Below are 144,179 nucleotides of genomic sequence, written 5' to 3' on the forward strand. Positions count from 1 at the left end.
GCAGCAAACCACCATGGCACATGTATACTCACGCAACAAACCTGAACTTTCTGCACATGTAGCCCAGAACTTAAAGTATAATTAAAAAGAAAAAAGAAATTTAAAGAGAACTATTCAAAATATTATGCCACTTTTGATAAGAAACTCATATATATGTGAATCACACAGATGTTTTTTGAATGAAGCATCCATATTGCATTAACCTCCTTCCAGGAAACTGTTCAGCTGAATGAAATCCTGGATGAAAGTGGCTTTCACAGGAAAAGAGTGTATCTGTCCTCCACGTCCTCCTGGTTTAGGGAAGGGCTTCTGGTGTCTCCTTGGCAAAAAATAGGCCTTTCTGCATCAAGAGAAATAGAAAAACTTTTAATAAAATGTAACCATCATTCTGATACTTCAGGTCTCATTTATTCTACAGATAATATCTCCGTGAATTAGGTGATTTCAAAAGCATTTAACTCCCTTTCCTTTCTTCAATAGCTGGCTACAGAATCATCAGGCCTTAAGATAGAGAAACATAACATTAGACTTTGTCTCACTTCCACAACTTTCCAGTACTTCATTTTGTTGTTCAGCGAGGAAGATTCTATATTAAAAAATCTTTTCCTGTGATTTTAAGCTCAGTAGTCTTCTGTAATTTATTTTTTAAAAAGTAATATTTCTCTTCTAGACTTTTTAAATAATTTGAAAGGGTAGTAAAACCTGAGAACTCTTTGGTGAAACTGTAATTTGATGCCCTGATCCAATACTTTTCCTTGAGAATGACAGAAATATTTCACGAAACGGTGAGCATATGATTATTGTCCCTATTTATTTGGAATCTTTTGGCAGCACAAAGAACATCTTTCTTGCCCAGCATGACTTTGAACAGGCAGGTACTTTGTTTGACAGGGAAGATTATCGCATTGACTGATCTGAACTACAGGCTTAGAGACATCGATCTCCAGGGAGAAGCAGCAGCTGTGCTTCAATTCCAGCTCACTTCTTGGAAGAAATAAACTGTTTCTTTAAATGGCTTTTCAAACGGTGTGCACGACATTTGAAAAGACTTTCATTTAATCATGCTTTTCTGTATATTAGTTACTTGTCCATTAATGCCACCAATATTAGCCACACATGAGCAATGGGCAAAGCTATCATAGTGATTCCAATTAGAGCTGGCTATCTCTAAAACTTTAAACAGACTAAATAAGAATGCATCAAATCAGCCACAACAGGAAATGCTTGTCTGGTTTTTCTGTTTATTAACAGGATGACCTTTCCTTTGAAGAGAGACAAGTCAAACTATAAAAAGCTTCTTATTTATTTATTAATGATGAGAAAAAAAAATCTTACAGGTCTAGAAAGTCTTTCTGTTTGATGATCACAAACCTTACACTGAAAATAAAATTTAAAAAAAAAAGTATTTTGCATGTGTTAGTGAAGGGCTTGAACTTTTCCAAGTCTCTGGCTGGCTGAAAGTCTCTCCACTGCTATGACGCTGCTGGCCCCTGCCTTCTTGTGTCCTGGCTAACACCTTCTCATCGTTGAAGATTCAATTCAAAGTAGAGTTCCTATGCAAAGTGTTTCTTAAACACTGCTCTATGTCTCCTCATTCTTCAAACTTGACCATTTCATTCTATTTGTGTATATATATATATATATATAGTTCAACCTTGGAATCTTCTTTTCTGAATTTTCTCCTATGAGAATGTAAGTTAGTTAACAGCAGGGAATTTGCATTATCTATGTTCCATTCCCATTGCCTCATGTAATGTCTTGCACATTATCAATAATAAGCTCATACTTAAAGCTGTAATAATAGATTAATGACAAAAACTCATAATTTTCTAACATATTTATTTTATATCAGTGTATGTATACACATACATTCATATATATTCTTTATATAATTGCAATCACATAAAATTATAAAAATACTTAACAATATTCAAACATGAAAACACTATTTGATGACTAGATAGTTATCTCTGTTACGATCTATTCTGCATTTCTCTTCTTCTTTTGTCCAAATTTTGCCAGCTGTATTTGGCACATCCTACAATAATCTTGCCGCTCGCCAATTACAGCATTTTTCTGACACAGAGACCTCATCTCCAGCTCACACAAAGTCATTTGAAATGCCATCCATACTCATTGATTCCATGGAGTTGTCTCTGCCTAGCTTGCCTACTTTCCTCTTTATCTCAGGATGCTTACATGTTCTGGTTTTCTTTATATGTGATAACTCTGCTTTTGAAAATTTTAGGAGAAATGCCTTCAGTTCCTGTATGCAAAAGATCACGGTTAAAAGCAGTTTGCAGAAATGTGTAGAATATGCCTTAGAAAACTCCAGTCATCATTTACTATTTCTTCTCCCAAAGCGAATCACTAGAAAAACAGGGAAAAACATCTATCAGTTTCAAATGGAATATTTAGCTTCATAAATACACATTCAGTAAGTCCTGAGTGGTGTAATACGTAAATAACATCAGTGAAAAAAGATCACGTAGTATTTCATTACAATAGCCTATTTCTCCACACACATCTTGCATCTGTTGTTTGCAGGCTTGTCGTTTATTAATTTCATTAGGCCAAATAACTTTCCACACATTGAAGGTGCAGTCTATGTTTTCCTTGGTCTGGTGACTCAGGAATAGCTGTCGATTTTATCTCAGAAATCTTAAATCTCTCTTTGCACATGATTACCTCAAAGTTAGCTCTAGTTACAATCTATAGCCATTGATTTCTGCAGCATATTCCTCTGCAGAACATTGCCTGATGCTCTGTCCATTCATCCAGGAACGACTTTTCTCTTGGTTTTCTCCATGCTACTTCACATTGTGTAAGAATTTTAAAGGCAACGACTTTGATAAAAGACTTGAATGTAAGACCTAAAACCATAAAAACCCTAGAAGAAAACCTAGGCAATTCTATTCAGGATATAGGCATGGGCAAAGACTTTGTGATAAAAAAAACCATAAGCAATGGGAAGAAAAGCCAAAATTGACAAATGGGATCTAATTAAACTAAAGAGCTTCTGCACAGCAAGAGAAACTATCATCAGAGTGAAGAGGCAACCTACAGAATGGGAGAAAAATTTTGCAAACTATTCATCTGACAAAGGGCTAATAATATACAGAATCTACAAAGAACGTAAACAAATGAATAAGAAAAAAATCAACCCCATCAAAAAGTGGACAAAGTATATGAACAGACACTTCCCAAAAGAAGACATTTATGCAGCCAACAACATGAAAAAAGCTTGTCATCACTGGTCATTAGAGAAAGGCAAATCAAAACCACATTGAGATACCATTTCACACTGGTAGGAATGGGGATCATTAAAAAGTCAGGAAACAACAGGTGCTGCAGAGGATGCAGAGAAATAGGAATGCTTTTACACTGTTGGTGGGAGTGTAAATTAGTTCAAACATTGTGGAAGACAGTGTGGTGATTCCTCAAGGACCTAGAACTAGAAATACCATTTGACCCAGCAATCCCATTACTGGGTATATATCCAAAGGTTTATAAATTATTCTGCTATAAAGACGCATGCACACGTATGTTTATTGCAGCACTGTTCACAATAACAAAGATTTGGAACCAACCCAAATGCCCATCAATGATAGACTGGATAAAGAAAATGTGGCACATATACACCATAGAATATTATGCCATAAAAAAGGATGAGTTCATGTCCTTTGCAGGAACATGGATGAAGTTGGGAACCATCATTCTCAGCAAACTAACACAAGAACAGAAAACCAAATGCCATTTGTTCTCACTCATTAGTGGGAGTTGAACAACGAGAACACATGGACACAGGGAGGGGAACATCATATACTGGGGCATGTCAATGGGTGGGGAGCTAGGAGAGGGATAGCATTAGGAGAAATATCTAATGTAAATGATGGGTTGCAAACCACCATGGCAAGTGTGTACCTATGTAACAAACCTGCACTTTCTGTACTTGTATCCCAGAACTTAAAGTATAATAATAATAAAAAGAAAACAAGCAAACACATAAAACTCATTTCAATTATAATTGCTTTAATCCTCTGCTACCCTAAGTTCAAGAGGTACATAAAAAGTGATGTCATTTAATATTCTTTGGATCAACTGAGTGTTTTGAAAACAAATAAAGCAAACAAAAAACTGGCATCCTAGACCACACTTTCTCCAACTCTCATATGCATATGAATTACCTGGGGATCTTTTGAAGTGGAGTGGGAGGAAGCCTGAGATTCTGATCACTTACAAGCTCTTAGATGACATCAACCTGTGTGCCCAGGGCCACACTTTGAGTAACAAGTTCTCGGCCTTCCATTACCACCTGTGAAGTCAAAATGTCTCACAGTGGGACCAGGCACTTTTGTTCGAAGTAAGCTACCCTGGTGGGACACAGGTAACCAATAGACCACTTCCACAGGCCAGCATTTGGGAACAAATAAAATAACATGTTTTTCCACTGAATTTTTGTGTTCTGCAATTGAGTGTTCTTTATTTTTATGGAGACAGCATTCTAATAAGTCACTTTTAATTCAATAGTTCAGTTGCTATAGTTGATTATTATACACTTTATCATTTATCAAATGGAAAACATGAGTAGCAGGAATCAATGTGCATGTACCCTTAACTATATGTGCGGTACCAATAAGTGAACTGAAATAATGAAGTATTATTTTTCATAAATGGCTGTAATTTTCAAAAATGGATGTTACAAAACATGCTGTCACTGGCATGTGGGATTTTTCCCTTAAGATATCTCTAGCATTATTACTGTATCAACCCCAACATGATAAAGCCTTTCATTAGCTTTTATTATCTAATTTCAATTTGAGAAACTTTCCCTTCAGTGAAGTATCTGAAATTATTAATGAAAAATTTGAGAAAGCTACTTATACAAAGTTGCAGTTCTTATTGGAAAAAGTATCTGGCAGTGGAGTGAAGCAGACTGTCAGATAAATGACTACTATTAAATATTGTATAAGCATCTAGAAAGATTAATTAAAATATACTTCTCTTACACATTCAATATATAGCAGGCTTGGGATAAAAATATTTTAAGCACTAAGGCTTAAGCCTCTATCATTCCCCTAGTGTCTGATTTTATCAGCATAGGCTTTGACTATCATGTGAGTTAACTTCAGGCTATTAATCCACTCAGGGAATATACTAAAATATAATTTTGTGCTAATGATGCTGTGGACATACGATTTGTATCATTTACTGGTGGTGGTTGCTATCTGTGCTTAAATTTTTGTGGAGGCCACCATACTCAATTATATCTACTACTTTATAGTATTCTCCTGTGTATCCAGGAATTCTTATAGTACTATAGAGAACAAAGACAAGAACCTGGAATATTTCTTGTACTCTGCCTAGAATCTTTCTGGATGAAAATTTTTAGAAGATTTTGATCTAAACAAAAAAGGATTTCTTTTTCAGTTTTTTAGCATTGATTATCTCTTTGAGATGTCTGATGACTAAAGAAATAGAGTACTATCTTTTGAGCTCAAATCATATGGTAAAAATAGAGGCAATTACAGAGCATAAAAAAAAACTTGATCTTGACTTCAGCTACATAAATAGATATTAATAATCTTGATTATACTCTTTCTACCTCTCACTTAAAATTGTAATAACTTCTGGAACTTTCTCTATTATGATCATAATGTTAAATCTTTCAAATTATGAGAACTTCTATATTTTTAGCGCTTAAAATATTTTTTGTTCTTTCATTTGTATCCTCAGCGAATACTATCTCACATCTCGTTTGAGAGCAAAAAGAAAAAGTAAGCAGAATATCGTAGAATTTAAAATCTTAGCAACTTTTGATAATTTTCACTTTATTCTCTCTATAATTCCCCCTAATCTGTCAACCCATACTTAATAATAAGCACTGAACACTTTGGTCACACTCCTATAAATGGCACTACCATCCTGTTACACAGACTGCAAAATCTCTTAAATAATACCTTCTCCCATGTATACTTACTTCTTAGGTTAGTTAGGAGAATCAAGTGTTTCATGTTATAAGAATAATAATTGGAGAATTTTTAGATATGAAGAAATATTTTATATCTTATTAAAGGCAACTGAAATATGCAGAGACAATGAATCTCAGTCTTTAGAGAAGACCCAGGAGATAGTACAGATACTTAAGCCAACAAGGTGTTAGATAATCAGCAACAGTTCTCAAGTATAAAATGCTTGATGAGCTCAGGGAGGAGTAACAAAAATAAAACACGTATCTAAGAATCATATTTGAATTAAAACATACAATATACCTGTTATGCTATTTCTAAGCTTGAAATGGCTTCTGAGTTTTACATAATTGCATATCACAATTCAAATGATAGGGCACTTGAAAATTTCTCCAATGCCTCCTTGTTCTCACCTAATATGGACTTTTTCTAGGTGTATATCCAAGTCAGGTATATTTCTTTGCGGTTCTAACTCTTATTATTTCTTACCTTCTTCTGCTTTCCTGCTATTTTGACTTTTAATTCATTGATTAATACAAACATTTTGCTACCCTTAAAACTGCTGTACGAAAGTGTGACTATGGAATCTTCAATCTCTAAATTGGATGCTATAGATCTGTAAGAATCAGCAATTATACTCCACATTGGGGGATGGCAGGCATTGTGTTTTAAAGTTCTCTTGGAATGGAGAACGTTTTCTGGCTTGGAGTCTGAATTAAAAAATAATTACTCATGTGTGCTGTCACTTTTCTTGCCAATTCCTCTGTGACACCATTTAGCAGCTCTCATTCAACAGCAGTGCTTCCATCATCACTTACGGAATTTTGTGAGGTCCTGGGTTTGTGGGAGTTGGAAAACAATTAAAGTTATACTTTAAAAAAATAAAATAAAATGCAGGGCCGGGTGCGGTGGCTCAGGCCTGTAATCCCAGCACTTTGGGAAGCCGAGGTGGGTGGATCACAAGGTCAAGAGATCGAGACCATCCTGGTCAACATGGTGAAACCCCGTCTCTACTAAAAATACAAAAAAATTAGCTGGGCATGGTGGCGCTGTGCCTGTAATCCCAGCTACTCAGGAGGCTGAGGCAGGAGAATTGCCTGAACCCAGGAGGCGGAGGTTGCGGTGAGCCGAGATCGTGCCATTGCACTCGAGCCTGGGTAACAAGAGCGAAACTCCGTCTCAAAATAAATAAATAAATAAATAAAATGCATACGAAAATAATATATGTGAACATATTTTTGTAGTGAAAAGCAATAATAAAAACTAAGTAGTTATTTCTGGGCTAGTGAAATACCATCATCAATACTTTTAGGCAAGGTAGAAGGGAGATAAAAAATTCACGTAACACTCAGTATAAATGTTAAGCATTTTGGAAATGTTTTAATAAAGATAGCTTGAGATGGTGGAAATTATTATGCCCAATTGCATATTCCTATAATGTAACAATGGTAAAACAGTGATTAACACCATATAAGGTACAAAAAGGGGATATGTGATCCATATTTCCGCTACCTGTAGACAAGATGGCAGAAGAATCAAACTTTAAAGCACAAGACACAACAGAAAGGGCATCTGGGGAAAACGATTGTCCAGAGTAACATAAATTACCCTGGAAAAATAGATTGTTCTCTGAAGAATCTCAATATACATTGTATTTCTTCTTAAGACATTTTGTTTTTGTTTTGTTGTTTGTTTTATGTCTTTTGCAGGGGTGGAGCAAGAAGCAAAGCTATTAGCTCTGCATATCTAATTGTGTAATGATTAAAGTTGAAAAAAGAAATACATGAAAAACAACGAGCATTAGTCTTATCAATGTAATAGGTTGTAAAGTGACTTAAGAATATCATAATGTCTACCGTTTACAGAATAACACGTTATTGAATACTGATTATGTGTTTTCAAGTGACATACTTTATCTCTGCTTACCTGAAGACTGGCCTTGAAAGTAAGCACATTAGGGTCATCCTACAAGTGAGGAAACTGAAATCCAAAGGTGATATATAGCTCACCTGAAGACATACCTCTCTGTGGCAGGTGAGAGGTGCCACATTATGGCCATTTCTAGCTCAAGTCTCTCTGATTCCAAATCATGCCGTCTCCTGAAAGATGAAGAAGTGAGCATGGAGAAGCTACATTTAAAGTCAATGCACTGAATCCAAATAAAAAGCCAACATAAAAATAAGCACAACCATGCCAATACTGCCTGGGATTTGCTGAATATAATTTTTTAAATAATGTGGAATAAAAATGGCTGATTTCTCTAAAATGTTTGAGCAGCCCATTTAATGACCATGATTTAAATACATAACTTTATATTTTTAATAATATATTTTAAATTAAAAAATATAAATACCTTTGATGTCTGGTTACTATCGAAGAACAAACACAGTTAAGGCACCTACCACCATGTGGATTTCATAATCCAATACTTTACAATTGAGTACTGGATGATCTGAGGAATAACTTTGAATTTTCAAGGAAATTTAGCCATTGAAAACAGACCCCTTGGGATTCTTGAATGAAAATAATCATGGTAGTTATGGGCACACCTGACATTTTAAAAGTGCCTGGGTGTCTCTTCGGTGTAAACCAGATTAGGCAATCATCCACAGAAACCTCATTAAAAGTAAATTCTGTATTGTTCAAGGCTTGATAAATTAGGCTATAATTTTCCAATCCTGTCTTTTCCTAAAAGACACTGTATTTTCTAGAGCTCTCCACTCATTTGGGGCTTATAATTTACAATACTGTTGGAATTCACTTGGGGTGGTTAGCAAAATACTAGAGAAATATTAAGGAGAGTTATAAATTAGTCTCAAACCTTTTGGAAGGCCATAAGACTTTATTGGGATGGCTCAAGGCAGCTGGTCCATTATGCTAGGAAAAAGGTAAGGACATAACAAGCTTTCCCAGTTTAAATCTGTTTACCCTACATCCCTTTGTCTCTATGCTTAACTTTGGGCCCTGGAACCTAAAACTTTTATCATTTCTAAAATCACTCTTTTAACCATGTTAATTTTCTGCAAGCATGTTAACTTATAATCTCTTTTGTGGAATCTTTTCTGAATAAATATTCCATACTGTGGATGTACAGGAGGTCTTGGTCCATTGGCTGCAGTTGCCCTCGGAAAGCAGCTGATGACCAACCCTAGCCCACTTGAATCACCGAACCAGGTGTAAGAGTGCATTTATTCATCTGTCATTGAGTCGGGGGCTGCAGGACAGACCTCTGCAAGTGGTAATCAATGTCTCACAATACAGTTAGAAATTATAATTTATAATTGAGTTATACACAACAAGGCATTTTTAATTAGTAGAATGAGAAAAGGCTGATTTCAAAATTTGGCTCTTTTACTTAATAACAATGTGACAATTACTTCATCTATATGATCAAAATAGAAAAAGCACACTCAGAGTTCTTGTTAGGATAAAAATGAGACAATGTTTGTAAAATGTTTAGCACATTATTAGCCTAGTGCGGATTTATTTGCCCCCAGGCTGTGTTTCATGTCTTTCTTCCTCTCTTATCACTTTTTTTTGCAGTCATAATTTTCCTATTAGAAACTACAGCAGTGTTGAGTAATAGTGCTGTAATGCCAAAATAATATTTAATAAATGAAGTAGAAATATATGAACATACCTTAAAAATACTCTGGAATCTATTTCTTACAAGCTTGCACATCAAGGTAGAGGGCACTGTGTTGTGTGGACCTTTAATGAATTTCTCCATGTTGATATTCCTGGATCCTTAGTAATCACCTAAGTGCTTGTTTATTTACTGATTGATACAGGCAATGATGAAACTCTAGAAATGATTTGTATTCTCACTTGCACTTTAAAAAATTAAGTATGATGATTATCTGTAGTTTGCATGGATTCCTTAATATAACCCTATCTCCACTCATCCCATCAACACATAATTAACTAAGATTATATATTTTCATAAGGTAAACAGGCTAAAAATAAACCAAATTCTCCACTATTATTACATATGTAAAACAGATCTAGCAGCATATTGCAAAGACCTGCCCTTTCTCTTCTTCCCAAACGTTACGAAAAATTTTAATCCGGTAAACTTTATTTTTAGGGTACATATGTGTATGTGTGCACATGCACACAAACTTGTGCATGTTTAATATGATAAGTAATTACCTATGAGTAGTTTCTTTTTTCTGGGCAGGGAGTTGAAATCCTCCATTAATGTAACAACAGTGTGAGACATTCTAAAAGAGGTCTGATTGGTGATGAGGAACTAACAAACAAAAATGACATTAGAAGTGAAAAAGCTGACAGTTCAGATAGGCTGCAATCTTCTTATACTGTTTAGAACCATATTTGAGAGCATTAAGGCTATTCTGTTTATATTAGAAATAATGAAGTGACAATTATTCAAAAGGGATTATAGACACAAAGAAAGACACAAAGAAGCTATGAAACATCAATCACAATTGGTCACAGAAAGAAAGAAATTCAGAATTTGTTTTTCCTTTTTTAACAGAGACAGGGTCTCACTCTGTCACCCAGGCTAGACAACAGTGGCACAATCACAGCTCACTGCAGCCTTGAACTCCTGAGCTCAAGCTATCATCCTGCCTCAGAATCACAAGCAGGTAGGACCACAGGCAAGTGCAGAAACCTTTTTTTAAAGGGTGTTTTTGGGGAGTGAGGAACTCAGCATATTATTAAATTGCGGTATTGCTTCAATATCTGGTTACATTTTCTAGTTAGAATATAAGGCTGTTGGGATCCTGCTTACAAACGAAAGAGGTTCTCTGATTTCCTTGTTTAGCAGCTTCCATATTTCAAATACAGTATATTAACTTTGCAAAGGTTTACCTGTCAAGTACTGGAAATCCACTGAATTTGGAAATATTAACATTTATTCTGTGAGTCATACCAAGTTTAGTAAAAATATGAATAGTTTACAAGTAGTAAAAATAAATAAATTGAATCATGAAAGTGATCATGAAGAAAGGGCAAACTAAAATATCTTTTAAATAGAAGAAAATGTTTTCTCACCTGCGAGAATATGAAAGATTAATTTTTTAGGAATTGAAATTAGAAATAATTCAGTTACTTTATAATTGAATAAGAAAAAAATCCACTTATAAATGCATTTTATCAATTAAAGGCATTTGATAAACAGAGCATTATTGCTATTAAAATATCTGCAAAGGGAACGCTGATAGCCTTTGAGTTTGGTCAGTTAATTAGTTTTGCCAGGGGGTTATCAATTGTATTAATTTTTTTGAGAAATATCTTTTAGCTTCTTTAATTTATTGTTTGTCTCTTTTTATTTCAACGATATGTTTTCTTTTTTTAATTTTACTTTAATTTCTGGGATACATGTGCAGAACATGTAGGTTTGTTACATAGGTATACTGGCCATGGTGGTTTGCTGCACCTGTCAACCCATCTCGGTTTTAAGCCCTGCATGCATTAGCTATTTGTCCTAATGCTCTCCCTCGCCTTGCCTCCCCAGTCCGTGGAGATATGTTTTCATTTGAATTATTTCCTCCCTTCTACTTACTTTGTGTCTAATTTGCCTTTTTCTATTTTTCTATGCTGGAAACACACCACTGATTTAAAACCTTTCTTCTGCTTTTATATAGGCATTTAAAGTATACATTTCCCTAACTCACTGCTTTTGCTGTATCCCAGAAATTTTGAAATGTCATGTTTTCATTTTTATTCAGTTCAGACTATCTCCTCAATTCTCTTGTGAGTTCTCCTATAATTCCTGGGTTATTCAGAAGTATTGTTTAGTGTCTAATATTTGTGAGTTTCTAGTGTATTTTATTATTGATTTCTAATTTAATTCTATTGTCAAAAACACACGCTGTGATATTTCATTCTTTGGAAATGTATGGAAACTTCTGATGGCCTAGCTAGTATATGGTCTACTTGGTAACATTCCATGTGCTCATGAAACAAATATGAACTTGAAGTTGTTGGTCCTCATGCTCTAGAAATATCAACTAAGTCAGATTATTGGATAGTGTTTTTCATAAATTTTACTCAGTTACTAGGAGAGACTCATTCTAAGTTCTAGCTATAATTGTGAATGAATTTCTCTCTTAACATTTTTTCTTACTTTCTGAAGCTCTACTATTAGGTGCTTATTTTAAAAGGTAATGTCTTCCGATGACATTATGCTTTTATGTTATAAAGCATAGCTCTTACAATTATCATCCCACTTGTCCTAAAGTCTACTTTGTCTGATATTAATAGAGTTACATCAGCTTTGTTATGCTGTAACATTCATACCATATACTTTCCATTCACCTGTGTCATTATAATTGGAATCCTTATGATTGGGTTTAAATCTATCGATTTCCTATTATTTTTCCATTTTTTTACCCTCTCCTATTGTTTCTTTCTTTTGATTACCGTGTCTTCTTTGGAATTAATAGAGCATCTTTTAGCATTCTGTTTTATTTCTTCCACACACTTTTTAATTATATAGCCATTTATATAGTCATTTCCTTTATATCTTTTCTATTAATTTTACTGGTTTTTCTAGGAAGCAGTATATCTCTTAATTGACATTTAATTTATATTACACCAACTCACACTTAACAAATGTAAAAACCTTTCAGTATAATTCCATTTAATCTGCCCTTGTCCTGTGGGCTTGTAGTGTCACTAATTTAGCATAGATTTAAAATCCCATAATGAAGAGATACATTTGGCTTTAAGTAGACACTAATTTTTTTAAGTCATCTTTAGAAAATAAAGAAATAGCTAGTTTTTAATATTTACCTTCTACTTGCATTTCAAATAAAAGTATTAGCCTTTCTATCTTACAGTTCAAGTGTGCTGATTACAAGTTCTCTTAGCTTTACAAAACAACTTAAAATATCTTCACTTTTGAATAATATTTTTGCTAGATTTAAAAGTTTGCATTGGGAGGCTGAGGCTGGTGTATCACGAGGTCAGGAGATCGAGGCCATTCTGGTCAACATGGTGAAACCCTGTCTCTAGTAAAAATAACAAAAAAAAATAGCTGGGTGTGGTGGCACACATCTGTAGTCCCAGCTACTTGGGAGGCTGAGGCAGGAGAATTGCTTGAACCTTGGAGGCGGAGGTTGCAGTGAGCCGAGATCTTGCCATTGTGCTCCAGCCTGGCAAACAAGAGTGAAACTTCATCTAAAAAAAGAAAGAAAGAAAGGAAAGAAAGAAAAAAAGAAAGAAAAAGAAAGAAACAAAGAAAGAAAAGAAACAAAGAAAGAAACAAAGAAAACTATACCCTAAATCGATAATTATTCTATTATGCCCTATGAGGTCCAAGAGCCAAACAGTGGCAGTAGGAATGCCCACATTTACCATCACTTGACAGTGACCCACCTCAGGAATCTGAGCTTCCTCTCCCAAATCTCTCCGTTCCAAATGTCTAGACATTCTAGTTCCCAGAAAGGTAACTTTTCCACCAAGAGACACAGCAACTGTCCCATTAAACTTTAAGTTATGGCTGCCACTGGGTTCCTTAGGCAGTTTTTCCAAGAGAGCAGTAGATAAGAAAAGAAGTAATAACATTGGTAGGAGTGATTTTCTCTGATTATCAGAAAGAGTTTCTACTTCTGCTATTGCTTAAGGGGGCTGGAAAGAATACATTTCACACCCTAAGGATTCACTCATAAGGTTCTGTTCCTCCCCTGCCAAGTTCTGATGGCAAAAGCACAGGTGTAGCATCTGTGTCCTGAAAAGGGCATTGTGACAAAGTCATAGGTTCCAGAGAGAGGGTACTGGAGCCACCCTAACAGGTAAGTCACCTAGACTCAGGGGCTAGCTGAGAATGAGAGGAAGTTAGGTTTGGTATAGAGGAGGAAGATGAATATTCATTTGCAGCCTGGATAAGAGCTGGTGTGGTGGAGTTGTAGTTTATTACACTAATCTCTCTTTTGCACAGTTTTCCATGAAAAGAGACCAATCAGAATCCATGAAAAGCTGTGCAGAACTTAAATGAAACAATTTTTGTTTTTTTTTTTTTTTGGTTTTGTTTTTTATTTTTGAGATGAAGTCTCACTCTGTTCCCCAGGCTGGAGTGCAGTGGCATGATCTTGGCTCACTGCTACCTCTGCCTCCCAAGTTCGAGTGATTCTCCTTCCTCAGCCACCTGAGTAACTGAGACTACAGGCACATGCCACCACGCCTGGCTAATTTTTGTATTTTTAGTAGAGACTGAGTTTCACCATGTTGGCCAAGCTGGTCTCGAACTCCTGACCTCAGGTGATCCACCCACCTTAGCCTCCCAAAGTGCTGGGATTACAGGCATGAGCCATCGCACCAGCCTATGTGAAACAATTTGATTCAAGCAGTGCAAGAGACGAACTGCCCTATGAGCTGTGGTATGTTGCTGAGAGATCCCTTTCAGTACTGACACATTCTCCCAGCTGTAGGAGGGTTGGCACTAATGGCTGTCAGCCCAGTCTCTCCCATGGGACATTCAGCTAAATCGATCCAAGACCCTGGCCCTTCTCCTGGGTGTGTCCATATACAATGACTAATCAATGTGGGGTACAGGCAAGCCCTAATTCAGCTCAATTTTGAAGGGCCATCCCAGCTCCAGAGCCTCTGTTGCAACTATATCACCTCTACCTTTGCCCATTCCTGTCTTCTTCACCTCCCACAGGTTTTATTTCCCAAAACACTTTCCAATACATCTCTCTCTGCATACAAATCTGAGTCTCAGTGTTTTCTGGGGAACCCAAACTATAAGTGGAATGAGGTCATGGCAGTTGAGGAGCTAGCTTCCTCAACTCCTGCATCTCTTGCTACCAACACCAAAGAAAGAAAAATATTCCGTGTCTACCCACGTGCTTGCCCTTGTGAAGATCAGAGAGGAGTATGTCAACAAGTGTTTGCATGTTACTAGGGAATTCTGTCAAGACTAGAATATGTCTTGAAAATTGATGTCTAATTGGCTATTTGTTTCAATGTACAATTGGCTTGCAGTTTATGTATGGTTATATTTATAAAATAATGAAGAAAATAGTAAGCAATAGTAATAATCTGTGCAGATAACATATACACATAGATACACAGATTAAAATGGAAACATGTCTCTCTGGTTATCAGTAAAATAAATTTAAAAAACAAAATAGCAATTTACACATTATTAATCCAATTAACTGTGTAAATTATAAATTACTTCCCTGTTTTTCTACTAAATCTGTTTAATTTGGGAGAATTTTTTTTTAACTTTTATTTTGAAATAAATTTGGGGCTACAGCAGAGTCACAAAAGTAGTACAGTGTTCCCATATATCCTCTGGCAACTTCCCTGATGTTAACATCACCACAGTATAATTATCAAGACCAGGACAATAAAAGTGTTACAATGATGGAAAGGAAAGGATGTGATTTTAATTGCTGATCGAAGGTAAATCTCTCTGGTAACCTGCCTCACATAGATTTCTGACAGCTAAGAAGATAGCTTCTTTATCTGTCTCATGCTGAGCAAATAGTTCATTACCCAGGCAATCAAAGCTGAAATCTCACAATCTTGGGTAGCTGTTTAAAAATCATCTAGACTAAGCTTCCCTTTATTTAATAACTCTGAAGTTTTTTTGCATATTAGTAAAGATTAGCATCTCATTACTTTAAAAATTCCCATTTTCAAAGACATTCTAATTTTGAGAAGATACTATTAATACTGATTGAATGTTTAAGATTTAAAACAAATTTTAAATCCTGGCCTATTGCTATGGTCTGATTGTGTTTTTCCAAAGTTCCTGTGTTAAAATCCTGACCCCCCATGGTGATGGCATCAGGAGGTAGGGCCTTTTGTGAAGTGATCCAGTCACAAGAGCTCTATCATCGTGAATATAAGAGGCCTTAGATAAAGAGGCCCAGAGGAGCTTGTTTGCCCCTTCCAACATGTGAGGACACAGCAAGAAGACACTGTTTATGAACGAGGAAAGGGACCTTCACCAGGGGCTGAATCTACCAGTGTCTTGGTCTTAGAATTCCCAGCCTCCAAAACTGTGAAGAGTAAATTTCTGTTACTTTTAAACCACCCAATCTATGCTATTTTTTTTTTTGTTATGACAGCCCAAACAGACTAACGCATCTATTACACTGGAATTCGATCTGTTCTTTTTTGCTTAATCAATATGCATATGATATGGTTTGAAGACCGTTTACTATCTATTTAGTTTCCTTAGTCTAAACTACAATTTATTAATAGAATTTCTAATATATTGTACTTTGAACTTACAACTCAATTTGTACTCCAACAGTTGACTAAATAACATATTGTAAAGAAGATGCACTATATCTTTCTTCTTGAATACTATACTTACATTAGTTCAACTGATTGCTTTAGCATATTGCTTCACCTTATCATACTGCTGACTTGCATTTCACTTGATGTCACACAAAACCTCTGAAAACTACTTATACCTAGTGCTGTTAAACTAGCTATACTAGCAATGCAAATATTGAAAAATCCTGGAAATCTGTTCATTTCAGTAAATTTTAAATATTTTTTATCTGAGCCTATATTTTGGCAATATAAGAATATATGCAATATCCATTTTGTTATCTCACCTGAAGATTTAGAAACCTGTGACTTAGAAAACTTCAGGCAAAATAATATATTCTTCTAACCTGCTAAGAACTATTCAAAATTATAGACATGTTGATTTTTTATTTTTATTACAGAAACTCTAACAATAGGTAATTTGGCATTCAGAGCCAACAATATGTATCATCTGATCATTTAATGTTTCCTGAGTTGCTATACAAATGGATTTTCTGCATTGAAAAAGTTCTCATACTATTTACATCCTGATAATCCTGACGAATTGTTTCAAAATGGAAATTTCGTCAGAAATTATGGCAGTATAATTACTATTTTACTTTGAGCTCCTGCCAAGAAAAGTCACCTTGAAACTTGTTGCCAAATTATCAGTTTAATCGTAATAAACTAATAATAAATATTAAAGATTCCCGTTTGTATTGACTGATATAAAATAGCTAACTGCAACTTAAATAAATTTATGTCTATCTGGGGAAAAAATAAAATTATTGTAGAAAAATTTACCGATAATTTTGTGAGTATATATGTAATATCTCACTAGTGATAATGTGAAATTAATAATGATACAGCTTATACAACAGATCTTGACAATCATTTGTTTCCAAAGTGTTAGAATTGTTCATTCTAATGATACAGTTATGATACAAACAAAAAACCTACCAAAGTAAACATAAATCACATGTTCATGTTTTTTCTAATCAAACTAGATATTTCATGGTCACTTCAGAATGGTTGTATGTGTTCACTATTAATAACGTAAATTTAAAATTCAATGTGATGTATGTATTAGATTGATTCACTAAACATGTACTCCAGCATCTTTGTAGGTTGCCTTTCTGTGCATAGGAGACTGTGAAACTAAAAAATACATGTCTCAAAAAAACAAAAAGACTTACCAAAAAGATGTATATGTGTTTGGCATTCTGCTGATACAATGCCTTTTCTTGGCCCTTGAAGTAGGAGGGAGACCATAGTGTGTTAGAAAATAGTTTTCTTGGTGGCTTACGCCTGTAATCCCAGCCCTTTGGGAGGCCGAGGAGGGCGGATCATGAGGTCAAGAGATGGAGACCATCCTGGCCAACATAGTGAAACCCTGTCTCTACTAAAAATACAAAAATTGGCTGGGCGTGGTGTCACACACCTGTAGTCTCAGCTACTTGGGAGGCTGAGGAAGAATTGCTTGAACCTGGGAGGCAGAGGTTACAGTGAGCCAAGATCGTGCCACTGCACTCCAGCCTGGTGCTAGGGATGGAGCGAGACTCTGTCTGAAAAAAATTAAAAAAAAAAAAAAGAAAAATAATTTTCTTAATCTAGAAGATGTCAGTCATTCCAACTGCTACAAATTTACCCTGAAATCTCAGCTAAAACGTTTTAACCTAAAGCCAACAAGTGTGACAGCAGTTTCTTAATGATTCAGCTCTCTGATTATGTTATTCTCTGAGCAGCCCAATTCCCAGGGTTGTTCTAGAAGCCCTTTATTGAAATCCATCCTAAAACCTGCCTCTGTGATTCTTCTAAAAATGTTATAAATACCAGTTCATGCTTAAAATAGCTGGAATGTTTTCTATCATCTGCGAATAAATCCTTACTAATAGAATAATAACAATATGTTATGATTTTATTTGGAATGCTTTTTGGGGCATTATGCAAATTTAAACTATCTAAAGAAGATTTCCTCCATCTAGAATACCAAATTGTAACCCTAACAAAAGTAAGTATTCTGCCTTTTATGTAAACCCATTAATCACCACTGAATTTATTTTGTAATAAATGTAATAAGTTGTATCTCTTTGAAATATATGGTTGTAAATTGAGTTGAGTAAGGGTATAACTGAATCCTTCTTTACCATCACATTCTTCCTTTCTGAGTCAATTGGATAGAGTATGCAGTAGTCTGTAACAGTTATATTTTAAATGCTGTGGTAGGAAAATCAGCCAATCTGCCATTACTATCAGTTTATAACATGAGTTTGAAAGGAATAATATCAAACTTCCTGTGTATTTTTTGGTAGAGACAGAGTCTGTATCTATCTCATAGGTTTTATCTCCAAAAGGACTGGATAAAGAAAATGTGGTACATACACAATGGAATACTAGGCAGCCCTAAAAAAGGATGAGTTCATGTCCTTTGTAGGGACTTGGATGAAGCTGGAAACCATCATTTTCAGCAAACTGACACAGGAACAGAAAACCAAACACTGCATGTTCTCTCTCATAAGTGGGTATTGAACAATGAGAACACAAGGATACAGGGAGGGGAACATCACACACCAGGGCCTGTAGGAGGGTGGAGGGGATAAGGGAGAGATAGCAGGGGGTGGGAGAATTGGGGGCAGATAACATTAGGAGAAATGCCTAAACTAGATGACGAGGGATGGATGCAGCAAACATGTAACAAACCTGCACAATCTCCACATGTACCCCAGAACTTAAAGTATAATAATAATAATAAATATGTTATTTCTATGTGTTATATTAATTTAGACTATTACTTTATATCCACACAGTAAGATAATCAAACCAACTGTAATAATCACTGAAAAAAATTTTAAAGAAAAGCCAATATAAATTGGCCAGATCATATGGGTAGGATTATCCTTAACGATGTTGTGCCTTGACCAACTGACAATTTTGGGTAAGCAACCCTGCTAGATAGAGGCTGGAATTTAACATGTACTATTGTATAGCCACTTCATGTAATTTTATAGTTTGAAGACAATGAGAAACTTTATCATCTAATTCTTGTATCTCAAATTTTAATGTAACAAACATTTGCTGAGAGCCATCTACTCTGCTAGGTATAGACATCGAGATGGAGGGGTTCCCTATAGCCAGAACCGAAAGGAGACAAACTTCCAGTGAGACTTCCCAGAACCACGCTGCATGCAAACATCTATTCGGTTATTCAGTAAAATCATGCATTTTTTTATATTTAAAATATGTTCTAAAAACAGAAAAAAATAATAAAAACTGTAAATGAATTACATGGTTTAAATATTTGTTCGCTCTAAAACTCATGTTAAAATTTAATCTCCAATGTAGTAGTTTTTGAGAGGTGGGGCTTTTGAGAGGTGATTGTGTCATGAGAGCTCTGTCTTCATAAATGGATTAATCCACTTGTGGATTAATTAATTAATTAAGGGTTGATAGATGATCTTGGGGATAGAACTGGTGAAAGAAGAAAGAAACGTAAGAAGAAGAAAGAGAGGCCTGAGCTAGCATGCTCAGTCCATTGACCATGTGATGCCCTGTGCCACCTCAGATTCTGTGGAGTGACCATCAGCAAGAAGGCCCTCACCAGAGGCAGCCCCTTGACCCTGGCTTCACAGCTTCCATAACTGTAAGAAATAAATTACTTCTTTCCAAATTACTCATTTTCAGATATTCTGTTATAAGCAACAGAAAACAGACTAAGACAAGACATGCTCACAAACAAGATATTTAATATATTCTAGCTGTTCTTCCCAGTTGTAAAACCATCTTGGGCTCATTTCAAATGCTGTCTCAATGTTAATCAACTAGGATCCCATATAGAATAAGAGCACCTACAACAAAAATCATTATTTGGAAATAGAATTTAAAACTAGAATAAATGATTGCAGTTCACATTTGAAAGGTGAGGAAAAGCATTAATTTTAATATAACTCATTTTCCATCTAGCTCACTCAAAGAGAGTAATTTAATTTGAAAATTTCAAATACATTGATGGAAATATAAGTTTCCAAATACTCAACAGGAGGGTATTAGTAATGAAAAGAAAGTTGGCTTTCATCTTTATGTGCCCAGCTTTAACATTTTAATGAATAGAGCAATTTATGTAGAGTCAAAGGCTTGCCATTTGATATTAAGGTCATCCTTTCTAGAAAGGCCGTGTTTTCTCAAACTGTAATCGACTTTGAAGTATCTTTTTTTGTTGTTGTTTTATTTCTATTTTACTGTCAATTATATGTTACTATAATTGATAAAAGATGAGAAGCAAAAAAAAAAAAAAACATTAGGTTTTCACAGATACTAAAACAAATGCTTAAATAAGATGACAGGTAATCTTTTCTTTTCTTCCTTCAACCAATACAACAATAAATTTGATTTTTCAAAAGACGTACTTTCAAAATTGGTTGTTTTGAGCTGAGACGATTCAATGAAGCATTAGCTTAGTCTAATGGCATGTCCCTGAAATGATTAATTATAGGACTCACTGGATCCCAGACATTTTCTGGGTTAACAGTACAGGCATCTGTAGGAACACACTTTTGCCATCCCTACATACTAAACACATGAGTGTGTGCACAAGCACAACTAACTCATATTACAAATATTATACTATAAGTTGATATACTGACTATCCCAATTTAGTGGGGAAAAATTGAGCTATCAATCTAGGACATGAATTCAAATGTAAGACCTGCTATTTATTTTACTAATTCATTATAGAGAATAGGTATGGCCTTCTCTTAGTAGAAAATGTTCAATAAATAAGATTAAAAAAGTAGAAAATGAGTCACATATTTATAATTATATATACTTTAAATATGACAAACATTTATATTAAAAGCATGTTCAAAAGAATATAATGCCTTTGGATTTACTGTTTAAGAAGAAGACATTTTATTTGTATATGAAAAGCCCAGTGATGCATATTCTATCTAGTTTTCCCCTTTGAGATTAGGAAAATTCTGATTTTATGACTTTCTGAGCATATTATGAAATTACATTTTTTCGCTTGTTTTCTGGAAGTTCTCTCTTGCCATCCCATAGTTCTTCCCCCAGTGACTCCCAATGATAAACGAATGCTAAAATTTACTGTGGATCTTTTTTAAATAATGATGCTAGGGTCCTTCTTCTATAAATTCTGATTTAATTGGTCTTTGGAGAGCTTGCAATTGTATTTATAAAATTGTATTCTAAAGATGTCATTGGGGAATTTGGAATTGTATTTTTAAAAAATTATCCTAGATTACCCTAATGTATCCAACGGTTTTCTTAGATAAAAGAAGAAGCACCTATTTGCCTCATGAATGTAGCCTGCCTTTCAGTGCCTTAACTTCTAGGTTGCGAATGATATCTAAATCCTAGATGGACTAGCTAATACTTGTGAAAACAGGATGTCATAGGGTCAGTTTTGTGGGCTATTGGTGAAAGATGGAAACACAGGTGGGAAAAATGTAGAAGCAACATTCCTCAATTTATAAAGTATCAACTGATGGGTAGGAGGTTATTGAGTCTTAATTACAGGTTGATATACACTTTCACATGGATTGTCTGTTCTCATCTTCATTCAAGATTTCAGCTATTCAGGAAGAATTTTTATCCCAGTTTTAGAGTTGGAATAAACTTGTTTTGTGGTGATGAGGATAAGAGGCAACGTGTGAACTGGTTTAATGTAAAAACGTGAATTTATAATGGAATACAAGTTCTCAGAAACCCAGTGTTTTTCTGCCATGTACTCTTATTCCTCTTATAAAATCAAGTGTACGTATTTGATCACTGTCAGTAAGTTGGTAGAACATACATTCCTAATTAATTTTTAGCAATAGTGATGGAGTGTAATTAATGCCCTTCAAATCTCTTTTATAACCCACTTTGTTAGCAGTGAAATGTGTTTGAAATATGAGTTTCTAAGTTTAAAGTACAAATAAAATATCCAGTTTCAGCATAAGACTCACTAACCCTCAGAGAAAATCCCACTCAGGATCTGAACTTTCTTAACACAAGGCTACAAATAACTGAGAACTTTGAACATGATAGAAATGTACTTACGTAAAATAACATTTCATAGGCATCTACTTTGCATGATTTTCCTGAGGATGTAAGAGTGTAACAAGTAAAGCCAGATATTTTTGTGTCTAGTAGGAGGAGTGGTACTATTCTGGAGCACTGGTTTAACGATGGGTACTATAATAGCCACAAAATAATGCGCTAGAAGAATGCGGTAGGCAGCCTTCCACTTTACAAAGGTCCATGCCTGTGATATCCACACCTTGTACAGCCTCCCCTCCCCATTACATTAAGGTTAGTCTGTTTGACCAATATCTTATAGAAAAAGTGATGATATGTCACTTCGAAGATTACTGGCTGGCATATTGAGTGCTTGTTATACCTTTCTCATGGACCACTTGCTCTGGAGAAGCTACATCACTACCAGCGCTCAGGCGAAGATTCTGTGGGGAGGCATGAAATCCTCACACCAATAGCCATGTGGTGAAATTGGAAGCAGCATCTTTAGCCCCAGCTAAGTCTTGAAATGACCACAACCACTAGTTGCATCCTTGGAAAAGATTTTGAGCTGTAAGTATCTACCTAAGCTGCTCCTTCGAAAAAGCATTAGATAATAAATATTTCTTATTTTAAGCTGCTGAGTCTTATAGTACTTATTTACATATCATTGGATAATGAATACAGTGACTATAAGGGAGAAAGAGGGAGGGAGAGATCTGTTATGACTAGAGAGCTGGAGAAAAGCTTGGATTTGAAATAGGACTTAAGATGGCAGGGGATTCGGAAGTGGAAGAAGGGTACAGGCATCTCACAATGATGGAAGAGTCTCTGTTAACATACTAAAGTTGCACTGCAGCTGGCATGATTGATGGAAGGTGAGAGAAGGGCCCCTTCAACTCCCTGCCTCCGAACCAAACACACACATCGAAAGGAATGGCTAGCAGTGATGAAAGCGTGGGAGGGAGATGGACGGGAGAGATTGATTGATGGAAGGAAGAGATTGGTCACTTCAACTTCTCCCTACCACCCGCTCAAACACATATATAGGAGAGGAATGGTTAGCGATGAAGTGTAGGAGGGCTTTGAATGCCAGCCTAAGGAGTGTGTATATTGTCAGTTAGAGATCTGTATTTATAGAAAACAATTTCCGCACTTTTGGCAATGAATTGCAAGAGACACTAGCAGCCTGTCAAGGGCATAATAAGTCCTGCAAATGCTTTGGCTCAGGGAGCAGAAAGGAAGCTAGAGGAAAAGAATTTGGTAGACACTATGGAGGCCTAACTGAGGGGAGCGATGGCTGAATTGGTGAAGGGGATAAAGAAGGAGGAGCAACAATGACTCGTGTTTTCAGCCTGCAGGTTTTGAAAGGAGAGTGACTCCATGAATCTAACATGAAGAACACAGGAAGAGGGAACGATGGGAAGATGATGAGAACTAGCCTGGCACATAAGTAAGTTCTCATATTTGTGCAGCACTTTAGCATCTGCAAAGTAATCTGGAACCATCATATTATTTGTTCCTCCAGCCATTCTGTGGAGAAAGGACAAACTTCATCTTTATTTCTGAGATGAGATGAAGAAAACCGAAGCAATTAGGTATAATGAACTCGATTAAAGTCACAAAACTGGTCAATAGCAGATCTGAGACTAGAATTCATGTATCTTGATGAATAGTTCTGTGTGTTTCTATTACATCCAACTGGTAATGCAATCAGTAGTATAATTTTTAATAAAATGCTATTTAGGCTTATGTGTGTAAATTTAGGGGTACAGGGTGTAAAGGAAGAAGTGAGGGCAACAAAGCTGTCCCATAGACGTTTGTACCATCAACCTAGAACATGAGTGACTCGCCTCGAACGTAACCATTTCAGGGACCTACCATCAGACAGGGGTAAGAGAGGTCATTTTCCCTCAGCCTTTCTTAGCTTCTCATTGACAGATTTAGAACTTTCTCTCTGAAAGTCGTCTTTCTGTTATGTCTTTTTATGAGGTCTTTGAAACTATCTACATGCTAACAAACATGAATTTGAATTACATGAACAAAATGGTTTATTGATACATGGCATGTTTCTTGTATATGAATTTTCATTTAAGAGGTATAAATAATGTTACTGATTAAAATATCACTGGAAATCTAATCTAGGTTTTAGATTTATGTTAAATCAAAAGTATACAAGCAGTTACAACTATAGTGAAAATGTTTTTGAATGGTAACACAAACTTGTGAACATTTTGTCCCTATTTTGAGACAGATAGTCTGATAGATTTACCAGATAACTGGATAATTAGAGGAAAATAAGATTCCAAATGTTAAGGCCCTTTAGGATTGTCATAAACATGTATTTGCCAACAGGAAATTTTCTGATGGGAAACTGTCATTTTTAGAACAGAATGTTTGCTATATTCCACTTTAAAATTATATTTTAAATTTTAGAATTAAAATTTTAAATTAAAATATTAAAAGTTTAATTTAAATTTAAAATTATATTTTAAAATTACAGAATTTATGTCCAAATTCAGTTGTGTTTGCTACTGGCTCTGCATTAATGCCAACTTGCAGAAGCATCTTAAAGAAATGCATAAATTCTTCCAGAAGCCCAAGTAAAGACTTCACTGAGAGAATAGTATTTGAGATAGGATTGAAAAGATGAGAAGTTCGAAGAAAGGATATAGTTGAAGGCAGAGCACCTCAGGCAGACAGAAGAGAAAAGTCAAAAAGACATGGGGAGTTAATGTATTTCCTGATATTTAAGTAGTTTTATGTTGCTGGAAATTATATATGGAGCAATTAAGGCAGGAATTGGTTAGGCATCAGATTGCTTGGATGTGATGCTGACACTGACAAACTTGCTCTAAATATAAAGATTTCTTTAACCTTTTTTTTTTTTTTTTTTTTTTTGAGATGGAGTCTTGCTCTGTCACCAGGCTGGAGTGCAGTGGCACTATCTTGGTTCACTGCCACCTAGGCCTCCTGGGTTCAAGCAATTCTCCTGAATCAGCCTCCCGAGTAGCTGGGACTACCAGCATGTGCCACCATGCTTGGCTAATTTTTTGTATTTTAGTAGAGACAGGGTTTCACCATGTCGACCAAGATGGTCTCGATCTCCTGACCTCATGATCCACCCACCTTAGCCTCCCAAAGTGCTGGGATTGCAGACCTGAGCCACCAAACCTAGTTAACATATTTTTATAGAGGAATAATGTAATAAGACTAGGGTATTAGGAAATCACTCTGAAGTCAGTTTGAAAAATTAAGCAGATAAATATAAAGGAGGAGAGAATTTATGTCCAAATAAAAGGAGATGAGACCTGACCAACTCTGTGGAAAGAAGATAGAGACACAGGAATTATTCAGCAGAAAGCAGGAGTGAATCCAGTTGAAGCAAATGGATGGGTAATGGTGCCTCAACAAAGACCAAGGAGCAGGGCCCATAATTATTTTTCAACAAAATGTATAAGCTTGTGTACAGATTATGTAACTCTCAAAGACCAAGTTTGTGCAGTTCTAACACATGCAAATGACAGGCAGCCTGCAGAGTCCTGCATGGTGGCTTGAAAAGAAAGAAAAAATCCCCAGTGGAGTCTTTTCTATCATATTGAAGTTAGAAAGATGAAGAGGTCAGTTAGACTTAGTTGATGAATTCAGAAAAACAGGAACAATTTGGAAAACTGGGTGGAATAACGTTCTGATATAAAGTAGGACTACAAGAAATTGGAAGAACATGATTTGGCACGTAGTAATACATGCTAAAAGAATAAAACCAAATTAGAAGAAAATACTAAGAAAGACATAGAAAAAAAAGGAAAAGATATGGAACACGACAAAATGTGGAAGATAATGAAATGTATGTTGAATGACAGGAGAAGCAAAAAGAATTTCAAAATTTAAAGCTGTTCTGACTAACGTAGGATTTTGATTCCCATTGTATAATTCAACATAGGAAACTTTGGATCCCAGCAATCCAAATCAGATATTCACATCTTCCAGTGGAAATGTGCCTGCACCAGAGATGGGGAGATTGCTGACTGGCTGGCCATGCCAATTCCTCTTAAAAGTCTTTCTTTCCTAAGTGTTTAGGAAGCAGCAGTTCAAAGAAGAGAAAATTGATTCATTCTCATTGGTTTCAATTTAAAATTTTTCTTTCTTAGTGTTAAAAATCACTGTGAAAAGATTATAGAAAAATCTCCTCCTTATCTTTAATTATAGTGGGTTTAATGTCGACAGCAGATCAGTTTTTCCCAGGACACTTGATTCATCTCTGGGCATACCAGGCACTTTCAACATGAAAAAGGAGATGGAATCCTTTTTAAAACAGGCATTTCTTGTTCTTTCATTACAACGAATTTTCTTACACAAAGATACTCCAGACTGTATATATCAACAGTCAACTTTTCCTAATATGCAGAGAACTGAAAAATAGTTTTGTTTCAATCAAAGTCTAGGTCATTGTCTCTACTCACATTTATTTATTTTTTGAGTTGTTTGAAACCAACACCTAAATCTATGTTATGGGCTTGATCCTTCATACATGGGAATATCACTTTGGAGACAGAGATTTTTGCAGGGTTTATAATATTGCAAGAATAAGCAAAATCTATTTTAATGGGCTAGGGTTAGGTGATCCATAAAGTCAACCTTGCTATGAGATTCAGCAAGTCTGTGTTTATAGAACTTTGCCTTGATGAGTGTGACAATTATAATCACTGATAAGTAAATGAATTTTGAAGGAAAGTATTTATTTTTTGTGGTTCTCTTCCTCCTTTGGTTCCTGGAAATGAAAGCTACAAATCTGTCCTCAAGCTTTGTCAACAGGCCTTTTCAGTTTCTGTTCTTTCAGAGTGAAGTTTCTTTCTGTTTACATCCTGTAAATTTAAAAGAAACAGAAATATGGTTGGTAGAGTTGATAAAGTCAAATAGATTCAGCGAAAAAATAATACAGAAGTTTATGTATTAAAAGTTTGTTACTATTTCTTATTCTAACTTTGACTCAACGGTGAAATTGAATTTAGATTAGATGAATGCCACAAAAAGAAAATAAATTTTTGGCATGTGCCTCAGTAATTCCACTGGTATGTAAGCAAAGAAAGGAAAGGTCAATATGGTTCAGTTTCAAGTAAACATTCTGTTAGCTTTTAAAGTTTTGTGTGTGGCATACCTTATAATCATGAGTAATATGCACAAATGTTTTTATTTTCATGTTACTATTCTAAAATGTCTGTTTAGCTCTCTTCCTCTTGGGGAATAAGATTAAAGAAGGGGGAATATTTACATAAATGCATGTTAATCCAAAAGTATTTATTGAGTGCCAGGATATTCTCCGTGATGAAGCTATTGTGATGTTCAAAACAAGCAAAATACTGCCTTGGAGGTGCTTACATTGTCGTGAGGGAGGTATAATAAGTGAATAAGTAGAAAATGTGTTTTAGATGATGATAAATTTTATCAGATAAATAAAGCAGATTACATATAGGGAGTTCTGGGGAGTGACTGGAAATATGTTGCTATTTCTCAGATTCCTTTATTATTGCAATGTTACATTTGTCTTGAGGAATTTGCTAAGTTCAAGAAATGGTGTATTGTTTGTTGGTAACTTGAGAACACCATTATGGTTTTTTACAGAACATTGCTTCTGAGCAAAGAACTAATTTTTAAGCGTAGTTAAGGGCCCAAATTATGTGCTAGCAGATGAGAAAGAACTAAAAGTAATGTATGGGCAGTAAACTGTAGTACAGAGCAGAAGAAAATTTGAAGCCTAGATGGTAAAAAGAGAATGTAAGATAAAACAATGTTAGAGATATATGGGATAGAAGATATAATTGGAATTTCAGAAAACAGAGCAAAAAGAAATAATATTTGAATAAATTATATCATTTGAATTGGTAATGGCTGGGAATTTTCCAAACATGATGAAAGACATCACAAACTAGATTCAGAAGTGTTAACAAATCTCAAACAGGATACAAAAGAATAGTTTTTGGTATTTTGTGAGAGTGTTTTTATGAGTACAGAATGGTATCATCTTCAAAAAAAGATTATTTCTTCTTTTCTAATGCTAATATCACTTATTTCATTTTATAATTATGTTGCTTTTCCCAAAACACAGAAGAAAATTCTAATTAATAATTATATTAGTTAACATTTCTGTGGAATTCTTGTCCTTAGTTGATTTTACTGTTCACTATTTCAGAAAACATTTTCTATTGTTTTTTGATCAACAATTACTGTGATTAGCTATTTTCTTTCTAATTTGATGTCACTTATATATATTGTTGTATTTTTATTGCTCAGATTTATTGGATTTTCTCACCATCTGCTGATATGTTCATATAATCTTTTCTCTTTAATTTTATGATGTTATGGGTTGGGATAATAGAATTTCTAATTGTGCTCCATCTTGAATTCACTGCTTTGTTACAAGGTATAATTCTTTTTATACAAAGCTAGATTTTACTTGCTTATATTAATTTACAATTCGTTTCTTCTATCATGCTAAATAACCAGCTTTAACTGTTTTTTTTGGTTTATAATTCATTTTTGTCATATTTTATGTTAAATTTAAATGGGGCTATGACATGAAATGAAGAACTTTCTATTTGTATATAAGGTCTGAAATAGTACCGACAATCTTTATTTTCTAACAGCTTTATTGAGATGAAACTCACATATCTTACAACTCAGCTATTTAAAGCATAAACTTAAATGGTTATCAGAATATATAGCTGTATAATTATCACCACAACCCAATTTTGGAACATTCTTACTATCTCAGAAAGAAACAGCCATGCCCCATAGCCTGCCCCACAAACTAAAGCCAGCCTCCCTCCCCAGGCCTTGGCAATTATTAACCTACTTTCTATCTCTATGGATTTTCTCATTGCCCATTCTGGTAAGTTCCTATAATCATTTAACATACAGTCTTTTGTGATTGACTGTCTTCATTCAGCACGTTTTCAAGGTTTATCCATGTTGTGGTATGTTGTTGAATAATATTCCATTGTATAAGCATACCACATTTTTCATTCACTAATTAGCCAAAGGACATTTTGCTTGTTTCCACTTTGGGGCTATGATGAATAATGCTGCCATGAACAATCAGATACAAGTTTTTGTATGAACATATGTTTTAATTTTGGAGAGGTACATACTTAGGAGTTGAATTGCTAAATTCAGTTGACTTTTTACTGCATGCCTCATTCGACTACTTTAATTTGATTCCTACAATATTAAATTTTGGAAATAAACATGGATTTAATTATGTTTAAGAAAGCCAGTTAAGCATTTTATATTCTTTGAGGGTATTTTGTTCTTTTCTTCTTATTTTTTTGTGGAATTTGATATATAAATGTCAGAAGACTTGAAACAAACTTATAAACATTTTTAGGTTCACCAAATCTGGATATGTTAAACCAAAAATACATTGATGGCCACCTTTAGAATTACTTAGTTTTTCAATCAGTCATCTTAGAATCCATCACAACTGAATCCAACCTAACAAAATTCAAATGTAATATAACATTTTCTATTTGGTTGCAATTCAAATTAAAGGACACATAATTTATATCAAAGTTAATTAGAAGCTTTGCAGAAACCAGTTCAAAACATGCATCTCCATCAAAAGGAGCACTGGCAATTTACCTGGCAATGTGCCAAAGAGTAACTTAGAATTAGCACAACTGAGTACTTACATTCTGAGAACTTATCAAAGGTTGAGACGTAGACATCATATTTAACTTTTTCAAAGTAAATAACTAATAATTTTGTTTTGTATTAAGTTGCACACCACAAATGCTATTTAAAAGTATCTGTTTTGAATTGTTAATTATGTGGCTCTAGTAGTCATTCCTTTTTAATAATTATGATGGCAATATATGTGGTTATGAGACTTTCTGGCTGGGCACAGTGGCTCACACCTGTAATCTCAGCACTTTGGGAGGCCAAGGCAAGTAGATCACCTGAGGTCAGGAGTTCAAGCCCAGCTTGGCCAATATGGTGAAACCCCATTTCTACTAAAAATACAAAAAAAAAAACACAAAAAAAACTTAGCTGGGTGTCATGGCAGTTGCTTGCTACTTGGGAAGCTGAGGCAGGAGAATTACTTGAACTCAGGAGACAGAGGTTCCAGTGAGCTGATATTGTGTCATTGCACTCCAGCCTGGGCAACAAGAGCAAAACTCCATTTCAAAAAAAGAAGAAAGACTCTCCAATATAACATCTATGATAAAAAGTTCAATACATTCCAGGTCAAATGAACCCTTATAAATAGAAATGTAGATGAAAAACACAATGATTCTGTTCTGGGGATGTATTGTGAATGCAGAAAGGTATGTTTGGATGTGCATGCATACATGTATATGAATACTGTATAAGTCTGTTTTCACACTGCTAAAAAGACACTACCTGAGACTGGCTATTTTATAAAGGAAAGTGCTTTAATTGACTCACAGTTCTACCTAGCTGGGGAGGCCTCAGGAAACTTACAGTTATGGCAGAAGGGGAAGCAGGCATGTCTTACATGGTGGTAGGTGAGAAACAAAGAGAGAGAAAGAGAGAGAGAGAAAGATAGAAAGAGAGAGAGAATCCAGGGAAAACTACCATTAGTAAAGCTATCAGATCTCATGAGAACTCCTTCACTATCACAAGAACAGCATGGGGAAAACCTTCCCCATGATCCAATCACCTCCCACCAGGTCTCTCCCTCAACACCTGGGGATTAGAATTCAAGATGAGATTTGGGTGGCGATACAGAGCCAAAACCTATCAAGCATATTTGGACAGGTGGATAATCATAGCATATGAGCAAATGCAGACCTATTAAGAAAATATCCACCAGAAAGGAAGAGTTGATCCACTTGCCCGATAATTTTTTTTAAATTTGTAGTTAATATAAGGTTTTCACTGGGTAGCTATTTTCATGCTTAGACGTACTGTTTAAATGAAACCTCTAGTCTGGTAGGATAATGAGTTCACTATTGATTTTTTAATCTTTTTTTTCATGGAGAACAAACCGTCACTAAAATTGCTACTCAGTACCAAAACTGTAATGATAAATATCAACTTTAATTTAATGTTACACCTGCATTTTGGAAAACTAGAAGTAAAATTAAAAAGCCAATAATGAGTGTACTTAGTAACTTATTGACAAGAAAAATTAAATTGAGAATAGGCATTTAAGGGGAAAGAAATTTATATACTTGATATACAAATAATCTTTCTATTAAAGTTTTAGGTAATAGCAACAAATGTTTGAAATTTCAATTTTCAAAACCTGAAGAGTGCAGATAATGGTAACTCATAAGATAGCATGTATCTCAGTATGTATTTTTGAGAGCATTTGTTCTGTGAGATATTCTTCAAAAAGAGGATGAGTAGATAAATAAGTTTATGAATCAAATTTGCTGTTCCATGGTACTTTTTAATGTTCTTGATATACATTGTATAGTGTAGACTCTAAGAAGTCTTATGGAAAATAATTGAATCAACTTTCCTTAATTAACTTTTAATTAATCCGTTTAGGTTTGATAAAACTAAGATCGTGCAAAACACACTGTTGGAAATTCTGCCATAACAAAATTCTGTAACTTTATTACTTTTTATGTTTATTTCAGATGCTGAATTACATAAATATGTAATCATTTCAGAGGTGATGAAGGAAAGGAGACACTAGAGAATCCATCTTGCATTATAAAATGTCATATGTTATATATGTGTCTTTATATCAAATGATTCCACCAAATTCTCCTATAGCTCATGAATTCTTAGCAATTTTATGCTTGGAGCTTTTAGAGTAGCTGGTATATACATATAATATGTAGTGCAATGTAATTTAATATTTCAATGTTAAAAATAACAAAAATTTTGAAGTACACACAGTTATTTTTTAATTTAATGCTCAAATACTCATTATCCAGTTGAGAAATACAATTTACTAGAACATAACAAAATTTAGCAAGTTCTCTATCATTCCTCACTGATTCCATTTGCAGATAAATGACTATACTAAATTTGGCTTCGTCAATGAATAAAAAGTTTTGGGAGATTCACCTACTGTGTATTCTTGTATAGTATATTAGTTATATTTATAGCATTATTGAAATCTAATTCATGTGTTACAAATTTTATCTATCTCAAGTATACATATAAATCAAATTTGTGGATGTGTAGTTATGCCCTCATCACTCAACCCAGTTTTATAACAGTTGCATCACTCCTCAAAGCTCCTCTTTTGAGATTTGATATAAATTCCTGTATCTATTAATATGCCCAGTCCCAAAGAACTACTAATCTGCTTCTATCTCTGTAGCCTTTTTTCTATAAATTTTATATGTAGGGAGTAATACAATATGTATGCTCCTTAGTGTGTAGCTTCTTCCTCATGGCACATTTTTGGTGTTCATATATGTTTAGGCATGACTCAATGGTGCATTATTTTTTGCTGCTGTGTTCATATGGATATGATTTTTCTTCATATTTTTTTCTTCATTTACTGGTTGGTAGATGCATCTCCTTAGTTTTTGTATAACATGACTAATTTTGTTTATGAGCATTCATGTTTAAGTCTTTGTGTGATGTATGTTTTCATTTCTTGGGGTAGATACCTAAATGCTAAATTGCTGGGTAGTAATGGTAAGTGTGCTGGAAAACTGGACAACCACATGCAAAAAAAAAAAGAAAAAAACTAAACATAGAGTTTATATTTTAAACAGAAATTAACTCAAAGTGAATTATATATCTAAATGTAAAATGCAACCAAAAATCTTCTAGAAGATAACGTAAAAAAATCTAGGCATCCTTGGGTTCGGTGATGAGTTTTTAGATACAACACTAACAGTAGGACCCATAAAAAATTGGTAAGTTGGACTCTGCTAAGATTAAATAATTTTGCTGTGCAAATACATTGTTAGAAGTGAAAAGGCAAGCTACAGACCTCAAGAAAATATTTACAAAACATATATCAGAAAAAAAGACTTATCCAAAATACACAAAGAATTCTTAAAACACAATAATAAAACAAAACAAAAAAAATGGGCAAAAGATCTAAATAGACTTCATTAAAGAAGATACAAAGATGGCAAATAGGCATATGAAAACATGCTCAGCATAATGTGTCTTAAGGAACTACAAATTGAATACAACAACAACAACAACAATGAAGTTCCATTACTCACCTCTAAGAATGGCTAAGATACACAACCCTGACAATAGTAAGTGCTAGCATGGATGTGGAACAGTGGGAACTCTCATTCATTGCTGGTGGGAGTGTAAAGCAGCATAGTCACTTTGGAAGACAGTCTGGCAGTTTACTACAAAGTTAAATGTCATCTTATCATATTATCCAGCAATCATGCTACTAGGTATTTAACCAGATGGGTTGAAAATATATCTATGTGAAAATCCCCACATGAAGGTTTATAGCAGCTCTAGTCATAATTGCCAAAAACTGGGAGCAACCAAAATATCCTCAACAGGTGAATAGGCAAACTGTGGTATGTGCACACAATAGAATAATATTCAGCCATCAAAAGAGGTTAGCAATCAAGCAATGGAAAGACATGTGGGCATCTTAAATGACTAATAAGTGAAAGGAGCCAGTTTGAAAAAGCTGCACATTCTATGATTCAAATTTTGACAATTTGGAAAAGGTAAAACTATAAAGACAGTAACAAGATTGATGGTTTCCCAGTGGTTTGTTTAGAGGAAGGGAAAGATAGATGAAAAGATGGAGGAGAAAAACGGTATTTTCAGGGCAGCAGAATTCTTCTGTATGATACTGTAATATTGGATGCATGATATTACACACAATTGTACAACACAAAAGTGAACCTTAACGTAACTTCTAAACTTTAATAATAATGTAGCAATATTGCTTCATCAATTGTAACATACATATCACACCAATGCAAGATGTTTAAAAACAGAAGAACTGTGAGCAGGTGGTGAGAAGCAGTACATGGAAATTTGCAGAGAAATATGGATTTTAAAAATTTCTTATTTTTGAAATTGCCAAGCATATAGTACCTTTTTAAAATCCATATTTCTCTGCAAATTTATTCTAAGCAGAAAGACCAATGTTACTTTTTTTTGAGCCTAAAAAATGCTGGAGCAATCATGAGAAGGAAGAAAATGTAGTGGGAAATCAGAGATCTGGCGAGACCAAGGGGGTTGCAGAAGGATTTTATTTAATGTGATCACCAGCTCAGCAGAATTGCTTTCTAATTCTGAGCAAACGACAAAGAAAATGGAGTACCTTTTATGCATCTAGGTGGTACAGGATGAGGAAGCAGGAAGCAGGTTTTACAGAAGCCAGAGCAAAGAATAGTTAATTAACTTGTGACTTGTGTTGTGTTGCACTTTACATTTGAAAAGTAACATTTTGAGAAACACATTCCACAGCCTTTGTGACCTTGCAGCTGGTAAGCAAGAATCACAGGAATTTTTAGATGCCTGGGAACTTGGCTAAGAATGTGGTAGATAAGGTCAAATGGTTTACAGGGAGGCAGTTAGTATTCTGCCTTAGACAGAGCTTGGGAGGTTTTGTGTTAAACAGCATACAACACAGCAAAATTTACTTTATTATACAGAAACTGCAATTTGTAAGGTTTTGTTTTGCAGTTATTGCTATTATTTAATTTCCTTCTTCAGCACAAGTAGCTCCAGGTACAGACATTATCACTCCCTATTTACAGTCACTTATTCAGTGAGTCTGGGCCTCAAAAACTTGTGTAATTTTTTTCCAGAACATTGACTACCATATTGTATTTATTCAAAAGTTACAAACATAGAACACTTGGTTAACATACAAAAGTGTTGCTGTGTGGCAACGGAAATAAGCACTCCTGCCAAGCACTCATGGAAAAATGTGAAGGACAGCCACTGTGGCTATGTTAGTAACACTAGACGTTTGAGAACTGAGTTGGTCTAGTGTACTTGAGTGTCACAGACAGGCTGTCTTGATATCTAGTACTGCTAAATCCTATATGAGGCAGTATGATCCCTCAATCAGCAAGGTCACAATGAAAATGATTCTTGAAAAAGAAGAAAAAGAAAAGTTGACATTTTCATTTTCATCTGGCTGAATGATTTTCATCTGGTGGAATGGTGTTCACCCTTATGAACATAAACATGACCCTGTGTCATGGTTAGGGATAATTGTCTAGTCCGGTAGGTGAGGCTGCTGAAACTATGGCCCACCGGCCTGGATATCTTACCTTGAGAACACTATTGTTTTCATTTCTGGACTTTGGAACAAACAGAGAGAGGTCATTATTTAGACCTAGAGTAACCTGTACTGTAATACACAGTTTTAAAATAATACAACCAAAGATTAACATTTTCAAATGTCCTTCACACTGCTGACATACAATTTATCTCTTCTAAAATATTCCTTTCAGCACATTAAAAAAATGTAAATTAATTAATTATTACATGAACTCCAGCAAGATACAAATTTGTGTGAGCTTAAATATTTTAAAAGAGGTTTTTATAAATAGGGATATCAAATGGGCTCATGTTTTCTTGGGGGAAAAATATCCCTCCCTTTTCTAGTTCATACTATTCTCCTTCCCACAATCTAGCTTCATAGGAATTTATTTTGGAAATATGATCATCTCTCAGTATTTGTGGAGTATTTATTCAAGGACTCCCCACCACTCAACACAATTTACAGATACTCAAGTCCTTGATATGCAACGTTATATTAATGTTATATATATAAATGTTATATTAATAGTGTTATATTCATGTTATATTACATACTGTATATAAATATAAGGAATGCTATATTAATATAACATATATTAAGGCCAATATTATACATACAGTCTCACACATACTTTAAGTCAACTCTGGATTAATTACAATATCTAATACATTGTAAATGCTTTATTAATAGCTGTTACCGTGTTTTGTTTAGGGAATAATAAGATAAAAAGTCTATACATGTTCATCACATACACAATCATCCTGTTTTACAAATATTTCTATCTGTGGTTAGACAAATTCATGGATACAGAACCCATGGATAGAGAGGGCCAACTGTATATATGAGAAAGACCAAATTTATTTTCCTTTCCAAGTCAAAACAGAATACTTATAAGTATTATAAATGTGTAAAAAATATTCTGAATCTTCTTTTTAATTATTCTGAGACACTTTCAATATAGAATGAAGTAGAAAGAACACTAAAGTAGTAGATAGAATATTATAACTAGGATTCTAGTTCTTCCTTATCTGTAACTTTGCACAAATCACACAATCTCGAGTATTATTTCTTTCATCAGTAAAATAAAAGCAACCATAAAAAAACCCATGTCACAAATGAATCGTGGGGACCAAAAGATAATGAATTTGAGAGTGCTTTGTAAATAAACACATACAAATCAGGCATTGTGATGGTGGAAGACATCTATTAGCCACAAATCAACATACAGGAAAGTGAACTGTAATGTATCTTAGGAAAGGCATGCCATTATTTCAGGTATCTCAGCAGAGTCATATGCATGAATAGCTGTGCCTGGGGCTCACTAAAGCATTTGATTTTCTCTTTTTAAGTTTTACTAAAGGCAGAAGTGCATAAATTCTGCCATTTAACATTATTTCAGGTTTATTGCCAAACACATATAATTTAGAATGTTTAAGCCTTCTTTTTATAATTAATTACTTTTAAATATAAACACTTTAAAAGTTTTTCTATAAGATTTTTAAAACAATTTGATGACTATTAATATAGTTCAGCTAATGAATCATAGATACTCTAAAATCTGTATATTATTAATTTCATATATGTAGTTTTCCACTAATGCCATCCACTGTATATGCAAAAAGGACAAGTAGGCATAATGCCCAATGACAGTATTTCTCAGGATACTGGTAAATATGTGGGTTGGCTTACAGATCTTTGACATTTTCATAAGTCCAGTCTATTTTACAATATTATAGTGCTATTTCTCACATATATCAGCCTCTAATTTAAGCATGTGAAGTAGGTTGTGCTATTTATACATGTTTACTTTAGTTCATTTGGGGGATAAAATTATTTTTTCTCATGATTATTTTAATATAATATTTTTTCTTCTCTGCTCCATTCTAAACATAACATCCTCTTTCTCTTTGTGAGAATAATATGTTGCCTTTTAATTTATTTTTAAAATTGACAAAATTGTGTGTATTTACTATGTACGTGGGATGTTTTGAAATATTAATACAAAGAGGAATGACAAAATCTAGTTCACATATGCATTGCTTCACATACTTTTGTGATGAGGATACTTCACATCTAATCTTTTACCATTTTTCATGAGCACACTAAATTATTAACTGTAGTGACTATGTTGCATCTTAGATCACTTGAACTAATAATCCCTAACTGAAGTTTTGTATCCTTTAACTAACATCTCCCCAACCCCAATCCCCAACCACCCCAACCCCTAGTAACCACTGCTACTCTTTACCTCTGTGATCAGATAGCATTTGCCTTTATGTGCCTGGCTTATTTCACATATCATACTGTCCTCCAGGTTCATGTATGTTGCTGCACATAACAGGATTTCCTTCTTTTTATGACCGAATGGTATTTCATTGTATATGTACCATGTTGTCTTTCTCCAATTATCTTTTGATGGACACAGGTTGATTTCATATCTTGTCTACTATGAATGGTCTGCAGTAAACCTGGGAGTGAAGGTATCTCTTTGGCTTATTAACTTCATTCCCTTTGGATAGGTACCCAGTAATGGTATTGCAGGACTTTTTCTTACTTCAGCTAAAGATGGGGTTCTTTGTCCCATGGCCCATGAAAATTCAGGCTCACAGACTACTTGAATAGTGAGTAAGACAGGGTTTTACTGGGGAAGAAAAGGGGGAAACAGGGGCTTTCTCTAGGCCAGAGTCCCTGCTAGAGTGCTTGCTGCCCACTGCTTGAATCTCAGGTTCCACACAGGAAGAGGAGAGGCCAGGCTCCTCCCCACTGCAAATGGTGTGAACTTCTGGAGGCTCCACCCTAGTGGGCAGTCTGGTTGGGGATTTTCTGGAGATCCCCCACTTCTACCTTGCTGTCTCAATGGGATTGCTGAATGATATGGTAGTACTATTTTTAATTTTTTATCAAATGCCTCACTGTTTTCTATGATGGCTATACTAATATACTTCCCTACCAACAGTGTGTGAGGGTTTCCTTTTCACCACATCCTTGCCAACACTTGTTACCTTTGGAAATAACCATTCTAAGAGGTGTGACATGATATCCTATTGTAGTTTTAATTTGCATTTCCCTGATAATTGGTGATGAACATTTTTCCATTTACCTACTGGCTGTGTGTGTGTGTGTGTGTGTGTGTGTGTGTGTGTGAGGTCCCTTTTAATTTTTTAAATCAGGTTATTTGTTTTCTTGCTATTGAGTAGCAATATTTTGTATATGAATCCCTTATTAGATGTATAGTTTGCAGATATTTTCTTCTGTCCTCTAGGTTGTCTCTTCACTCTGTTGATTGTTTCCTTTGTTGTGTAGAAGTTTTTTAAGTTTGAGGTGATCCTATTTGTTTATTTTTGCTTTTATTGCCTGTGCCTTTGGGGTGATATCCAAAACATCATTATCCAGACCAATGTTACGAAGCTTTGCTTCTGTGTTTTCTTATAGTAGTTTTATAGTCTCCGGTTTTACGTTTAAGTCTTTAATCTATTTAGAATTGATTTTTGTACTTGGCATGAGATAAGGGTCCAGTTTCATTCTCCCACATGTGGATATCCAGTCTTTTCAGTTCCATTTATTGAAGAGACTGCCCTTTCTTCATTGTGTGTTCTTAGCACCTTTGTCAAAAATCAGTTAGCAGTAAATTTCTGGATTTATTTCCGGGCTTTCTGTTCTATTCCAGAGTAATTTTCAATAGCATAACATTTTATTTCTTGTTTGCTCATTAGTAATAGATTGTCATTTGGTTTCTTATCAGAGAAAACATATGAATTATTACATTATAAAATTTCAGAAAAGTATTAATCTCCTTGATTGTCTGTATCAAAAGTTTGCTCCATCACTTTCACTTTTAGAGCATCTGAAGCTTGTTTACAAAGTCCCTCAATAACTAACCCCATACTTGAATTGTGTGTTTTCTCCAAGTGGAACACATACACATAATATTTTGCACCAAGATTGTTATGATGAAATTGGAAATATTATTTGAAGTATTACTTTCATTCTCCCTAGAAAATGCTAATGTACAAACCCAATATAAATGTGAAATGCCCCCTTTAATCATAAATACTACAGGTTTCAGACTTCATTTCAACTAGCCATTGAAACTTCCCAGGTTCTTGGGTAAGTTTTCTACCATTCCTGTGGTGACAGGATACTTTCAAATGCCTTATGGAAATATTCTTCCTATTTCTTCAAATGTATACCAAATGATAGCTCCGCTTCCTGATTCTTTAATTCTCAGGGCTAAGGCAATAAGCAAACTACTTTTCTGTATTTCTCCCAGCTCCACTCTTGATGAGGCAAATTGATACTTAGAAGACTGCAGAAGGGCATTGCAGACAGTCCTCTGCTGCACTAGAAATATGTAAAAAAAGTATCCAAGGAAGGGCATATTTAGGGCTATCATATCACCATGAAGAGTGTCCTAGAGCACATAGAACACTAACCTGTTTCTTCATGTGACATTAGACAATGCTAATTGTTTCCCTGGAGAAGAGTTAAATCTGGGAGTTCAAGTATGCAGAAGGGCAATGTTTGTTTCATGCAATAGTCTGCTTTCCTATTAAACCACTTTGAAGAAAAGTTTGAAGCTTCCTCAAAAAAAAAAACTAAAAAATTAGCTACTGTATTATTCAGCAGTCCCACTGCTGGGTATGTACCCAAAAGAAAGGAAATCAGTTAATATCAAAGAGATATCAGCACTCCTGTTTGTTAAGATTTGGGAGTAAACTAAGCAACCATCAACAGATGAATGGTAGAGAAAATGTCACACATATACACAGTGGAATACTATTCAGCTCTAAGAAAGAATTAGATCCAGTGATCTGCCACAACATGGAACTGGAGATCATTATGTTAAGTGAAATATGCCAGGCACAGAATGACAAACCTCGAACTTCTCACTTATTTGTGGTATTCAGTAAATTTGTTTGGGAGATAACCTGAAAGAAAAGTCCTGCCAGCCTTCCATCTGTGTTCAATCTTATGTTCTCTAGAATATTTGCATACTACAGGAGCACGTTATATTCTAGGAGATTAGATTTCAAATGATATTTTAAGAAGTATACAAATTTTCTGAAATTCAAATGGTGTTTTAGTGTCTTTGGATCACACTTTATAGGACCATATGTTTGAAAATTACCCCAAGATACATGCATACAGAATGTAAGCATATCTTAAATGACCCACAAGTTGTCAATTTAGGCATGAGAAAAATTCAGTAAACTAGGAAATTTAAGTTGAAAGAGAAGATATATTAAGGAAGTAGGTAAAGTATAGAACATTTTACGTGGGCAAAAATGTAAACTTTACTAAACTTTATGGTGAAAGATTTGCAATAAAAATAAAATTAAAACTATCTAGCATCAAAATGTTATATCTGATCCAGAAGAAGAAATTAAAATTAATTAAATTTCTTAAACTAGAATAATACCAGGAGTTATGAACATGCATCAGAGTGTCAAATCATTTTTACTCTAGGGATTTCTTGTTTTAATTCTGTCACCAATTTTTGTGACCTTAGTTTTTGGCTGATTTCCCAGTTTGACCTAATGACTAAGATGTTTTCAAAGCTGAATGGTTCACAATGGAATGTTCCACCTTTCTTGTTTGTGTCAGGAACTGGCTTTAAACTTCTTGAGCTATTTATTGATTGATTGATTGATTGATTGATTGATTGATTGAGTGGCATTTTGCTCTTGTTGCCCAGGCTGGAGTGCAATGGCATGATCTCGGCTTTCCTCAACCTCTGCCTCCTGGGTTCAAGCAGTTCTTTTGCCTCAGCCTGCCGAGTATCTGGGAATTACAGGCATGCACCACCATGCCTGGCTAATGTTTGTATTTTTAGTAGAGACAGAGTTCCTCCATGTTGGTAAGGCTGGTCTTGAACTCCCAGCCTTAGGTAATCTGCCTGCCTTGGTTTCCCAAAAAGCTGGGATCACAGGTATGAGCCACAGCATCTGGCCTTCTTGAGCTTTTTAACAGTAAACATTGTCAAAAACAGTCTCTCAAGAATTTATTGCCTTAAATTACACATTTAGCTATTAGCCGACAAGAGATAAACAATTGTAAGCCCTTGGCGGAAAACAGGTAAATACAGTGAACTCCGTAACAAAAAAATAAGAGAGGTAGGAGAAAAAAGCATAAGAAGCTCAAATGTATATCTAACAGATTTAAGACATGTGAAATATGAATTGGCCACAAATTTTCTGGAATTGGTGATATACATGAATTTTCATATGCAGGACACAAAATGAATCTTAAGTACAATAAATAAATATAAACCCACTCTTGGGTTACATTATAATGACAAAGAGAGCAAACTTAAAGGCCAGAAATAAAAAAACAAATTAGCTGTGAAGTAAAGATAACAAGACTGCAGTGAATGTGTTAAAAGCAAATTTGAAAGCCAAAATATAAGTGAATCGAGGAATGTAAAAAATGATTCAGACACTGTAGACAAGACTACGCCAGTTTCTAGAAAAAGTAAACATGCAGTTACCATTATGGCCAAGTAAGGCACACTCTTGAGCATTTATCAAATTCCTATACACAAATATTCATAGCAACTTTCTGCTGGCACAAAACTGGAAACAAACAAAATTTCCTTCAAGGGTAAATGGTTTAACAACCTGTGAAACATCCACATCATAGAATACTACTCAACGATGAAAAAGAACAAATTACTGATAAATACACAGCAAGTTGGATGGATCTGAAGAACAATATGCCAAGTAAAAAAAGTCCCAAAAAGCGATGCCCTCTCATTCTGATTATATAACTTTTTTTGAAATGACAAAATTATAAAGATTGAGACAATAATAGAAAATAGTAGTTGCTGAGAGGGTTGAAGTGGATGGCTGTCGTTGTTAAATTATGTCTATCAGGAGGGTTTCTTAGAACTGAACTCTTCTTTATTTTGACTGTGTTGATGTATAGAAACTACACGTATGTTAAAATTGCATAAAAGGAATATACTCACAGACACGTGAGTGAATACAAAATACCTGAAATTGAAGATTCATACACTGTATCAATGTCAATTTCCTGTTGTGATATTTCACTATAATTTTGTAAAATGTAATCATTAGGGGAAACCAGCTTGAGGATATGAGGGATCACTGTATTAATTTTTACAACAGCATGTAAATTCCAAAACGATAAGTTTTTTTAAAAATTTATCTTAAGAAATAAAAATTTAAAAAGATTTAAAAGGAGGAGATTGACTAAAAAATTCAAAGAGAATTGTCAATTGCCATATTTTATTCCAAATAGCAGTAGTTTGTAAGAGTACAGAATCCTTAAGGGCTGAGAGAAAATAAATATTAACTGAAAATATTATATCCAGTTCAATTTTCTATTTAAAAAAGCAAGTCAATACTTTTAAAAAGACAATTAAAACTGAGAGTCTTTTCTACATACCTCATTGTTATAGACTGAATAGTGCCCTGCCCTCCAAATGTATATGCTGAAGTCCTGACCCCTGATGTGTTTGGAGACAGGAACATTAGAGAGATAATAAAGATTAAATGAAATCATAAAGGATGGGACCTAATTGGATAGGATTGGTGATGTCCTTACCAAAAGAAGAGACACCTAAGCTTTCTCTGTCCTCTGTGCCCAGAGAAGAGGCTATGTGCAAACAGTAAGAAAGTAGCTGTTCTACAAGCCAGGAAGAGAAGACATGCCAGAAACCAACTCTTAGGGCACCTTAATCTTGAACTTCTGGCCACCAGGATTATTAGAAAAAATTTTCTGTTGTTTAAGCAGACTCACGTACTCACTAAAGAAACTTCTTAAAAAATGCACTTAAGGAAGAAGAACTGAAATCGGGAATAAAATGTTGAGTAAAGTTACAGTGATCCATATCAGGGAAAATCAAAAAGTAATGACTGCACAAAACAATATTAAAAATAAGGATTGGATTGAAAGAATATATGAAACTGTAACAGAATTATTGAGCAACAATAATATACACATTTGAAAGGGTGACAAAGTATGCAGAAGATCTATTATTTGGAAAGAAGGAGAGTTATGACTCTTTAACTTAAGAACACACATAAATACAAAAACCCACCAGTTGTTCCTACTGTATGAAAGAGTGAAACTGAAAGATATTATTTAATCATAGGTAAATAATTCAAAATAAATCAAGGAAAAGAAGCATTGTTTTGGTTTAGAAGTTCTTATATAGTTTAGATACAAAGTCTTTGTGAGATATATACAGATATATATATATATATATTTACATATATGTCAAAAATATTTTGGTATGTGTGTGTAATACACACATAATATATTCTCCTGGTATATGACTTGCCTTTTCAAATTCCTATTGGTGATTTTGAAAGCATGGACATTTTCATGCTGAAGTATAATTTATCCCAGTATTTTTCTTTATGATTAGATTTTTTATCTTAAGAAATCTTTGCCTCAACAAGCTTGCAAAAGTACTCTGTTGTGTTTTATTCTAAAATGGTTTTTAAGTGTTAATTAGGCTTATTAAGTTTTTTGTACTATAAAAGAGATAGAGAAAAGAATCTGGACAGATTCAGCAGTGTCTCCTGTTTTCTTTTCCTTAAAGAGGGAAATGCGGTGGAGTGGTGGAGCTATCAACAGTTACCCATTTTCCTCATGAGAACCTGCCAGTAGGATTATGAAGGAATAGGCTTTGATGAGATGTATGTTAGAATTTTTTATTCTTCTCCCATTTTTGTTTCACTTTCCCTCATATTCTCTATTTGCTTGCAATGTGGATAGTTCTAAAGGTCTGACAGCCTATTTAATCCTTCTGTTTAAATTTATGTCTAATATGCTATTGCAGGTTTTAAAAAATAAAGTTACATATATATCACCATATTACACAGTGATCTCAGTATTTCCCCAAGTAAATTAAACACTCAAAGTTCTGCATGCAAAAATTTAGAGCAACTTTCTTCATAATCGCCAAAAATTTGAAAAAACCTGTATGTCCTTTAACCAGTGAATGGAAAAACAATTGTGGTAATATTATACAATGGTATTCTATTTGCCAATAAAAAGGAATAGGACATTTATTCACACAAAGACATGAACTAATCTTAAATACAGTTTGCTAAGCAAAGAAAGCTAGGTTCAGTTGGCTACGTAGTAGGATTCTAAATATATGACATTCTGAAAAAGGCAAGACTACAGGGAGGGAAACCTATTGGTTGTTGCCAGGAGTTGGGAAATAGAGGATGGGAAGATACTTTCTGTTAAAGAGATGCATAATAACAGGTTCATGAAGCTGTTCTATGTGGTAAGGAGGTGATGAATACATTTCTTATATGTTTGCCCAAATCCATAGACTGTTAGAAAGTCTATACCCACTACAAAGCATGAACTTACTGTATGCTAATTTAAAAAATTAATTAGCATGTCAAGGCATCCCAGATTAGAATATAGACTGTGATAAATGGATCTAAACATTTTACAAATATATGATACCCGTGCACTGATAGGGTTGGAAAAAGATGAGTTGACTTTTGTAACTTTAGACAACGATGATTTGACTACAGAATGTATGGCTAAATAAAAAGGTACATGTAAACAATGTACTCTAGTTGGCAAATTGGTTTCTCACAGCAGTATGAGGTTATCAATTCTCACAGCACTTTCCATGAATACTAAGGTTGATGCAATAAATAAATCAATTATAGATAAGGGGAGCTAAGTTTCTCATGTCAGAGAAAGTTGTTATAAATATACAGAGTGACTAGAGCAAAACTTACTGTGCTGTATTAGAGGTAGTGATATGAACATACATTCTTTTTAATATGTGTACAGATAACATACAGGAATAAATATAGACAGGTATATATAAATGGGTTAGGATACACACATCATGGAAGCAGTGACATACCAGCAGCAATAAGCATACCCAGCCCCCCAGAGCATAGTGTCAAATTCTCATTTTGGAATTAAAGGAAACAGGGATCCCTAGAGAAATGGTTCTGTTTGGGGGTGGGGTAGAGAAAAGACATAATTAGCCTAAAAATAAAATGTGTCAGAACGTAAGAACTCTAAAGACATCTTGATGAATAGTGAGTATCTTAATGATGGGATCTTTCTTTAACAAAAAACTAATGTGTTCCGTTAAACACAGCATTGTGTAACTGTAGATTGTATCAGTGTACTTTGTAATATTAAGGAAATTATTTTCTGTTCCTTGTTTTCTGAGAGTGGCTTTTTATTTTGTTTTGTTTTGCAAATGAACATTGAATTTTGCATAACTTTTTTTCTGCATCTATTTAGATGATCAGTTTTCTTATTTAGTCTATTAATATGATGAAATATATTGATTGATTTTTAAATGTTGAACCAGACTTGTATTCAAGGAATGAACTTCAGTCAGTTGATATATATGTAAAATAAACACCCCCCCACACACACACACACATACACACACACATTCTATTTGCCAATATTTTCTGTATTCAGGAAACAAATTTTTCTATAGTCATCTTTTTTCTAATGCCTCTGTAATGTAATATAATGGTATTAGGGTAAAGTTGGACTCATAAAGTAGGTAGCCAAGTGGTCCCTCCTCTTTGTTTTTGTGAAGGTATTATATAAAATTGATATTATTTATTCTTTAAATATTTGGTAGAATTTACCAATGAAGCAATATGAGCCTGATGTTTGATATTTTGGAAAGTTTTTAGCTATAAATTTAATTTATTTAATATACTTGATATTATTCACATTACATATTATTTGTTTTGAGTGACTTTGGGTGAATTAAGTCCTTCTTAGAACTGATCAATTCCATGTAAGTTATCAAACTTACAGGTATGGAGTTGTTCATAGAATTTTCTTATTAACATTCTGGTATCTTTAGGACCAATAATTACTACTCCCTTTTCGTTTTTGATATTGGTAATTTTTGTGTTCTCTCTTTTTTTCTTGTTCAGCCAGGTTAGTGGCTAAGTTTTAATATTTTCAAAGAACATGTTTTGATTTCATTGATTTTAAAAATTATTTTTGTTCTGTATTTCATTGATTTCTGCTCATCTCTGTAATTTCTCTTTTTCTTTTTGTGTAAGGTTTAATTTTCTTTTCTTCAATGTCTTAAATAAAATCCTGTGTGACTGGCCATTGTGGCTTACACAGGTAATTTCAGCACTTTGGGTGGCTGAGGTGGGTAGATTGCTTGAGGTCAAAAGTTCCAGACCAGTCTGGACAACATTGTGAAACTCCATCTCTACCAAGAATATAAAAATGAGCCAGGCATGGTAATGTATTTGTATAGTCTCAGCTACTTGGGAGGCTGAAGCATGAGAACTGCTGGAATTCAGGAGGTGGAGGTTACAGTGAGGCAAGATGGCATTACTGCACTCCATCCTGGGCAACGGAGTGAGACTGTCTCAAATTAAATAAATAAACAGACAAACAAACACATTGGTTATTGATTTTATATTTTTATTTTCTGTTATGAATATTTAATACTAAAATTTCTCTCTAAATATTAATTTAGCTGCATGACATATATTTTGATAACCTGTATTTTTATTTGCATTTAGTTAACAATATTTTTTAAGTTGTCCTGGAAACTTCTCTTTCACCCATGGTTTGTTTTAACACGTTGTTTAATTTCCAAATACTTGAGTTTTTCCAGATATCTGTTGATCATTGATTTCTAGTTCTGATTAGTCTGAGAACTTAACTTGTATGATTTCTATTCATTTTCATTTGTTATATTTTGTTTTATGATCCAGGACATGGTCACTCTCAGTGGCATGTGCCGTGTACATCTGATAAGGATATGTATTCTGCTGTTCCTGGGTAAAGTATTATAAATTGAAATTGTTGATAATGTTCAGGTCATCTATATCCTTACTGATTTTCTCCCTGATTCTTTATCAACTACTGAGACAAGAATGCTGGAGTTTCCACCTATAATTTTGAATTTGTCTATTTTTCTTTCAGATCTGTCTGTTTTGCTTTAAACATTCATTTATCTTTCAGAATAATTAAAAATAAATGTTTTTTCCATTTCTGATGTTCTCCATTTTTTTGCAAAGATCCAAATTTCTGAGCTTTTACCCTGTGAATCACAGTCATTTTAAATTTCTTGTCTTATATGAGTTTAGTTCTGATTACTGTTTTGTCTTTTCAGATTGCATTTTACTGTGTATTTTCATATTCTTTGTAATTATGTTGAAAAAATTGTGTATGTTCAAAGCTGAACATAGGATAGAAGATACGGAAGTAAATGTTTTCATGTTTGGAAATGAGATGGTCTTTTTTCCTCCTGTCTTTAGTCATGCGTTTGTGTTTGTGTAGTTGAGTTAGGTTTGAAGTTTGTTCCCCTTTGGCTTTGTGTCTCCTAACCTGAATTTCTGTGTTTCCTGTGCACTACTCCGGAGACAGAAACTGTTTCTGGGCCATCTTCCAGTTGAAATTCTTTACTTGATTCTTAATCAGCATGGTTTTGGAAGGAAAACATGTTTTGGGGAAGCCTTGGTGTTAGGCAGGCAGTGTGTACCTGGTCCTTGAGGGATTGGCCTTCACCAGTGTTTCTGTCTTCTCCCAATGGCTAACTCTGTGTCAGTTACAGAGTTCCTTTGTTTTATTTTGTTTTTCTATTCCCTTCCTCAGTCTTCAGTGCCAGACTACTGTTTGGTTGCCATTACCCTGCAGAGTAAGGTTTGTCTTCTTTAGGTAGATAGGGTGAATGGGACATGGTCTAGGTGAACTCTTAGGGCTGGCTTCTGCTCCTTTTTCAGCTATAGTGCATTTCCACAAATTCCCTTAAACAACAGTCTTATTAACCTTCTCCCAAGCAGATTAAAAGTTTTGCTCCTTAAAGAAACAGAAGAAATAGGATTGGACAGACTTTGCTCAATGACTGCTGTTCCTCTTATCCAGGCCAACAGACATGCTTTCTCTGGTGTCTGTCCATCTTCCATATTAGTAACTGGAGGGGTCCTAGAGAACAAAGCCACAAGAGGAGACAGAGTCCCCAGGTCTACCAGCTGTGCTTCATCCTGAATACTCTCATGCTGGCCTACATTCTTGCTTTTAGCAACTTGTTAAGCAATTGTAGGTGAAAACTCTTCACAGTTTATATAGTATTTAGTGGCATCTGTCCTGGATAACCAAATGCTTATGTCCTGTGTCTCCCTGCAGGCTTCTTTTTCTGACCAGATTTCTAGTTAGTTGTTTGCCCTGAGAACTCAGTCACCTAATGGGCTTCAGAAAAGTCATCATGTGGTTAATTTGAAGTTTGCCCAGATTAGTTATTTGTTGCAAGGAAGGGCACAATGATCTTTCCAGCTCTTTAAATCTCCATGCTGAAACTATACCATGCTCATAGTAATTATATTATTATTTATTAAACACAGTTTTCACAGATGTTTTATATTCTGTCTTTGATAGTTTCTGTTTCTAAAGGGCTTTAGGATATGCTATTGATTCTTGCCTATATTATTCTGTTATCTTTTAAGGGTTCATATTTTATTGATATTTTACCAGAAGGCTAATTTGGGATTGATTTCTCAAAGGGGATAATTTTGCTTAAAGCATAAGCCAGGGAACCACTTTAGACCATTTCCAGACTTCCAGCAACATTCTAAGGCTCAGCTTTCTTATCTTGTTTGGGCCCAGTAGGTAGTGTCAAAGTCAGAATTAGAACATTTGCTCCTCAGGGAAATGCCAACTTTCTCATTTGTGAGGTGCTTTTTAAAATTTTTTTCTTTGCCTTTATCTTTTTTCTTTCTCTTTTTGTGAATCTACTGATATACTTACAATATGCTATATGGTTTGGCTGTGTCCCCACCCAAATATCATTTTGAATTGTAGTTCCCATAATCCCCAAGTGTCATGGGAGGGACCCAGTGGGAGGGGAATCATGGAGATGGTTAACCCCATGCAGCTGTTCGCATGATAGTGAGTTCTCACAAGATCTGACGCTTTTATAATAGGTTCTTTCTTCTTTGCTTGACACTTTTCTCTACTGAGGCTATATGAAGAAGGATGTGTTGCTTCCTCTTCTGCCACGATTGTAAGTTTCCTGAGCCCTCCCCAGCCATGCAGAATGTGAGTCAATTAAACCTCTTTTCTTCCTAAATTACCCAGTCTCAGGCATTTCTTCATAGCAGTGTGAGAATGGACTAACACAATATGTTTTGTTGAAAACTTAGTCCTATTATATTGACCTCTGTAACTGTCTATTTTTCAACTACAAAGACAGCATTTTCGTGTGGCTCAACCTTATGTTTTTTGTAATAGATTCTTTCAGAATACCTCTTCCACTATATTGCTCAATAAGTATATTGTTCTCCTTGACTTTATTAGCACCTAAAATGTTACTTAATTATGCTGGATATTTTTAAGAGTAGAAATAGGTGATTACAGGGATTCCAAATAATGAGGCCTTCCTTGGTAAGCACACACATGCAATTTGGAATGTTTATAATAAATTTAGAGTGAAGTGATCATTTATATTTTATGATAATTAGTAAGAAGAAAGTTTATAAAAGAAATATGAGGCCTTTTTTTGAGGCCTTTTTTTTTAAGGCTTAAAATACTCATTGAACATTTTTGCTAATAGGATATAAGCAAATTAGGATCACCAAAGGATTGGAAATGAGGAAGAATTCTGACTTTTGAAAATGTCTTAATAAAATTCATTTGACACCAGAGTAAACACAGGACTTGAAGATAGAACCTGAAGGTTAGAAGACATCAAGAAGTTCTTCTAATACTCTAGGCCTGAAGTAATTGGACTTAAAATCAGAAAAGTGGCAGGAAGAGCGAAAAAGAATGTGTCAAAAATGCTAGGATTTTACATTTGATGGACTGAAAGGGGACCAATAGATAAAAAAGACTCACAGTGATTCTAAAGTAAATCACCTTAGGAAGAAGAAATGTTCTGTAAATGAAAAAGACAGACCATGCAAAATCATTTAAGACCTTGCTGACTTTGAAGTGTCTGGTCAATGGATCTCCATTTAAAGGAAGGGAATTCTTTTCTGATATGAAACAAATACCCTAACACATGTAAACTAAGCATGAATATTAGCACCAAAATTATCTAAAAAATAGGTAACATGAGACAAAAATTATAATCATTTTGGACTAGACTTAGTATAAAGGTAAGGCTACAGATCAAATTATTTTCTTGTTTCTGTCTTATAAAAACCTCTATATATCAAAGATTTTTGTTTCGTTTGTTTTCTATGAGTATAGAAATTTGGCATGTAGATTTTGGGTCCTATAAGAAAGTGCAGAGTTCTCCTAAAATTATGAGAATTAATTCATCTTGTGAAATGAGCCACAAGAAGCACATACATATTAAGAATTAAAATAGTATTAGTATGACACATTTATAGCTGGAGTTTCACCACACTCAGTTGACACCATTTCATTGTTTTCATTTACTATATAGTTTGTATGGTGCTTTTGGTTTCAAAAGAGCCATAATGCATAATTAGAAATTCAAGATGAGATATATCAGCATTCATACACAAGAAGAACACGTTCTTTCCCACAAAATTTTTTTTTCTTCTTTTTAGGATAGCTGTGAAATTGAGAAACCAGGTCACATCACTTTTCTCAGCAAAGTGGGAATTCTTGAAAGAATTATAGGTGATTAATATTTCAAGAATCATTTGCCCTGTGGTTGATTGCAATTTAAGTTCTTATGATTTCTAGAAAGGTGCCTGCCAACTGAAAATATAAGAGAAATAAAACATACTAGGCCATATTCAGAAGCAAGTTTTAATTAAATTACAAATGCAAAACTGAAGGCTTCTAGAGTAGTATCATTAAATTTCAAAGTTTCAATCATCCACTAAATATAAAGAAATAATTTACTGCTGTGGCAATATCAATCTTATCAATGTTTATTCTGTCTACGCTTTATCCTGGGGGCAATTTATATATATGTGTGCATATTTATATTTACTCATATATATAAATATGTGTGTATTTATATACATATTTATTCATACATAAATATATGTACATTTATATACATATTTATGCATATGTATTTATGTGTATATTTATATGCATATTTATATGCATATTTATGTATGCATAAAATATTTATATGTGGAAGTATGTGTACATATATGTATGTTTATATACATATGTATGTATAAATACATATTATATGTATATTCACATAGATATGTATATATGTGTGTATATTTATCTGTATATATACATAGGTATGTATATATAAATGACTGTATATATCTATAAATATGTATGTGTACATATAAATATGTTTATATATACCTATATGTGTATAAATATACATATTTATATGTAAATGTAAATATACATATAAATATATATTTATTTATATGTATATTTACATATAATATTTACATATATTCACATATAATATATTTACATATAAATGTATATTTACATGTAAATATGCATATAAATATGTATATTTATACACATATAGGTATATAGAAATATACATTTATTTATGTGTATATTTATATACATATCAGTATATATAAATATATGTTTGTATTTGTATATGTACATGTGTATTTATCTGTATATACATATATAAATACATATATATTAATACATCTATATCTGTATACATATATTTATTTATATACACACATATAAGTAGTTTAATTAGAAAATAAATTTTATTAACAAACTGGTAGAAATATATGCTAATCATTGTTTGAGGGGCTTTTCTAATCTTTTTCTTATATTTATTATACTAAATAAAGAAATTGTGACTTGAAGATTTTTAAGTAACATGCTTGCTTGAAATCCTATTATCTAGGAAGTTGCAGACCATAAATTTAAGCCTAATTCTAAATGCACATTTCATATTTATTAAGTTATATTTTGTAGAAATGAGTTTTGGACAAGCTAAGACAGAGGAAAATGATAATTTCTTTTAGCTTTTGGACAAATGGTATTACCAATAATAACTGGCACCATTTGATGTCAAACCCACAGGACTATGAGTGAAATTAACATCAGCTCTGGTCCTATTAGCTATTAATTTTGTAAACTTAAAGAAAAGCTCAATTCAATTTGTTTAGTTTATTTTACTTTTCTAAAGAGGAAGAAATTGAGTGGGACATTATCTAAGATTTATTTTGTCATAACTCACAGTTACAGGTTTTTTTTTATGTTTCTATCACTCAATGATAACTAGTAATAAATTACCTTAATGAGTCCTCAAAACACCATCCTAAAGTCACTACTTTTATCACTAATCTACTCTGGTTATTCAACTAAGCAATCACTTATTCGTACACTAGTATAAAAATTTTTGATATATGTTTCAAAAATTGGACTGACTCATGAACTATTAAAAGATGTATGCTTAAGATAAAATGTTCATTGATGTAGGAAAGATACATATTCAAATTTCTTTAATGTGGAGATCAGTCACCACAGGAAAATGTTTCACTATTTTCCCGTTCAAGTACTAACCAGGCTCTACACTGCTTAGCTTCTGAGATCAGATAAGATCAGACAGGTTCAGGGTGGTATGCCCATAGACTGTTTCACTATTTTCAAAAGTTAAAGGTTAAAGTAGAATGTCAGGTACATGGTAAACATACTGTACTTTTTAATTTATACTTCTCTCTCTTACCTTATAGAAGGTTAAGAGATATAATTAGCTTATACAAGGCCGGATCTGGTGGCTCATGCCTGTAATATCAGCACTTTGGGAGGCCAAGGCAGGCAGATCACCTGAGGTCAGGAGTTTAAATCCAGCCTGCCAACATGGTGAAGCCCGATCTCTACTAAAAATACAAAACTTAGCTGGGTGTGATGGTGGATACTTGTAATCCCAGCTACTTGGGAGGCTGAGAAAGGAGAATCGTTTGAACCCAGGAGACAAAAGTTGCAGTGAGCCAAGATCACACCATTGCACTCCAACCTGGGCAAGAAGAGTGAAACTCTGTCTCATAAACAAACTAACAATAATAATAATAATAATGATAATCAGCTTATACAGAGCAATTTTTGCCTGCATGTATCCAAGAGATATTCTGAAAAGGATAATCACTGAGAGTACTAGTATTAAGTGAAAGTGAATGTATTTGCCTACTAAAATTATATGCCAGGTACAGATATAATCTGTAAAACAGGTCCAGATATAATCACTTCATACATTAGAGGGAAACTGAGAAGTCAGAAGAAAAGAAAGGTACCAAGAACCTAAATATAAACTGCCTAATGGACAGACCATAACTCAATATTTAAAACAGTAAGTTGAATGTATTGTTTGCTAAGCAATGGAAAGTTAATTGAGAAAGACTTCAGCTGGTTGGCTTACTTTCAGAAGCGGGTTCATGGCAGTGAGGCAGTGGACAATTGACTGATTTTGGAAACAGGACTGTCACTGATTTGCTGGGCATTCAGAAGTGTAGTTTACCCAGGATCAATATGATCACGTAGAATGGCTTTAAACCTTGTTGGTTGGAACCTGTTTTTATGGCCAAATAACAATCAGTGTCTTACCAGAAGAATGGGAATTTTGTAGTCTCAGAGCATATCCTTTTGCTTCTTTACAAATTTGTTACCCAGGTAATAAATGTACTTTAATTTGCCAAGACATTAGAAGACAGATTTGTGTACTTTAGAAGCTATATTTTTAAAAGCTCAATAGTTAACTGTGGAAAACTTAAAATATGTTATTAAAAATGGTGTGGACATTTAATTAAGAATTCTCTGGTATGACTTTAATATCACTAATAGTAGATGTTTGCTAAAATAACCTTTTTTTTTTCTTCATAAGTTCACTGCCCTTTGTTAAGAATTGTTAAGCAATGGAGACACCATGGTATGTTTGAAGTTCAGAAGACTAGAGTTTGAATATCAGCTCAGCTCCTCATTGACTGTTAAGGTTATAAGTAGTTCAATTAACTTCTAAGACATATATGAATAGGCTTAGGCTCAGAGGATAATTTAGATACATGGCCACTATATTACTACCTATAGCTTTAGCTCCAAAATTTTAAATGATTTATAACAATGAATTAGAAAGTAAAATACATAAACCTCAAAGAGTCTTGCTGCCCTATTTCCTTAAGGCTCAGTCTAAAGTCATGTTTCAGCAGCCTGACACATATAATAGTGTCTTAGTTTTCTCTTGGATATTCACAATCTTTTATCTTCCTTGAAACTCTAGAAAGATCCTGAGACACATACTGAAGTAATAACATTTTATTTGGTAGAGTCAAACCTAAGGAGGTGAGAGTCATTAGAAAACAGAATTGAAGCAATTCAAACTGCAAAGTCATGTACTTTAGATTAAAATTAAAGATAAGCAGTTCATTCTGCTGGTGTTTTTGTCACCCATGGACTTTGAGAAGTCTTTGAGAGAAGGCACAACTTGAACACAGTCCAAAGGCGAACAAAAAAGAAAGATTATCTGCCTGGTTTCTTCTTTTCTGCTTCCTGTGAACTAAAGTTCGTCCCTACACTTCTGAGTTACATATATGGTCCCCTAACAGACCTGCTCAGGAAGCCATGCCATGCAACCACGGGTCATGTTTCATCCAAGTCTGTAATTAGAGGGGTGACAAGTGCAGAAAGGCGCTACGTGATGCCACTCAGGTAGGTAGCTTCAGAATTTCAATTCTATGTAGCTGGTGACTTCAGCTACCTGAGTGAGCTTCAGAAAGGAGGTGGCTGAGGAAGAGGTCACATCCCAGACCTGAGGCTGGTACAGTGCTAGTGGTGAACTGATGGCAACTTGTGAAACAAAGAAGTAATACAGGGTATCTGTGCAAGTTCATAAGGATTGTGTTGGACACACCTTTCCATTCCACTGACCAGAGTACAAAAAAAAAAGAGAGAACTTGCTCTGAATATTTCATTTAATGTCCATTGCTCCCTAAACTGCTCCCTGGGTCCCACTCAGTCTACTAAGAGCTGAGACAACTTCCAAGGGAGACTCCATTTCTAACATGATAATACGTCACCAAACACAATCATGCAAAACAAGAAGGAAACCTTCAACCTATTAGACCTCTAGCAGTAGAAGTTACACTCCACCCAGACCTTGTTTTCAAAATGGCAAAAATTGAGGCAAAAATGGCTGCCTCCATTTCAGTTCTTACATGCAAGTATTAGCCTATTCAGGGAAAGACAGAACAGCTGTCTTCCAGAGTTCACAGAAAAAACTTCCAAGATGCACTGTGAAAAGGGCATTCTATAAAGGTAACTTGCCAATTTCTGTCCTAAAAAATGTGGGCAGGGGTGTGGAATGTGCTGATGAGCCTATTCTCCATCTTTCAGTGGAAATCAGAAGCTGTTGGGGACAAATGAAGTAGAAATGAATGGTAGGGATGCAACAAGAGAAGTCCAGTTCCCCTGTTTTATCTGACATGAGAGTGAATTCTTCAAGAAAAAATTTTTAGAAACAGAAATGGTCAATCCTCAAAAATGAGGGAAGGAACTACAGGAAAGCTTTTCTGACCTACTGCAATGTAGAAGTTTCTGATAACCTATGAACAAATTGTTGTAACCTACTTATTCTGCAGAATGTTCAGAAAGCCAAGGTGATTGTTACATACTCCTTCTATTTTAGAGAATTGGCATAAGAAGAGGATTTTGGCTTCTTATAGCAATATATGTATTGTTCCAAATTGTCAGTAAAATCATGGCTACTCTTGGAACCACAGTCCATTAAGACTATCAGGCTGTAAACATCTGCTATTTCCTTAAGTATGTTTACATACATATGTGCTCCTTCCAAAGTTTTCTCTACTTTTTAAGTGAGCATTACTTTGGTCTTCCTGAAAGAATCTACATACGGAAAGATTTTGAATTTTCTATGGTAGTTTATACAGATTAACCAGCACAATCAAAAAAGTAAATAAATAAGTCTTTCAGACTACTAAGAATGAAATTTAATCTGTATAAAACCTATTTTTAAGATTTTTACATGTTATAAATTAACATAAAATTCCAAAATATTTATACTTTAGTGTATTACGCAAATTCTACTTGAAATTTGCATGGTTCTGAATTCCAGAAAGGCAAAAATAAATATGCAAATATTTTTAAAATTACAGGCTGTATGTATTGTATTTCTAAAACAGTGCCATTCAAATGAGATTAAAAAACATTTATGATCTCTGAAAAGTAATGCCATTAAATTGGTATGCAAAATGGCAATGCAAGAGAAGTTTACATTGTTGTTTTGTAAATCAGGAACTTGAACTCATTTCAAATATCCTAGGGGAAAATTACAGTATTTTAAGCCTCTTTCTGATGAAAGTTCATAATCTTCTCAGTGGCAATCATCACAAACTGACTGTGAAAAATTCAGTAATCAATGTCACAGTAAAGTTTGTTTTGAGAAGTCTGAAAAGTGAAGATTAAGGAAAAACTGATAAATGCAATCGTCCTTATATATTTGTAAGGGATTGGTTCCAGGGCCTATGAATACCCCTAATCCATGGATGCCTAAATTCCTAATAGAAAACGGCATGGTATTTGCATATAACCTACACACAATCTCCTATATACTTTAAATAATCTCTAGGTTTCTTGTAATACATAATACTACATACACGCTATGGAAATAATTGTTATACTGTATTGTCAGGAAACAATGGCAAGAAGAAAAGTCTGTGCATATTCAGTACAAATGCAAGCATCTTTTTTTTCCAAATATTTTTGACTCGGCATTGATTGAATCCACAGATGAGGAGCCCATGGATAGAGGCCTGAATGCATATGTTTATCTTAACTGGAGAGCAACTTCAATATTCAAACAAAACCCATCTGTTCTTGCCTGTTCATTTCAATCAATAATTATTTTAGTGGGAATACTGAAATCTCATATAAATTGTTTCAAAAATATTCTAAGAATGGTTTATGATTATTACCTTGGGATTAATGACATATTTAACTTGTCTCTTTTGCCTGTTAAATTCAGTCAGAATTTCTCACATTTTGTAACCCACATGTAAGAAAATGATTTTAATATTAACATATTTGGTATTGAACACATTTAGTAATGTAGCACTTCATACTTTATAAATAACATGAATATAAATGACTTATTACGTGATAACATCTGACTTTTGGAGGTAGACATTATTATTCCTATGATTTCTGGGGAGAAAGGACAGTTACTATTTGGTGAGTCAACTCTTAGCTAAGATGAAATTAAGTGAATCCGATTTACTTTGATTCACAAAAGCACTTGATTGGAAGCAGAATGATATATTGAGACATGCCCTCATTCAAGGGTAGGAAAAATGAATTCTAGTTATCCTTGCACTCTCTGTGGCTGTGTGACCTTGAACATGACACTTACACAAGTGTTTGTCTTCTCCTGGAGAGGCAGCATAAGATAATAATATCACAAAAACTCGAAGGTAGTCTGTTTGGATTTGAATTCTGGTTTTATTGGCTTTTGCTTGGATGACTTTGTACAGTTCACTTACTCTTTTTATGCATCAACGTTCTTATTTACAAAATGAAGTAAATGAAGGCATCAACTCTTCAAGCTATTATGAGCATTAAACTGAGTAAGTGTCAAACACTTAAAGCATTGCTTAGGACTAAGTAAGCACTATATTAGCACTTGTTAAATAAATAGGCCAGCTGCTATACATACATACATTCTTTAATTCCTATGACAATCTATGGAGTCAGTAGAATTTGGTTTTCCCAAATAAGAAATAGAAACTTGGAGAAGTTGAGAAATATATTGAAAGTTATTCACTTAGTGAGTAGTGGAGCTGAGGTTTCAGCTCAAAACCTGGTGCTCCATTATTGATCCCTACCCTCAAGAAGATCACTTTTTTTTTTGGAGATCGAGTTTTGCTCTTGTTGCTCAGGCTGGAGTGCAATGGCACGATCTTGGCTTACTGCAACCTCAGCCTCCCACATTAAGCAATTCTCCTACCTCAGCCTCCCGAGTAGCAGGGATCACAGGTGCATGCCACCATGACTAGCTAATCTTTGTATTTTTAGTAGAGACGAGGTTTCAGCATATTGGTCAGGCTGGTATTGAACTCCTGACCTCAGGTGATCTGCCTGCCTCAGCTTCCCAAAGTGTTGGGATTACAGGCGTGAGCCGCCACACCTGTCCAAGAAGAGCACTTTCTAATGAGAGAAACATGCAGAGACAACTAGAGCCAAAGTTTGGAATAATATGCATCAGAATCTGCTTGCTCCAATATTAGCACCAGCAAAGTGCTTTGGGAATATGGAGGAAGAAGAAATACATACACAAATGAGATAGTATTTGAATTGTTTGTGGGAAAAGACATAGTATTTTATCAGTGGAGAAGTGGTACGTAGATGTTGCCAGCACAGAAGTACCTATAAACTTTCACATCAAGTCACATACCAATCTGAAGGTAAGCAGGAATCGCAAGAGTGTCTCTTAATGATGCCTGCTGATGCAGGGTGGAAGTCCAGGGTGTGTAGAAAAGAACAGATTTTCTCTGTTTATTGCACAAGTTTGTCAAGATTACATGACACACTCCATGGAAGAGTACTTTGCAAGCTTCAACCTGCCATAAATGACATTTTACATTAGAAAAAACTAGTAGTCCTGGACGCTAAATCAATGTGTTCATTTTCACCAGGCTATGTTTGAAAAACTAACATTTGGAGCTGCATCTGTGGGAAAACATTAACAGTTAAAGACATATTTGATTAGCACTGACAGTTTCTTATTCCAAAAATCACATGGCTAAGTTGCAGTATCAACCCACGGAAAGTTAAGCCATATTATCCTTTTCCAAATCTTAAGAAATTGCACTTGGATAATTGTGTAACGTATGATACCATATCATATTGTTATGTTGTAATATGAATAATATACTTTCTCTTAGGCTTTAAAAAAGTTGTTAAGTAGTACATTACTTTAACTTCTGGTTCTCCAACCTTCAGTCTTTTTAAACTCAAGTTTATGTCCAGATTAAAGCAATTGTCAGCCTATTCATGCATTACTCATTCATCAAATATTTAATAAGTGCCTGGCACTTTTCTAGGAGCTGAGGATATACTAGAGAACACGACAAACTTGTTCTCCTGAATTTTCAATATAACAATGAAAGAGAAAAAATAAACAACAAATAAAATAACTAGATAAAGGTTATGGGATGTTAGAAGATAAAACAAGCTATAAAAAAAGGCACAGGACATAAGTTGGAAGTGCTGGTTGGGGAAAAGATCTGGGTTGTAGTTTGAAATATGGTGGTCAAGACAGGATTCATGGAGAAAGTGAGGTCTAAATTGAAACTGGAGGGAATGTTAACCATGAGAATATTTGATAGAGGGCTATCCCAGGAAGAGGCAGCTGACAGTGAAAGGCAAAAAGTTGTTTTGGAAGAAGAGCTATGAGCTAAGAATGGCAGAAGGAACATGCGCTGTGGGTATGAGAGTAGGGGATGATGGTGGAGAGGGAAAAGGAAACTATATTATGTGGAACATTATTAAAGCCATTTCCAAAGACTGGCTTTTTCACTGAGATGGGAGGCCGGTTTTAGAAGTTAACTAGAAAAATGACATGATCTGATTGACATTTTAAAGATATATTCCTGGCTACTACTTTTAGTTAGCTATAGGTCAAGAGCAGAAGCAGAAATAGGAGCTATAAAGTTATCATATTCTAAAAAGAAACAGCTAGCCTTACGCTTTCCCATGTTTTCCTTGGCTCTTTTTCTGGTTATCAGTGTGACCTTGAGAAAATTATTACATCTCTCTGGACATAAATTTTCTTATTTTTTATTTTAAAAATATTGGTTTACAGAGTTTTTTGAACTCTCCTTCCAGCTCTGGCAATATGTAAACTATGAATCTGTACATTAAAAAATATATTTCTTTCCCCAGTAATCAATATAGTACTGATTATTTCAAAATTATTGTTAAATTTCCTAGCACTTTGGCAGGTAATCATTGATTTTCCAATCAACAAGGGCTTGAAAAGTTGCTAGTTATAATTTAATAAATATTTGCTGAGTTAAAATAATTTATATCCTAAAAACTAGTAACATATTTGTGACAATTTTGCCAAAGGAAAATAGAAGAGGCAAGAGAGCTTGGAATTTGAAGTTGATAAGCTAAATGACAGTAAAAACTTTGAAAGGGATCAGAAGAAAAACATAACATGAACAAAAAGTTGAAGTGGGAAACTTATTTACATAGGCAAAAAAAAGTGCAGATTCAGTAACAGGAAATGATCTATGTTTTTAAAGGATTCAGGCAAAATTAAAATATCTATGTATTAAAATATTTAGCTATTTTTATTATAACATCACCCACTTTGCAAATTGATGGAAGGTCTTAAATATTTTTTTAATTTCTCAATTAATATTATAATAGTAAATCTTTTAATGTATTTTTTTTCAATAGAGTCTACATAAGAAATGTTAAGGTGATGATCATTTTTTAATTTTTAAAAATTATATTATGTAATTTAACTAAAATTTCAAATGTGCAAATTTCTTGTTGCCTTGGATATTTTCTTAGCAGTCCTCTGAAATCAAGTAGTTATTTGGGTAAAAAAAGATAAGTTTACAAGGAATAGCCAAGGCTATTTCTATCTGGAGTCAGAATTTAGATTTGTGTTTAAATTGATTTTATTTTTCAGAACTACTATTTGACTCAGCAATCCAATTACTGGCTATATTCCCAAAGGAATATAAATAATTCTAGCATAAAGACATATGCTCATGTATGTTCAGTGCAGCATTATTAACAATAGCGAAGATGAGGAAAATCAACCTAAATGCTCACCAATCATAGACTGAATGAAGAAAACCTGTACATATACACCATGGAACACTATGCAGCCATAAAAAAGAATGAGATCACACCTTTTGCAGGAACATGGATGGAGTTGGAGGCCATCATCTTTAGCAAAATTATACCGGGACAAAAAACCACATAATGCATGTTCTCACTTATAAGTGGGAGGTAATGATGAGAACACATGCACACAAAGAGGAGAACAACAGATACTGGGTCATACTTGAGGGTGGAGGGTGGGAGAAGGAAGAGGATCAGAAAAAAACAACTACTTGGTATTTGAGTTAGTACCTGGGTGATGAGATAATCTGTACAACAAACCCTTGTGAAAGAAATTTACCTGTATAACAAATCTGCACATGTACACTGAACCTAAAATAAAGTTTTAAAAAATGCTTTTTTTTAGATCCTTGAGGAATCAGCACAGTCTTCCACATGGTTGAACTAATTTATGCTCCAACCAACAGTGTAAAAGCGTTCCTATTTCTCCACATCTGTTGTTTCCTGAGTTTTTAATTATCACCATTCCAGCTGATGAGATGGTATCTCATTGTGGTTTTGATTTGCATTTCTCTAATGACCAGTGACAATTAGCTTTTTTTTTTTTTTTTTTTTTTTTTTTTTCATATTTTCTGGCCACATAAATGTCTTCTTTTGAGAAGTGTCCGTTTATATCCTCTGCCCACTTTTAGATGGGATCGTTTGTTATTTTCTTGTAAATTTGTTTAAGTTCTTTGTAGATTCTGGATGTTAGCCCTTAGAACCTGAAATGCCATTTGACCCAGCAATCCCATTGCTGGACATATACCCAAAGGATTATAAATTATTCTTCTATAAAGACACATGTACTCATATGTTTATTCCAACACTGTTCACAATAGCAAAGACTTGGAACCAACCCAGATGCTCATCAATGATAGACTGAATAAAGAAAATGTGGCACATATACACCATGGAATACTATGCAGTTATAAAAAAGGATGAGCTCCTGTCCTTTGTAGGGCCGTGATGAAGCTGGCAACCATCATTCTGAGCAAAGTGACAAAAGAACAGAAAAAAAACAAACACCGCATGTTCTCACTCATAAGTGGGAGTTGTACAATGAGAACACATGGACACAGGAAGGGAAATATCATACACCAGGACCTGTCAGGTCATGGGGGCCTAGGGGAAGGATAGCATTAGGAGAAATACCTCATGTAGATGATGGGTTGATGGGTGCAGCAAGCCACCATGGCATGTATATACCTGTGTAACTAACCTACATGTTCTGCACATGTATCCCAGATCTTAAAATATTTTTTTAAAAATCTGCTAATAAAATGTAGCCTTCTGTTTTATAAATAATAGCTGTAGAGGAGAAAAAAATGCTTTTTTTAAAAAAAATCAGTAGCTGGGTGCAGCGGCTCACACCTGTAATCCTAGCACTTCGGGAAGCTGAGGCAGGTGGATCACTTGAAGTCAGGAGTCCAAGACCAGCCTGAACAACATGGTGACACCCCATCTCTACTAAAAATACAAAAATTATCCAGGTATGGTGGTGCACACCTGTAGTCCCAGCTGTTCAGGAGGCTGAGGCAGGGGAATCGCTTGAACCCATGAAGCAGAGGTTGCAGTGAGCTGAGATTGCACTGTTGCACTCTAGCCTTGGCCTTGCAGCGAGACTGTCTCAAAAAAAAAAGTAAGTTGCTTCAAAAACTATGTGTCCTTTTGAGTACTTATTGCTTCTAAATATAATGTTTTCCAAACTTAAAATACAAAAACACTGATTGAATATATAATTCAATTGCTATTTTTAATATTTTGATATTATGTATTAAAACTTACAGATAGTTTTTACACCTGTTTTCAAGAGTTTTGCCTATTTGCTGTTGTATTTATTTAGCCATGACTTCTCATAGATTTTCTTTCAATATGGACCATAAAGGACATCAAAATTAGCATTACTTTGATGAAACAAAAACTTTCATCCCCTGGCTGAGAAAACCAATAAGTAAGCAACAGTCTTTTGAAATTGTGGACTGCTACCATTCAATGCACAGAAGACAAAGATTTCAATGACTACATAAATGGGAACTATTTCTACAGAGCTCTCCAAGGATCTAAGTGGAATCTCAGAAGCTGCTGAGAATTTAGTAGATTCTAAAATTTGAAAGATGACATTCACCTTTGAATACACTGTGAAGGATTGATAAATTCTATCAGGTGAGATGTTTTAACTAAAATGGCTCATCATCTGTTTTCTCTTGGGTGAGTTTGACCTTACATTTTACTTTCTGGGTGTTCATTATTCCTTCCAACAATATTTCTCATAGTATTTTATGAACTTCTCCCATCCCCGTTGAGTAAGTGGATATCTATATTAGATGTTGATATGCTTTGGCTATATCCCCACCTAAATCTCATCTTGAACTGTAGTTCTCATAATCCCCACATGTCGTGGGAGGGATCAGGTGGAGACAATTGAATCATGGTGGTGTTTTCCCCCATCCTGTTCTCGTGATAGTGAGTGAGTTCTTACGAAATCTGATGGTTTTCAAAAGGGATTTCCCCCCTCGCTGGCTACTCATTCCTCTCCTGCCTGCCACCACATGAAGAAGGACATGTTTGCTTCTACTTCTGCCATGATTCTTTCCCGAGGCCTTCCCAGTCATGTGGAACTGTAAGTCAATTGAACCTCTTTAAATTTTCCAGTCTCAGCAGTTCTTTATAGCGGTGTGAGAATGGACTAATAAAGATGTTAAAATATGTATCAGTTCTTGTTGAACCAGAGGAGAGAAATGACACATTGATTTCCACAATGTGATATAAAGGATTATTGATGATTACAGGAAATTGAATTAATAGGGTAGCTTGCTAGTCAGAAATAAAGAGAACTCTACAAAGAACAGGAAAGCTGAAAATAGTAACTAGCTGTTAACTCCATGGATGGGAAGAATACTGAAAAAGGCATTCTCACCCTGGCCCTGGAATCCATGCTTTGTTGGAGAGGCTGCGGCCTGGCCTATTGGGTGGCTGAAAATTTTACTGAGGTGCCCTAAGCAAAAGGTTCTGGAAACTCCAAGAGGGATTAACAGGAAAAGCCAGCCACAGGTAGTTTCCAGGCCTCAGAACTCTCTCTGAAACTGCCATAGAGGGTGCTAGAGAGTTGTCTACAGAGATGCTATGTCTAGCTAGCAGCCACTTGTTGCAGAAAACAAAAGCACCCTAGTCAAGGAAGAAAACCCTTTCCTCTCACGTACTTAGCCCCACCGCCAGGACACTCTACTGAAAATTCATACCACCCTGCCAGCTGGCAAAAGAGAAATTCTCCAGTATAATACATGGCAATGAAGCGTGGATTTATAGCTGAGATTCAAGAGATTGGTAATTGGTGCAAAGCACTTCTGATGGCAGTAACCATCTGAGCTCCTTCATAGTGATAACTATGTGGTTCTAACTTTTGCACTATATAGCATTCAAATGTTTTGTTATTTTTCTTCACATTCTTATATGCACAGAAATCATTTCTGCTGTACTATATCCAGCCATTTCTGCAGTCTGAAACTATTTATAGAAAGGTCTATTGCCAGAATTTCTCAAGGGTTGAGTCCTATGAAATAAAGTTATTGTTGCAACAATAACTTCTTTTTACTTCCTGGGTAAAGTGTTAACTAATACTTTAAAAAATGTTTTGCAGCATTCTGATAAACTCTTTCTTGGACATTTGAGATGGTCCCATTTTAATAGACATTACATGGCCCTCAGCATTGAAAGAGGTTGAAAAGAATTTTCATTATTTGTATGTATTATTTGGCAGGTGCTTTTATAGACAATGTCATTATGTCATGGCAACAACCATCCGTGTTAGCTTTTACTTTCCACTTTAAACATAACAATGATACCAAAAGAGATGTTTAAAACATACAAAGGTCACATAGTCAATAAGTGTTAAAAAGAGATTTGCACTCAGGTCTATCATATTCCATGAGATTTCCACACTGCCTTTGCTATTCTAAGTGTGATCTGCAGACCACCACATTGACATCACCTGAGATATTGAGAGAAACACAAAATCTCAGGTAGTATCTGAGACCTAGTGATCAGAATCAAGTTTTCACAAGTTCTCCAGGTAATTTATGTGCATATTAAATTCTGAAAAGCACTCTGCTATGCCTCATGGCTTTTTATCACTATTGGTGGTGTTTGTATATTCCAACGTCCTATGCTGGACACTGCTGGGATTGTCTGAAATTTGTAGTAAACTCTAAAATCAAGCTAATACAATTCTCCAGAAGTCTTGATTCTAATTCTCAGTACACACATTTATAGCCACACACACATACAAACACACGCACACACACACACACACACACACACACACAATGCAGAGAAAGATCTTACTGAGAAATGTAAACAAAAATATAGATATTATCATAGGAGGTTGATTTAATAATTTTTGCAGCAATAAGATATGCAATTTATTGTGATCAGCAGAGCAACCAGCAAAACAATTCCTCTTTTTCGTGTGAGAAATGTGAGACCCACATGCCATGGGAAGAAAAAAATACAATAATAAATTGTGGGTGTGGATACCTTAATTATCCCCAGATTACTGGTTGCCAGACTCTTTGTTTTTCTCCACTTTATTAAAACTCCAAAAAATATTGAAAGGCTTCCAGGCATCATTTACTTTGCAACTGGAAAGAGCCTCCAGTGTCAAAGTATTAAATATATTTATCACTTCAAAGTCATTGTCCTGTGATGTTTGCATGTTTTTAATAAAGCAATAAACATTGTAGAAATAATGAAAAAACGTTTCAGTGCAGACAGCAGGAAGCAGTAAAGCAGACTACATACAGGAACTCATGCCTAGAGAGCAGTGTTTTGATCACCCAAGCGATTGGTGGCTGGCGCTGCTGCTGTTTGCTTTCTGCTGCAGTTCTTGTGCTTGAAGTTTCCTTTCATTTCCTCCTATTCTATTTTTTAGAAAATTTTATTTAAAAATATTTATAGAAGATACTTTTTGAAACATAGTCTTTATATAATCTTTAAAAAGATCACCATGGTGTGAGTCCATAATCTTGGCATGCTGTATATTTGGGTGTGCTTATGCACTAAGCACCAGGGATGATGCTGTTGAAAACATGCTTGTTCTTAAGCTTATTTTGACTTGGGAGAGGTGATCAGTCCAGGTACAGCTTATTATGTTCAGGTGATGTAATCAAAAATGACAAGGTTGGCTAATGGGAATTGGTAGGGAATATCTCTCTAAGGAAAAGAAGTTGGGCTTTATTTTTTATAAAGTCTGATATAGCATGCTGATTAACAGTTGACCTATGGAATGAACCCTACTAATTCTAGCTGCATAACTCTGAGCAAGTTATTGACTTTCCTCCTGATGTTGTAATGAATGTAAAAAGAAACAGTAATATATTTTCAAATGTTTGGCAAGTACTCAATAAGGTTCGTTGTAATGTTTGCTCTTCTAACTCTACAGGATTGACAGTATTTCTCCATATATGATTAAACATTCTTTACAGACATGGTTTTTAATGTTTGTTTAAATTCCGTTGTTTGTTCTTACCATAAATAACATATTCCCTGAGTTTATTGGGCATTCAGGGAATTTTCCACTATTTCAAATGGACTCTGGCTAGTATTTTTACATGTAATTATTTGTCCAAATACCTATTTGCCTAGGGAAAAAAAACCAGCCTATTAGTTGAAGTAAGTAGACACATGTCAAAAGAATTGTAAAAATTAGTGTGTGAGAGTACCAGTCACAGCTGTGTCTTGAAGTTCACTTGGACTTTAGATCTGTGAATAAATGATCAGATGAACGACTTCCAACTGACTTAGGTTCTCAAGGATTTGAGCTACAAAGTGGATATGGAAGATTTTGGCTATGAGATATATGTGTAAGTGTGTGTGTATTCATAAAGCAATTTACATATAGTTTTTATATATACATATATATGGATTTTAATATATGTATCTAAAATATTTTGGCTTTTATAGTATATATGTAAACTGACTTCATTTAGAACATAAAAGAATACGTTTAGCTAAGGCTTGTTGGTAACTCAACAACCCTGCTCCAATCATCATAGAAGTTTTCTAATATAGCCTACATGATCTGTGGTGGAAAACTTCTCGTCTTAGGAAATTTTTCTCTATATAAAAGAAAAATACAAGAATTAGCCATCCAGAGATAACGACTTTCACATTAACATGCTATCATCATTTATTTGAGGTTTTAAGATCCTACAGAGCAGTTATATGAAATCTACATCAGTGTGGTAAAAAACAATGTCTCTCACTGAGCATTCTTAAAATTCCATTTAAAACAAAATGAAGATTTAAAAAATTGCTACCAAATTTGCTTTCCCAATAATGTCTGAATAAACCATATTCTACCTGGAATTATACTCCCAACCCCTGGCTCAAAACATACTATATTGTAAATGCATCCACCCTATGAATTTCTCCTCATTTTTTAGAAAATGGAAACTGTATTATTTAAATATTATGAGTGTATAGAACATGTAAGAGCAGCTTATAAGATAAAAATAAAACAAATGTCTCTACTCACCACAGGACTTAAGAAAAGTTTCTCAAGTAATTAAAAGTAGGACTATCATATGACCCAGCAATCCCAGTACTGTGTGCATAGCCAAAGGAAATAAAATCAGTACGTTCAAAAAATATTTGCACCCCATGTTCATTGTGATATTATTCACAATAGTCAAGACATGGAATCGACCTAAGTGTCCATCAACAAATGAATAGGTAAAGAAAATGTGGTGTATATACATAATGGAATACCATTCAGCCTTATTAAAGAAGGAAATTCTGTTACTTGTGAAAACATAGATGAAACTGGAGGGCGTTTGTCATGTGAACTTAACATATCTGGAACAGGTCTCAGTCAATCTAGGAAGTTTATTTTGCAAAGGTTAAGGATGTTTCTATGACACAGCATCAGGAGGTCCTGACAACATGTGCCCAAGGTGGTTGGGATACAGCTTGGTTTTGTACATTTTAGGGGGACATAGTGCATCAGTCAATACATGTAAGATTGACCTTTGTTCTATCTGGGAAGGCAGGATACCTCAGAGTGGGGGCTTCCAAATCATAGGGAGATTTAAGCATATTCTGATTGGCATTGGTTGAAAGTATTATTAGTAGAAAGCAATGTCTGGGTTACAGTAAGAGGTTGTGGAAACCAAAGTTTTATCCTGCAGATGAAGCCTCCAGGTAGCAGGCTTCAGAGAAAATAGATTGTAAACATTTCATATGAGACTTAAGGTCTGTGTTGACATTAATGCTGGAGGAGTATAAAGAAGAATGCTAGACCCCTCCTTCCCATCATGGCCTGCACCAATCTTTCAGGTTAAATGGGGTGCCCTGGCTGAGGAGGGAGTGCATTCAAATTTTATTTTTGGTTTACAGTTAAGTGAAATAAACCAGGCATAGAAAGACAAATACCACAATGATATCATACATATATGAACTCAAAGTTGAACTTATAGAAACAGAGAATAGAATGGTGGTTACCAGGTGTTGGGGATGGAAGGAAGGGTTGGGAGGGGTGCTGGTCAAAAATACAGAAGTTCAATTAGAAATTGAAGATGTCAATTGTACAATGTGTTACTATAGTTAATAACAATGTATTGAGCTATTGAAACTTACTATGAGAGTAGATTTTAAGTGTTCTCACCATGAATAAATAATATGTAAGTTGATCCATATGTTAATTTGCTTTATTTATACATTCCACAATGTGTACATACTTCAAAACAACATATTGAATGTATTAAATTTATACATTTTTTTGTCAATTTCAAAAGCTGTGTCTTAAAAATCTTTGCCACTCCAGAGTTGATGAAAAATTCTCCTTATTCAGCTTCCAAAAAATCTTATAGATATCATTCATATTTATGACTTTCATCTCCTTTGTTCCTTTTGAGTAGTACCTTAAAAAGAAATCCAGCTTCATTTTTTTTCTTATGTAGATTACTGATTATCCTAGCCCATCACTTTCCTACTATGTGCAGGGTTTGCTCTCTGATTTCTTACCTTCTTGGTTTTGCTTCTTGATTTTATTGTTTTCTAGTATTCTATTAGCCTATCCTGTGTCCTTTCCAGAGTTTATTGTTTTACAAGTGTTGATAACCACAATTGTAAGTTCTATTATTTGACTTCATGAATACCTTACTGATTTTTTATTATTAATTATTCTATGCATATTTTAAAATCAGTATTGTCAGATTTCATTGAGAGATCCCATTCATATTTTAATTAGAATTTCACTGGTCTACAGAGCAGCTACTGATGAATTGGCATCTTTATACTAGTGTGAATCCAAAGGGGTCTGAGACAGGTTTCAATCATTTTAGAAAGTTTACTTTACCAAGGTTAAGGACATGCCCATGAAACACCCTCAGAAGGTTGTGATGACATGTGCCCAAAGTGGTAGAAGTAAAGCTTTGTTTTTGTATATTTTAGGGAGACATAATATATTAATCGTACATGTAAGATTTACATTGGTTCAATCTGGAAGAGAGGGACAACTTGAAGTAGGGGGTGATGGGGAGGGCAGAAGAGGTATAGGGTCCTCCAAGTCATAGGTACATTTAAACATACTCTGATTGGCAATTGGTCCAAAGAGTTATTACTAGAAAGGAATGTCTGAGTTAAGATAAGGAGTTGTGGAGACCAAAGTTTTATCCTGCAGGTGAAGACTCCACATAGTAGGCTTCAGAGAAAATAGGCTGTTTCTTCTAAGACTTAAGGTCTGAGTTTATGTTAATGCTGGAGGGGTATAATGAGGCATGTCTGACCCCCTCTTCCATTCTGGCCTGAAGTAGATTTTCAGGTTAATTCTGGAATTCCCTTGGCTAAGAAGAAGGGTCCATTCAGGTTGTTGGGGGAACTTAGAATTTTATTTTTGGTTTATACTAGACTTTTTTCTAAGAAAATGGTATATTTCTTCAATTTTATAGGACTTTTTGGTATTGTTAAATGTTTTACCATATTATTTTATTTTTTATTGCATTTTAGGTTTTGGGGTACATGTGAAGAACATGCAAGATTGTTGCTTAGGTACACACATGGCAGTGCAGCATGATTTGCTGCCTTCCTCCCCTTCACCTACATCTGGTATTTTTCCCATGCTATCTCTCCCCAACTCCCCAGCCCCTGCTGTCCCTCCCGTATTTCCCCCCAACAGACTCCAGTGTGTGATGCTCCCCTTCCCATGCCCATGTGTTCTCATTGTTCAACACCCACCTATGAGTGAGAACATGTGGTGTTTGATTTTCTGCTCTTGTGTCAGTTTGCTGAGAATGATGGTTTCCAGGTTCATCCATGTCCCTACAAAGGACATGAACTCATCGTTTTTGATGGCTGCATAATATTCCATGGAGTGTATGTGCCAAATTCTCCCTGTGCAGTCTATCATCAATGGGCATTTGGGTTGGTTCCAGGTCTTTGCTATTATAAACAGTGCTGCAATGAACATTCGTGTGCATGTGTCCTTATAGCAGAACGATTTATAATCCTTTGGATATATACCCAGTAATGGGATTGCTGGGTCAAATGGAATTTCTATTTTTAGGTCCTTGAGGAATTGCCACACTGTCTTCCACAATGGTTGAACTAATTTAAACTCCCACCAACAGTGTAAAAGTGTTCCTATTTCTCCACATCCTCTCCAGCATCTGTCATCTCCAGATTTTTTAATGATCACCATTATAAATGGCGTGAGATGATATCTCAAAGTAGTTTTGATTTGCATTTCTCTAACGACCAGTGATGATGAGCATTTTTTCATGTTTGTTGGCCTCATGTATGTCTCCTTTTGTAAAGTGTCTGTTCATATCCTTCACCTACTTTTGAATGGGCTTTTTTTTTTTTTCTTGTAAATCTGTTTTAGTTCTTTGTAGATTCTGGATATCAGCCCTTTGTCAGATGGGTAGACTGCAAAAATTTTTTCCCATTCTGTTGGCTGCCGGTTCACTCTAATGACTGTTTCTTTTGCTGTGCAGAAACTGTGGAGTTTGATTACGTCCCACTTGTATATGATGGGTTTTGTTGACAATGCTTTTGTTGTTTTAGTCATGAAGTCCTTGCCTACGCCTATGTCCTGAATAGTTTTGCCTAGGTTTTCTTCTAGGGTTTTTATGGTGTTAGGTTTTATGTTTAAGTCATTAATCCATCTGGAGTTAATTTAGTGTAAGGTGTCAGGAAGGTGTCCAGTTTCTGCTTTCTGCACATGGCTAGCCAGTTTTCCCAGCACCATTTACTAAATGGGGACTTCTTTCCCCATTGCTTCTTTTTGTTAGGTTTGTCAAAGATCGGATGGTTGTAGCTGTGTGGTGTTGCCTCTGAGGCCCCTGTTCTGTTCCATTGGTCTATACTCTATTTTGGTACCAGTAACATGCTGTTTTAATTACTGTAGCCTTGTAGTATAGTTTGAAGTCTGATAGTGTGATGCCTCCTGCTTTGTTCCTTTTGCTTAGAATTGACTTGGCTATGTGGGCTCTCTTTTGGTTCCATGTGAAGTTTAAGGTGTTTTTTTTCCAGTTCTGTGAAGAAGGTCATTGGTAGCTTGATGGGAATAGCATTGAATCTATAAATTACTTTGGGCAGTATGGTCATTTTCATGATATTGAGTCTTCCTAACCATGAATGTGGAATGTTTCTCCATCTGTTTGTGTCCTCTCTTATTTCTTTGAGTAGTCGTTTATAGTTCTCCTTGAAGAGCTTGAAGAGGTCCTTTACATTCCTTGTTAGTTGTATTCCTAGGTATTTTATTCTCTTTGTAGCAATTGTGAGTGACAGTTCCTTCTTGATTTGGCTCTCTTTAAGTCTGTTACTGGTGTATAGGAACGCTTGTGATTTTTGCACGTTGATTTTGTATCCTGAGACTTTGCTGAAGTTGCTTATCAGTTTCAGGAGATTTGGGGCTGAGACAATGGGGTCTCCTAGATATACAATTATGTCATCTGCAAATAGAGACAATTCGACTTCCTCCTTTCCTATTTGAGTACCCTTTATTTCTTTTTCTTGCCTGATTGCTCTGGCTAAAACTTCCAATACTATATTGAGTAGGAGTGGTGAGAGAGGGCATTCTTGTCTAGTGCCAGATTTCAAAGGGAATGCTTCCAGTTTTTGCCCATTGTGTATGATATTGGCTGTTGGTTTGTCATCAATAGCTTTTATTATTTTGATATACTTTCGTCAATACCTAGTTTATTGAGGGTTTTTAGCATAAAGAGCTGTTGAATTTTGTCAAAGGCCTTCTCTGCCTCAATTGAGATAATCATGTGGTTTGTCTTTGATTCTGTTTATGTGGTGAATTACATTTATAGACTTGTGTATGTTGAACCAGCCTTGCATCCCCAGGATGAAGCCTACTTGATCATGGTAAATAAACTTTTCGATGTGCTGTTGCAATTGGTTTGCCAGTATTGTATTGAAGGTTTTTGCATCTATGTTCATCATGGATATTGGCCTGAAGTTTTCTTTTCTTGCTGAGTCTCTGCCGGGTTTTGGTAGCAGGATTATGTTGGTTTCATAAAGTGATTTGGGGAGGATTCCCTCTTTTTAGATTGTTTGGAATAGTTTCAGAAGGAATTGTACCAGCTCCTCTTTGTATGTCTGGTAGCATTTGGCTGTGAACCCATCTGGACCTGGACATTTTTGGGTGGTAGGCTCTTAATTGCTGCCTGAACGTCAGTCCTTGTTATTGGTCTATTCAAGGTTTCTTTTTGTTTTTATTGCATCTATTGTTTCTTTATTGTTTTTATTACATCTATTTGATTATTCTCTTTTTTCTTTTTTATTAATCTGGCTATTGGTCTGTCTATTTTGTTGATCTTTTTGAAAAATCAGCTCCTGGATTTCTTGATTTTTTGAAGAGTTTTTTTTTTTTTGTCTCTATCTTTTTCAATTTTGCTCTGATCTTAGTTATTTCTTATCTTCTGCTAGGTTTTGAGTTTTTTTCATCTTGCCCCTCTAGCTCTTTCAATTTTGATGATAGGGTGTCGATTTTAGATCTCTCCTTACTTCTCATTTGGGCATTTATTACTACATATTTTCCTCTAGAGGCTGCTTTATATGTGTCCCAGAGATTCTGGTATGTTGTGTCTTCATTCTCATTGGTTTCAAAGAAAATCTTTATTTCTGCCTTCATTTCATTGTTTATCCAGTCAATATTCAAGAGCAAGTTCTTCAGTTTCCATATGCAGTTCTGAGTTAGTTTCTGACTTCTGAATTCTAACTTGATTGCACTGTGGTCTGAGAGACTGTTTGTTATGATTTCCATTCTTTTGAATTTGCTGAGGAGTGATTTACTTCCAATTATGTGGTCAATTTTAGAGTAAGTGTGATGTGGTGCTGAGAAAAATGTATATTCTGTGGATTTGGGGTGGAGAGTTCTGTAAATGTCTATCAGGTTTGCTTGGTACAGGTCTGAGTTCAAGTCCTGAATGTCCTTGTTAATTTTCTGTCTTGTTGATCTGTCTCATATCAACAATGGGGTTTTAAAGTCTCCCACTATTATTGTGTGGGAGTCTGTGTATCTTTGTAAGTCATTAAGAACTTGCTTTATCTATCTGGGTTCTCCTTTTATTTTGAGCCTTTGTGTATCTTTGAATGTGATATGTGTTTCCTGGATACAGCACAACTAAGGGTTTTGGCTTTTTATCCAATTTGCAAGTCTGTGTCTTTTGACTGGGGCATTTAGCCTATTTACATTTAAGGTTAATATTGTTATGTGTGAATTCGATCCTGCCATTTTGATGCTAGTTGGTTGTTTTGCCCATTAGTTGATGCAGATTCTTGATTGTGTTGATGCTCTTTACCATTTGGTATGTTTTTGAAGTGGCTGGTATTAGTTGTTCCTTTCTATGTTTAGTGCTTCTTTCAGGAGCTCTTGTAAAGCAGGCCTGGTGGTGGTGAAATCTCTGAGTACTTGCTTGTTCATAAAGGATTTTATTTCTCCTTCACTTTTGAAGCTTAGTTTGGCTGGATATGAAATCCTAGGTTGAAAGTTCATTTCTTTAAGGATGTTGAATATGGACCCCTACTCTCTTCTGGCCTGTAGGGTTTCTTCTGAGAAATCTGCTGTGAGTCTGATGGGCTGCCCTTTGTGGGTAACCCAACCTTTTCTCTGGGTGCCCTTAGTATTTTCTCCTTCATTTCAACCCTGGTGAATCTGATGATTATGTGCCTTAGAGTTGCTCTTCCTGAGGAATATTTTTATGGTGTTCTCTGTATTTCCTGAACTTGAATATCGTCCTGCCTTGCTAGGTTGGGGAAGTTTTCCTGGATAATATCCTGAAGAGTATTTTCCAGCTTATATTCATTCTCTCTGTCACATTCAGGTACACCTATCAAACATAGATTAGGTCTTTTCACATAGTCCTATATTTCTTGGAGATTTTGTTCATTCCTTTTTACCATTTTTTCTCTAATATTGCCTTCTCATTTTATTTCATTGAGTTGATCTTCGATCTCTGATACCCTTTCTTTTGCTTGGTCAATTTGGCTGTTGAAATTTGTGTATGCTTCGCAAAGTTCTCATGTTGTGTTTTTCAGCTTCATCAATTCACTTATATTCCTAAGTTGTTTATTCTCATTAGCATTTCATCAAATCTTTTTTCAGGGTTCTTAGTTTCTTTGCATTGGGTTAGAACATGTTCTTCTAGCTCAGAAAAGTTGCTTATTACCCACCTTCTGAAGCCTGATTCTGTCATTTCATCACACTCGTTCTCCATCCTGCCTTGTTCTTTTACTGGTGAGGAGTTGTGATCCCTTTTAGGAGGAGAGGCATTCTTGTTTTGGGTGTTTTCATCCTTTTTGCATTGGTTTCTTTCTATCTTTGTGGATTTATCCACCTATCATCTTTGTAGTTGTTGACTTTCAGATTGGGTCTCTGAGTGGATGTCCAGTTTGTTGATGATTAAGTTATTTCTTTCTGTTTCTTAGTTTTCATTCTAACATTCAGGACCCTCTGCTGTAGGACAGATGTCAGTTTCAGCTCTCCTTTATGTGGTGACTCTTTGGATATACAGGGTCAGGGAGCTGCTTAAGGAGACAGGCTGTCCTTTATAGGAGCTCAAGTACTGAGCTGTGAGATCCATTGTTCATTCAGAGCTGCTGGGCAGGTATGTTTAAGTCTGCTGCAGCAGAACTCATAAACCACCCCCCGCCTTTTTTTTTCCCCATGTGCTCTGTCCCGGGAAGTTAGGGCTTTATTTATGAGTTTCTGTTACGCTGCCGTCCTTTGTCAGGGCTACCCTGCCCAGCAAGGAGGCAGCCTAGTCACTGCCTGCAGAGGCTTTGCTGAGCTGCTGTGGGCTCTGCCCAGCTGCTGTTTGAAGTTCCCTGCAGTCCTGTTTATACGAGTATAGTTAGAACTGCCTTGGCAATGGCTGCCCACCTCTATAATGGCGGACTCTCTCTGTAATAACAGGCTGCCTTGGCAATGGCAGGCTCCCTCAGCAATAGTGGACTACCTCTGTAGTGGTGGACTGCCTCAGTAATGGCAGACTCCCCTCCCCCACAGAGCTGGACCATCCCAGGTTCAGCCATGCTTGCTGTGAAACTCTCAATCCAGAGCATTTCAGATTGCTGTTTTTTGTGGGGCTGGGACCAGGTGAGCCTGATCACCTGGCTCTCTGCCTCAGAGCCCATTTTTTTTTTTTTTTTTTTTTTTTTTTAGTTGAACAGTTACTCTGTCTCCCAGGTGTTCCAGTCGCCTGTTGAAAAGGTGCTGGGATCTGTCTGATTTCCAGTGCAGCAACCCATTGCACTGGCTGAAACAGTTGCACTGAGATTCGTGGTGCTTTTTTGCCTGGGAATCTCCTGGCCTGGCTCCCTGTTTCAGTCCCCTTTATTATCAGTTGAATGGGCAACTCTGTGTCGCAGGAGGAGCTCCAATTGCCAGCTAAAATGGTGCCCGGACCCATGTATTTTGTATGGAGAAACACCACGCCAGGGCACCAGCCAAAACAGCTGTGCCAGCCAAAACAGCCACGCTCGTGACTGGTGGGGCTTCTCCACCTGGGAATCTCCTGGTCTGTGGGCAATAAAAATCCGTCTGGAAATGCAGCATCCACTCACCTTCTGAGCTCTCACTAGGAGCTACAATCCTGAGCTGCTCCTAATCAGCCATCTTGGATCCATCTGTCTGTCATTTTAAATTATAATCTTTCTACAAATTTCTGATTAGATTAATTGTTAGGTACTCTATATATTTGTTACTATCATGTCATATTTATTTAAATTATATTTTCTTTCTGATTGTTGCTGTAATAAATACATTGTTTTATTTTATATTGATCTGGCAAAATGATAGTTTATTAGTTAATTCTAATTATGATTTGGTAGGTTTGAAGATATTTATACATGGAAATTACAGTATATTATAATAATAATGTTTTGTATCTTCCTTTAAGAATTTTTTTTTAACAGCTTTACTGTGGTATACTCCATGTACCATAAAATTCACCCTTTTAAAATATACAATTCAGTGTTTGTACATGTGTTTCTACAATTGTATAATCATTGCCACTACCTAATTTTATAAAATTTTCATCACCCAGAAGGAAGCCATGTATCCATTAGCAGTGACTCCCATTCCTCCACACCTTATCTTAAGCTATCACTTAGCTACTTTCTGCTTTTACAAATTCATTGTTTTGCATATTTCTTTGAAAGGAAATCATGCAGTGTGTGTCTTTTGATGCCAGCTTCATTCACCTAGCTTAATGGGTTCAAATTTTATCTGTGTTGAAACATATATTAGAACTTCATTCTTTCTTAGTGCCAAATGATACTCTATTGCATGGACATACCATACTTCATTTATTTACCACTTTGTGAGTATTTGGCTTTGTTTCTTTTTTTTTTTTTTTTTCCTTATGAATAAGAAAAAATACTGCCATGAGCATTCATGCACAAGTTAGTCTGTGTGGACATCATTTTTCTTGAGTATAACCCAAAAGGTGGAATTGTTGGGTCACATGGTGATTCTCTGTTTAGCATTTTGAGGAACTGCCAGACTGCTTTAAAAGTGACTGTGTCATTTTAGAGCATTCTTGGCCATTGCAACTTCAAGTATGTCTTCTGCTTCTTTCTCTCTTTTAGGTATTCCATTATACATATGTTACATCTTTTTAAATTGTCCCACAGTCCTTTGAAGTTTTGTTATGTTTATTTGTTTTATTTTATTTTGTTTTCACATTTCAATGTGGAAAATTTCCATTGACAACTCTCCAAGCTCACTACATATTTTCTTGGTTGTGTCTGTTCTGTCAGTCTTATGATCTCTATTTTCACATTAATGCTGGTCAGTTGTATCTAAATCATAAAAGTGTAGGTGTTTAACAAGATGCGTCTAAACTTTCATCCTATCATAGCCAGAAACTCTGTTTTAAGGATTTGTTTGGAAGATGGGGGTCCTATTGGCCACAAGGGGGTCAGTTCAGTTGGGAGGGGGCTTTAGGATTTTATTTTTAGTTAATCTTACCCCCTTTCATCCAAGATTTGATAGAGGCAGCATCAATGCCTAAACTTATATTTTGTCCCATATTGACAGGGTGGTGTGGCCACTTGCCCTGGATCCATCCAGTTTCTCGGTGGGGACCCTATGGTCAAGGGGTTTAGAGCCAAAATACTTAGAGGCCATTAAACGTTCTAGGACAGATGAAAATTTCATGACTTGCAATTTCATGACTTTAGTCATGATCCCTATCTGAATTATGCCCCTTGCCAGAAGGAAAGAGCTAGAGCACTCTTGGTCTGATTGCTAGTAGATTAGGATTGAAGTATGATCACCTCACCTCAGGATTGAAGTATGATCAAACTGAAAGGGACTGAAACCATCCTTATAAACTTTGTAAAATTAATCAAGAACCAAGGGGAAGGGATGGGGAAAGAAAGGTGAACAGGTACTTGCTAACCCTGAAGGCCTTTTAAGCAATAGAAGAGCCAAAACCAAAAGCCAAAAAGTAAAGTTACAGAATTTCATCCTGGTCTTAGAAAGAGATTTGTAGCAATTAACTATGCAAACATAACATTTTGTTAAACTCATTTGAGTTAAGGAATTTAGAGAGGCAAAGATTCTCAGTTTGTCAGCTCTTTAGACATTTGTGTGGCCATCCTTGACAGGGAAGCTCTGAACTATTAGACAGCAGGGTTTGCAGCAGAGAAAGAATTTAATGATTAAAGGGCACCAAAGAGATGGTAGGAGGCTCTCAAATTCATCTTCCCAAGATGTTCTGTGTTGGGGCTTTTAAGGGGGTCATGGAGGGTGAGGGGTTGGAGGACTGGAGTTGTTGATTGATAGGGATAAGGGTCATAAAATCAACAAGATGTAAAAACCGCATCCTTTGGCGGGTCAGCTCCTGTGAAGTCCTTCAGACCAGTTGGAATCAAGGGGATCCTTAGTAACTGCATTGGTATACAGGACCTGAAAGAGTATCTCAAATGAAAAATTTAATATTTTATAAATATTTTATAATGTTCAAGTAGTTATCTAGAGAACAATTAAGGGGGATTACAATCTTGTAATGGTCTATGTGATTCTGAGGCAAAGGGCACAAAACAACCATGAGGAAGCAGGGCAGAGAGCAGGCTGACTTCTTAATGAATGCTGCTTGTGCTGCAGGCTGGGTTTATTTTTATTTTCCCCCTTTCTTCTTCCCTGATTAACTTTATAAAGTTTATAGGGATGGTTTCAAAATTATCATTGGCTATAAACTTTACAGGGATGGTTTCAAAATTTTCAGTGGCTAAAAACAGAAAAAAACAACTCAGTTTAAAAATGGAAAAAAGACTTAAATTGACATTTCTCCAAAGAGGCCAGACAGATGGCCAATAAACAAAAAAAAAATATATATATATATATATATATATATATATATATATATGTATAACATCACTAATCATCATTATGGAAATGCAAGTAACCATTTGATTTGCATTTGAAGTGTGTAATATCACTTCACAACCATTAGAATGGCTGTTATTTTTTTTTAATATCAGAAAATAGCAAGTGTTGGTGAGGATGTAGATATATTGGCATTTTTATGCATTGCTGGTGGGAATGTAAAATAGTCTAGCCACTGTGGAAAGCAGTATGGGAATTGCTAAAGAAATTTAAAATGGGAAAACTATTATGCACCAGTTCTGCTTCTAAGGATATACCCAAAAGAATTAAAAGCAAAGACTGAAACAGATATGTGTAAACCAATGGGTACACCAGCATTATTCACAATGCTCAGAAGAAGGCAACACAAATGTTCATTGACATATGAACAAATAAACAAAATGTGGCTTAGAAATACAATGCAGTTGAGCCCTAAAAAGAAAAGAAATTTGGACATATGCTACAACATGGATGAAGCTTGAAGACATTATAATAAGTAAAGAAGCCAGTTACAAAAGAACAAATATTATATGATTCCACTTTGTGAGGCACATAGAGTGGTCAACTCGAAGGGACAGAAAGTAGGGTAGTCGTGGCCAGAGGCTGAGGAAGGGGCAAGTGGGAAGTTATTGTTTAAGGGGTACAGTGTTTCAACTTGGGGAGATGAAAACATTCTGGAGATACTTGGTGGTGATAGTTGCATAGCAATGTGAGTGTACTTCATGCCACTGAACTGTACACTTAAATGGTAAATTTTGTTATTTTAATTTTGTTACATTAAAAAAAAATACTATTTAAGTCTTCTTACCAGTTTATGGTTACAGTGGCTTTTGTTCCAGGTGAGTGGGTCTCAGCTGTTTCTCTCTGAATTTATCTGTCTCTCCAAATTTCTTTTTTTTTTTGAGACGGAGTTTCGCTCTTGTTACCCAGGCTGGAGTGCAATGGCGCGATCTCGGCTCACCGCAACCTCCGCCTCCTGGGTTCAGGCAATTCTCCTGCCTCAGCCTCCTGAGTAGCTGGGATTACAGGCACGTGCCACCATGCCCAGCTATTTTTTTTTTTTTTTGTATTTTTAGTAGAGACGGGGTTTCACCATGTTGACCAGGATGGTCTCGATCTCTTGACCTCGTGATCCACCCGCCTCGGCCTCCCAAAGTGCTGGAATTACAGGCTTGAGCCACCGCGCCCGGCATGTCTCTCCAGATTTCAAGATGTGATTTGCTGTGAATCCTCAGTTCTCTGATGGATCAAAAAAAAAAAAAAAAGTTGCTGATTTTCAGTTTGTCTAACTTTAGCTTGTGTGCACTGGAGTAATGACTTCCAAGTTTTTTACATGTCAGAGCTAAAATGTTATATTCTCACTAGCAGCATATGAAAGTTCTAGTTTCTTCAAGACTTTATCTTTTCGGAATCTTAAACCACATTTCCCCCTCATGTCTTACTCTAATAACTAAGATCTCCATTGTAATGTAAGTATAAATTGTGTAACAACATTGACGTATAAATGATCTAAAAAGAATGTGCTCCATATTTACTATTATGTGTATTTCCTGTAAATATCTTTGGGAAAGCATCAGACTTAATAAAATAGTTTTAGTTCTAGAAAGGTCAATTTCATGGAAAAATTTATTTCTGTCATGCCCAACTAACTTTTCCAAAATTAGAGTCATTCTATGGTTGACAAAAATGAGTAATAAAATTATCTAAAATTAGGAAAGTTTAAGCAAGTTTAATTACTCCATTTTTCCAAAAGAAATTATAGAATAAAGATATTTAGGGTGCTTTGTGCCCTACTACTTTTTAAATAAGTCTTACAGTATAAAAAATTTAGGACATGAGACTTTTAATTAATTTCTTAATATTCAACAAAGAATATATTTTTAAAATGTTTTATAACTGTCCTTATTGAAAAAAATTAGTCTAGGAGAAAATAGAAAAGTGTGTTTATTTATTCTCAAAACACAAGGGCATATACAGAAAGATTAAAAAATTGGCTAGGCTATAACTGTGTCTTGATTTACTGTGGCATTTAAGTAGATGCCTTTATAACTATAGTCATCACCAAGGTAGTTACAATAATAATTTTAGCAACATATATTCTAATTTATAAAACTGCAGCCCTGTGACTGAAAGTTTTGTACTTAAGAAAAGACTGTGAAACTACACAACTAGGTTAGACGCAATGTAAACCAAATTGTTTTGATTAAATTGCCTTTTGAGCTCATAATAATATGGTAAATTGCTAGTTTATTAGATCATTTTGTTGTAGTGCCCAATTCACCACTGTAATTTCCTAGTTCTACTTCCTGTGCTCTGGGGCATTTTTATCTGTTCAGCTTAATGGGTTTAGCTTTAACATAAATTGAAGTCCTAATCCAATTTCCTTCTTTTTAAACCAGCTTTCTTCTAACTGACTTCATTGTATACCCTTTTACACTCTTCACTGACTGTTTGCATTTTATATTTGCAAGTAAAATATGATTATAGTAAGGTTAATAATTATATTAGCACATTATCATTTTTCTATGAATGGCTATATAACATGAAATCATAACTCATACTGTGCCCATCTAATTAACACTAGCTGAGTGGAGACAAAAACTAATCAAAGTATTGGGGTTACATATATTATATGGCCAATAAATATATATTGAGGGCATACTATGTTCTGTAATATCTTAGCTCTGTGAATTCAAGAATGGGTAAGATACACATGGTGCAACACATTAATAATATAATTTATATACTACATCATATTGATTTAAATTTGCTCTGTATATAATTGTGTTAGAAATTAAAGTTTAATAAACAACTGAAATTAAAAGATATATATATCTATACTTATATCAAATGCATACATATGTACATATGTATATAATTGTGACTACACAATTGTATGTACATACACACATATATACATAACACAGGAGAAGGAAAAAAACTCTTCCTTACAGAGAAATAAAAAAAAATCTCTTTCTTACAGAGAAATACTAACTAATAAATATAAGTGCAATGATGCAGTTATAAAAATCATTTTCCATACCATGTTAATAAATTTTTCAGGCCAAAAAAAAAATTAATGGATGGTAGAACTATTGGGTAAAAATTTGAAGGGAAAAGGCTATATGCATTGATTCTAAGTATTTTCCAACAGATTAGTTATTAATTGCAGAGGGAAAAAGGTTAACTTGACAGTAGAGAGACAAAAAAATCTGGCAGAAGCCAGACTTAATCTAGTGAAGCAAAGTTAACATCAAAAATATTGGACTAAACTGTCATCATATGCCTCCTGATGGAATTCACAGGTCAATTCTACTGCATGATCTGGTTTGAAAAAATGTGAAGAGCAATCAATGACTTCCATGAGCAAGAGTCCATTGTCTTGCTTCATTACATCATATTTCTGTCAGAGGCAATGTTGCTGGAATGCTGGTGTATATGGATGCTCTGTGCAGCTGCAGAAGGAGCCTTCCTAGAAGCATCTGTTGGTGTGCGTTGCGTCTTTTCATGGTTCTCACTTGCATACTTTGTAACTATTTCCTGTGGCCTAACTTGGGACTAGAAGTAATGGCAGGTGGTGGTAGCAAATTCTGTGGAGAACCAACAGCCCCTTCAAGGCTGCTGTCACAAAAGGGGCCATTAGAGTTTCCTCAGACAAGAAGACACTAAAGTCCTTCAGTGACTTCTGGCAAGCAAAGCCAGGCACAAGTTAGAAGTTTGAGAGATCTCCAGCTTTCTTAAATTCATATGTCTACACGATTTTCAGGATGCCCCTCTATTATAGTCAGTGCCCGAGGTTTAACATATAGGATCCTATGTGATCATTAATTTAACCTACATTGTGATTCAGCTACTCATAGGTTTAGATTTGGGGTTTAGTTTCAGCAATGTTGGCCCTATAGCTACAAGAGTAAAGGGACTCTTTCACAGTAATAATATAAACTTCCTGACATTTTTTTTTTATTTTTTCTTGGGTCTTGAGGTGGATTTTTGAAATCCAAAACACATTTTCTTTCCCAAGTCCTCCAGAACACTTAGAAGCAACCAACCAGCCCCATCACTTTTTAAAATTTTCAATAAAAATATTCTATATTAGCACTTATTTGACTATCCAAAACATTGCCACCTATAAGGCATCTGGTTACAGAAGTCTACAGGTTATTTAAGCAACACTTTTGCCAGTGCATACCATAGGACTACCAATGCCCACCTTTCTACTGGTGAAGGAGTCATTAACAGCTTTAAATAAAATGGAATCAGAGAACCAATTCCAGATAGCCCAGATCTAAATCAAATAATATGTCTTAAAGTTATATTCTCCTGGCACAACTTTCAGGATTAATTTCAGTATTAAAGTTCGATCCAGGAAGTACCACCACTGTGAGTACCTTGGAATAATGGATTTCTTATCTTAGGGATTAGACCTCCCATAGTTGTGAGAGCTGGTGGAAAAGCCTGTGGAAGCCTTTTGCCTCCATGTCAGAAAGTCCTAGAGTCTTGAAAGCCGCTGAGCTGGCAATGGGGAAGAAGTGCTGGGTGTAAAGCAAAGGGACGCGAGGACGAACTGGAATCAACCAGAGCAAAAGCACATCAGCCTCACGTGGCCACCAACCTTAACACTGCATCTCACTGGCAGAAGCCGAAGCCCTTTTCAATGAGCTGCAGGATTGATAACCCTGAAGGAGGAGCTCCATGGAAGCTACGGGAGCTGGGGACCTGACTGCAGCCCTCACCAAAAGGTACATGGATGAATTATGACAATATGCATGAGCTCCACCAGGGCCTGGCAACCCACACCAACCTTCCCAGTGTTAAGCCACTGCTGCTTCACCTCTACCCTCCAGATCTCATACAGAGTCTCTCTTGTGACCTGCTTAACTCAGAACCAAACAGGGAATAGAAATCTAGTCAACACAGCTCCAGTATAAATAAGTTGATTCAATACAATATCATCACAGCATTTTCCTCAGAGAAATCAATGGGTTAAAGGTAGAGGAACAGTGAAGTGTTTTGGTTATTTGACCTCAAAGACACTACTTCATTAAACTGAGTTGCCAGTCAATAAGTAAGATCATATGATGTGCACCAATAAGTAATGGCTGAATCTATTTCATTTTATTTGCTTTCTCTAGAGTATTAGTCAGTTTGTCAATTCTTTTGAAGCACACACAGACAAAAAACCTTTTCCAAAAAGACTTTGTTTCGTGCCTGAAATTAAATAAAGATGCAATTCTTTAAGAAATTAAGTAATATATAGTGTTTAAGATCAAGATCTCTGGAGCGGCTTTTTAAAGGATAAAACCTGGTTTCCCTATTTATTAGCTGTATGATCCTGGACAAATCCTTTAACCAGTCTATGTCCCAGCTTTCTCTTTTATAAAATAGAAATAGCATACACACCTATCTCAGAGGTGTTGTAAGGATTAAATGTGTGGGTACAGACATGAATAATTACATATATTTAAGTATTCATACATGTGGACATAGTACATATATGGACATGTGTATATTAAATGCTATGTAAATATAGTAATTATAAATTAAAATATCCTTTTTGAGCACATTTGTCTTTTTAAAAATAGAGAGAATACAGTAAGTTATTTTTATAGCTATATTTCATAATAAGTGAAACTTATCTGTATGATTCATGTGGAATGGCTTTTCCTTGATTCACATCTACTAAATAATCATTGCCTTTAGTGCCTTTGCACTTTTTGACAAGACAAATAAGTCATACTGCATAGTGTCAAGACTACCATCTTGGTATAATTATAAGGCTAAACAATGTAAATACATTTCTTGTAAATCCATAGGTCAAATTATTTAAGTTCTATTTCACATTGGGTAATAAAGTAGTTAATATTTTATTTATATTTTCTATTTTACATGAAGTTTATCTCTATTTGAATACTTTCATTTCACATCAATCAGTTATTTAAATTTGTATTTGTAATAGCATGATATAATAAAAAACATAGATTTGGTCTTTCCCTCAGTGTTCCTCAGACAGGGCTTTTAAAACCCTTGTATATAAAGGTGCTAGAAAACCTTTTGTTCTAACACTCAATCTCTGACCCTGGTTCCTGATACACAGCTCCTAAGATTTTTATGATTTCTTGAGTGTTAGGAGCCTCTAACACAGAGATCCTAAATACATCAAAATTTCCTGGGTGAAGGGAGCATCTTTTGTTCTAATGAGAGGACTCTTGGTGGGCTCCTGGATGGTCTCTGGATGGGTACTGGTGATTAGAGGAAACAATCATGTGATTAGAGGGTTGAGACTTTGACTTTTACCCACTGACCTCCCGGGAGTAGAGAGGGGCTAAAGCTTGATTTGATCCTCAATGGCTAATGATGTAATTATCATGTCTATGTAAGGAAACCTCTATTATATACCCCAAAATACAGATCTTAGAAGTTCTGGATTGCTGAACACTCTGGAGCTTCCTGGAGGTTGGTGCACTAAGAGAGGGCTGTGGACACTCTGCCCACCTTCCCCCATACCCTGTGCTGTGCATCTCTTGTATTGGGTTGTTCATCTGTATCCTCTCTCATATTCTTTATTAATATACTAAACTGGTAAATATAAATAATGGTTTATCTAAGTTCTGTGGCCCATCGAGCAAATTAATCACCCCAAAGAGGGACTAGTGGAAACCCTGATTTATAGCCAGTCAACTGGAAATGTAGGTGACAATCTAACTACTTACAATTGGCATTTGAAGTGGGAGGGTCTTGTGGAACTGAGCCCTTAACCTGTGGAATATGACTATAACTCCAGGTAGAAAATAATACATTTGAGTTAAATTGTAGAACACCCAGTTGGTTTCCACCAGATAATTATTGTTCATGAAGAGAAATCCACACATATTTTGTGGACTAGAGATGAAGCATTCTGTGTTGAGTATGTTATTGAGTGTGAAAGTAGGAAAAATACTTTAGTTTTTCCTATTTCTGATAAGATTCAAATAAAAATTACAGGGTGAAAATGAATTTAAAAAAATCAAAATCATACTATGCATACTCTTAGACCACAGTGCAATAATAATGGAAATCAATATCAATAATATCTCTGAAAACTACACAAATGCATGAAAATTAAACAACTTGCTCCTGAATAATTTCCGAATGGACACTGAAATTAAATAATTAATGAAAATCAAGACACATGGCCATGAAGAATAAAACTAGATACCTACCTTTCACTGTACACAAAAAATTATTCAAAATTGATTAAAAATTTAAATGTAAGTCTCAAACTATAAAAATCCTAGAAAAAAAAAAAAGCCAACAAAATACTCTTTTTGACATTGGTCTTGGTAAAGAATTTATTGCTAATTCCCAAAAGCAATTGCAACAAAAGCAAAAGTAGACAAGTGGAACTTAATTAAACTAGAGAGCTTCTACACAGCAAAATAAACTATCAACAGAGCAAAAAAGACAACCCACAGAATTTAAGAAAATATTTGCAAACTATGCTATCTGACAAAGGTCTAATATGAAGAATCTATAAGGAACTTAACAGGAAAAAAACAAATAACCTCATTAATAAATGGGCAAAAAATATGAACAGACACTTCTCAAAAGACATACACAGGGCCAAAATATGTATGAAAAAATGCTCAGCATCACTAATCATCGGAGAAATGCAAATCAAAACCACAATGAGATAACATCTCATACCAATTCAAATGACTATTATAATAAAGTCAAGAAATGACAGGTGCTGACGAGGCTGCAGAGAAAAGGAAACACTTATACACTGTTGATGGGAATATAAATTCGTTCAGCCACTGTAAAAAGAAGTTTGGTAATTTCTCAAAAAACTGAAAACCAAATTATCATTCAACTCAGCAATTCCGTTACTGGGTATATATCCAAAAGAAAATAAATTGTTCTACCAAAAAGACACATGCACTTGTATGTTCACTGAAATGCTATTCACAATAGCAAAGACACAGAATCGTCCTAGGTGGTCATCAATGGTAGATTGGATAAAGAAAATGTGGTACATATACACCATGGAACACTACAAAGCTATAAAAAATACAAAGTAATATTTTCTGCAGCAACATGGATGTGGTTGGAGGCCATAATCCTAAGCAAATTAATGTTGGAAAAGAAAACCAAATACTGCATGTTCTTATATACAAGTGGGAGATAAACCTAGAGCACCCAGGAACATTAATATGGGAACAACATATGCTGCAGAATAGTAGAGACGTAGAGATGAAGGAGGTCATTGGTTGAAAAATAGATTTTATTTTTTGGGTGATAAAATCCATATCCCAAACATCAGCATCATACAATATTCCCAGGCAACACATCTGAACATTAAAATAAAAAGTTGAAACTAAAAAAAAATTCTGAGGTGAAATTTTGTCATTTAATATTGTAATGTTCTCATAGCAACTATTTGACTAATTTTGGAATTTAGTTATATTAGTCTTTTTTCACACTGCTGATAAAGACATAACAGAGACTGGGCAATTTACAAGAGAAAGAGGTGTAATTAGACTTACAGTTCAGCTTGGCTGGGGGAAGCCTGAGAGTCATGGCAGAGGGGAAACCTGAGAGTCATGGCAGAAGGCAAGGAAGAACAAGTCACATCTTATTTGGATGGCAGCAGGCAAAGAGAGGAGCACTTGTGCAGGGAAACTCCCTTTTAATAATCATCAGATCTTGTGAGACCTGACCCCATGATTTAATTACTTCCCACCAGATCCCTCCCACAACACATGGGAATTCAAGATGAGATTTGGCTATAGAGACAGCCAAACCATATCAATAGTCTTTTCTATTAACTTTTTAAGTTAAATATTTATTCACAATTTTGTTTGCTAAATCAAGCTCATATATTAGCTAGAATACATTACATTCATACTATATTATATGTTTATGTTTAGGATTTATTTTTTTGCTTCTTTATGTCAAGTATGTTTTAAAACAGTAAATACATGAGGATGTGTTTTTGACTTATCTGGATGATATGATAATTACGCTTTTGAATATATTTTTCTTAAGACTCTAAAACTTCTTATTTTAAAATGATGGCAAATTATAATGCATAATACATTAGTGACAGCATTTGCTTAGGAGAATGATGCAGAAAATGGGATATAGGACTTATAATTTTACATCAAAATGTATTTGTTATAAATACAATTCAAACATATAATAATATTAACTATGAAATGGAAATGTGTGATGGAGAAGCACAGATATAAGAAAAACAGAAATCCTCCTTGATGTTTTTTAAAAACCTATAACAAGCTCAGTGCAGTGGATCATACCTGTACTCCCAGCACATTGGGAGACCAAGGTGGGCAGATCACTCCAGGTCAGGTGTTTGAGACCAGTCTGGCCAACATGGTGAAACCCCATCTCTACCAAAAATACAAAAAAAAAAATGAGCTGGGCATGGTGGTGGGTGCCTGTAATCCCAGGTACTCAGGAGGCTGAGGCAGGAGAATCATTTGAACCAGGGAGGCAGAGGTCGCAGTGAACCAACATCACACCACTAAACTCCATCCTGGGCAACAGAGTGAGACTCCATCTCAAGAAACAAAACAAACAAAACAAAACAAAAAACCTGTGGTCTGTATTTTGACATCGAATTTCTTTTGTTTTCACTTGATTTCCTAATTGTGACAATAATTTTCAATGAAACATCTGTAGATTCTTTGATAGTTCCCCTTTAGCCTTATGACACATTTTTTAAGGGTCAGTTAAAAACAAAAGTGATTCTGAAACTGAATTAATCTTGTCTGTGTTGAACAAATTAGAATTAAACTTCTATGGCTGCCTCATCAGTGTAATAATCTAACCATGGTCATGTCTTGGAACCTTGTGTGCTCTGATGTTTTGTCCCCTCCCTGCTCCTTTGTCTCCCCAATTAATTATCAAAAATATATTCCTTCCATGGTCATTCCTGCCTTCATTTTCTATTCTTAGACCTAAGAATCATAATATTCTTCTCAAACTGGCCAGCAATACCGGCATCAATGTGCTGCTCATTTCCTTAATGCCTTATGTGATGGTTAATATTGAGTGTCAACATGATTGGATTGAAATGTTGTTCCTGGGTGTGTCTATAAGGGTGTTACCAAAGGAGATTAACATTTGAGTCAGTGGACTAGGGGAAGAAGACCTACCTTCAATCTAGAAAGGAACCATCTAATCAGCTGCCAGTGTGGTTAGGATAAAAGCACATGGAAGGACTAGACTGGCTGAGTGTTCTGGCCTCCATCTTTCTCCCATGCTGGATATTTCTGCCCTTGAATGTTAGACTCCAAGTTCTTCAGCTTTTGGAGTCTTTTATCTACACCAGTGGTTTACCAGGTGCTCCTGGGCCTTTGACCACAAACTATCAAATTCCCTATTTTGAGCTTTGGAGATTCAGACTGGTTTCCTTGCTTCTCGGCTTGCAGACAACCTATTGTGGGGCTTTGCCTTGTGATGATTTAAGTCAATACTCTTTAATAGACTCCTTTTCATATATGCATATATCCTGTTAGTCCTCTCCCTCTAGAGAACCCTAATACACCTTATCAATTTTCCTTATTATTTATTTACTAATTTTTTCTCTATTTCTATCCTCAACAGTTTATTTCATTTATTCTTTGCTTTTAAACACTTTAAAAACATAAAGCCATTTTTTAGAGCTTGCTCATATATGATTTTTTTCACCTCAAAATATAATAGATACATATTTCTTCTTTCATAGATACCTATGTGTCCTTTCTCTCTGCTTAAGCAGTTTACATTCCTCTCTTGTCTGAGCATTCATACTCTGAATGTAATCTTCCCTGGTGATTTTCAGTGCCTATTTCTCAATTGCTTCTTACGCCCATCTTCGGTCAGACTCTCCAGACCAATCAGTGCCTTGAAATCTACATAACCTTTCTCCCCCAATTTTTCTAATAAGTTCTTTGTCATTGAATTACAAACTTGCCATTCTTCTTAGATTTTCTTTTCCTTTATAGCAGGAGTTCGAAAAATAATAATGAACGAATAATGAGATACACCTTCAGCTTCCATTTCTTATTTACAAACTCACATATCCTGTTATCAGTTTAACATTTCAAATTGATCATCTCACATCTCAGACTTTAGATATAGAAGCAGAATTATTGATTTGTGTTCTCAAATCTGCTCAGATTATACATCTGTAAATTTGAGTAGATGCCTCTGTCATGCCTTGAATTACTCAAACCAAAACAAGTAGTTTACCTTTCCTATCCTCTATAATTTGCTGTCATCTAATTCAATCCTATTGTTATCTTTACATATATATTGCCATTTTACTCTCTTGTCATCATCTCAGCTATCATCTATTGGGAAAAATGATTCACACATAAACTCAAACTAATGAACAATATATGGTCCTGTGTCTCCAGTACCTACAATACATAATATGAAAATGAAGAAACAGCAATGATAGTAGCCCCCTCACTATCACACTATGATTCATTTTCAGAGTGTATTTGTTTGTTCTCATGATGCTATGAAGAAAAATCTGACACTTGGTAATTTATATAGAAAAGAGGTTTAATTGGCTTATGGTTCTATAGGCTGTACAGGAAGCATGGCAGCATTTGCTTCTGGGGAGGCCTCAGGGAGCTTTTACTCATGGTAAAACAAAAGCAAAGTTGGAGCAGGCATGTTCACATAGCCAGAGCCAGAGAAAGTGAAGAGGATGGAGGAGATGCTACATATCTTTATACAACCAGATCTCATGAGAACTCACTATCCTGACAGCATCAAATGATGTTGTTAAATCATGAGAAACAACCCCCATGATCAAATCACTACCCACCATGCTCCACCTCCAACCCTGGGGACTACAATTTAACATGAGATTTGAACAGGGACACACATCCAAACCATATCACTGAGTAAATAATTTTCATTCTTGCAACATTGAAATCTGTCAGACTCTTGTGATTTATGGTGATTCCTAAGTGGGGAAAGTTCCTTCCAGGGACAAAGTAAGGGTACTGCTAAACTAGAAGTTGGGATTGGCAGTTGACTTTAGGCCCTCCTCCAGTGTTCTCAGTGGTAGGTTTAGTACAGATAAGCATGGTCTAGTATCACAGAAAGTGGTGTCTATTGGGATAATTTTGAAGAAAGTCCACAAGCTTACAGTGCAGGTATTGCTTTGATGGTTTCTCATCCTAATTGCTTCTATGACATTTAAGCAGTATGAGTATGAATTTGCCTAATGGTAGCAAGATTAGTGATGCATTATTTTGACACTAACCTTCTGTGGCTTCTAACACCTCTGTTGGGCTACTCCTGATTCAGGGCAAATAGTCATGAAATGCAAAGGTACAGATAGGAGCAGTGCCTCGTGTGGCAAAAAACAATTGAGATCACATGAAGAACAGCTATGGGAAATCTTCCCAACGCTTTGATGGTATGTGTATAGGGCTTTGTGGAACTCTGTAGATGCCTCAAAATTGTCTGCTGTGCAAAAAACCACAAGTAAGAGAAAAATCCTATTCTAGAATGTCTTCAGAGAATACTACCTCAGTAATTCATTGATCTACAGCCATAGAGTTTCTTAAAGATAATTTGGACCCTCACAATTGAATGAATGCCCACATCCAGAGTATTATAACAAATTCCATCTTCTGCTGGTTTGTAAAGGAAGAAAGAATAAACATCTACCTGCTCAGGGATGAAGGAATCCTTCTATAAGTTATGCCATAATTATCACTTGATAGAAGAAATATTTTGTACCAAGAAATAGAGAAAGGGAATAGGGAATAAAGAGGAGAAAATTAGAAAAGAGAGGAAGAGCTCGGGAAGGATGGGGAAGCTGTCAAGAATTGCAAATGATTACCCAAAATGATGAGTTTACTTATTGTACAAATATACTACACAGTGCCTCCTGGACTGAAATATTGCTGGCAAACAGGAAGGAATTTTTTAGATTCCCAGTTTTAACAAGAAGAGAATGATGAGGAAATGCTCTGATAACAACTGTCTATTTGGGGAGTTTCACAGCAAGAAGTTGACTCTAACTAACACAGTACACCAGCCTCCATTTGACTGCCATCATGAGAGTCAACTGCACAACAGCTACCCTAGAAATTGGAGAAAAACATTTTCTAGGTGAATAGTAAGCCAGAAGTAGTAAAGATGACTGCTTGGGTCAGAGAGAAAATGTACACAACAGTTAACTAAACTTGAGCAGAAACTATAAAACAAACAAACAACAACAACAACAACAACAACAAAAGGAAACATTCAGAGAGCGTGAGAGGAGACAGATTGCTAGATGTCCTCTGTATCAGTGGGATTGTTCTTTTCATCATAGTGCCTCTATACAGTCTTGGCTGCAAGTCTCAGGGCATCAAATTGAACATGGCCTAAGAGGTTAGGACAGTGTAATTTATTAGTGTGCAGCTCTATTAGCATCTCTAAATCAGTAGCGTCATTTCAAGGGTTCATTGCTGGCAGCACTTAATCTAAGGATTGAAAAGAAGGAAGAACAGAGAAAAATCAAGACAGCAGCAGTTCCAGCAATATCTGAAAGAACAATGTAAGAGAGAACTACATGCTACAAAGAGCATTATTAATAAAAGGGCCAGTTAAAGTTACTGTTTCTAATAACACTACTAAAATCCTTTTGAACTCTCTTTCTGTAGAAAAAATAAAAATAAACAATCTGTTTCCAATTAGCACTATCAATTCAGAATTTTGAGGTGTTCTATTTATAAGGTTTGTGGTATAAATGGGGTTAAAATAAGAATACAGAGCTTTCATAATTTCATAAAATAACAAATTAGTTATTTTACAATTGCATGTCCCTGCCAATTAAATGTAAGCTTCATAAGAAGACAAATACCTTATTCCATTTGAACTGCTATAGCAAAACACCAAAGACTGGATGGCTTTAAACAACATACACTGATTTCTCACAGTTCTGAAGGTCAAGAGGTCCAAGACCAAAGACAGATTTTACATCTGGTGAGGGCCCACTTTCTGGGTCATAGATGAGAGCTTCTCATTGTATCCTCACATGGTGGAGGGTAATGGGTTTCTTTAGGGCCTCCTTTATAAAGGCACTAATCCCATTTATAAGGGCTTCACTCTTATGATGTAAACACCTCCCAAAGACCCCACCTCCTCCTACCATCACATTGTGGGGGCTAAGATTTCAACATATAAGTTTTTGAGAACACATACATATGGTTTGACTGTGTCCCCACTCAAATCTCATTTTGAATTATAGTTTCCATTATCCCTACATGTCATGGGAGGGACTCAGTGGGAGGCAATTGAATCATGAGGGTGGTTACATTCATGTTATTTTCATGATACTGAGTGGGTTCTCACAAGATCTGATGGTTTTACAAAAGACTCTTTCCCCTTTGCTCGGCACTTCTCCTTGCAGCTGCCATGTGAAGAAGGACGTGGTTGCTTCCCCCTTTAGACATGACTGTAAATTTCTCAAGTCCTCCCTAGTCATACTGAACTGTGAGTCCATTAAACCTCTTTTCTTTATAAATTACCCAGCCTCAGGTATTTCTTCATAGCATCATGAGAATGGATTAATACACAAACATTCAGACCATAGCAACAAAGGACTGTGTCTGGCTTCTTCAGAGCCATGCAGCAGAAAATCATGAAGCCAGTATGAGAACTGAGGGCCGAAAGAATAATTGAAAATCACAGGTGGCTCTGAGAAGACAGGCACAAGAGGCCTATGCAGGGCAGATGGGAGGAATGGCTGGAAGTGCTTGTGCCACTACAGCCATGACTCAGAGGCATTTTTTGGGGGTAGGAAACAAACAGCATAGGCTGCCCAAGTAGCCTTTCAGGGTTCACATGACAACCCAAATGTATTGCTTTTTTCTAAGTATCCCTGTTTGACTTTTTAAGATATTACCTCCTTTTTTTTCTTATCTTCCAAAACTACATTTTCTGTTCTTTTAATTATATATTCCTTTCTTCAGAGAGCTCAACTTCATCCTGTCTTAATTGTTTCCTTGGTGCTCATGACCTTCCCAACTCTGCAGCTTCATTCTGCCATCTAAACCCTTATCTTAAGTGACTTTCTAAATAAATATCTGTTACTTCAGCATTTCAGGTTTCACCATTAATTTCTTGTTATTTGATATAGCTTGGATATGTGTCCCCATCCAAATCTTATGTTGAATTTTAATCCCCAATATTAGAGGGGGGCCCTAGTGAGAGGTGATTTGATCACAGTGGTGAATTTTCATGAATGGTTTAGTGCCATCCCCTTGGTGCTGTCTTTGTGATAGTGAGTGACTTCTTGCAATATCTGACTGTTTAAAGGTATGCAACAACTTGCTTCCCTTCTCTGCCTTCTGCCATGTGATGTGTCTGCTCCTGCTTCACCTTCTACCATTATTGTAACTTTCTTGAGCCCTCCCAAGAAACTGAGTGGATGCCAGTGTCATGCTTCCTGTACAGGCTGTATAACCATCAGCAAATTTCCTTTATAAGTTACTCAGTCTCAGGTATTTTTTATTAGCAATTCAAGAACAAACTAATACATCATTCAGACTTTTTCTTTTTTCAATGTCTCCATCTCTTTCAGATGACATAATTTTAAGCATAATAGCTTAGTCCTTTATATGTTTCATATGCTATATCATTATTTGCTTTTTTTTTTTACCTTTTCAGCAATTTCTCAGATTTTATTCATTTTTTCTTGTCAGCACCTTAACTCAAGAGCCTTTGATTTAAAGTTATTTATCTACTCATACTTGAGGACAGCCTGTTTTCACAACAGTCTTGCATATGAAACAAGACGTACTAGGAATAAAAAATAAAGGAATTGGCTCTGGAATCTGAATACCTGGATTTAAAACCCAGTCTCAAAAGCAACCAATTTTGAGATTGTGGGCAACTTAATTGCAATTTTGATGTCAGTGTTAGTCCATTTTCATGCTGCTGATTAAGATATTCTTGAAACTGGGTAATTTATTAAAGAAAGAGATTTAATTGACTCACAGTTCTACATGACCAGGGAGGCCTCATAATCATGGCAGAAGGCAAGAAGGAGCAAAGTCATGCCTTACATGGATGGTGGCAGTCAAGAGAGATTGTGTAGGGGAACTCCCCCTTATAAAACCATCAGCTCTCATGATTCTTATTCACTGTCATGAGAACAGCATGGGAAAGACCCACCCCCATGATTCAGTTACCTCCCAACAGGTCTCTCCCACAGTGGGTGAGAATTGTGGGAGCTACAATTTGAGATTTGAGTGGGGACACAGCCAAACCATATTGATGTCCAATTTTATATGTAAAGTCTAATAGTTGCTGCTAGGATATCTGTAAGGATTAGGAGATGGGTCTGGGTAAATTGTAATATTTCCAAAGCTAAGATTGTTTTATAATTGATGACAAATAAACATTTTAAAGACACAACTTCCATTTGAGACTTTTGACTATATTTAAGTTTTCACTGATTATAAACATCAATTTTGAATTCTTGTTCTTATAGTTTACTATATGCAACCTGTTTCAACTTGGCTGTTGTGATAAAAACTATATCTCTTTGTATAACTCAACCCTGATTTCCAGAGGCATTTAGTAGAGAAGCAAAATCATTCATTATGCCTAATATCTCCTGAATATGCAGTTGAACCAACTCTTATACAAATATATCAAGAAAAATTAACCACTAACTCTAGCAATGAATAAGAGAAAGGTAAGTATACATTGTCATGTATGTGAACAGCCTCTGAATATTTCATGGACTATAAGTGATACTTAAAGCAATCTTTATAGTCATTCTATGTTCTTTACTAAATTAGAGAAATATATATTTTTTAATATTCTTTTAAACAAATATTTAGAAAGCATTTGCAGGGAATGGTAATCTCATTTATCTCAAATACATGATGTTCACAGACAAAATCTTATTTACACTTATTTTTTTATTATGTGTATAATTTTATCTTTAATAATTCAAAAAAGAATTCTATTTTATAAAACAGTGTAGATTTATTCTAAAATTTTTAATGCTCATGCTTCTTACCAAGTACTACTTTTCTGTTTTACATTTTCAATAATTTAAATACAGTGATCTAATTAATAGGGTTTGTGGTCATGCAATTTTAATTTATCTAAAAGTGTTTTAAATACAAAAATAATGTATACAAATAATCATGCTTTAAGTGCCAGCAATATTGATCTTGTTACTTTCTTAAGAAACAATGTGGAGTAATATATGCCACTTTGAAAACTCCCAGAAAGAAAGAAAGATAATCTATTCCTCAAAGTTGTAAGTCATTAGACAACACATTCTACCTTTATTCATGAGAGAAAAAAATGATCGTGACTTTTCCTCTAAGTCAAACCCTATGCATGACCTAAAACCTCCCTTAAGATTAAGGTAACCTTTGAAAATTTTCTTGACACACCCTACCCAATTCCTGTAAGCATTTTGCTATGTGATCCTTTTGTGCCACAGAGTCCTTTTTTCTTTGTTTGTTTTGTTGCTTTATTTCAATGAAGAGTCATTTTTTTCCTTGAAGTCAAGACCTGTGTGTCCCCCATGTATTTTGCCTTTTATAATACCTATTAAGGTTTATATATTTGATGTCTTCTGAGGCAAAGTGAAATAAACAATAAATAGGTAAACACATAAGAAAACAAAATGTGTAAAATAGAAAAAAATCTATTAAATAGCTTGTGGTAAAATGGAATACAAAAATCAAAATTTAGAAAAGCAAGAGCAAATCAAACCCAAAATTAGTAGAAGAAAATAAATAAATATTAGAGAAGAAATACATGAAATTTAAATGAAAAACAATAAAAGACCAATGAAAGAAAAAGTTGGTTTCTTGAGAAGTTAAACAAAATTGACAAACCTTTAGCCAGACTAAGAAAAAAAAAGAGAAGACCCAAACAATAAAATCAAAACAGAAAAGGAGACATTACAATGGATACTTCAGAAATTCAAAGGATCATTACTGGCTACTCTGAGCACCTATATGCCAATATATTGGAAAATCTAGAAGAAACGGACAAATCCCTAGATACATACAACCTACCAAGATCGAACCAGGAAGAAATACAAAACCTGACCAGACCAACAATAGATAATGAGATTGAGACATAATAAAAAATCTCCCAGTAAAGTCCAGAACCTGATGGCTTTCCTGCTGAATTTCTCCAAACATTTAAAGAACATCTCATACCAATCCTAGTCAAACTGTTCCAAGAAATAGAGGAGTATGAGTATTCTATGAGGCCAGTATTATCTCAGTACCAACATAAGACAAAGACATATTTTTTTTAAAAAAAAGAAAACTATAGGCCAATATCTCTAATAAATATTCATATAAAAACCCTCAACAAAACACTAGCAAACTGAACTCAACAATACATAAGATATATTATTCATCATGACCAAGTGAGATTTATCTCTGGGATGCAAGAATGGTTCAACCTATGCAAATAAATCAATGTGATACATCATAACAACAGAATAAAGTACAAGAACCATATGATCATTTCAGCTGATGCTGAAAACACATTAACAAAATTCAACATTTCTTCCTGACTAAAAAAGTTTCAAAAATGGATGATAAAAGAAACATACCTCAACATAATATAAGCCATATATGACAGACCCATAGCTACTATGATACCAAATGGGAAAAAGCTGAAAGCCCTCTCTCTGAGATCTGGAACATGACAAGGATGCCCACATTCACCACTGTTATTCAGCATAGTACTGGAGGTCCTAGCTACAGCCATCAGACAAGAGGAGGAGATGAAGGGCATCCAAATGAGAAATGGAGAAGTCAAATTGTCCTTGTTCGCAGATAATATGGTCTTATATTTGGAAAAACTTAAGGACTTCACCAAAAAATGATTAGAACTGATAAACGAATTTAGCAAAGTTGATAAAATTTAAAACTATTGGAAACTGATAAATTCAGTAAAGGGTACAAAATCAACATACACAAATCAGTAGCATTTCTCTATGCCAACAGTGAACAATGTGAAAAAGAAATCGAAAAGTAATCTCATTTGCAATAGCCACACATAAAATCACATACCTAGTAATTAACTTAACCCAAGAAGTGAAAGATCTCTGTAATGAAAACTATAAAACATTGATGAAATGGAAGAGGTCACAAAAGAATTGAAACATATTCCTTGTTCATGGATTGGAAGACTCAATATTGTTAAAAGGACCAGAGTACCCAAAGCAATCTACATATTAAATGCAATCACTACTAATGACATTCTTCACAGAAATAGAAAAAATAATATATAATTTATATGGAACCACAAATGACCAAGACGAAAAAAAAAAAAAAAAAAAAAAAAAGCTATTCTAAGCAAAGAGAACAAAACTGGGAAAATTACATTACCTAACCACAAATCATACCAAAGAGCTGAGTGATAATAACCAAAACAGCATGGTATACTGACATAAAAACAAACACATAAACCAATGTAACAGAGTAGAGAACCCAGAAACAAATCCACACACACTGAACTTATTTTTGACAATATTGCCAAGAACATACACTCTGAAAGAGACATTTTCTTTAATAAATGGTACTGGAAAAACTGGATATCCATATGTAAAAGAATGAAACTAGACCCCTATCTCTTGCCATATACAAAAATCAAATCAAAATGGATTAAAGACTTAAATCTAGGACCTCAGACTATAAAACTTTTACAAGAAAATACTGGGGAAAATCTCCAGGATATTGGTATGAGCAAAAATTTCTTGAGCAATACCCACAAAAACAAGACACCAAAGCAAAAAATGGACAAACGGGATCACATTAAGTTAAAAATCTTCTGCTAGACAAAAGATACAATCAACAAAGTAAAAAGACAACATACAAAATAGGAGAAAATACCTATCTAACAAGAAATTAATAACCAGAATATATAAGAAGCTCAAACAACTCTATAGGGAAAAAAATCTAATAATCTGATTTTAAAAGTGACAAAAGATTTGAATAAACATTTCTCAAAAGAAGGCATACAAATGGCAAACAGGCATATGAAAAGGTGCCCAACACTGATTATCAGAGGAATGCAAATCAAAACTACAATGAGATATTATCTTGCCCCAGTTAAAATGGCTTAATCCAAAAGACAGACAATATGCTGGCAAGGATGTGGAGAAAAGTAAACCCTTGTAGACTATTGGTGGGAATGTAAATTAGTACTACCACTATGGAGAATAGTTCTGAGGATCCTGAAAAAAACAAAATATTGAGCTACCTTATGATCCAGCAATCCCCCTGCTGAGTAAATACCCAAAAGAAAGGAAGTCAATATATCAGAGAGATATCTGCACTCCTGTTTGTTGCAGCACTGTTCAGAATAGCTAAGCATTGGAAGCAACCTAAGTGTGCATCCACAGATGAATGGATAAAGAAAATGTGGTATATATACACAAAGGAGTACCATTCCGCCATGAAAAGAATGAAATCCTGTCATTTCAACAACATGGAACTGGAGATTATTATGTGAAGTGAAATAAGCCAGGCACAGAAAGACAAACATCACATGTTCTCCCTTTTTTGTGGGATCTAAAAATCAAACCAATTGAACTCATGGACATAGAAAGTAAAAGCTTAGTTACCAGAAGCTGGGAAGGGTAGTGGGGGGCTGGAGAGCAGGTAGGGATGGATAATGGGTGCAAAATATAAAATAGAAAAAATAATAAGACCTACTGTTTGATAGCATAATAGTGACTACTGTCAATAATAACTTAGTTGTACATTTTAAAATAACTTAAAGAATGTCATTTGATTGTTTGTAACTCAAAGGATAAAAGTTTGAAGGAATGGATACTCCATTTTCCATGATGTGATTATTTTGCATTTCATACCTGTATAAACATTTCAGGTATGTCATAAGTCTATACACCTACTGTATACCCACAAAAAAATTAAGAAAATAAAAATAAATTAGAAGAAAATGACAACAAAATTTAAAAGAAACAAGCTAGAGACATCCAAAAATTAAGAGAAAGAGGAACTTGTAAGAAGAGTACATGGAATTTGAAAAAAATGCGTCATGAAGGTTGTATAAAGAGAGATAAGTTGCATAAATTTAAAAGGGTGAAAGTAATGAGTTATCAAATATTAAGTAATAAGAAGAGAAAAGACAATTTGTAATAGTCATTATTGTCAACTTGATTGGATGAAGAATGCAAAGTATTGTTTCTGGGTGTATCTGTGAGAGTGTTGCCAGAGGAGATTAACATTTGAGTCAGTGGAATGGGAGAGGAAGACCCAACCCCCAATGTGGGTGAGCACCATCCAGTCAGCTACCAGCACAGTTAGAAAAAGCAGGCAGAAGATGGAAGAAATTGACTTGCTGAGTCTTCTGGCTTTCACCTTTCTCCCCTGCTGGATGCTTCCTGACCTTGAACATCAGACTCTAGGTTCTTCCACCTTTGGACTCTTGGACTTATATGAGTGATTTGTTGGGGGCTCTCAGGCCTTCAGCCACAGACTGAAGGCTGTGCTGTCAGCTTCCCTAATTTTGAGACTTTAGGGGTTGGCCTCAGCCACTACTGGTTTTCTTGCTCCTCAGCTTGCAGATGGCCTATCATGGGATTTCACCTTTTGTGAGTCAATGCTCCTTAATAAACTCCCTTTCACATATATATATATATATCCTATTAGTTCTGTTTTCTAGAGGAACCTAATACACAATTTAAAAGACTACCTTACATGTTTAGTTTTACTATTGGGGATGAAAATTTTCACTTTCTTGCTATTTACAAAAGAGAATATTATGAATAAGAATAAACAAAAATAAGAAATATACAATATAAATTAGTTTTTATAAACTGACTCTACTTTTAAGAAAAATACGATTTAAATAAAAACAAAAATGTGTTCTAAATACTGCTCCAAGTGGGCAAACTTTTTCCCCAAATGTTAAAAGAGTAAAGAAGGCCACATTAGAACAAAGCTGTAAAAGTATTAGTAAGAGGACATATACATGGCTAAATTTGAGATTTTTATGGAACTTCTGCAGATTTAAGTGGGGATCTTAACAAAAAGAGAGAGTAGGCCAGGTGCACTGGCTCACATCTGTAATCCCAGCACTTTGGGAGGCAGAGGTGGGAGGATCACCTGAGGTCAAGGAGTTTCTTACCAGCCTGACCAACAAGGTGAAACTCATCTCTACTGAAAATATAAAAATTAGCTGACTGACTGCTTCCTGTTTCATGCCCTAATTTAAGCTACTCAGGAGGCTGAAGCAGGAGAATCACTTGAACCCAGAAGGAGGAAGTTGCAGTGAGCTGACATTGAACCATTGCACCCCAGCCTGGGCAACAGGAGCAAAACTCCATCTCTAAAAAAACAAAACAAAACTGAAAGTAGAGAAAATCATGGCCCAGAAATTGCGTGGGAGAAAGCAGCTAGAACAGCAGTGTAGTTGGAGGATTTCCCCAGAATCGAAATAGGTGAGCAAAGGACTGTCTCAAGGAGAATGTCACTCATCTACTTCATTCTCCTCTCTTTGTGCACATAGATAAAATTGTAGTACCACAATCAACCAGAAGGGGGCTAGAGCTCCTGCTTGGGATTAGGTGCCCAAGAGTGAAACCCTTCTTCCTTTATAATTTTGTAACAGAAGAGGAAGTCTGACTGCTTATTGTTTCATGCCCTAATTTAAGCTAGCGATCTATACTCTGATCAGTGCACAAATCTCAGAAAGAAGGAAAAGACCTGTCAATATGACAAACAAGAGAAAATCTTTCTCCATAGCTCTCCATAATAATTAGACTGGTCTTTCATGCGTAACCATGAATGATGGACCAAGGATCACTAGATATTTAATCAGTTCAAATACAAAATGACCCAGATATGGTTTAAGGACTGTTTTTATCATCTCATTAAGGTATACGTTACCTTAATGTAAAAATCACCTTTCTTAATGCAAAGTTCTGTGAATTGTGAAAGATACATTCAGTTGTGTAACCACTATCTCAGGATGTGGAAGGATTATATTACCCCCCAACATTCCCCTGTGCATGTTGGGAGGTAATATAATTACCTTTTTTGTAGTTAACCTTTCCCTCCACCCTCAAATTCTGTCAACCGTTAATCTTCCTTGTCTTCATATAGTTCTGTGCTTGCTGAAATGGCATATATATAGGATCATAGGGTATGCAGTCCTTCGAATCTGGCTATTTCATTTAGCCTAATACAGTTTGACATTCAACTACACTGTGTGTATCAATTATTCTTTTTTTATTTTTTATTTTTTGAGATGGAGTCTCACTATCTCACCCAGTGTGGAGTGCAATCTCCCCATCTCCGCTCACTGCAACCCCCACCTTCCGGATTCAAGTCATTCTCCTGCTTCAGCCTCCCAAGTAGCTGGGCTTACAGGCATGAACCACCACACCTGGCTAATTTTTGTATTTTTAGTAGAGATGGGTTTCACCATGTTTGCCAGGCTGGTCTTGAACTCCTGACCTCAGGTGATCCATCGTCCTTGGCCTCCCAAAGTCCTGAGATTAAAGCCATGAGCCACCACACCTGACCTATTCATTTATTTTTGATGTCTGATATTATTCTATTTTATAAGTACCACAATTTATTTACTCATTTGTCAATTGAGGGATATTTGGGTTATTTTTACATTTCTGACAATGATGAAAAAAGACACCACAAACATTTACGCCTAGGTTTTTGAGGGAATGGCATTTTTTGTTTTGAGGTTTTTTCTTGTTGGTTTTGTTTGTTTCTCTTGAAAAAATACCTAGGAGTAGAACAGTTGGACCATCCTGTGGGTATATAACTGTCTAAGCAGCTGAAAAATGTGTTTCCAAAGTAACTGTGCCATTTTCTCAGCTCACCAGTTATGTATGAGACTTGCAGTTGCTCCATCTCCAACATCTAACACCAGGTATTAATAGCCTTTTTTTTTTTTTCACCTTTACATTCTTTATGTTGGTTTCAAATTTGGCTTTATTAGCAAGGAATGAAAAATAATTAAATCATTCTAGTGGGTGTGCAGCCATACCTTATTGTGATTTTCATTTTCATTTCCCTAAAGACTAATGATGCTGAGCATATTTTTATGTGCTTAATTACCTACCATCTGCGTTTCTTACTCGGTGAAGAGTTTTTAAAACTATCTTCTTTATTTTTCTAGGTTGTCTCTCTTATTGCTAGGTCATAGCATGGCTTTGTGTATTCTAGGTAAAAATAGTTTTCAGATATATGTTTTACAAATACTTTCTCATTGGTTTGGCTTGCTCTTTCATTTTCGTTTTTTCTTTTTCTTTTCTTTTTTTTTTTTTTTTGAGACGGAGTTTCGCTCTTGTTACCCAGGCTGGAGTGCAATGGCGCGATCTCGGCTCACCGCAACCTCCACCTCCTGGGTTCAGGCAATTCTCCTGCCTCAGCCTCCTGAGTAGCTGGGATTACAGGCACGCGCCACCATGCTCAGCTAATTTTTTGTATTTTTAGTAGAGACGGGGTTTCACCATGTTGACCAGGATGGTCTCGGTCTCTTGACCTCGTGATCCACCCGCCTCGGCCTCCCAAAGTGCTGGGATTACAGGCTTGAGCCACTGCGCCCGGCCAGCTCTTTCATTTTCTTAATAACATTCTTGGAGAAACAAAAGTATGTAACTTTGATGAAATCCAGTTCTTTTTTTTTTTTTTTTTTTTTTTTTTTTTTTTTTTTTACTTATTCTTTAATAGTCCTTTTGTGTTTGTGGGTTTTGGGTTTCTCTGTTTGATTTTGGTCATTTTAAAGACATATTACCAAGCCCTAGGTAAAAATATTTTTCTCTATGTTTTCTTCTAGAAGTTTGTTCCTTGCAGCTCTTGCATTTAGGACATAATATTTCCCAAATAATTTTTATATGTGGAATGAGATAAGAACTGAAGTTTTTGTTTTCGATTTTGTTGTTTTGCGTAAGGGTACCCAATAGTTTCAGCAATAGTTGTTGAGAAGATTGTATTATTTCCTCTTTGACTTATGACTTACCATAATGCTGGTGTCAAGCATTAGTTGACTATATATTTATGGGTCTATTTCAGGATTCTCTTTTCTGTTCATTGGTCTATTTGTCTATCTTGACATCAGTTCCACAGTATTGATTACTGAAGATTTACAATAATCCCTAAACTTAGATACAGTGAGTTATTTCATTTTGTTCTTTTGCAAAGATGTTTTGGTGATTGTAGAACCTTTGCATTGCCATATACATCTGTGAAAGCATGTGTGAATCTCTGCACAAGAATATACACTGAGATTTTGATTAGGATTACATTAAATTGATAGGTCATTTTGAAAAGATTGACATATTCACAATCTTGACCCTTCTGATTTGCAAACACAGTAGATCTAGCAATTTTTTTTAGGTGTTCTTTAATTTATCTCAACAATGTTATGTAGTTTTAAGCATATTGGTCTTATACATATTTTTCCAGACATTTTCCTGTACATTTCACAGTTTTGATACTATTTTGAGTGGTATTTATAAATTATAATTTCTGGTTATTGCTAGTGTAACTGAACTTGTTTCATTTGCTTCATTTATTTCTTCTATTGTTTAGTATATTTGGTTTGTTATATTTAATTTGGGCTTCTGGTAAGCAGTATGTACCTTGGGATTGTGTTTTTTTAAATCCAGTTTTTCTGTGTCTTTAAACTGTAATGTTTATTTACCTTTAATACATTTATTAATTTGGTAGAATTTGCCATTGGTTTTCTACTTCTTTCATCTAATATTTGTTCCTCTCTTTATTTACTTTATTTTACTTAGTAATTTTTTAGAAATGCATTGTATGTTCTTTATTAACTACTAGCAAACACATTTTACTGTGTGTTTTAAGTAGATAATTTAGGCTTAATAGCATGAATATTCAGCTTATCATAGTCTGTCATGTGATTTTATACTACTTCCCACATAGTATGAGAACTTAAAACCATACAACTTCATTTCTTGCTTACTCTGCTTCTTGCTCCACCCTAAACTTTTTTGTTAACACATTTTACATTTTTATGTCACAATGATGTCCTTTTTGCTTTAAAAAGTCAATCCTTTTTAAATAGAATTAAATAATAAAAGAAATATATGAATTTTATTTGCTTACATAATGACTATCTTTGGTGTTCTGCACACATTTGCAAATGCCTGATGTCCTATATTAGACTGAATGTACCTCAGAGCTTACTAACGCTATATTCGTTTTTTTCAGTTTTTCTCTAAATACTTAATTGTATAAGGTTTCTATTGCTGTGTCTTTTGAGTACATTAACTACTTTTTTGTTTTACAATGTGAAATCTATTGTTAATCATTCCAGGAAATTTTAAATCACACACTTTTCAATTGTCATCTCTAGAAATTTAATTTTTTCTTTCTTACATTCTCCGTATCTCTACCTAAAATACCTCTGTAGAGTTCTTACTCTAGCTTCCTTTTTTAAATAATAAAACTTATTGAAATATACTTAACATACTGTAAAATACTTATTTTAAACTGTACAACTCAGTGTTTTTTGTTTTGTTTTTATGTTCACATAATTGTGCACTCATTGGCACCATCTAATTTTGGAGCATTTTTATCAGCTAAAAGTCCCCCCAAACATGGCAAAACTATTAGCAGTCCTTCTTTTCCAGCCCTTGACAAACATTAATCTATTTTCTTTATTTATGGATTCACTTATTCAGTTACATTTCCTATAAATGGAATCACATAATAAATGGTATTTTGTAACTGGCTTCTTTCATTAAGCATAATGTTTTCAAGGTTCATTTATGTTAAAGCATGTATCAATACCTCACTTTTATTATTGAATAATATTCCATTTTATGGATACATCATATTCTGTTTATCCATTCATAAAGTTGAAGAACATTTGGGTTCTTCCCACTTTTTGACCTTTATAAAAAAGATGCTTCTATCCACATTGGTGTGCAAATGTTTGGTAGACAATTCTAGTGAGCTTATTAACGCTATGTTTTCTATTTTCAGAAATTGTACAATTGTTTTACAATGTGGCAGCACCATTTTACAATCCCACCAATAATGCAAAAGAATTTTAATTTCTTTACATTTTCTTTAACATTATTATTCTCTGTTCTTTATATTTTATTTATTCTTGTGTATATAAAGTGAAATTTTATTGCAGATTTGACTTGAATTTCCATAAAGGCTAATGGTCCTGGTTGGGCAGGGTGCCTCATGCCTGTAATCCCAGCACTTTGGGAGGCCAAGGTGGGGTGTATCACAAAATCAGGAGGCTGAGACCATCCTGACCAACATGATAAAACCCCATCTCTACTAAAAATACAAAAAATTAGCCGGGCATGGTGGCAGACACCTGTAGTCTCAGCTACTCAGAAGGCTGAGACAGGAGAATCCCTTGAACCTGGGTAGCAGAGGTTGCAGTGAGCCGAGATCGCACCACTGCACTCCAGCCTGGGTGACAGAACAGGACTCCATCTCAAAAAAAGAAAAAAAAAAAAAAAAAAAAAAAGACTAACAGTCCTGAACACATTTCCATGTGCTTAATTAATATCTGCATATCTTCTTTGCTAAAATATCTATTCAAATCTTTTACTATATTTTTAGAAATTAGGTTGTCTTTTAATTTTGATTTATAAAAAGTTTTATATGTTCTAGATAAAAGTATCTCATCAGATATATAATTTGCAAATGTTTTCTCTCATTCTTTAATTTGTGTTTACATGTTTCTAATAGTATCCTTTGAAGTACACACACTTTTAATTTTGATGATGTTCAATTAATTTATCTTCTCTTGTGTGTGCTTTGTTCTTGGTGTCGTATCTTAAGAACACAGTGCCTAATGCAAGGTAACAAAGATTTCTCCTATGCTTTCTTTTGAAAGATTTGTAAGATTTTTTGTTATATTTATGTCTGTAATACATTCTGAGTTATTTTATTATGGTTTGAGGTGAGGATCTAAATTCATTCCATTGCATGTTGATATACAGTTGCGTGAGCATCATTTGTTAGAAACAATATTATTTTCCCATTAAATTGACTTGTTATTCTTGTTAAAGATCAATTTCTCGCAAGTGTAAGGGTGTATATCTGAACCCTCGATACTATTCTATTGAGTTATGTGCTAGACTATGGAGCGTCATACTGTCTTAAGTACTATATTTAATATTATAGCAAATAACATATAATGCTGTATATTTGGATTGAAGATTGTTCTCCCCAAAAAACGTTGAAGTCCTGATCCCCAGGATCTTATAGTAAATAAAAATTAGTTTGATTAAGATGAGGTTTTACTAAGGTAAGATGGACCGCTAGTTCACTATGACTGGCATTTCTTTCTTTTTTTTTTTTTTTTTTTTATTGCATTTTAGGTTTTGGGGTACATGTGATGAACATGCAAGATTGTTGCATAGGTACACACATGGCAGTGTGCTTTGCTGCCTTCCGTCCCCTCACCTGTATCTGTCATTTCTCCCCATGCTATCTCTTCCCACCTCCCCACCCCTCGCCCCTCCCCCATTTCCCCCCAACAGACCCCAGTGTGTAGTGCTCCCCTCCCTGTGTCCATGTGTTCTCATTGTTTAACACCCGCCTATGAGCGAGAATATACGGTGTTTGATTTTCTGCTCTTGTGTCAGTTTGCTGAGAATGATGGTTTCCAGGTTCATCCATGTCCCTATAAAGGACGTGAACTCATCGTTTTTGATGGCTGCATAATATTCCATGGTGTATATGTACCACATTTTCCCTATCCAGTCTATCATCGTTGGGCATTTGGGTTGGTTCTAGGTCTTTGCTATTGTAAACAGTGCTGCAATGAACATTCGTGTGCACGTGTCCTTGTAGTAGAATGATTTATAATCCTTTGGATATATACCCAGTAATGGGATTGCTGGGTCAAATGGGATTTCTATTTTTAGGTCCTTGAGGAATCGCCACACTGTCTTCCACAATGGTTGAATTAATTTACATTCCCACCAACAGTGTAAAAGTGTTCCTATTTCTCCACATCCTCTCCAGCATCTGTTGTTTCCCGATTTTTTAATGATCGCCATTCTAACTGGTGTGAGATGGTATCTCAGTGTGGTTTTGATTTGCATTTCTCTGATGACCATTGATGATGAGCATTTTTTCATATGTTTGTTGGCCTCCTGTATGTCTTCTTTTGTAAAGTATCTGTTCATATCCTTTGCCCATTTTTGAATGGGCTTGTTTGTTTTTTTCTTGTAGATCTGCTTTAGTTCTTTGTAAATTCTGGATATCAGCCCCTTGTCAGATGGGTAGACTGCAAAAATTTTTTCCCATTCTGTTGGTTGCCGATTCACTCTACTGACTGTTTCTTTTGCCGTGCAGAAGCTGTGGAGTTTGATTAGGTCCCATTTGTCTATTTTGGCTTTTGTTGCCATTGCTTTTGGCGTTTTGGTCATGAAGTCCTTGCCTACACCTATGTCCTGAATGGTTTTGCCTAGATTTTCTTCTAAGGTTTTTATGGTATTAGGTCTGATGTTTAAGTCTTTAATCCATCTGGAGTTAATTTTGGTGTAAGGTGTCAGGAAGGGGTCCTGTTTCTGCTTTCTGCACATGGCTAGCCAGTTTTCCCAACACCATTTATTAAACAGGGAGTCCTTTCCCCATTGCTTGTTTTTGTCAGGTTTGTCGAAGATCAGATGGTTGTGGGTATGTTGTATTTCCTGTGAGGCCTCTGTTCTGTTCCATTGGTCTATATCTCTGTTTTGGTACCAGTACCATGCTGTTTTGATTACTGTAGCCTTGTAGTATAGTTTGAAGTCCGGTAGTGTGATGCCTCCCGCTTTGTTCTTTTTGCTTAGAATTGACTTGGCTATGCGGGCTCTCTTTTGGTTCCATATGAAGTTTAAGGTGTTTTTTTCCAGTTCTGTGAAAAAGGTCATTGGTAGCTTGATGGGAATAGCGTTGAATCTGTAAATTACTTTGGGCAGTATGGCCATTTTCACGATGTTGATTCTTCCTAACCATGAACATGGAATGTTTCTCCATCTGTTTGTATCCTCTCTTATTTCGTTGAGCAATGGCTTGTAGTTCTCCTTGAAGAGGTCCTTTACGTTCCTTGTTAGTTGTATTCCTAGGTACTTTATTCTCTTTGTAGCAATTGTGAATGGCAGTTCGTTCTTGATTTGGCTCTCTTGAAGTCTATTACTGGTGTATAGGAATGCTTGTGATTTTTGCACGTTGATTTTGTATCCTGAGACTTTGCTGAAGTTGTTTATCAGTTTCAGGAGATTTTGGGCTGAGATGATGGGGTCTTCCAGATATACAATCATGTCATCTGCAAATAGAGACAATTTGATTTCCTCCTTTCCAATTTGGATACCCTTTATTTCTTTTTCTTGCCTGATTGCTCTGGCTAGAACTTCCAGTACTATATTGAATAGGAGTGGTGAGAGAGGGCATCCTTGTCTAGTGCCAGATTTCAAAGGGAATGCTTCCAGTTTTTGCCCATTCAGTATGATATTGGCTGTTGGTTTGTCGTAAATAGCTTTTATTGTTTTGAGATACATTCCGTCAATACCTAGTTTATTGAGGGTTTTTAGCATAAAGGGTTGTTGAATTTTGTCAAAGGCCTTCTCTGCATCAATCGAGATAATCATGTGGTTTTTGTCTTTGGTTCTGTTTATGTGGTGAATTACGTTTATGGACTTGCGTATGTTGAACCAGCCTTGCATCCCCGGGATGAATCCTACTTGATCATGGTGGATGAGCTTTTTGATATGCTGTTGCAATCGGTTTGCCAGTATTTTATTGAAGATTTTTGCATCTATGTTCATCATGGATATTGGCCTGAAATTTTCTTTTCTTGTTGAGTCTCTGCCGGGTTTTGGTATCAGGATGATGTTTGTCTCGTAAAATGATTTGGGAAGGATTCCCTCTTTTTGGATTGTCTGGAATAGTTTCAGAAGGAATGGTATCAGCTCCTCCTTGTATGTCTGGTAGAATTCAGCTGTGAACCCATCTGGACCTGGGCTTTTTTTGGGTGGTAGGCTCTTTATTGCTGCCTCGACTTCAGACCATGTTATTGGTCTATTCAGGGTTTCGGCTTCTTCCAGGTTTAGGCTTGGGAGGTCGCAGGTGTCCAGGAATTTATCCATTTCTTCCAGGTTTACTAGTTTATGTGCATAGAGTTGTTTGTAATAATCTCTGATGATGGTTTGGATTTCTGTGGAATCTGTGGTGATATCCCCTTTATCGTTTTTTATTGCATCAATTTGGTTATTCTCTCTTTTCTTTTTTATTAATCTGGCTAGTGGTCTGTCTATTTTGTTGATCTTTTCAAAAAACCAGCTCCTGGATTTATTGATTTTTTGAAGAGTTTTTTGTGTCTCTATTTCCTTCAGTTCTGCTCTGATCTTAGTTATTTCCTGTCTTCTGCTAGGTTTTGAGTTTTTTTGATCTTGCTCCTCTAGCTCTTTCAATTTTGATGATAGGGTGTCAATTTTAGATCTCTCCTTTCTTCTCATGTGGGCACTCATTGCTATATATTTTCCTCTAGAGACTGCTTTAAATGTGTCCCAGAGATTCTGGTATGTTGTGTCTTTGTTCTCATTGGTTTCGAAGAACATCTTTATTTCTGTCTTCATTTCATTGTTTATCCAGTCAACATTCAAGAGCAAGTTGTTCAGTTTCCATGAAGCTGTGCGGTTCTGAGTTAGTTTCTGTATTCTGAGTTCTAACTCGATTGCACTGTGGTCTGAGAGACTGTTTGTTATGATTTCTGTTCTTTTGCATTTGCTGAGGAGTGATTTATTGCCAATTATGTGGTCAATTTTAGAGTAGGTGTGATGTGGTGCTGAGAAGAATGTATATTCTGTGGATTTGGGGTGGAGAGTTCTGTAAATATCTATTAGGTTTGCTCGTTCCAGGTCTGTGTTCAGGTCCTGGATATCCTTGTTGATTTTCTGTCTGGTTGATCTGTCTAATATTGACAATGGGGTGTTAAAGTCTCCCACTATTATTGTGTGGGAGTCTAAGTCTCTTTGTAAGTCATTAAGAACTTGCCTTATGTATCTGGGTGCTCCTGTATTGGGTGCATATATATTTAGGATCGTTAGCTCTTCTTGTTGCAGTGATCCTTTTACCATTATGTAATGTCCTTCTTTGTCTCTTTTGACCTTTGTTGCTTTAAAGTCTATTTTATCAGAGATGAGAATTGCAACTCCTGCCTTTTTTTGCTCTCCATTTGCTTGGTAGATCTTCCTCCATCCCTTTATTTTGAGCCTTTGTGTATCCTTGCATGTAAGATGGGTTTCCTGGATACAGCACACTGATGGGTTTTGGCTTTTTATCCAATTTGCCAGTCTGTGTCTTTTGATTGGGGCATTTAGTCCATTGACATTTAGGGATAGTATTGTTATGTGTGAATTTGATGCTGTCATTTTGATGCTACCTGGCTGTTTTGTTGGTTAGTTGATGCAGATTCTTGATTGTGTTGCTGCTTTTTTACCATTTGGTGTGTTTTTGGAGTGGCTGGTACTGGTTGTTCCTTTATATGTGTAGAGCCTCTTTCAGGAGTTCTTGTAGAGCAGGTTTGGTGGTGATGAAATCTCTGAGTGCTTGCTTGTTCACAAAGGATTTTATTTTTCCTTCACTTATGAAGCTGAGTTTGGCTGGATAGGAGATTCTGGGTTGAAAGTTCTTTTCTTTAAGGATGTTGAATATTGGCCCCCAGTCTCTTCTGGCTTGTAGGGTTTCTGCTGAGAGATCTGCTGTGAGTCTAATGGGCTTCCCTTTGTGGGTAACCCGACCTTTCTCTCTGGCTGCCCTTAGCATTTTCTCTTTCATTTCAACCCTGGTGAATCTGACGATTATGTGCCTTGGAGTTGCTCTTCTTGAGGAATATCTCTGTGGTGTTCTCTGTATTTCCTGGATTTGAATATTGGTCTGCCTTGCTAGGTTGGGGAAGTTTTCCTGGATAATATCCTGAAGAGTATTTTCCAGCTTGGATTCATTCTCTTCATCACATTCAGGTACACCTATCAGACGTAGATTAGGTCTTTTCACATAGTCCCACATTTCTTGAAGATTTTGTTCATTCCTTTTTGCTCTTTTTTCTCTGTTCTTGCCTTCTCTTTTTATTTCATTGAGTTGGTCTTCGACCTCTGATATCCTTTCTTCTGCTTGGTCAATTCGGCTGTTGAAGCTTGTGCATGCTTCACGAAGTTCTCGTGTTGCGTTTTTCAGCTCCATCAATTCACTTATTCTCCTCTCTATGCTGTCCATTCTCGTCAGCAGTTCGTCCAATCTTTTTTCAAGGTTCCTATTTTCTTTGCGATGGGTTAGAACATGTTCTTTTAGCTAATTGTAGTTTCTTACTACCCATCTTCTGAAGTCTGATTCTGTCATTTCATCACCCTCCTTCTCCATCCGGTCTGGTTCCCTTGCTGGTGAGGAGTTGTGATCACTTTTAGGAGGAGAGGTGTTCTGGTTTCGGGAGTTTTCATCCTTTTTACGCTGGTTTCTACCCATTTTTGTGGGTTTATCCACCTGTTGTCTGTCTCTGTCCCAGGGAGTTGGAGCTTTATGAGTTTCCGTTGCACTACTGCCTTTTTTGATTTTTTTTTTTTTTTCAGGTCGGACCCGCCCCGCTAGCAGCCCGCCTAGCCACTGCCTGCCTGCAGGGGCTTTGCTGAGCTGCTGTGGGCTCCGCCCAGCTGCCCTGAGGTCTTCCCTGTAGTCCTTTTTATATGGGCGTAGTTAGAACTGTCTGGGCAATGGTGGCCTCGCCTCTGTTATGGCGGACTCTCTCTGTTGTGGCAGGTTGCCTCGGCAACGGCGGGTTGCCTCGGCAACGGCAGCCTGCCTCCGTAGAGGTGGAGAGTCTCAGTAATGGCGGAAGCCCCTCCCCCATGGAGCCGGACCGTCCCGGTTCAGCTGTGCTTGGTTTGAAGGGCTCAACCCAGAGGGTTTCCAATTACTGTTTTTGTTTTCGTTGTTGTTGGGGGTGGAGGGGTGGGACCAACCGAGCCTGATCACCTGGCTCCCTGACTCAGAGTCTTTTCTTTTAAGTTGAACGACCCCGCGTTCCGGTCGCTTGTTGAAAAGGCGCCGGGATCTCCCGTGCTGCGACTCACGGAGTCGGCTCGGACCGCAGCGCCGGCTCCTGGCGGACTTTTTGCCTAGGAATCTCCTGGCCTGGCTCGCTATTTCAGATGAATGGGCAACTCTGCCGTCTCAAGGCTCTGCTCGCCAGCTAAGAGGGCTCCCAGACCAGTGGCTTTTGTACGGAGAACCGCAGCAACAGGGCGTGGTCACAGCAGCCGCGCGGGCGGAATCAGCCCCGCGGGGGCCAATACAGCCGCACCGGCTGGGACTGCGACGCTGGCGACCCCTCTGCCTGGGTATCTCCTGGTCTGTGGGCAATAAGAGTTCGTCTGGAAATGCGGCGTCCACTCACCCTCTGCACTTTCACTGGGAGCTGAAGTCCTGAGCTGTTCTTAGGCGACCATCTTGAAAGTCGGATCTTATGACTGGCATTTCTATATGAAGATGAGCACGTGAAGATACAGAGACACACGTAGAACATAATATGTGAGGTTCCTTCCAGGGATATAAAGCTTGTTTGTATCTAGCCAGTCTCCACTGATACCACAGAATGGGACTCATTAACACCCAGGGATGTAAAAGTCCTGGCTCCCCATCCTGGCCGTCTCTGACATCACTCCTGCAGGTCGTCAGGCTCCATTCTTTCCTGGATGTAAGTCTAGGCTTTTGCTGGTGAAGATAGTGAAGGAGCCACAGTTTTTTTCTATGGTATTCAGCTGGAGTAGTATCACTATTGTCAAAAACTATTTTTCCTAGGCTGCCTTTTCCTAATTCTTTTGTTAGAGAGAATATACTTTTATTGGAGCTTTTTAAAATCTGTGCCCTTTGGTGTTACTAATTTGTTGGCTTTTTCATCTCAAGTCTGGGTTACATGAAAAGAAAACCCGCAACCTGACTACCACATTTCTTGTGCCTCAAGATTCCTAGCTGATCTACTTTCTTTTCTTTGTTCTTCAAAGACATTTCATGTTTATTTTATATAACAATAGCATTCATAGGATTTTATATATTTCGTTCTCCAGGGTTGTAGTTGTACTTGGCAAGAGGAACAGGGAAAAGTACATTTACATCATCTTCCTAGAAGGGGAAGTTTCTCCAGACACTGATTTTTTCTATTCTTAGATGTAACACTTCCTTACCTTATAATGAAAATCAATCTATAAATTTGCATGTAGTGTTTTTATGATTCACAGGTGGGATGAAGAGAAAAAGGCCCTGCTTTGAAATATTACCATAAAAATTACTATATCGCATCCCTTTTTCTACAATACTAAAAATTTAATGCAAATACAAAAGGTCACCTAGTTTAGAAAGTAATGATGATTTAGTAAAGCACACCAAATAAATTTTTCCCAGAAATTAATAGAAACGTATTCCTTATAATCCAAGATCATTGCTACTGACACGTTAAGAGTTTTAGAATAAAGTTGCAAAGGCTAAGCTCTTTGTAGTTACTTGATAATTTTCATTTGTGCAATGAAGTTGAGAGACTTCAGAGGAGAGAGGAATAAAGTCTTTCAATTTCAATTCAAAGAAATGTATCTTGACCATACTTTCTGTAGATTACAGGATATTTTGTACAATGTGCCCCTGCAGGAGACATGGTTTAAACCCTTCTTTTTCGGAATCATATTGTCATTATTCTATTTGTTAAAAACAATTCCACAGAGTGATTTTCTAAAAAAAATCATAGAACGTCAGAGTGCACAATTGGCTTCTTTCTTTAGATGACCCCCCACGAGTATTCAAATGCATACATTTGCAGTGGGAGAGGTCTAGATCTTGGGATCTTTATAAATGTAATAGAAAAAGAATCCTAATGATGTATGGGTAAACATTCTAAAACACTTTCACAAACTTAAGTAATGGAAATAAGTATTTTAGTAAAAATATGATTTATCTGGTTTTAGTGATGAAGTTACTATCAGAATATTATTCAAGCGTACATCTCCATAAAGTGCATTCATATTGTAGAAGGTTCTGAAATTTAAAGCATCCTCACAACTCTGACTCCAAAATATATTTATGAATTACATAAAATAAATATTTTAAAGCAATATATTAAAACTGACCATAATGCAATATGATGTGTGTTCTCATTTTGCTGAAAGCAATTAACCTATTTAGGACCAATATAGTGTCACTTTTTAATTTTACTAATGCTTTTTGATTTTGAGCAAATGGAATATAATTTGACTTACAGATGCTATTATCGTCATTATGTTCTAATGGCATACTCATTTTAAACTGACAAGTTATTATTTTGATTAGCCTGTTAATTTAACAAATCCTGAAAAAGAACATTCCTTACTGGAGAAGGATAACATTAGAAGAAATACGTAATGTAGATGCCAGGGGGATGGAGGCAGCAAACCACCATGGCATGTGTATACCTATGTAACAATCCTGCAAGATCTGCACATGTACCCCAGAGCTTAAAAGTATATACACACAAAAAAAAGACAAACAAAAAAAATCCAAAGATTTTCTTAAAGAATTTTTTAAAACAGATTGAGCTTTGAGGTTCACTCCCATTGTTCATTAAGTTATTATTTCATCTTTTTTATTGTGCAGTAACATTAAATTGTATAACTATTAATTTTTCTATGCTAGTGTTAATGACCATTTCTATTATTTTCAGTTATCTCTCTATATATATATATTTTAAGTCCTTTGACAGATATGTATTTTATGACTATTTTTCCTATTCAATGACTTGGTCAATTATTTTCTTAACAATGTATTTTGATGAACATAATTTTCTTGATGAATTATATCAATTTTTACTTTAATATTTTTAAATTTTCACTAAGAAATCTTGGACTAGTTGAAAGTCTTTGAGATAGTCTCTTATATTTTCTTCAAGAAGCCTCATAGTTTTATCTATATTGATAAGAACTGATGAGAACAGAAATGCTTACATTTGTTCTAAACTTAGTGTTTAATATTTTATCACCGTATGATATTAAATGAAAGTTTTTAAAGGATTTTTTTCAGAACAGAAATTTGCCATCTAGTCTTACTGTGCTGAGAGTTTTTTAAAAAATAATTACGGAGCATGGAATTTTGTGAAATCATCTTTGTACAACTATTATGTTATACATATACATAGAAAATAATGAGCAGAGAGATAAGGGGAAAATAAATATAAACACATCTTATTTCATATAGTCAACTTATTTATTAAGTCTAATTAAAAAATATCTTTTCAAAGGAGAGGATATTGGATCATGACCACTTAACTAATTAGTACTCAAAATGTCATTGTTTTATTTGTCATTTATCATGATATTGGAAACACTGATAGAGACAAGTGGTGAACACAAAAGTAATACCTTAGTACATGACAAGAAGGAAGTATGACAACAGTTAATTCAAAAGTATTGTGGAGATAAAGTTTATCTGTAGCCGGACTAGAACGGCATTATCTCTAGTTGGGGGATGGCTAGAGGTCTGGCTTTTGACTCTTGGCCAAGATAAGGACAATCGAAACTATAATGTGCTCCTTAAAGTTCAATCGCCCTGATGACTTCAGGATTAGGTCTTTTCTTTAGCCTTGCACCTGACCTAAGGACTCTGACAAGCCTAGCTCAATCACGTGATCAAGTAGATTTATAAGGATCCCCCACACTGGCAGGTTTTTGAGCTCCCTGAAGCAGATGACTCCCACAGACCTTGGTAGTTAAAGCCAAAGACTGAATACAGCCCCCATGTGTTACTGAGGGAGCGTGTGCAGTGAAGCGTCTCTTGGATTATCGATGCTTGTCTGAATTCTCTGCCAGTTTTACCACATTTTTTGCCTTTAAAGAAAAGCCTTATGTGACTATACTCTGTGAGGTATGGTGAGTCATTTCACATATACATGCTTGGGAAAAAATAGAAATGTCTACACAGTAGGTGTCAGTAAAATATTCATATTGTAAGTGCACATGTACACACTGATTCAGCATATTTCAACTTCTACAAGTTAAGTTACCAGAATATTTTTCTTATATAGTGGAATAATATTTCTTTTTTTAAAAATTGTACTCTAAGTTCTGGGGTACATGTGCAGATCTTGCAGGATTGTTACATAGGTATACACATGCCATGGTGGTTTGCTGCCTCTGTCCCCTCTTCACCTATATTATTTCTACTAATGTTATCCCTCCCCAAACTCCCTACCTCCTGCTATTTCTCCCCTAGCCCCAACCCCCAACAGACCTCAATGTGTGATGTTCCCCTCCCTGTATCCATGTGTTCTCATTGTTCAACACTCACTTATGAGTGAGAACATGTGGTGTTCAGTTTTTTGTTCTTGTGTCAGTTTGCTGAGAATGATGGTTTCAAGATTCATCCATGTCCCTACAAAGGACATGAACTCATCCTTTTTTATGGCTGCATAGTATTCCATGGTATATGTGTACCACATTTTCTTTATCCTGTCTATCATTGATTGGCACTTAGGTTGGTTCCAAGTCTTTGCTATTGTAAACAGTGCTGAAATGCCCATATGTGTTCATGTGTCTTTATAATAGAATGATTTATAATCCTTTGGGTATATACCCAGTAGTGGGATTGCTGGGTCAAATGAGATTTCCATTTCTAGATCCTTGAGGAATCACCACACTGTCTTCCACAATGGTTGAACTAATTTACACTCCTACCAACAAAGTAAAAGCGTTCCTATTTCTCCACATCCTCTTCAACATCTGTTGTCTCCAGATTTTTTAATGATCACCATTCTAACTGGTCTGAGTTGGTATCTCAATGCAGTTTTGATTTGCATTTCTCTAATGACCAATGATGATGATCATTTTCATATGTTTGTTGGCCACATAAATGTCTTCTTTTGAAAAGTGTCTGTTCATATCCCTTGTCCATTTTTTGATGGGATTGTTTGTTTTTTTCCGGTAGACTTGTTTTAGTTATTTGTAGATTCTGGATATTAGCCCTTTATCAGATGGGTAGCTTGCAAAAATTTTTTTTCCATTCTGTTGGTTGTCAACTCACTCTAATGATTGTTTATTTTGCTGTACAGAAGCTCTTAAGTTTAATTAGATCCCATTTCTCTGTTTAGGCTTTTGTTGCCATTGCTTTTGGTGTTTTGGTCAAGAAGTCCTTGCCTGTGCCTATGTCCTGAATGGTATTGCCTAGTTTTTATTGTGTTAGGTTTTGTGTTTAAAATTTTAATCCATCTGGAGTTAATTTTTGTATAAGGTGTAAGGAAGGTGTCCAGTTTCAGCTTTCTGCACATGGATAGCCAGTTTTCCCAACACCATTTATTAAACAGGAATCCTTTCCCCATTGCTTGTTTTGTCAGGTTTGTCACAGATAAGATGGTGTAGGTGTGTGGCATTAATTCTGAGGCCTCTGTTTGGTTCCATTGATCTATATCTGTTTTGATACCAGTATCATGCTGTTTTAATACTGTAGCCTTGTAGTATAGTTTGAAGTCAGGTAGTGTGACACCTCCAGCTTTGTTCTTTTTGCTTAGGATTGACTTGGCTATGCAGGTTCTGTTTTTGGTTCCATAAGAAATTTAAGTTGTTTTTTTTCAAGTTCTGGGAAAAGGTCAATGGTAGCTTGATGGGGATAGCATTGAATCTGTAAATTACTTTGGGTAGTATGGCCATTTTCAAGCTATTGATTCTTCCTAACCATGAGCATGGAATATTTTTCCATCTGTTTGTGTCCTCTCTTATTTTCCTGAGCACTGGTTTGTAGTTCTCCTTGAACAGGTCCTTCATGTCCTTTGCTAATTGTATTCCTAGATATTTTATTCTTTTTGTAGCAATTGTGAATGGGGATTTGCTAATGATTTGGCTCTCTGTTTGCCTGTTATTTGTGTATAGGAATGCTTGTGATTTTTGCACATTGATTTTGTATCCTGAGACTTTGCTGAAGTTACTTATCATCTTAGGAGATTCTGGGCTGAGACAATGGGGTATTTTAAATTTACAATCATGTCTTCTGCAAATAGAGATAATTTGACTTCCTCTTTTCCTAATTGAATATCCTTTATTTATTTTCCTTGCCTGACTGCTCTGGCTAGAACTTCCCATACTATGTTGAATAGGAATGGTGAGAGAGGGCACCCTTGTCTAGTGTCAGTTTTCCAAGGGAATGCTTCCAGTTTTTGCCCATTCAGTATGTTGGCTGTGGATTTGTAATAAATAGCTTTTATTATTTTGAGATATGTTCTATCAATACCTAGTTTATTTAGAGTATTTAGCATAAACAGCTATTGGATTTTGCCAAAGGCCTTCTCTGCATCTATTGAGATAATCATGTGGTTTTTGTCTTTGGTTCTGTTTATGTGATGGATTATGTTTATAGATTTGCATATGTTGAACCAGTCTTGCATCCCCAGGATGAAGCCTACTTGATCATGATGGATAAGATTTTTGATGTGCTGTTACATTTGGTTTGCCAGTATTTTATTGAAGATTTTTGCATTGATGTTCATCATGGATATTGGCCTGAAATTTTTTTTTTAGTGGTGTGTCTGCCAGGTTTTGGTATCAGGATGATGTTGGCCTCACAAAATGAGTTAGGGAGGATTCCCTCTTTTTCTATTGTTCAGAATAGTTTCAGAAGGAATGTTACCAGATCATCTTTGTATGTGTGGTAGAATTTGGCTGTGAACCTGACTGAACCCGGATTTTTTTTTTTTTTTAGTTGTAGGCTATTAATTGCTGCCTCTACTTCAGACTTTGTTATTGTTCTATTCAAGAATTCAACTTCTTCCTGGTTTAGTCTTGGGAGGGTTATAAGTGTCCAGGAATTCATCCATTTCTTCTAGATTTACTGGTTTATATACATAGAGGTGTTTGTAGTAATCTCTGATGGTAGCGTGTATTTCTGTGGAATTGGTGGTGATATCTCCTTTATCATTTTTTATTGCATCTATTTGACTCTTCTCTCTTTTCTTTTTTATTAGTCTGGCTAGCAGTCTATCTATTTTGTTAATCTTTTAAAAAAACTACCTCCTGGATTTATTGATTTTTTGAAGGGCTTTTTGTGTCTCTATCTTCTTCAGTGCTGCTCTGATCTTAGTTGTTTCTTGTCTTCTGCTGGCTTTTGAATTTGTTTGATCTTACTCCTCTAGTTCTTTTAATTGTGAAGACAGGGTGTTGATATTAAATCTTCCCCTGCTTTTCATGTGGGCATTTAGTGCTATATATTTCCCTCTAGACACTGCTTTAAATGTGTCCCAGAGATTCTGGTACATTGTTTCTTCATTCTCATTGGTTTCAAAGAGCATCTTCATTTCTGCCTTCATTTCATTATTTAACCAGTAGTCATTCAGGAGCAGGTTGTTCAGTTTCCATGTAGTTGAGCAATTTTGAGTGAATTTCTTTATCCTGAGTTCTAATTTGACTGCACTGTGGTCTGAGAGACTTGTTGTTATGATTTCTGTTCTTTTGTTTTTGCTAAGGAGTGATTTACTTCCCATTATGTGGAAAATTTTAGAGTAAGTGTGATGTGGTGCTGATAAGAAAGTATATTCTGTGGATATGGGGTGGAGAGTTCTGTAGATGTCTATTAGGTCTGCTTAGTCTAGATCTGAGTTCAAGTCGTGGATATTCTTTTTAATTTTCTGTCTTGTTGATCTAATTTGACAGTGGAGTGTTAAAGTCTCCCACTATTATTGTGTGGGAGTCTAAGTCTCTTTGTAGGTCATTATGAACTTGCTTTATGTATCTGAGTGCTCCTGTATTGGATGCATATATATTTAGGACAGTTAGCTCTTCTTGCTGCACTGATCCCTTTGCCATCATGTAATGCCCTTCTTCGTCTCTTTTAATCTTTTTTGGTTTAAAGGTTGTATTATCAGAGACTAGGATTGCAACCCCTGCTTTTTATTGCTCTCCATTTGCTTGGTAAATCTTCCTCCATCCCTTTATTTTCAGTCTATGTGTGTCTTTGTATGTGAGATGGGGATCCTGAATATAGCACACCAGTGCGTCTCAACTTTTTAGAAAATTTGCCAGTCTGTGTCTTTTAATTGGGGTATTTAGGCCATTTACATTTAAAGTTAATATTGTTATGTGTGAATTTGATCCTGCCATTTTGATACTAGCTGGGTTGTTTTGCCCATTAGTTGATGCAGTTTCTTCATTGTGTCAATGGTCTTTACCTTGTAGTATGTTTTTTTGCAGCAGCTGTTACTGGTTGTTCCTTTCCATGTTTAGTGCTTGTTCATAAAGGAGTTTATTTCTTCTTCACTTATGAACCTTAGTTTGGCTGGATATGAAATTCTGGTTTGAAAGTTCATTTCTTTAAGGATGTTGAATATTGACCCCCACTCTCTTCTGGCTTGTAGGATTTCTGCTTAGAGATCTGCTGTGAGTCTAATGGGCTTCCCTTTGTAGATAATGCAACCTTTCTCTCTGGCCGCCCTTAGCATATTTTTCTTCATTTAGACCCTGGTGAATCTAACAATTATGTGCCTTGGGGTTGCTCTTCTCGGGGAATATCTTTGTGGTGTTCTCTATATTTCCTGGATTTGAATGTTGGTCTGTCTTGCTAACTAGGGAAAGTTCTACTGGATAATATCCGGAAGACTGTTTTTCAGCTTGGATTCATTCTCCCCATCACATTCAAATATACCAATCAAACGTAGATTAGGTCTTTTCACATAATCCCATATTTGTTGGATGCCTTGTTAATTTCTTTTCAGCCTTTTTGCTCTAATCTTGCCTTCTCATTTTACTTCATTGAGTTGATCTTCAATCTCTGATATCCTCTCTTCTACTTGATTGATTTAGCTATTGAAATTTGTGCGTGTTTCATGAAGCTCTAATGCTGTGTTTTTCAGCTCCATCAAGTCGTTTATGTTCTTCTCTAAGCTGATTATTGTAGTTAGCATTTCATCTAACCGTTTTTCAAGGTTCTTAGTTTCTTTGCATTGGGTTAGAACACATTCCTTTAGCTCAGAGAAGTTTGTTATTACCCACCTTCTGAAGCCTGCTTCTGTCAGTTTGTCAAAGTTATTCTCCATCCAATTTTGTTCCCTTACTGGTGAGGAATTATGATCCCTTGGAGGAGGAAAGGCATTCTGGTGTTTGGTGATTTCATCCTTTTTGCACTGGTTTCTTCTCATGTTCATGGATTTATCTACCTTCGCCCTTTGAAGTTGGTGACTTTTGGAAGGGATCTCTGAGTGGGCATCCTTTCTGTTGATGTTGAAGCTATTTCTTTCTGATTTTTACTTTTCTTTCTAACAATCAGGTCCCCCTTCTGTGGGGCTGCTGGAGGTCCACTCCAGACCCTGTTTGCCTGGGGATCACCCACAGGGGCTGCAGAACAGCAAGGAATGCTGCCTGTTCCTACCTCTGGTAGCTTCATCCCCTAAGGGTACCTGCCAGATGTCAGCCAGAGTTCTCCCGTATGAGGTGTCTCTTTACATATATGGGTGTAAGGGTGGCACTTGAGGTTCACTCTGTCACTTCTCAGAGCTCAAGTGCTGTGCTGGGAGCTCCATTGCTCCCTTCAGAGCTGCAAGGCAGGGAGGTTTAAGTCTGCTGCAGCAGAACTCACAACCACCTCTTTTCCCAGGTGCTCCTTCCCAGAAAGGTGGATCTAGAATATAATCTAAATTATATTCTAGATCAATTTGGGAATTTATATATTTATATTACTTTGTATTTCCTATCTAAGAATATTGGTTACAAATCTATTTTCTATCTTATTTGATAACTTTTTTAAGGTTCTAAACTTTCTTCATAAAGAACTTCCAGTTTTAAAGATTTTTTTTTTATAGACACTTCATGTTTTAATGCCTTGCATTTGTATTTTTATTATAACTTGAATTTATTGTTGCTGGTGATTATAAATTAGTTGACTTCTTAAAACAGGTTTGCATTTAGTATTCTTTTTAAATTGGTTTATTAATTTTAATACATTTTAGGTTGTCTATGTAGCATCTCTTATTATTTGACATTTTAATATTACTCATTCTGACTGGTGCAAGATAGTATCTCATTGTGGTTTTGATTTGCATTTCTCTGATAATTAGTGATGCTGAGCTTTTTTTCCCCCTATATTTGTTGGCTGCTTGTATGTCTTTTTCTGAGAAGTGTTTGTTGATGTCCTTTGCACATTTTTAATGAGGTTAATTTTTTTTGCCAGTTTATTTAAGTTTGTACAGATTCTGTATATTAGATTTTTGTCAGATGCATAGTTCCTGAATATATTTCTCCCATTCTATAGGTTTCTTTTTTATCCTGTTGATAGTTTATTTTGCTATGCAGAAGCTCTTTAGTTTACGTAAGTCCCATTTGTCTATTTTTTGTTGTTGTGGCCATCGCTTTTCATGACTTAGTCAAAAATTCCTTGCCAAGGCTGATGTCAAGGATATTTCCCAGGTTTTTTTCCTATGGTTTTTATAAATGGAGGTATTACATTTAAATCTTTAATCCATCCTGAGTTAATTTTTGTATATGGTGAAAGGTAGGGATTCCATTTTTTTTATCGCATTTTAGGTTTGGGGGTACATGTGAAGAACATGCAAGATTGTTGCATAGGTACACACATGGAAGTGTGATTTACTGCCTTCCTCCCCTTCACCTATATCTGGCATTTCTCCCCATGCTATCTCTCCCCAACTCCCCACCCCCCACCGTCCCTCCCTCATTCCCCCCCAACAGACCCCAGCGTGTGGTGCTCCCCTCCCTGTGTCCATGTGTTCTCATTGTTCAATGTGTTCTCATTGTTCTCACTCACCTGTGAGTGAGAATATGTGGTATTTGATTTTCTGCTCTTGTGTCAGTTTGCTGAGAATGATGGTTTCCAGCTTTATCCATGTCCCTGCAAAGGACACGAACTCATCATTTTTGATGGCTGCATAATATTCCATGGCGTATATGTGCCACATTTTCCCTGTCCAGTCTATCATTGATGGGCATTTGGATTGGTTCCAGGTCGGTGCTATAGTAAACAGTGCTGCAAAGAACATTCATGTGCATGTGTCCTTATAGTAGAACAATTTATAATCCTTTGAATATATGCCCAGTAATGAGATTGCTGGGTCAAATGAAATTTCTATTTCTAGGTCCCTAAGGAATACTCACACTGTCTTCCACAATGGTTGAACTGATTTACACTCCCATCAACAGTGTAAAAGTGTTCCTATTTCTCTACATCCTCTCCAGGATCTGTCGTCTCTAGATTTTTTAACGATCGCCATTCTAACTGGCATGAGATGTAGTTTTGATTTGCATTTCTCTAATGACCAGTGATAATGAGCATTTTTTCATATGTTTGTTGACCTCATGTATGTCTTCCTTTGTAAAGTGTCTTTTCATATCCTTTGTCCACTTTTGAATGGTCTTGTTTGTTATTTTCTTGTAAATCTGTTTTAGTTCTTTGTAAATTCTGAATATCAGCCCTTTGTCAGATGGGTAGACTGCAAAAAATTTTTCCCATTCTGTTGGTTGCTGATTCACTCTAATGATTGTTTCTTTTGCTGTGCAGAAGCTGTGGAGTTTGATTATGTCCCACTTGTCTATTTTGGCTTTTGTTACCAATGCTTTTTGTGTTTTAGTCATGAAGTCCCTCCCTATGCCTATGTCCTCAATGGTTTTGCCTAGATATTCTTCTAGAATTTTTATGGTGTTAGGTCTTATGTTTAAGTCTTTAATCCATCTGGAGTTAAATTTAGTGTAAGGTGTCAGGAAGGGGTCCAGTTTCTGCTTTCTGCACATGGCTAGCCAGTTTTCCCAACACCATTTATTAAACAGGGACTTCTTTCCCCATTGTTTGTTTTTGTCAGGTTTGTCAAAGATTGGATGGTTGTAGATATGTTGCATTGCCTCCAAGGCCTCTGTTCTGTTCCATTGGTTATATCTCTGTTTTGGTACCAGTACCATGCTGTTTTGATAACTATAGCCTTGTAGTATAGTTTGAAGTCTGGTAGTGTGATGCCTCCCGCTTTGTTCTTTTTGCTTAGAATTGACTTGGCTATGCAGGCTCTCTTTTGGTTCCATATGAAGTTTAAGGTGTTTTTTTCTAGTTCTGTGAAGAAGGTCATTGGTAGCTTGATGGGGATAGCATTGAATCTGTAGGTTACTTTGGGTAGTATGGCCATTTTCACGATATTGATTCTTCCTAACCATAAACATGGAATGATTCTCCATCTATTTGTGTTCTCTCTTATTTCATTGAGCAGTGATTTGTAGTTCTCCTTGAAGAGGTCCTTTACGTTCCTTGTTAGTTGTATTCCTAGGTATTTTATTCTCTTTGTAGCAATTATGAATGACAGTTCATTCTTTATTTGGCTCTCTTTAAGTGTGTTATTGGTGTATAGGAATGCTTGTGATTTTTGCACATTGATTTTGTATCCTGAGACTTTGCTGAAGTTGCTTATCAGTTTCAGAAGACTTTGGGCTGAGATGATGGGGTCTTCTAGATACACAATCATGTCATCTGCAAATAGAGACAATTTGACTTCCTCCTTTCCTATTTGAATACCCTTTATTTCTTTTTCTTGCCTGATTGCTCTGGCTAGAATTTCCAGTACTATATTAAATAGGAGTGGTGAGAGAGGGCACCCTTGTCTAGTGCCAGATTTCAAAGGGAATGCTTCCAGTTTCTGTCCATTGAGTATGATATTGGCTGTTGGTTTGTCATAAATAGCTTTTATTATTTTGAGACGTTCTGTCAATACCTAGTTTATTGAGGGTTTTTAGCATAAAGAGCTATTGAATTTTGTCAAAGGCCTTCTCTGCATCAATTGAGATAATCATGTGGTTTTTGTCTTTGATTCTGTTTATGTGATGAATTACGTTTATAGACTTGTATATGTTGAACCAGCCTTGCATCCTTAGGATGAAGTCTATTTGATCATGGTAAATAAGCTTTTTGATGTGCTGTTGCAATAGACTTGCCAGTATTTTATTGAAGATTTTTGAATCTATCTTCATCGTAGATATTGGCCTGAAGTTTTCTTTTCTTGTTGAGTCTCTGCCAGGTTTTGGTATCAGCATGATGTTTGCCTCATAAAATGATGTGGGAAGGATTCCCTCTTTTTCATTATTTGTAGTATTTTCAGAATGAATGGTACCAGCTCCTCTTTGTATATCTGGTAGAATTCAGCTGTGAAGCCATCTGGACCTGGGCTTTTTTGGGGGGTGGTAGGCTCTTAATTACTGCCTCAAATTCAGACCTTATTATTGGTTTATTCAGGATTTCGACATCTTCCTGGTTTAGGCTTGGGAGGATGCAAGTGTCCAGGAATTTATCCATTTCTTCCAGGTTTACTAGTTTATGTGCAGAGTTGTTTGCTGTAATCTCTGATGATGGTTTGTATTTCTGTGAAAACTGTGGTGATATCCCCTTTATTGTTTTTTATTGCATCAATTTGGTTATTCTGTCTTTTCCTTTTTATTAATATGGCTAGTGGTCTGTCTACTTTGTTGATCTTTTGAAAAACCAGTTCCTGGATTTATTGATTTTTTTGAAGGGTTTTCTGTGTCTCTGTCTCCTTCAGTTCTGCTCTGATCTTAAATATTTCTTGTCTTCTGCTAGCTTTTGAGTTTTTTTTTTATCTTGCTCCTCTAGCTCTTTCAATTTTGATGATAGGGTTTCAATTTTAGATCTCTCCTTGCTTCTCATTTGGGCACTTATTGCTATATATTTTCCTCTAGAGACTGCTTTAAATGTGTCCCAGAAATCCTGGCATGTTGTGTCTTCATTCTCATTGGTTTCGAAGAACGTCTTTATTTCTGCCTTCATTTCATTGTTTATCCAGTCGACATTCAAGAGCCAATTGTTCAGTTTTCATGAAGCTGTGTGGTTTTGAGTTAGTTTCTGCATTCTGAGTTCTAACTTGATTGCACTGTGGTCTAAGAAACTGTTATGATTTCCATTCTTTTGCATTTGCTGAGGAGTTATTTACTTCCAATTATGTGGTCAGTTTTAGAGTAGGCGTGATGTGGTGCTGAGAAGAATGTATATTCTGTGGATTTGTGGTGGAGAGTCCTGTAAATGTCTATTAGGTTTGCTTGGTCCAGGTCTGAGTTCAAGTCCTGAATATCCTTGTTAATTTTCTGTCTCGTTGATCTGTCTCATATTGACAGTGGGGTGTTAAAGTCTCCCACTATTATTGTGTGGGAGTCTAAGTCTGTTTGAAGTCATTAAGAACTTGCCTTATGTATCTGGGTGCTCCTATATTGGGTGCATAAATATTTAGGATCCTTAGCCCTTCTTGTTACATTGATCCTTTTACCATGATGTAATGTCCTTCTTTGTCTCTTTTGATCTTTGTTGCTTTAAAGTCTTTTTTATCAGAGATGAGAATTGCAATTCCTGCTTTGTTTTGCTCTCCATTTGCTTGGTAAATCTTCCTCCATCCCTTTATTTTGAGCCTTTGTGTGTCCTTGCATGTGAGATGGGTCTCCTGGATACAGCACACCTGTGGGTTTTGGCTTTTTATCCAATTTGCAAGTCTGTGTCTTTTGACTGGGGCATTTAGCCTATTTACATTTAAGGTTAATATTGTTATGTGTGAATTTGATCCTGCCATTTTGATGCTAGTTGGTTGTTTTGCCCATTAGTTGATGCAGATTCTGGATTGTGTTGATGCTCTTTACCATTTGGTATGTTTTTGGAATGGCTGGTACTGGTTGTTCCTTTACATAGGTAGAGCCTCTTTCAGGAGCTCTTGTAAAGCAGGCCTGGTGGTGATGAAATCTCTGAGTACTTGCTTGTTCACAAAGGATTTTATTTCTCCTTCACTTATGAAGCTTAGTTTGGCTGAACATGAGATTCTGGGTTGAAAGTTTTTTTCCTTAAGGATGTTGAATATTGGCCCCCACCCTTTTCTGGCTTGTAGAGTTTGTGCTGAGAGATCTGCTGTGAGTCTAATGGGCTTCCCTTTGTGGGTAACCCAACCTTTCTCTCGGCTGCCCTTAGCATTTTCTCCTTCATTTCAATCCTGGTGAATCTGACGATTATGTACTTTGGGGTTGCTCTTCTTGGGGAATATCTCTGTGGTGTTCTCTGTATTTCCTGGACTTGAATATTGGCCTGCCTTTCTAGGTTGGGTAAGTTTTCTTGGATAATATCCTGAAGAGTATTTTCCAGCTTGTATTCATTCTCTCTGTCACATTCAGGTACACCTATCAAACGTAAATTAGGTCTTTTCACATAGTCGCACATTTCTTGGAGACATTGTTCATTCCTTTTTACCCTTTTATCTCTATTCTTGCCTTTTTGTTTTATTTTGTTGATTTGATCTTCGACCTCTGATATTCTTTCTTCTGCTTGGTCAATTCAATTCGGTTGTTGAAACTTGTGCACACTTCACAAAGTTCTTGTGTTGTGTTTTTCAGCTCCATCAATTCACTTATATTCCTCTCTATGTTGTTAGGAAATGTTCTTTTAGCTCAGAGTAGTTTCTTATTACCCACCTTCTGAAGTCTTTTTCTGTCATTTCATCACACTCATTCTCCATCCAGTCTTGTTCCCTTGCTGGTGAGGAGTTGTGATCCCTTGTAGGAGGAGAGGTGTTCTGGTTTCGGGTGTTTTCATCCTTTTTGTGCTGGTTTCTTCCCATCTTTGTGGACTTATCTACCTATTGTCTTTGTTGTTGCTGACTTTCAGATTGGGTCTCTGAGTCAACTTCCAGTTTGTGGATGATGAAGTTATTTCTGTTTCTTAGTTTTCCTTTTAACAGTCTGGCCCCTCTGTTGTAGGACTGCTGATGTCCACTACAGGCTCTGCTTGCCTGGGGATCACCTGCAGCAGCTGCAGAACAGTAATGATTACTACCAGTTTCTTCTTCTGCTATCTTTGTCCCAGAAGGTTACCCGCCAAATGTCAGTCTGTTCTCTCCTTTATGAGGTGACTCTTTGGATATATGGGGGTCAGGGAGCTGCTTGAGGAGACAGTCTGTCCTTTATTAGAGCTCAAGTGCTGAGCTATGACCTCCGTTGTTCATTTAGAGTTGCTGGGCAGGTACGTTTAGGTCCGCTGCAGCAGAACTCATAAACGCCCCCTTTTTTCCCCCAGGTGCTCTGTCCCAGGGAGTTAGGGCTTTATTTATGAATGTCCATTGTGCTGCTGCCTTTTTTCTTTTTGGGGGGCTGCCTTGCCCAGCAAGGAGGCAGCCTAGTCACTGTCTGCCTGCGGGGGTTTTGCTGAGCTACTGTGGGCTCTGCCCAGCTGCCACATGATCTTCCCTGTAGTCCTGTTTATATGGGTGTAATTAGAATTGCCTCGGCATTTGTGGTCCACCTCTGTAATGTCAGACTCTCTCTGTAGTGTCAGGTTGCCTGGGCAACCGCAGATTGCCTCGGCAATGGCAGGCTGCCTCAGTGATGGTGGACTGCCTCCGTAGTGGTGGAGTGTCTCAGTAATGGCAGATGCCCCTCCCTCACAGGGCTGGACCACCCTGGGTTCAGCTGTGCTTGCTGTGAAACTCTCAACCCAGAGCATTTTCAATTACTGGTTTGTGTGTGTGTGTGTGTGTGGGATGGTGGGACCAACCAAGCCTGATCACTTGGCTCCCTGACTCAGAGTCTTTTTTTTTTTTAGTTGAACAGTCTACTCTCTCCCAGGTGTTCTAGTTGCCTGTTGAAAAGCAGCAGGATCTGTGTGATTTGCCATACTGTGACTCGCTGCACTGGCTGAAACGGTGGCACTGAGATTCCTGGTGGGTTTTTTTTGCCCAGGAATCTCCTGGCCTGGCTCCCTATTTCAGTCCCCTTTTAAATCAGATGAATTGAGTGATCTGCCTTCCTGGGGCTCCAATCGCCAGCTAAGAGGGCACCCAGACCAGTGTATTTTGTATGGAGAACCACCACGCCAGGGTGCTGGCAAAGCAGCTGTGCGGGCCAAAACAGCTGCGCTGGCCAAAACAGCCATGCTGGTGACCCGTGAGGCTCCTCTGCCTGGGAATCTCCTGGTCTGTGGGCAATAAAATTTTGTCTAGAAATGCAGCATCCACTCACCCTCTGTGCCTTCACTGGGAGCTGCAATCCTGAGCTGTTCCTAGTCAGCCATCTTCAGGGCTTCTATTTTAGATACTTCTGCATATGGCTAGCCAGCTCTCCCAGCATCATTTTTTGAATAGGAAGTCCTTTTCCCATTCCATATTTGTCAAAGATCAGATGGATACAGGTGTGTGCATTATTTCTGGGTTATCTGTTTTGTTCCATTGATCTATGTGTCTGCTTTTGTACCAGTACCATGCTGTTGGGTTACTGTAGTCTTACGGTATAGTTTGAAGTTGAGTAGAGTGATACCTCTGACTTTTTTCTTTTTGCTTAAGATTGTTCTGGCTATTTGAGCTCTTTTTTAGTTCCATGTGAATTTTAGAATAGTTTTCCTGATTCTGAGAAAAATAACTATGGTCATGATAGGAATAATGTTGAATCTTTACATTTCTTTGGGCAGTATGGCCATTTTAATGATATTGAATCTTCCAATTTATGAATATGGAATGTTTTTTCATTTATTTTTTGTTAAATCTGAGTTCTTTCCACAGTATTTCATACTTCCCCTGGTAGAGATCTTTTACCTTTTTAGTTAAATATATTTCTAGGAATTTACATTTTTGGTGACTCTTGTAAATGGGATTGTGTTCTTAATTCTACTCTCCGCCTAAGCATTATTGGTATAAGAAATGCTGTTGCATTTGTACATTGAAAATTTACTAAAGCTGTTAGTTCTGGGAGCCTTTTGGCATACCTTTAAAGTTTTCCAGGTACAGAATTATAACATCAGTGAAGAGAAATGGCCTGACTTCTTCTTTCCCAGTACATATACAAGTTATATTACATTATACTGCAGTCTGTTGAGTGTACAGTAGCATTATAATTTAAAAATGTACATACCTTAATTTAAAAGTATCTCATTGCTATACAATACAAATAATCATCAGAGACTTCAATGAGTCATAGTATTCCTGTTGGTGGAGGGTCTTTCTTAGATGTTGATTGTTGCTTACTGATCACAGTGGTGGTTGCTGAAGGTTGGGGTAAGCTGTAGCAATTTATCTAAAATAAGACAATGGCAAAGTCTACCCCATAGATGAATTATTTCATAAAAATTTCTCTGTAGTATATGATGTTGTTGAACAATAGTTTATTCAAAGTAGAGCTTCTTTCAAAACTGAAGTCAATTCTCCCAAACCCTGTTGTCACTTGATCAACTAAGTTAATGTAATATTCTACATTATTTGTTGTCATTTCAGCAGAGTTTATGGTTTCTTCACCAGGGGTAAGTATTATCTAAGAAACCCTTATTTTGTTCATCTATAAGAAGCAACTTTTCATCAATTTAATGTGATCATGAGATAGCAGCCAGTCACCTCTTCGGGCTCCACTTCTGATTCTAGTTTTCTTTCTATTCCCACCACATTTTAAATTACTTCCTCCACTGAATTTTTGAACCGTTTGAAGTCAACCATGAGGTTTGGAATCAATTCATTGAAACTTCTGTTAATGGTGATATTTTGACTGACTTCCATGATCCGTGAATATTTCTAATAGCATCTAGAATGGTGAATTCTTTTATAAGGTTTTCAATTTACTTGGCCCAGATCCATGAGGAGAATCACTATCTATGGCAGTATTGCTTGACAAAATATATTTCATCAGTAATAAGACTTGAATGTTAAAATTCCTCCTTGATTTATGAGCCACAGAATGGATGTTGTGTTACCATGCATAAAAGCAACTTTGATCTTCTTGTTCATCTCCATCAGAGCTCTTGGATGACTAGGCACATTGTCAGTGAGCACGAATATTTTGAAAGGAATCCTTTTTTCCCAGTAGTGGGTCTCAACAGTAGACTTAAAATATTAAGTAGGTCATGTTGTAAACAGATGTGTTGTCATCCAGACTTTGTTGTTCAATTTATAAAGCAGAGGCATAGTATGTCTAGGACAATTCTTCAAGGCTCTAGGATTTTCCAAATAGCAAATGAGAATTCCCTTCAACTTAAAAGTCACCAACTGCATTTGTATGTAATTAAAAAGACTGCCTATCCTATAAAGTTTTGAAATCAGGCATTGCATTTGTCTGTTATGGAGAGAGCTTCTTTTATGAACCAACCTCTATTAGCTTCAAACTTTTATTCTGCTAGCTTCAAACTTTTATTCTGCAGTTTCCTTATCTCTTTCAGTCTTTGTGGAGTAGAAATGTATTAGGACCTTACTCTAGATTACATTTTGGCCTAAGGAAATGTTATGGCTGGTTTGATCTTCTATCCAGATCACTCAAACTTTCTCCATATCAGCAATAAAATTGTTTTGCTTTCTTATCATTTGTGTGCTTGATGAAGTACTATATTTAATTTCCTTCAAAAAATTTTTCTTTGCATTCACAACTAGCCTAACTATTTAGTACAAAAGTCTCAGCTTTTCAACACTCCTTCCTCACTAAGCTTGATTATTTCTATTTGTTGATTTAAAGTGAGAAAAATGTGACTCTTCCTTTCACTTGAATGTTTAGAGGCCACTGGAGGGTTGTTAATTGACCTAGTCTCAATAATCTAATGTCTCAGAGAATAGAAAGGCCTGAATAAGGGGAGCAAGATGGGAAAACTGCTGGATGGTGGAGCAGCCAGAACGCTCATAACTATCTCATTTGGACGTGACATGTGGTACCCCAAAACAATTGAAAAAAGAAGGTCAAATATCACTAATCACAGATCACCGTAACAGATAAAACAATAATGAAGAAGTTTGAAATGCTGCAAGAATTAGCAAAATATAACATGAAGTGAGCAAATGCTATTAGAAAAAAAAAAAAGGATAGGGAAATAACCCAAAGTTCAATGTAATCTAAGACAAACAACAAAACAAATAACTGTGATTCAAATAAATGGCATAACCACAATAAATGAGGACAAGACTAAAACATCTCTTGAACCTAGCGTTTTGACTACACACTGTCACTTTAAAAACAAAGAGGTAATATGCCTTATATTTTTAATATATATTTTATGGCATTTTAGGTTTGGGGATACATGTGAAGAAAATGCAAGATTGTTGCATAGGTACATACATGGCAATGTGGTTTGCTGCCTTCCTCCCCATCACCTGTATCTGATTTCTCCCCATGTTATCCCTCCACAATTTCCCACCCCCACTGTCTGCCCCCTAGTTCCTCCTCACAGACCCCAGTGTGTGATGCTCCCCTCCCTGTGTCCATGCATTCTCATTGTTCAACACCTGCCTAGGAGTGAGAACTATTATTTTGAGATACATTCCATCAATACCTAGTTTATTGAGAGGTTTTAGCATAAAAGCTGTTGAAATTTATCAAAGGTCTTCTCTGCATCAATTGAGATGATCATGTGGTATTTGTCTTTGGTTTTGTTTATGTGGTGAATTACATTTATAAACTTGCATATGTTGAACCAGCCTTGCATCCCCGGGATGAAGCCTACTTGATCGTGATGGATAAGATTTTTGATGTGCCATTGCAATCGGTTTGCCAGTATTTTATTAAAGATTTTTGCATCTATGTTCATCATGGATATTGGCCAGAAGTTCTCTTTTCTTGTTGAGTCTCTGCCGGGTTTTGGTATCAGGATGATGTTGGTCTCATAAAATGACATGGGAAGGATTTCCTTTTTTTTTTGATTGTTTGGAATAGTTTGAGAAAGAGTGCTTTCAGCTCCTCTTTCTATGTCTGGTAGAATTCAGCTGTGAAGCCATCTGGACCGGGACTTTTTTTGGTGGGTACGCTATTAATTGCTGCCTCAACTTCAGCCCTTGTTATTGGTCTATTTAGGGTTTCGACGTCTTCCTGGTTTAGGCTTGGGAGGAGGCAAGTGTCCAGGAATTTATCCATTTCTTCCAGGTTTACTAGTTTATGTGCACAGAGTTGTTTACTGTAATCTCTGATGATGGTTTGTATTTCTGTGGAATCTATGGTGTCCCCTTTATTGTTTTTTATTGCAACTTTTTGATTATTCTCTCTCTTCCTTTTTATTAATATGGCTAGTGGTCTGTCTATTTTGTTGATCTTTTGAAAAACCAGCTCCTGGATTTATTGATTTTTTGAAGGGTTTTCTGTGTCTCTATCTCCTTCAGTTCTGCTCTGATCTTAATTATTTCTTGTCTTCTGCTAGCTTTTGAGGTTTTTTTTTTTTTTTTTTTTTATCTTGCTCCTCTAGCTCTTTCAATTTTAATGATAGGTTTTCAATTTTAGATCTCTCCTTGCTTCTCATGTCGGCATTCATTGCTACATATTTTCCTCTAGACACTGCTTTAAATGTGTCCCAGAGATTTTGGTATGTTGTGTTTTCATTCTGATTGGTTTCAGAGAACATCTTTATTTCTGCCTTCATTTCATTTGTTTATTCAGTCAACATTCAAGAGCCAGTTGTTCAGTTTTCATGAAGTTGTGCAGTTATGAGTTATTTTCTGAGTTCTGAGTTCTAACTTGATTGCACTGTGGTCTGAGAGACTGTTCGTTATGATTTCTATTCTTTTGCATTTGCTGAGGAGTGATTTACTTCCAATTATGTGGTCAATTTTAGTGTAGGTGTGATGTGGTGCTGAGAAGAATGTATATTCTGTGGATTTGTGGTGGAGAGTTCTGTAAATGTCTGTTAGGTTTGCTTGGTCCAGGTCTGAGTTCAAGTCCTAATAGCCTTGTTAATTTTCTGTCTCATTGATCTGTCTCATATTGACAGTGGAGTGTTAAAGTCTCCCACTATTATTGTGTGGGAGTCTAAGTCTCTTAGTAAGTCATTAAGAACTTGCTTTATGGCTGAGGCGGGTGGATCACGAGGTCAAGAGATCGAGACCATCCTGGTCAACATGGTGAAACCCCGTCTCTACTAAAGATACAAAAAAAAAAAAAAAAAGAACTTGCTTTATGTATCTGGGTGCTCCCTTATTGGGTGTGTATATATTTAGGATCCTTAGCTCTTCTTGTTGCATTGATCCTTTTACCATTATGTAATGCCCTTATTTGTCTCTTTTGATTTTTGTTGGTTTAATGTCTATTTTATCAGAGACTAGGATTGCAATTACTGCTTTTTTTTCTCTCTCTCTCCATTTGCTTTGTAAATCTTCCTCCAACCCTTTATTTTTAGCCTTTGTGTATCCTTGAATGTGAAATGGGTTTCCTGGATACTACACACTGATGGGTTTTAACTTTCTGTCCAATTTGCCAGTCTGTGTCTTTTGATTGGGGCTTTTAGCCCATTTACATTTAAGGTTAATATTGTTACGTGTGAATTTGATCCTGCCATTTTGATGCTAGCTGGTTGTTTTGTCCATTAGTTAATGCAGTTTCTTCATTGTGTTGGTGCTCTTTACCATTTGGTATGTTTTTGGATTGGCTGGTATTGGCTTTTCCTTTCTATGTTTAGTGCTTCTTTCAGGAGCTCTTGTAAAGCAGGCCTGGTGGTGATGAAATCTCTCAGCAATTGCTTGTTCCTAAAGGATTTTATTTCTCCTTCCCTTATGAAACTTAGTTTGGCTGGATATAAAATCCTAGGTTGAAAGTTCTTTTCTTTAAGGATGTTGAATATTGGTCCCCACTCTCTTCTGGCTTATAGGGTTTCTGCTAAGAGATCTGCTGTGAGTCTGATGGGCTTCCCTTTGTGGGTGACCTGACCTTTCTCTCTGGCTGCCCTTAGCATTTTATCCTTCATTTCAACCCTGGTGAATCTGATGATTATATGCCTTGGGGTTACCCTTTTGAGGAATATCTTTTGGATTTTCTCTGTATTTTCTGTACCAGAATATTGTTCTGCCTTGCTAGGTTGGGGAAGTTTTTCTGTATAATATCCTGAAGAGTGTTTTCCAGCTTGGATTCATTCTCTCTGTCACATTCAGGTACACCTATCAAATGCAGATTACGTCTTTTCAGATAATTCTATATGTCTTGGACACTTTGTTGATTTCTTTTTATTCTTTTTTCTCTAATCTTGCCTTCTCACTTTATTTCATTGAGTTGATCTTCAACCTCTAATATCCTTTCTTCTGCTTGGTCAATTTGGCTGTTGAAATTTGTGTATTCACAAATACACAAAATTTGTGACGTTCTCATGTTATGTTTTTCAGCTCCATCAATTCACTCATATTCCTCTCTAAGCTGTTTATTCTTGTTAGCATTTCATCAAACCTTTTTTTTCATGGTTCTTAGTTTCTTTGCATTGGGTTAGAACATGTTCTTTTAGCTCAGAGAAATCTCTTATTACCTACCTTCTGAAGCCTGTTTCTGTCAATTCATCAGATTCATTCTCCAACCAGCCTTGTTCCCTTGCTGGTGAGGAGTTGTGAGCCCTTGGAGGAGGACAGACATTCTGGTTTTGGGTGTTTTCATCCTTTTTGCACTTTTTTTTTTTTTTCCCCATATTTGTGGATTTATCTACCTGTGGTCTTTGTAGTTGTTGACTTTCAGATGGAGTCTCTGAGTGAATGTCCTGTTTTTTGATGATTATTTCTTTCTGTTTCTTAGTTTTCCTTCCAACAATCAAGTCCCTCTGCTGTAGGACTGCTGAGGCCCACTCCAGGCCCTGCTTGCCTGGGGATCACCTGCAGTGGCTGCAGAACAGTAAGGGTTGCTGGCAGTTTCTTCTTCTGCTATCTTTGTCCCTGAAGGATACCTGCCAGATGTCAGTCTGAGCTCTTCTTTATGAGGTGACTCTTCAGATATATGGGGGTCAGAGAGCTGCTTGAGGAGACAGTCTGTCCTTTATAGGAGCTCAAGTGCTGCTGGGCAGGTATGTTTAAATCTGTTGCAGCAGAACTCATAAACCGCCCCCCCCCACCGCTCTTTTTTTCCCAGGTGCTCTGTCCTGGGAAAGTAGGGCTTTGTTTCTAAGTTTCTGTCATGCTGCTGCCTTTTATTCAGGGATGCCTTGCCCAGCGTGGAGGCAGCCTAGTCACAGTCTGCCAGCAGAGGCATTGCTGAGCTGCTGTGGGCTCCGCCCAGCTGCTTTGTGAACCTCTCTGCAGTCCCATTTATAGGGGTGTCGTTAGAACTGCCTCAGCAATGGTGGCCTGCCTCTGCAATGGCAGACTCTCTCTGTAATGGCGGACTGCCCCAGCAATGGTGGGCTGCCTTGGTAATGGTGGACTGCCTCAGCAATTGCGGACTGTCTCAGCAATGGCAGACTACCTCATTAGTGGTGGACTGCCTTGGTAATGGGAGACCCCCATCCCCCACAGAGCTGGACCTTCCTGGGTTCAGCTGTGTTTGCTGTGAAACTCTCAATCCAGAACATTTCAGATTGCTGATCTTTGTGGGGATGGGACTGCCCATGCATGATCACCTGGCTCCCTTCCTCAGACCGCCTTTTTGTTTTTTTCAGTTGAACAGGTGACTCTATCTCCCAGGCATTCCAGTCACCTGTTAAAATGGCACCCGGATTTGTGTGAGTTCTTATGAGGAGACCCACTGTGCTGGCTGAAACAGCCACGCTGGGAGCTCATGACACTTTTTTGCCCAGGAATCCCCTGGCCTGACTCCCTGTTTCAGTCCCCTTTTTTTCAGTTGAATGGGCAACTCTGTCTTCCAGGCATTCCAGTTACCAGTTGAAAAGGCACCCAGATTTGTGTGAGATTTTGTGCAGCTACCTCCTCCACCAGCTGAAACAGCCATGCTGGAGGCGCTTTTCTTCCTGGGAATCTCCTGACCTGGCTCCCTTTTTCAGTCCCCTTTTTATCAGTTGAATAGGTTACTCTGTTTCCCAGGTGTTCCAGTCGTCTGTTGAAAAGGTGCCTGGATTTGTGTGTGATTTTGTGTGGAAATCCACTATGCCAGCTGAAATAGCTACACTGGAGACTCGTGGTACTTTTCCACCCGGGAATCTACTGGCCTGGCTCCCTATTTCAGTCCCCATTTTATCAGTTGAATGGGTGACTCTGTCTCCCAGGTGCTCCAGTCACCGGCTGAAACAGCACCCAGACCTGTGTGAGTTTTTTGTGTGGAGACCCATGGAGACCCGCCACGCTGGACGAAACAACTGCACTGGCTGAAACAGCCACCCTGGAGACCCATGGCACTCCGCCACCTGGGAATCTCCTGGTCTGTGGGCAATAAAAATTCATCTGGTGATGTGGTGACCACTCACCCTCCACACTCTTGCTGGGAGTTTCAATCCCAAGCTGCTCCTACTCGGCCATCTAGGATCCCCCTCCAATATGCCTTATTATTAGACTTTCTTAGTAGGGTTTTTTTTTTTTCCCCCACAATGGTAGAGGTTAGCAATTCTGAAATCAGCTGAAGTATATTCATTTAGATAAACAAATAAATATATACTAGATAAAGGGAGCTATGCTTTTCACTATTGTGAAATGGTTAAAAATGTAAAACTTAAAAAGGTTGGGGGAGATTATAATGAGCTATGGTGTCAGACTGGAATTGGAGGTACTACTAGGAACTCATGGTTTGTAATCCATAGATAGAAAGATAAAGAGATATATAGAGTTATTTTAAACTATGTAAACTAAATGTGATTAGATCCTAGATACCAGTACAAATGAGCACACTGTTATTTGGAATGGTCTTGTGTGAGTGTTAAGTGTATACTGTAAACTTTGGGCAACCACATGAAAATTTTAAAAAGAAGTATCCTTATTGTGTCAAACTAGGAGAGAATATGGAAAGATGCAAGGTGTGCAATTAAAACCAGAGAAGGCAGAAAAAGAGTAAAAGACAAAAAAAAGAAAAACAACAATATTTGGTGACTGTTGAAGGAATTAATATTCATTTCTCTGCTATGCATGTTTGTCTGCTCTTCTTTAAAAAAAAACCCACAAAGGAATTGACACATAGGAAAAATAAAACAGAAACAAAGACTTTACTTCCTAATCAATTTATGCAAGGACTGGAAGGGATATTGCTCATGACTGTCAGCATTCCTGGGTATTTGCTGTCAGCAATCCTGGTATTTAGTGTCCTTTTTGGCTGCAGCCTTATTCATTACTTGTTTTCCTTACGGTTCCTAACTGAGCAATGTCTACCTGTAAGAAGTAGCATTAAATGTAGCTGGTAGCCTTCTGTATTCAGTTAGGAATATCTTTGTTTAATGTGCCTGAAATATTTACCAAAAAATCAGAAAACAAAGTGAGTGTCTCAAATAGAATGTGAAAGAAAAAATGTGCTTGCTTTTCCAAGCAAGTAATCATTAGGAAGATTTGTTATACCCTATAGGAAGCTGAAGGAAGGAGCTATCTAATTGCTTTGGTTCACCTGGGAAATAAAAGCCTCATAATTTTTAGCTGTTTACCTGTTTATTGTTTTCATCAGGGGATTTAAATCAAATTCATTCCTTTCAATAATTGCTATTTTCTTAGCCATGGCAAGGAAAATGTCTCACTAACATTTTAAAATCAGGTTTAAACAATGGCCTCAGCATTTATTACAGTTGACATTAATGGGTTCCTGTTATTAGAACAGCATCATATTAAAAGGTTTATGACATGATTACTCATCTGCTTTGAGAAAAAAATGATTAGCAAACCCCTCATTGTTCCTTTCTTCTGAAAATGTCTTGAATTCAATTTATTTGTGTCAAATAGGGGATTCTCCAAATCAGTAATATTATCTGTAGTTCATTGAAAATAATCTAATAAAACATAGGATATTTTAATAATAAGTATGGATAGCAAATTAATTCACTGACTTCTCAAGAGTTGAGGAGAATTTTTTTTTTATTTTATTGTAATCAAACAAGGAAGGGTGTGTTGAATCAATTATTACAGGAAAATCTAAAATGTCAATGTGCATGAAGCACCAGGGAAAAAGAGTGAGACACGGGAAAATTACAGAGCTTCCCAAACAGCATACATAAATAGCATAGCTGGCTATTAGTTACTTTTACCAATTTCACATGAAAAGTTATGTCTCTTAAGTTACAGGGGAGGGAAAAGGCTATGTCTCTAAATTATAAGGGGAGGGATGGGTGAGGGATAAGTATTAATGTACAATAAGTATTAGTGTACTAGTCATAATAATTGTAATTATGCTTACCATGGCAAAAAGAATAACGTGACAATACAAAGACAACAAAAATGGCAATACGAAGAACAACATGAAAGCTGAATTCTGAATATTATTTAACTATAAAAGTTATAGTTTCATCACCTACAAAAAGATATAAAATGATAGTTTTATTTTGCTTTAATCTGCACCTCCAATTTAGAGTGAGTGTGAACATCTCCTTATAGACCTGTTAGTCTTTGATGTTTTCCTTTCCTTAAATTGTCCTATTTTCTATTTGTATTGCTAACTTTTATTTGATAATTTGCTTGAGCTCCTTGTGTATCTTGACCATAATTTCTTGTTGGTTCCAGACATTGCCATCATTTTCTCCCAGTCTTGACAATAATTTTGTGTAGATTATAAACATTCCCATCATTTTCCCAGTTTATCAGCTCTCAATTAAATTTGTACATGGTGTTATTTGTGGAACAGAGCAGGACTTCATATTGTGTCTTCAAATCCGTCACAGAACAAGACTTCATATTGTGTACTTGAGTTCATCAATCTTTTACTCTATGTTTTTGATTTCTATTTTTATTTTACAGTCCTTTCCCATACCCAAGGTATAAATATATTATCTTACATTTTTCTTATACTCATTATTTATTTTTTTCATATTTAATTCTTTTATCTCTCTCTCTTTTTGTCTTGTTGCCATTTATTGAATAGTTCATGCTTTCCCCTCTGATTTTTTTAAATAAACATTTTGTGAAAAATACAGTAGTTTATGTTAACAGAAAAGTTGCATCAATAGTACAGAGAGTTCCTATATACTCCGCACTCAGTTTCTCCTAGACCATTCAGTTCTGACCTTGATTTCACTGTTACTCTGCAATAGGATTTAAATCTAGCACAGAAGGGGCTAAGGATTTAATGAATCAAACACAAAATGAAGGGAGTTCAGGGTTTATGTTTACAAACAATTAGGAAAGGTACTGGACTATATAGAGCGGGGCTTTCAAACCTTCCCTGGCCAGACGGTCAGCAGAAATAAGACGTAAGACAATAGAGAGTCATGGGGACAGTGGTGAACCTGAAAGCAGGTGCCCAGCGTCAAGGGGCAGCTACTCTTTAGTTCCTCGTTTTATTAAGCAGTTCAACTTCAGTGTTGCTTAAAGCCAGCTCTAGACTCTGGGAGTCAAATGTTTTGTTTAGCAAAAAGAGTCTCTTGAAAATTGAAATTTCCCATTAAAAAGTCAAACTTTTAACTTCTCTTAAAAATCTTTCATCTCTCTTTAGCCCATTTTGTTGTTGTTGTTGAGATCCCTTTTACGTTTCTAGGTAAAGTGAATCAGTTTCCCAAATATGCATTATAAACATTTTTGATCAACTTATGATACCATCTTTTTATATATTGTGGATTTGGGGTTTTGTACATACTCACATGTGCATATTGGCCTTTTTGTGTACTGTGATAATATCTTTCTGTTTACATAGCTATGACTTTCTAAAATGTTGTAATGTTTACTAATATATTTCTGTTTCTGTTATCAAAACTTACTTTGCTATTTGTGAACCTATATTCTTTCACTTATTATAGGTTTACTGAGTCATTCAAAAAAAAACCAAAACTGAAATTTTGATTTATAGATTTGGAATTGCAAATTAAAAATGAATTTGAGGATCACTGATATCTTTATGATACTAACTCTTCTAGCCAAAGAAATTTTTAGTGCATTGTATTATCTTCTAAGTTTCTTATTAGGAATTATAAAGTGTTATTCAAATAATATTGATATTGTCCAGTGAAGTTAATTATCCTTTAACTTACAGTTTTTATTAATCTTGTGAGTAGCTTTTTCATAGCTGGTTATTATTGCCTAAAAATCCTTTTGGCTTTTTGTGGGTTCATTTTAAATCAGAAGACACCATGCAACTCTCTTATACATGTAAGTAGAATGCCAATTGCTCTGCTTGTTTTCCAGGTATATGACTGATCACAGCTTATACAAGTAATTACATTTCATCTTTTGTTTCAAATCCTTATACTTTTTTTCTCTTTCCTCACAACAATAGCCAGAAATTCTGAAATTTAGTTAAATAGTCATAGTGACAGGGAACATCCCTGTCTCTTTATCTTAAAGAAAATGAAACTAAAGATTCCCAAATAAGCATAATGTTTCCTTGAGAAAATTGTCATGTAAAACTTACCAAGTTTTAGTGGTTTCATTGTATTTGTCATATCTTAGAGATTTTCTTTTTAAATAGTAGTTACTGAATTTTATGAAATACTTTTTTCCACATATATTGGTACAGTCATCTCATGTCCCACCTTTAGTTTAGTTATTTGACAGAGTACAAAAACAAATTAATGATATTGGATCAATAATAAATATCTGGCATAAATTTCTCCTTATTATTTTTATAATTATTGGATTTGATTAGCTATTACTTTATTTATGTTTTTGCATTGTCCTTTATAAGTGAAATGAGTACATAATCTCTTTTTCCTGTATTGTCTTCCTGATTTGGAATACAGATTTTACTAGCTTTATAAAATGATCTACATGATAAACAGATTGACCCCACAAAGATGCCCATTCTGTAATCCTTTGAACCTGTCAATATGTTACACTGCAAGACAAAGAGATTTTGTACATGGAATTAAAGGTACAGACCTGTTTGACTGAGTAGACTCACTGCAATCACATGACCTCTTAAAAGCAGGTAGTTTAGCTGGCTGGAGACAGAGAAATGCAATCAGAGAAGGTAAAAGAGATAGTGCAAAAGCAGAAGTCAAAGATATACCAAGAATTTGATATGTTGGTAGCTGTAATGCTTAAAGGACTACAGGGCAATGCTTAGAGGGGTGTCTGTTGGAGTTTAGGCTGCCCTCTGCTGACCATGAACAAGAAAATAGAGGCCTCAGTCTTACAGCTGCAAATAGCCAGATTTGGCCAGTGACTTGAATGAGCTTGAAAGTGGATTTTTTCCTCCACCTCCTGATAAGAGCTCATCAAGATAACTGAGTTAGGGAATTGTGAGATGATAAATGTATGTTGTTTTAAGCAATTATGTTTATAATAATTTTTACACAGCATTAGAAAGATAATACAGATATTAGATGTGGAGTGCTATTGTAACTCTGAAAATGGAGAAATGGCTTTAGAATTCGACAGTGGGCAGAGACTGAAAGAATTTGAGGAGCATGATAGAAAAAGTCCCGATTATCTTGGATGGACTAGAGACACATAGATGTTAGTGACTCTGCCAGTGAAGCCTCAGCAGGAAGTGAAGGAGTGGGGCATAGACTCTTAAATAACTTTAAAGAATACCTAAATAATTGGGAATCGTATCTCTACCAATGACTAACAGAAACATGAAATTTGAAGGTGGTGCTGCTGAGAGCCCAGCAGGAAGGAACACATGTGTCATAAGGGGACCTTTGTATCACTGTGGCACAAAGCTCAACAGAGTATTATCCTGCAGTTTTTTAGAGAGTTGTACTTGTAAATGGCAGGATAAACCCTGATGTTTATCTGAAATTTCTAAGCAAAGTGATGAAAGTACCCTCTGGCTTCTTCTCACTGCTTATAGGAAAAACATGGAAGGAAAGAGGTAAATTGAGGGAAATGCCGTTAAACAAATAAAAAGCAGGATTAGGTGATTTGGGTATTCTTAGTCCACCAGATGGTAACAACTTGTGAAATTATAAGATTGCTTTCAAAATATTGCATATAGAAATACCTGAGTGTGTGGCTTTACAAATTCTTGCTAAAACATCAGAAACATCAAAAGATCAAAGTATTTAGTCAGGTGAAATCTTTAAAATGATTAAGAGAGTGAATCACCATTTCTCTCAACCAAACTAGCAAGCTTCTGGGACTCTCAGGAGATAACTATGAAAAAGAAACTATCTAGGAAAATCTATAGACAAGCCACATGTCTAATAGAGTGAATACCTATGACATACATGGGTGACCCAATAAGTTCTTCAGATTTTTACCAGCAGAAACACTACCACCTCAGACTAAAAGCATCATTGAGAAGGAAATTTTAAAAGATTCTTGGATTGTAACATTTGAATGGTGAAAAAAAGACTGATAGAACTAATTCTCTAGCAGCACATTCTATTGTTTATAAATAGGG

The sequence above is a fragment of the Saimiri boliviensis genome, chromosome 4 (genome assembly GCF_048565385.1).
Source record: "Saimiri boliviensis isolate mSaiBol1 chromosome 4, mSaiBol1.pri, whole genome shotgun sequence".
NCBI classification, from domain to species: Eukaryota; Metazoa; Chordata; class Mammalia; order Primates; family Cebidae; genus Saimiri; species Saimiri boliviensis.